At 45.0% G+C, this 122520-nt stretch overlaps 1 protein-coding gene across 4 annotated transcripts; it reads right to left on the minus strand.

Annotated features, from left to right (window-relative positions):
* Positions 1-7611: 7611 nt before the first annotated feature.
* acsf3 (acyl-CoA synthetase family member 3) lies at positions 7612-92171 on the minus strand. Of its 4 annotated transcripts, XM_078212083.1 has the most exons (11): positions 92129-92164; positions 90235-91004; positions 90053-90131; positions 84026-84181; positions 71781-71935; positions 67750-67895; positions 62356-62468; positions 54327-54453; positions 16577-16711; positions 8817-8928; positions 7612-8280 (listed from the first exon to the last, which is right to left on the minus strand). In XM_078212083.1, exons 2-11 carry the CDS (start codon positions 90252-90254, stop codon positions 8154-8156), a joined length of 1170 nt encoding a protein of 389 aa, XP_078068209.1. In that variant the 5' UTR covers positions 90255-91004; positions 92129-92164; the 3' UTR covers positions 7612-8153. The 4 variants fall into 4 exon arrangements, 3 of the variants coding, with proteins under 3 accessions (XP_078068209.1, XP_078068207.1, XP_078068208.1); XM_078212081.1 differs by lacking the exon at positions 90053-90131 and having other exon boundaries at positions 90235-91001; positions 92129-92171; XM_078212082.1 differs by lacking the exon at positions 90053-90131.
* Between the last annotated feature and the right edge of the window lie 30349 nt (positions 92172-122520).

Consider the following 122520-nt stretch of genomic DNA (forward strand, 5'->3'; position numbering starts at 1 on the left):
TTGTGATGGACTTTATCAGAACCTCTGCTCTTTTGAAGGTTTTTATTAGGAAGCCTTTTCCATTCTAATGAAAGGAGCAGTTTATTCAATCTTGTCTCGTAACAAAACTCTTATCTTTGGGATCTTTGTGAATCATTTTTGCACCTTTCAAATAGTCGTGACATCCTTCCCAAAATAGGCCACCCAAAATGGGACAAATTCTAACTGTAGTTTAATATTCGAAGTAGGTGATTCTCAGAGGGAGTATTTGCCATGTGTTCTCTAACTAATCTCCTTAACTCATGATCTGCTTCTCCAAGTAATCTACATTCAAATTTCTTGCATCATTTTAAGCAGCTGGATTTGATATCTGCGATCTGATCCCAGGGAGAGTTAATGTAACATCTCACTTTATAACTCAATGATCAGAGACCTACAACACAATACTGTATTGTTTGTTCTGTGAATACAGTATCTGTGCCCACACTCAACCCCCAGAGTGCTCCACATACTCCCGTATCAGTGAGGTTTCTCACAGTTAATTTCTGTCACTCTGTAAATGCCGCTCCATGCGGTGCACTTATCATTATTCACACACTCAGGAATTACATCACCTGCAAAATCACACATTACTTTGTACCAGTGCTCAGGAGTTCAGGCATTTGGAGTTTTTGATTTTCAGTGGTCATATATTTACCCTATCACAGATGCCCCAATGCTGGCAACACCTGAAATGTTGGATGTAGCCAAGCAGCTTTGTGCCTGGGGTTAACGTTAATCTGATAATTCCCAACAATCCAATGGAAAGCAAGAAAAAGCCCTTTGGACCAGCCATATTTCCAATTTCTTTCCCATCTCCTTGTCCCCATCACTCCCTGTACCCAAAGAACAATACAGCACAGGAACAGGCCCTTCGGCCCTCTAAGCCCGTGCCGCTCCCTGGTCCAAACTAGACCATTCTTTTGTATCCCTCCATTCCCACTCCGTTCATATGACTGTCTAGATAAGTCTTAAACGTTCCCAGTGTGTCCGCCTCCACCACCTTGCCTGGCAGCGCATTCCAGGCCCCCACCACCCTCTGTGTAAAATATGTCCTTCTGATATCTGTGTTAAACCTCCCCCCCTTCACCTTGAACATAAGAACATAAGAAATAGGAGCAGGAGTAGGCCATCTAGCCCCTCGAGCCTGCCCCGCCATTCAATAAGATCATGGCTGATCTGACGTGGATCAGTACCACTTACCCGCCTGATCCCCATAACCCTTAATTCCCTTACCGATCAGGAATCCATCCATCCGCGCTTTAAACATATTCAGCGAGGTAGCCTCCACCACCTCAGTGGGCAGAGAATTCCAGAGATTCACCACCCTCTGGGAGAAGTTCCTCCTCAACTCTGTCTTAAACCGACCTCCCTTTATTTTGAGGCTGTGTCCTCTAGTTTTAACTTCCTTACTAAGTGGAAAGAATCTCTCCGCCTCCACCCTATCCAGCCCCCGCATTATCTTATAAGTCTCCATAAGATCCCCGTGTGAACCTATGACCCCGTGTGAACGTCACCACCGACCTGGGGAAAAGCTTCCCACCGTTCACCCTATCTATGCCTTTCATAATTTTATACACCTCTATTAAGTCTCCCCTCATCCTCCGTCTTTCCAGTGAGAACAATCCCAGTTTACCCAATCTCTCCTCATAACTAAGCCCCTCCATACCAGGCAACATCCTGGTAAACCTCCTCTGTACTCTCTCCAAAGCCTCCACGTCCTTCTGGTAGTGTGGCGACCAGAACTGGACGCAGTATTCCAAATGCGGCCGAACCAACGTTCTATACATCTGCAACATCAGGCCCCAACTTTTATACTCTATGCCCCGTCCTATAAAAGGCAAGCATGCCATATGCCTTCTTCATCACCTTCTCCACCTGTGACGTCACCTTCAAGGATCTGTGGACTTGCACACCCAGGTCCTTCTGCGTATCTACACCATTTATGGTTCTGCCATTTATCGTATAGCTCCTCCCTATATTATTTCTACCAAAATGCATCACTTCACATTTATCAGGATTGAACTCCATCTGCCATTTCTTTGCCCAAATTTCCAGCCTATCTATGTCCTTCTGTAGCTTCTGACAATGCTCCTCACTATCTGCAAGTCCTGCCAATTTTGTGTCGTCCGCAAACTTACTGATCACCCCAGTTACACCTTCTTCCAGATTGTTTATATAAATCACAAACAGCAGAGGTCCCAATACAGAGCCCTGCGGAACACCACTAGTCACAGGCCTCCAGCCGGAAAAAGACCCTTCCACTACCACCCTGTCTTCTGTGACCAAGCCAGTTTTCCACCCATCTAGCCAACTCCCCTTTATCCCATGAAATCCAACCTTTTTCATCAGCCTACCATGAGGGACTTTGTCAAACGCTTTACTAAAGTCCATATAGACGACATCCACGGCCCTTCCCTCATCAACCATTCTGGTCACTTCTTCAAAAAACTCCACCAGGTTAGTGAGGTATGACCTCCCTCTCACAAAACCATGCTGACTATCGTTAATGAGTTTATTCCTTTCTAAATGCGCATACATCCTATCTCTAAGAATCTTCTCCAACAACTTCCCCACCACGGACGTCAAGCTCACCGGCCCATAATTTCCCGGGTTATCCTTCCTACCCTTCTTAAATAACGGGACCACATTAGCTATCCTCCAATCCTCTGGGACCTCACCTGCGTCCAGTGATGAGACAAAGATTTGCATCAGAGGCCCAGCGATTTCATCTCTCGTCTCCCTGAGCAGCCTTGGATAGATTCCATCAGGCCCTGGGGATTTGTCAGTCTTTATATTCTCTAACAAACCTAACACTTCCTCCCTTGTAATGGAGATTTTCTCCAACAGTTCAACACTCCCCTCCGAGACACTCCCAGTCAACACATCCCTCTCCTTTGTGAATACCATAGAACATAGAACAGTACAGCACAGAACAGGCCCTTCGGCCCACGATGTTGTGCCGAGCTTTATCTGAAACCAAGATCAAGCTATCCCACTCCCTATCATCCTGGTGTACTCCATGAGCCTATCCAATCACCGCTTAAATGTTCCTAAATACCGACTTCTTTGGGCTCCAAGCATAATTCCCCACCTTTGTCCCTGAGAGGTCCGATTTTTTCCCTGACAACCCTTTTGTTCCTAACGTATGAATAAAATGCCTTGGGATTCTCCTTAATCCTGTCTGCCAAGGACATTTCGTGACACCTTTTTGCCCTTCTAATTCCCCGTTTGAGTTCTTTCCTACTTCCTTTGTACTCCTCCAGAGCTCCCTCCGTTTTTAGCTGCCTGGACCTAACATACGCCTCTCTTTTCTTTTTGACCAGTCCCTCAATTTCCCTGGTTATCCACGGTTCTCAAATCCTACCCTTCCTATCCTTTTTTACAGGCACATGCCTGTCCTGCAGCCCTAACAACTGTTCCTTAAAAGACTCCCACATGCCAGATGTGGATTTACCCTCAAACAGCCTCTCCCAATCAACAGCTGCCAATTTCTGCCTAATCCCACTAAAGTTAGCCTTCCCCCAATCCAACACCTCACCCACTAACTTACTGCAGCTACAAACACTACCCTGCTGCAGGAGGTTAAATCATGCTGGCGATTTCAGGAAAATCTCTGGCAGCTTCCTTACCAATTTGACAAATCAGAAAGAAACTTCAAGCATTTCCATAATACACAACTGGACGCAGTTTAGCTAACATTCTAGATACATCCGAGTGCACCCTGCACACTTCAAAGAAACACAAGGCACAGGAAAACCAGAAGACGTTAAGCAAACATACAAAAACAATGGACCAGCAAACCTGCCTCACAAGACAATGACAGAACACTGGGTTGCAAGGGAGTAGAATAGACAGTATTACAGTTGATAAGGAGGATGTGCAGGATATTCTGGAGGGTCTGAAAATAGATAAATCCCCTGGTCCGGATGGGATTTATCCAAGGATTCTCTGGGAGGCAAGAGAAGTGATTGCAGAGCCTCTGGCTCTGATCTTCAGGTCGTCGTTGGCCTCTGGTATAGTACCAGAAGATTGGAGGTTAGCGAATGTTGTCCCATTGTTTAAGAAGGGGAACAGAGACTTCCCCGGGAATTATAGACCGGTGAGTCTCACTTCTGTTGTCGGCAAGATGTTGGAAAAAATTATAAGGGATAGGATTTATAGTTATTTGGAGAGTAATGAATTGATAGGTGATAGTCAGCATGGTTTTGTGGCAGGTAGGTCGTGCCTTACTAACCTTATTGAGTTTTTTGAGAAAGTGACCAAGGAGGTGGATGGGGGCAAGGCAGTGGACGTGGTATATATGGATTTTAGTAAGGCGTTTGATAAGGTTCACCATGGTAGGCTTCTGCAGAAAATGCAGATGTATGGGATTGGGGGTGATCTAGGAAATTGGATCAGGAATTGGCTAGCGGATAGGAAACAGAGGGTGGTGGTTGATAGTAAATATTCATCATGGAGTGCGGTTACAAGTGGTGTACCTCAGGGATCTGTTTTGGGGCCACTGCTGTTTGTAATATTTATTAATGATCTGGATGAGGGTATAGTTGGGTGGATTAGCAAATTTGCTGATGACACCAAAGTCGGTGGTGTGGTAGACAGTGAGGAAGGGTGTCGTAGTTTGCAGGAAGACTTAGACAGGTTGCAAAGTTGGGCCGAGAGGTGGCGGATGGAGTTTAATGCGGAGAAGTGTGAGGTAATTCACTTTGGTAGGAATAACAGATGTGTTGAGTATAGGGCTAACGGGAGGACTTTGAATAGTGTGGAGGAGCAGAGGGATCTAGGTGTATGTGTGCATAGATCCCTGAAAGTTGGGAATCAAGTAGATAAGGTTGTTAAGAAGGCATATGGTGTCTTGGCGTTTATTGGTAGGGGGATTGAATTTAGGAGTCGTAGCGTTATGTTGCAACTGTACACAACTCTGGTGCGGCCGCACTTGGAGTACTGTGTGCAGTTCTGGTCCCCACATTACAGGAAGGATGTGGAGGCTTTGGAGAGGGTGCAGAGGAGGTTTACCAGGATGTTGCCTGGTATGGAGGGGAGATCCTATGAGGAGAGGCTGAGGGATTTGGGATTGTTTTCGCTGGAAAGGCGGCGGCTAAGAGGGGATCTTATTGAAACATATAAGATGATTAGAGGTTTAGATAGGGTGGATAGTGATAGCCTTTTTCCTCTGATGGAGAAATCCAGCACGAGGGGGCATGGCTTTAAATTGAGGGGGGGTAGTTATAGAACCGATGTCAGGGGTAGGTTCTTTACCCAGAGGGTGGTGAGGGATTGGAATGCCCTGCCAGCATCAGTAGTAAATGCGCCTAGTTTGGGGGCGTTTAAGAGATCCGTAGATAGGTTAGAACATAGAACATAGAAAGTCACAGCACAAACAGGCCCTTCGGCCCACAAGTTGCGCCGATCACATCCCCACCTCTAGGCCTATCTATAGCCCTCAATCCCATTAAATCCCATGTACTCATCCAGAAGTCTCTTAAAAGACCCCAACGAGTTTGCCTCCACCACCACCGACGTCAGCCGATTCCACTCACCCACCACCCTCTGAGTGAAAAACTTACCCCTGACATCCCCCCTGTACCTACCCCCCAGCACCTTAAACCTGTGTCCTCTCGTAGCAACCATTTCAGCCCTTGGAAATAGCCTCTGAGAGTCCACCCTATCCAGACCCCTCAACATCTTGTAAACCTCTATCAGGTCACCTCTCATCCTTCGTCTCTCCAGGGAGAAGAGACCAAGCTCCCTCAACCTATCCTCATAAGGCATGCCCCCCAATCCAGGCAACATCCTTGTAAATCTCCTCTGCACCCTTTCAATGGCTTCAACATCTTTCCTGTAATGAGGTGACCAGAACTGCGCGCAGTACTCCAAGTGGGGTCTAACCAGGGTCCTATAAAGCTGCAGCATTATCTCCCGACTCCTAAACTCAATCCCTCGATTAATGAAGGCTAGTACGCCATACGCCTTCTTGACCGCATCCTCCACCTGCGAGGCCGATTTAAGAGTCCTATGGACCCGGACCCCAAGGTCCTTCTGATCCTCTACACTGCTAAGAATGGTACCCTTCATTTTATACTGCTGCTCCATCCCATTGGATCTGCCAAAATGGATCACTACACACTTATCCGGGTTGAAGTCCATCTGCCACTTCTCCGCCCAGTCTTGCATTCTATCTATGTCTCGCTGCAACTTCTGACATCCCTCCAAACTATCCACAACACCACCTACCTTGGTGTCGTCAGCAAACTTACCAACCCATCCCTCCACTTCCTCATCCAGGTCATTTATGAAAATGACAAACAGCAAGGGTCCCAGAACAGATCCCTGGGGCACTCCACTGGTCACTGACCTCCATGCAGAGAAAGACCCCTCCACAGCCACTCTCTGCCTTCTGCAGGCAAGCCAGTTCTGGATCCACAAGGCAACAGCCCCTTGGATCCCATGCCCTCTCACTTTCTCAAGGTTCATGGACGAAAAGAAATTGGTTTAGGTTGGAGGGTCACAGTTTTTTTTTAACTGGTCGGTGCAACATCGTGGGCCGAAGGGCCTGTTCTGCGCTGTAATGTTCTATGTTCTATGTTCTAGAACCATTACCCTTCCTTCACTTTCCATAAAACCCCTTCCACAGCTGCAAAATCTCCTGGGAGAGGCAGGAAAACAGGATTGAATGTGATCTCTACAGACACTAACCATCTATTTGAAGTTGACACTGTCCCAGCCTTCTGTGGCAGAGAATTCCACAGGTTCACCACCGTGAAGAAGTCTCTCTTCATCCCAGTCCTAATTGGCTACCCCGTATCCTGAGACTGCGACCCCTTGTTCTAGACCCCCTCCCCCAGCCACAGGAAATAACATCTCTGCATCCAGCCTGTCCAGTTCTGTCTGAATTTTATACGTTTCAATTAGATCCCTTCTCATTCTTCTAAATTCCAGTGAATACAGGTCCAGTCAACCCAATCTCTCCTCAGAGGACAATCCTGCCATTCCAGGAATCAGTCTGATGATCCTTGGCTGCATTCCCTCGATGGCAAGTATATTCTTTCCTAGATAAGGATACCAAAACTGCACCTGTGGTCTCACCAAGTCTCTCAACAGCTGCAGTAAGACATTCTTGCTCCTCTTGCAACATACCATTTGCCTCCCTAACGGCTTGCTGTATCTGCACACTTGCTTTCAGTGACTGGTGTACTAGGGCACCCAGGTACCTTTGTATATCACTCCCCTTCTAGCAGCTTAACCATTGCATATATTTTGGTGTCATGTGCAAATTTAATACCATGCTCACAACACAGACGATGGCCATTAATAATGACCTTGAAGAGTCGAGCACTGTGGACGCAGCCCAATGGGACACCACTAATAAAACACGCCCATTGACTGTAACTTTCTATTTGCACAACTTGAACCAATTCCAGAATTTCACATTCCTAAACCGAGACTCCATCTTGTGACGTACTCGAGTGAGGAGCATTTTATCAGAAGCGTTTTGAAAGTCCAGCTGGACATCATCAATCTAATTACCATCAGCACAACCCCAATGACTTCCGCAAAAAAACCCTTCAAATCTGGAAGGCACAACCTGTTTTTCCTGAATATGTGGTTACGAATTTACTTCAAACTGAAACAGTGACACAGGTACAGAGAGTCATTGGAAAGCTTGAGACTTGCGCTGAAGGAATGGAGAATTAAAATAGTTTAACATTGAAAGCACTAGAAAAATTAATGAAAACTGGACATATAAATAATTAACACAGCATGAAAATGGACACAGGCTTCAGAGGGATCACTGCAATTGCCAGTGATCCAAATATGTATTTTACTAGCAAATGCCTTAGTCCTGGCAGTTAGGCTACAGTCAGATGTGGAACTGAGCAGTAAATGAATGATCAGTAGGTAATGTGCTGCCCTGTGCCCTCCAACAAAGAACTGGAAACTTATTCTCCACTACTGAAGGAGAGACAGAAATCATCTGGTCTCCAATTGACCATCCTCCCTCCAATGATGCTGTTCCCTATAGATGACGATTGGAAAGGTTCAGACTGAGGTGGCATGTGTAGGTTTGGACCTTCAGCCAGTCATGACCTGATAGAAATGCAACAGAAAGGGTGAGGTGTAGAAGAGCAGTCTCCCTATGTGCTGGGTGTAGAATAGAAGCGTTTGAGCAGATCTTTCTTGTTGACTTTTCCCATGTGGTTGCGAGGTATCTCTTCCATGAGGATCAGCTCAGAGGGGAGACTGTATGTGGCCAAACGGTCCCTGTAATCGAAATACAAAATCTGTGACTCTGCAGTCAACATTTAAACCCTGCATTTAATTGGAGGTTTCACTGACAATCGTGACACATCTCTGCTCATTTGATAAGCATTGTCTCAGTGCCAAAGTCCAGCAGCATTGTGTAATGTTACAACACATACCCACACACTACCCATACCCCATACCCTCACACTGCCCACACCACATACCCACACACAGACCCAAACACTCTCCACACCACAGACACACACACTCCCCACACCACAAACTCACACACTGCCCAGACCACAGACCACACACTCCCCACACTACAGACCCACACATTTCCCACACCACAGACCCACACCACAGACAACACACTGCCCACACACGCCCCACACCAGAGTAACACACGTCCCATACCACAGACTAACACACACACTGCCCACGGCAGACACTTACATGCACGCACACAAACATGGACACACACAGACATACATAAACATGGACACAAATACGTATGCATACATATACACAAAGAAACAAACATGCCCTCTTACCTCGCCCATTCCTTCAGCTCCTTCGGGGACAGTGAGTATCCTTTCTGTAACTGGACAACTGCAACCACCTTCTGACCCCAGGTCATATCAGGGGCGCCAATAACTGCAACATCTGCAATGGCAATCAGCATATAAGTGAGGGTGATTGGGGTTGTCATGTGTCAGAGAAAGAGGGCAACAGCAGGGAGATGCTTTTGTATGTCTTACTTCGGTGGTTGGTAAGTTGATGGAAAAGGTCCTTAGGGATGGGATTTACGACCATTTAGAAAGATGCGGATGAATCCGGGATAGTCAGCACGGATTCGTGAAGGGCAAGTCATGCCTCACAAATTTGATTGAATTTTTTGAGGAGGTAACTAAGTGTGTTGATGAAGGTAGGGCAGTTGATGTCATATACATGGATTTTAGTAAGGCGTTTGATAAGGTCCCCCATGGTCGGCTTACGATGAAAGTAAGGAGGTGTGGGATAGAGGGAAAGTTGGCCGATTGGATAGGTAACTGGCTATCTGATCGAAGACAGAGGGTGGTGGTGGATGGAAAATTTTCGGACTGGAGGCAGGTTGCTAGCGGAGTGCCACAGGGATCAGTGCTTGGTCCTCTGCTCTTTGTGATTTTTATTAATGACTTAGAGGAGGGGGCTGAAGGGTGGATCAGTAAATTTGCTGATGACACCAAGATTGGTGGAGTAGTGGATGAGGTGGAGGGCTGTTGTAGGCTGCAAAGAGACATAGATAGGATGCAAAGCTGGGCTGAAAAATGGCAAATGGAGTTTAACCCTGATAAATGTGAGGTGATTCATTTTGGTAGGACTAATTTAAATGTGGATTACAGGGTCAAAGGTAGGGTTCTGAAGACTGTGGAGGAACAGAGGGATCTTGGGGTCCATATCCACAGATCTCTAAAGGTTGCCACTCAAGTGGATAGAGCTGTGAAGAAGGCCTATAGTGTGTTAGCTTTTATTAACAGGGGGTTGGAGTTTAAGAGCCGTGGGGTTATGCTGCAACTGTACAGGACCTTGGTGAGACCACATTTGGAATATTGTGTGCAGTTCTGGTCACCTCACTATAAGAAGGATGTGGAAGCGCTGGAAAGAGTGCAGAGGAGATTTATCAGAATGCTGCCTGGTTTGGAGGGTAGGTCTTATGAGGAAAGGTTGAGGGAGCTAGGGCTGTTCTCTCTGGAGCGGAGGAGGCTGAGGGGAGACTTAATAGAGGTTTATAAAATGATGAAGGGGATAGATAGAGTGAACGTTCAAAGACTATTTCCTCGGGTGGATGGAGCTATTACAAGGGGGCATAACTATAGGGTTCGTGGTGGGAGATATAGGAAGGATATCAGAGGTAGGTTCTTTACGCAGAGAGTGGTTGGGGTGTGGAATGGACTGCCTGCAGTGATAGTGGAGTCAGACACTTTAGGAACATTTAAGCGGTTATTGGATAGGCACATGGAGCACACCAGGATGATAGGGAATGGGATAGCTTGATCTTGGTTTCAGATAAAGCTCGGCACAACATCGTGGGCCGAAGGGCCTGTTCTGTGCTGTACTGTTCTATGTTTGTGTTTAAAGTTTATTTATTGTCACAAGTAGGCTTACATTAACACTGCAATGAAATTACTGTGAAAATCCCCAAGTCGTCACACTCTGGTGCCTGTCCGGGTACACTGAGGGAGACTTTAGCATGGCCAATTCATCTAACCAGCACGTCTTTCTGAATGTGGGAGGAAACTGGAGCACCCGGAGGAAACCCATGCAGATAAGGGACGAACGTACAGACTCTGCACAGACAGTGACCCAAGCCGGGAATGGAACTCGGGTCCCTGGTGCTGTGAGGCAGCAGTGCTAATCACTATACCACCATGCCATCCTGTGTGTGTGCATCTTTACATGTGTATATGTTTGTGTATGTGTATATTTTTATGTGTATGTTTATATATTTGAATGTAGTTGAAGTTTATTAGTCACAAGTAAGGCTTACATTAACACTGCAATGAAGTTACTGTGAAATTCCCCTAGCCGCCACACTCCGGCGCCAGTTCGAGTCAATGCACCTAACCAACACGTCTTTCGGGGAGGAAATCGCAGCACCCGGAGGAAACCCACGCAGACATGGGGAGAACGTGCAGGTTCTACACAGTGACCCAAGCCAGGATTCGAACCCGAGTCCCTAGCGCTGTGAGGCAGCAGTGCTAACCAGTTGCCACTGTGCTGCCCACATCATGCTGCCTCATTGTCCCACAGGAGCAGGCTGAGAGTAAGGGAGTGTGTTCCTGCATGTGATTTATTTATTTATTTTTCAGTTAAATTTGTGTTAAAAATCAGAGGTTTTTTTTCCAAAACAGGAAGTAGGCCCAGGAGAAGCCTGGGAAGGTTTTTGGAGGGTTTAAAAGTAGGCCGTACTTTTGAGTGGGCAGCGTCGGGAGCGGGCAGTGGAGTGAGTGGGAAGTAGAGTGAGAGCTGACGGGCTTTGGCTCATCGGGCTTCGGCGTAAACAGGCAGAGGTGGGGTAGGTTTAGACAGTTTTTCCTGTGTCATTGGAAGAAAGGGGGAATTATGATTGTGAGGCCAGTTTGTTGTTCTCAGTGTCTGATGTGGGAGGTCCTGGAGTCAGCTCGCCTCCCGGACGTCCATATCTGCGCCAGGTGCGTCGAGCTGCAGCTCTTAAGGGACCGCGTTGGGGAACTGGAACTGCAGCTCAATGACCTTTGTCTGGTTAGGGACAATGAGGAGGTGATAGATAGGAGTTACAGACAGGTGGTCACACCGGGGCCACGGGAGACAGACAAGTGGGTCACGGTTAGGAAGGGGAAGGGGAAAGGTCAGGTACTAGAGAGTACCCCAGTGGCTGTGCCCCTTAACAATACGTACTCCTGTTTAAGTACAGTTGGGGGGAGCAGCCTACCTGGGGGAAGCAACAGTGGCCGTGCCTCCGGGGCAGAGTCCGGCCCGGCAGCTCAGAAGGGTAGGGAAAGGGAGGATGAGCAAACTGACCACAGCACCAAGGTACAGGGAGCCGTCCTAGTGGGGGGAGAAATAAAAAATGTCGTAGAAATTGGGGATAGTACACTTTTGGATGCTGTTGGGGGGGACGACTTAGCAGGGGTAAGCCATGGTGTACAGGTCACTGGCTCAGAGTCTGTCCTTGTGGCTCAGAAGGGAAGGGGGGAGAGGAGTAGAGGATTAGTCATTGGGGACTCCATAGTTAAAGGGACGGATAGGAGATTCTGCGAGAACGAGAGAGACTCGCGGTTGGTGTGTTGTCTCCCAGGAGCCAGAGTCCACGATGTCTCGGATCGTGTTTTCGATATCCTTAAGGGGGAGGGGGACCAGCCCCAAGTTGTGGTTCACAGAGGCACTCAAGACATAGGTAGGAAAAGGGATGGGGATGTAAGGCAGAAATTCAGGGAGTTAGGGTGGAAGCTTAGGGCTAGAACAAACAAAGTTGTTTTCTCTGGTTTGTTACCCGTGCCACGTGATAGTGAGGAGAGGAATAGGGAGAGAGAGCAGTTGAACACGTGGTTACAGGGATGGTGCAGGAGGGAGGGATTCAGATACCTGAACAATTGGGGCTCTTTCTGGGGTAGGTAGGACCTCTACAAACAGAATGGTCTGCACTTGAACCAGAGGGGTACCAATATCCTGGGGGGGAAATTTGCTAATGCTCTTCGGGATGGTTTAAACTAATTCAGCAGGGGGGTGGGTACCTGAATTGTAGCTCCAGTGTACAGGAGGTTGAGAGTAGTGAGGTCATGGATGAGGTTTCAGAGTCGCAGGAGTGTACTGGTAGGCAGGAAGGCGGTTTGAAGTGTGTATACTTCAACGCCAGGAGCATCCGGAATAAGGTGGGTGAGCTTGCAGCATTGGTTGGTACCTGGGATTTTGATGTTGTGGCCATCTCGGAGACATGGATAGATCAGGGACAGGAATGGTTGTTGCAGGTTCCGGGGTTTAGATGTTTCAGTAAGTGCAGGGAAGGTGGTAAAAGAGGTGGAGGTGTGGCATTGTTAGTCAAGGACAGTATTACGGTGGCAGAAAGGACATTTGATGAGGACTCGTCTACTGAGGTAGTTTGGGCTGAGGTTAGAAACAGGAAAGGAGAGGTCACCCTGTTGGGAGTTTTTTATAGACCTCCGAAAAGTTCCAGAGATGTAGAGGAAAAGATTGCAAAGACGATTCTGGATAGAAGCGAAAGTAACAGGGTAGTTGTACTGGGGGACTTTAACTTTACAAATATTGACTGGAAAAGCTATAGTTCGAGTACTTTAGAGGGGTCGATTTTTGTCCAGTGTGTGCAGGAAGGCTTCCTGACGCAGTACGTAGATAGACCAACAAGAGGAGAGGCCACATTGGATTTGGTACTGGGTAATGAAGCAGGCTAGGTGTTAGATTTGGAGGTAGGTGAGCACTTTGGTGACAGTGACCACAATTCGATTACGTTTACTTTAGCGATGGAAAAGGATAGGTATATACCAAAGGGCAAGAGTTATAGCTGGGGGAAAGGAAATTATGATGCGATTAGGCAAGATTTAGCTGGCATAGGTTGGGGAAGGAAACTGCAGGGGATGGGCACAATTGTAATGTGGAACTTGTTCAAGGAACAGCTACTACGCGTCCTTGATAAGTATGTACCTGTCAGGCAGGGAGGAAGCAGACGTGTGAGGGAACCGTGGTTTACTAAAGAGGTTGAATCTCTTGTGAAGAGGAAGAAGGAGACTTATGTAAAGATGAGACGTGAAGGCTCAGTTTGGGCGCTTGAGAGTTACAAGTTAGCCAGGAAGGACCGAAAGAAAGAGTTAAGAAGAGCCAGGAGGGGACATGAGAAGTCTTTGGCAGGTAGGATCAAGGAAAACCCTAAAGTTTTCTATAGGTATAGAACATAGAACATAGAAAGCCACAGCACAAACAGGCCCTTCGGCCCACAAGTTGCGCCGATCACATCCCCACCTCTAGGCCTATCTATAGCCCTCAATCCCATTAAATCCCATGTACTCATCCAGAAGTCTCTTAAAAGACCCCAACGAGTTTGCCTCCACCACCACCGACGTCAGCCGATTCCACTCACCCACCACCCTCTGAGTGAAAAACTTACCCCTGACATCCCCCCTGTACCTACCCCCCAGCACCTTAAACCTGTGTCCTCTCGTAGCAACCATTTCAGCCCTTGGAAATAGCCTCTGAGAGTCCACCCTATCCAGACCCCTCAACATCTTGTAAACCTCTATCAGGTCACCTCTCATCCTTCGTCTCTCCAGGGAGAAGAGACCAAGCTCCCTCAACCTATCCTCATAAGGCATGCCCCCCAATCCAGGCAACATCCTTGTAAATCTCCTCTGCACCCTTTCAATGGCTTCAACATCTTTCCTGTAATGAGGTGACCAGAACTGCGCGCAGTACTCCAAGTGGGGTCTAACCAGGGTCCTATAAAGCTGCAGCATTATCTCCCGACTCCTAAACTCAATCCCTCGATTAATGAAGGCTAGTACGCCATACGCCTTCTTGACCGCATCCTCCACCTGCGAGGCCGATTTAAGAGTCCTATGGACCCGGACCCCAAGGTCCTTCTGATCCTCTACACTGCTAAGAATGGTACCCTTCATTTTATACTGCTGCTCCATCCCATTGGATCTGCCAAAATGGATCACCACACACTTATCCGGGTTGAAGTCCATCTGCCACTTCTCCGCCCAGTCTTGCATTCTATCTATGTCTCGCTGCAACTTCTGACATCCCTCCAAACTATCCACAACACCACCTACCTTGGTGTCGTCAGCAAACTTACCAACCCATCCCTCCACTTCCTCATCCAGGTCATTTATGAAAAGGTATGTCAGGAGTAAAAGAATGACTCGGGTAAGATTAGGGCCAGTCAAGGACAGGAGTGGGAAGGACAGTTGTGCGTGGAGTCTGAAGAGATAGGAGAGGCACTAAATGAATATTTTTCGTCGGTATTCACACTGGAGAGGGACAGTGTTGTCGAGGGGAGTACTGAGATGCAGGACTGGATGGGATTCATGTTCATGAGGAGGTGTTAGCAATTCTGGAAAGGGTAAAGATAGATAAGTCCCCTGGGCCGGATGGGATTTATCCTAGGATTCTCTGGGAGGCTGGAGAGCAGATTGCAGAGCCTTTAGCTTTGATCTTTGTGTCGTCATTGTCTACTGGAACAGTGCCAGGAGACTGGAGGATAGCAAATGTTGTCCCTTTGTTCAAGAAGGGGAGTAGGGACAACCCTGGTAATTATAGACCGGTGAGCCTTACTTCTGTTGTGGGCAAAGTATTGGAAAGGATTATAAGAGATAGGATTTATAATCACCTAGAAAGGAATAATTTGATTAGGGATAGTCAGCACGGTTTTGTGAAGGGTAGGTCGTGCCTCACAAACCTTATTGAGTTCTTTGAGAAGGTGACCAAAGAGGTGGATGAGGGTAAAGCGGTTGATGTGGTGTATATGGATTTCAGCAAAGCGTTTGATAAGGTTCCCCATGGTAAGCTTTTGCAGAAAATACGGACACATGGGATTGAGGGTGATTTAGTGGTTTGGATCAGGAATTGGCTAGCTGGAAGAAAACAAAGGGTGGTGGTTGATGGAAAATATTCATCCTGGAGTTCAGTTACTAGTGGTGTACTGCAAGGATCTGTTTTGGGGCCACTGCTGTTTGTCATTTTTATTAATGACCTGGATGAGGGCGTGGGAGGATGGATTAGTAAATTTGCGGATGACACTAAAGTCGGTGGAGTTGTAGACAGTGCGGAGGGAAGTGGCAGGTTACAGAGGGACATAGATAAGCTGCAGAGCTGGGCTGAGAGGTGGCAAATGGAGTTTAATGCGGAAAAGTGAGAGGTGATTCACTTTGGAAGGAGTAACAGGAATACAGAGTACTGAGCTAATGGTAAGATAGTGTGGATGAACAGAGGGATCTGGGTGTCCATGTGCATAGATCCCTGAAAGTTGGCACCCAGGTTGATAGGGTTGTTAAGAAGGCGTACGGTGTGGTAGCTTTTATTGGTAGAGGGATTGAGTTTCGGAGCCAGGAGGTCATGCTGCAACTATACAAAACTCTGGTGCGGCCGCATTTGGAGTATTGCGTACAGTTCTGGTCGCCGTATTATAGGAAAGATGTGGAAGTGTTGGAAAGGGTGCAGAGGAGATTTACCAGAATGTTGCCTGGTATGGTGGGAAAATCGTATGAGGAAAGGCTGAGGGGCTTGAGGTTGTTTTCGTTAGAGAGAAGAAAGTTAAGAGGTGACTTAATAGAGGCATACAAGATGATCAGAGGATTAGATAGGGTGGATAGTGAGAGCCTTTTTCCTCGGATGGTGTTGGCTAGCACGAGGGGACATAGCTTTAAATTGAGGGGTGATAGATATAGGACAGATGTTAGAGGTAGGTTCTTTACTCAGAGAGTAGTAAGGGCGTGGAATGCCCTGCCTGCAGCAGTGGTGGACTCGTCAACGTTGAGAGCGTTCAAGTGGTTATTGGATAAACATATGGATGATATTGGAATAGTGTAGATTAGAGGGGCTTTAGATTGGTACCACTGGTCGGCGCAACATTGAGGGCTGAAGGGCCTGTACTGCGCTGGAATGTTCTATGTTCTATGTATGCTTATGTATGTACAATATGTATGTATGTATGTGTACATGTGTGTGTGTTTACTTGGCAGTGGCACAGTTGACATAATCAAGTTGATACACCAGAGTGGTTACAAACTTAAAACAGGGAAGTTTAACAGGGCAGTTTAAATTTTCAGAGTATTCACACCTGCAATATTTGGATGTCCCAGAAGATGGCGCTCAATGTCCAGTGCACTGATCTTGTATCCTCCACTCTTAATAATGTCAACAGAAGTGCGGCCCAGGATCCAGTAAACACCGTCTCTGTAACACACGGTGTCCCCTAAAAAACACAGAACCAGTAAACACCGTCTCTGTAACACACGGTGTCCCCTAAAAAACACAGAACCAGTAAACACCGTCTCTGTAACACACGGTGTCCCCTAAAAAACACAGAACCAGTAAACACCGTCTCTGTAACACACGGTGTCCCCTAAAAAACACAGAACCAGTAAACACCATCCCTGTAATACAGTCCTTGACAGAAAATAATTCTGGACACGGCTCATGGTCACAACCACTGCATCGGACTGCAATTAACTGCAGATGCCTGTGTATGTGTTTGTGCACGTGACTGTGGGTCTGTGCAAATGTCTGTCTATCCATCCAGATGTGCAAAGTGCTGAGCTTCAGGGTTTGACAGAAGGAAATGACAGTGGGAACAAGGCAGTGAAAGGTGTGGTGAAACTGTCTTCACATCCTCTACAGGATACACTGATGGTTTTCTCTTTCTCAGTTGTCACAAGCTCTTTAGTTTCATCACTTTTGCAGAGACTAAATCACAAACATAAATTTATTGAACATGAAGTGATGGATTAGTGCTGAATGTGAACAGAAAAAAAATCACTTCCGCAAACCTAACTCTTTCCGATACCCAAACTCCCCCAATCACAGGCAAACTGGGAATGAGGGAATAGCACAGAAAACACTGAGGTCATCACAGAATATGCAGGGCTTGACAATAAATTATTTGGCAGAGGGTGTGAAACAGTTTGAAGCCTGGATACCTGACAAGGTGACAAGTGAATGCAGCTGGAAGAAGAGCCATTCAACCTGTTAATGGGAGATCCTCCAGCGTAGAGTGACTCAATATCACAGCTTAATGGACAGAAAATGATGAAAACTTGCAATCACTCCCCCAGCTCCTCAAACTGTAAAAGCAAATCCCAGCGAGTGCTCAGCAGAAGCTGATTACAGCAGGTTGCCTGAGTGTTTGATGCTGACACTGTGTGGAATTCTATAATCAGACCCAACTCGAGGGAGGACAGGTACATCGTCCATTGAAATAAATGTCATTAGTGAGCAGCTGGATGCTGCAAATTGATATTTTCTGAAGCACAGCTGGCTCGCTGGGTTTTAACATATTCCAAGCACATTATTATAAATGACTTCTATCCAGCTGCAAACAAACCAAACTTGCAACATCTCTGTAGCAGATTAATCAAACCCTTGCTCCAGTTGAGAAAATAACTAAATAACCAGAAGTGTTGCCTCTGGTTCTGAACTCCAAGCTGTCAGTGGGACACAGGCCACAGTGAATCCTCCAAGGAGACACAGTGCTTGGCAATTTTTTTAACATCACTGTGCCGTAGAATGGGCTTGTGTGGCTTTTGCTACCAAATAAACCTGTTGGACTTTAACCTGGTGTTGTTAAACTTCTTCCTGTAGAATGGGGACAGGGGTTATGTTTTGAGGTGAGATTTCCTGCGTTGTTGGAGTTCTGAGCAGAGATCACAGACTACAATTCACAACATGCCCATGAGGCCTTGCTCAAGTGCGAAGTGGGACATGGAGACAGGCTGTGTGCGCTTGGTCTGGTGTTTCTCTGCTGATACAGAGACTGGGGACGGGGGTTTGCATGGTGGAGTGATGTGAAAACAACCACAGGACTGGGATACAACACATAAGTGAGCCTGCAGGTCAGGAGCTGAGGACAGACAGAGAGGAAGATCAGCTCCACACAGTGCTAGTGCTGCCATTAGCTCTGTGCTGCTGATAACACTGTAGCTCAGAGAAAGCCCAGGGCAGCAGCAGCTCAGTGAAGCTGGCCGTTGGGCAAAAGCAGAGGAGCAGTAGTGTTCTGCTTAGAATAGCCAGATAGCTAGAATTGTGCCAGTTATTAGATGCCTGGGTGCAGTCTCAAGAAACCAGTGGGACGCAGTGTTGGGAGAAGAGATTGTGCGACAGGGAGGTTAGCAGTTATTGGGGCAGTTTGAGCATCTGCTGAGGGAAATCAGAAGCTGTATCGTCAAAAGACAGGAGGTGAAACCCCTCATGAGGACAGAAAGTTTAGAGGATTTTGTGACTCAGTGATGACTCATCTGAGTGAGTTGCTGAGAAATTTGGGGATCTGTAACCTGCAGATTGTGGTGTGCTTGACCACAGTTTGCCTGTTAATTCATGTTTACCCCACGTTAATTCATGTTTACCCCACGTTAATTCTGAACATTAAGAGAAGACAGATAGTGTTGACTGTTTGCTTTGCTGACTTTTGTACAGTAAAATTTCTTCTGTTTATTTGAACAGGCCGGCACAGTGTTAGCACTGCTGCCTCACAGCACCAAGAACCCGGGTTTGATTCTGGCCTTGGGTCACTGTCTGTGTGGAGTTTGCATTCTCTCCGTGTCTGCGTGGGTTTCCTCCGGGTGCTCCGGTTTCCTCCCACACTCCAAAGTTGTGTTGGTTTGGTGGATTAGCCAAATAAATCCGTGGAGTTACAGGGATGGGGTGGGCAGGGGAGCGCAGTGCTGGGTAAGGTACTCTTTCAGAGAGTCGGCGCAGATTCATAAGAACTCGGAGCAGGAGTAGACCATCTGGCTCCTCGAGCCTGCTCTGCCATTCAATAAGATCATGGCTGATCTTTTTGTGGACTCAGCTCCACTTACCCGCCCGCTCACCATAACCCTTAATTCCTTTACTGTTCAAAAATGTATCTATCCTTGCCTTAAAAACATTCAATGAGGTAGCCTCAACTGCTTCACAGGGCAGGGAATTCCACAGATTCACAACCCTTTGTGTGAAGAAGTTCCTCCTCAACTCAGTCCTAAATCTGCTTCCCCTTATTTTGAGGCTATGCCCCCTAGTTCTAGTTTCACCCGCCAATGGAAACAACTTCCCTGCTTCTATCTTATCTATTCCCTTCATAATCTTATATGTTTTCAATGGGGTTCCAGCACTGTAGGGATTCTATGGTTCTGTAGGGATTTTAAAACCATGGAATCTTGTAGCCTTATTCTCTGAGTAAGTAATTACAATTCCAAATTCCATCTACTTTACAACAAAAGTTACTGTTTCCTAACCAGTTCATAATAAAGTCTGAGAATCTGGTCTGGGATCATAAAAGTCAATAATAAATGACGAGGAAAAAATTCGGACCCAACAATACAAAAGAAGCCAGTGCCTTATCGATGTTGCATAGAGATCATCAGCACAAGGGAACATCCCAAATCATCCGGACAGGAATAGCAACTTTCCAAACTCACATAAACAGGAAATCCTCTTTTCCCAAACAATAATGTCTGGAGAGAAGTATGCAATGCAGTCTCCCAGGGATTGTACTGGGATTATGGCTCTCTCAGTTAATAAATTTACTGGATTTAGGTTCAGGTAGCAAAATGCTGAAGTTTGTAAGTGATACAAAACTTGGCAACACAGCAAATAGTGAGAAGGGTTGTAGTAAACTTCAGGACATTGACAGCCTAGTGAACTGGATAGACATAAGGAATACACAATTTAAAGTGTGAAGAACTTCAGGAGAAAAAAACTGAAAGGTGATATAATCTGAACTGTATGATTTTACAGGGAAGCAGCAGCAAAACCACCTGGGACTCTTGTTCACAAATATCATTGAAGGTGGCAGGACAAGTTGGTGTTAATTTTAAAAGATGACCATGCACATCTTCCATGGTGTTTGGCTGTATGGATGACTGCTATGGTTGTGAAATTACTGTCTCTTTAAGAAATATATTTATATCATGTTTCTTGTAAGAGGCAGCATTTGGTTCAAGGATTCAATTTGTCTGAAAGGACATCGAGCTCCATGCCGAGACTGCAGGATAATAACTCATTTTAGCTAATGGTGTCTTTGTCTAAACAGAGTTAATGCATTTTTGTTTACTTGATTTTCCCCTGGTGTTTCAGAGTAGGGTTTTGATAGAGACCGAGTCATGTGCTAATGGGAGGAGCTAAGCTTGCAGGAAAGATGCACAGTTTCTCTTTTATTTTTAAAAACAAGCAGTTTATTGCCAGGTTCTGAAAGAAACAAAATGTGAATTTCTGTCTCTCTCCCCCCAGAAGTACTCTGAGAATTCTGGGACTGTAACCCAAGTATAAGCACGTAAGCCTGTGGTTTGCTAACTGATTTTGAAGAAGGATTTTAAATCTGTAAGAGGAATAGTGTTTGAATTGGAACTCATAGGGATAGGTTAGCAGTTAAGAATTGTATCTCGTCATGTTTAAGTATTGTTCAATTGTTAAATGTTAAGCTAATTAATGTTATAGTTAATCTGTGTTGTTAAATAAAATTTGTTTTAATAAAAGCTCCCTAGTTTGTCAGCAGAATCATAGAATAGAATCATAGGATCCCTACAGTGCAGGAGGAGGCCATTCAGCCCATCGAGTCTGCACCGACCACAATCCCACCCAGGCCCTATCCCTATAACCCCATGCATTTACCATAGTTAGTCCCCCTGACGTTAAGGGGCAATTTAGCATGGCCAATCCACCTAACCCGCACATCTTTGGACGGTGGGAGGAAACCGGAGTACCTGGAGGAAACCCACGCAGACATGGGGAGAACATGCAAACATCACACAGACAGTGACCCAAGCCGGGAATCGAACACAGGTCCCTGATGCTGTGAGGCAGCAGTGCTAACCACTGTGCCACCGTGTCACCCCCTGGAGTGTATCATTACATCCTCATATTAGTGTCAGAATAGCACATTGTTGGGGTCCAGTCTGATTTCATAGTATACCTTGGGATTTCTGAGCTCCTACCCTAACAATGTCAGCTTGTGTCTGGAAGGTTCTACTGCCAATAGGACAGCATACCTGCAGGTGACTGTTTTGGACGAGCTGTAGTTTGGGATTTCCTGTCCTTGTTTCTTCTCCTGACTCTGATATCGCTTCTGTCCGAGGGAGACCGTACTGTTATTTTTAGTTGCACCTTATCACCTTGCTGGTCATGCAGCCAGAATTCCTGGCACTCGTTTATCACAGTGAATCTTGTCGAAAGCTAGAGTCTGGGGCACACTCTCATGATGGTCGGAAGAAATGCTCCAAGAATTTAAGTCAATATCAAAACTCCTAAAGTGAAGCATTTGGATAGACTATCTGTAGTGCTCTCTTTAACTGCCATGAGAGCACACCTCAAAACAGAGAAAGTTTGGGACAGATTTAATAGAGATGTTTAAAATTATGTGATGAGGCAACGTCATTGAATAGTTTTAAGGCAGAAGTAGATAGATTCTTGACTAACAAGGGAGTCAAGAGTTATTGGGGGATAGGCAGGAAAGTGAAGCTGAGGCCACAATCAGATCAGCCGTGTTCTTATTGAATGGTGAAGCAGACCCAAGGGGCTGAATGGCCTACTCCTGCTCCCAATTCAGACTGTTATGAGTTCAATTCATTGTGTCCCTGGTGCTAAGTTAGCAGTCTGTGGAAATTGTAACGTTTAACATTGGGTGTTCCAATGCTCGTCATATTGGTTCCTGCCTGTAACAAGGGTGGGAGCCTCTGGGAGTGTTTTGATAGGTCAACAGATTATTTCGAGCGTTAGTGCACAGCTCTTCTTAAGACAGTCATTTTCGGAAAGACTGCCTGCAAGTGTCACAGAAGCAGGGACAGGAACAGAAGCCAGTTAAGCTATGGAGCTGAGGGGAGCAGGCTTTAGGTAACTGGACCATTGGGGCAAATGTACCCCTTTGGAGCAATGGTAATTTGTTTAGCAAGGCCATTGATCTGAAAGTGTGACTGTTAACTCGGAGGAGTTGAGAAGAGGCTCAGGGGAAAGCCTGAGAGAGACAAATAGCTGGATACAGCCAGGAGACAATTGATTGGAGAAACAGGGGCACTGCCTGAACAGTGAAGGTAGCTGTTTAGCAAAGAGCTGAAAGTACACAAGCAGAGGCTGAAGACTCAAGGAATCCAGGGAGAAGAATTCTCAGGTGAGATTATTACCCTCTGAGGTTGACCATTGTTAAAGCCATCCAAGTGGGGATGACACTTGAAGAGGATTCCAAGGAGAGATCTTCGAAGGTGAAGCTGGGAATCCCTTGAAAGACGAAGTTTCAGTGATATTGGTTGATTCACCCAATGGGACTAATATCTGGGGGATTTGAGTGTGAAATGCATGGACTCTATCTTGGTTGCATTTGTCATTTACTCTGTACTGTGGTGCGTTCAACCACAGTCCAACTGTGAATTTAAGTATGATAAGTATCTCATACTTATCCTGAATGTTAGAGTATAAGAAATATATTGTAAATTGTTTTATCTTTCTGAATTTGAATAGAAAGTTTTTTTTTGTTTGTTCAAACCTTCGCAATCTTGTGGTTTGATTCCAAAGTCGTGAAACTCGACCTTTATCTACTTTAAACAAAACTTCATTAATCTCTAACCGGATCTCCCAAGTTCTGGCTCTGGCCAAGGCTCATAACAGAACGTTACATGTGGAGTTTTAATAGAACATGTTTGTGGGATGGTACCCAGAGGTTAAAGATTTTAAATAATTGGTAAAAGATTTAGAGGAGAAATGTTTTTATAAAGTTTGTTTATTAGTCACAAGTAGGCTTACATTAACACTGCAATGAAGCTACTGTGAAAATCCACTAGTCGCCACACTCCGATGCCTGTTCAGGTACACTGAGGGAGAACTTAGCACGGTCAATGCACCTAACCAGCACATCTTTCGGACTGTGAGAGAAAATCAGAGCACCCGGAGGAAACCCATGCAGACATGGGGAGGACGTGCAGACTCCGTACAGACAGTGACCCAAGCCGGGAATCGAACCTGGGTCTCTGGCGCTGTGAGGCAGCAGTGCTAACCACTGTGCCACTATGCCCCTCCAGACCACTGCTAAGATTTGCAGGGACCTATTTTATAGGGTATGGGGAAAGGTCTGGGGAATGGGATTGAATTCTTTCAAATAGCTAGCACAAACATGGTGGGCCGAACAACCTCCATCTGTGATGTAAAATTCTATGATTGTGTGATCCTAATCCAGATCGGGAGAGCAAGAGGCCTAAAAATTGTCCCCTATATCACAAAACAATTTATTACAGGAAACGGCTATTTGGCACGTCATGCCGGTGGCCACTCTGAAAAAGCTATCCAATTAATCCCACAGCCCTGCACTTTCCCCACAGCCCTGCACTTTCCCCACAGCCCTGCACTTTCCCCACAGCCCTGCACTTTCCCCACAGCCCTGCACATTTTTCCTCACTGAACATTTATCCAATCTCCTTTCGAAAGTTCTAATGGAATCAGCTTGCATTGCCCATTGAGGCAATAACTTCTGTATCATAACTACATCTCTTGACCTTATCCTAAACTCCCAAACAATCATAGTCCCAATCCCATGATAAATTTGCCCCATCTCACATTCTATTTCCATGTTTTCCTGAGCTGAGGCTTTTTGCTAACTTGCATCATGCCCCAATGAATCGATCCTCAGTGACATTCTACATCACACTTTTTTCCCATTTATTCTTTTTCTCTGTGTTTGATGAGTTCTGATTATAATGCAGACAGCCTGATGAAAGGCCCCTGGATAATTTGCTGGGAGCAGAATGCAGGGTGCCTTGTTAATTACTTCCGCAACATACGGTTTTGTTATCAAGCTGCTGAGACTTCATTAGTAAGCTTCCAGTGAAGCAGAAAAATCTCTAATGCAGAAGGAAAGTACACAGTAAATGGTAGAGCCCTTAGAAATATTAGCATACAGAGGGATTTAGGCGTGCAGATCCACATTACCTGAAGGTGGCAACTCAGGTGGACAAGGTGGTCAAGAAAACGTGTAGTATGCTGGCCTTCATTGGTCAGGGTGTTGAGTATAGGAATTGGAAAATCATGTTGTAGCTGTATAAGACTTTGGTTAGGCCACATTTGGAGTATTGTCTACAATTCTGGTCCCACACTACCGGAAGGATGTTGATGCATTGGAAAGAGTGCAGAAGAGATTTACCAGGATGTTGCCTGGTTTGGAGGATACGAAATATGAAGAAAGGTTGAACAAACTTGGATTGTTTTCATTGGAGCGTTGGAGGACGAGGGGGGACCTGATAGATTATGATAGGCTTGGATGGAGTGGATAGTCAGAATCCTTTTCCCAGAGTTGAAGGGTCAATTGCTTGGGGGCATAGGCCAAAAACGAAGGGGGGAAAAGTTTAAAAGAGATGGAAGGGGCAAGTTTTTCACACAGAGGGTGGTGAATGCCTGGAACGCGCTGCCAGAGGAGGTGGTGGAAGCAGATTCTAAAACAATGTTCAAGAGGCATCTGGATAGATACATGAATCGGCAGGGAATGGAGGGATATGGACCATGTAGAGGCAAGAAAATATTGGATTAGAGAGGCATCTGTGCTGGCACAGACTTGGTGGACTGAAGGGCTTGTTTCTGTGCTGTACCATTCTTTGTTCTGTCAAATGAGGAAAAGACTGGAAGAGTCACAGGGAGGGAGTTACTGACTGGTGGAATTGTCCCTCAAACAAACAATAATGAATCCTATTATTCTCTTGCTCACAAAGATCATTATTCTTTAACTCTTTATGGTATTAATTACCCCCCGAGAATGCGCAGCACCGAGCTTCCAAACACACATCCAGATCATCGCTAACACTGAATATTTCCATCTTCGTACCAATGCCTGACTTCACCCATCTCACTTCATCCATCTCGGAGACCCTTGTCCATGCCTTTTTTCACTATTTCAGTGCATTCTTGGGAGATGTCTCACATTCCAATCTCCATAAACTTCACCGTCGCTGGGTCAAAATCCTGGAATCCCCTTCCTATCAGCACCGTGATATGGAACAGGAGTTTGAGTTCTAAATTGGGACAAGGACAATTTTTTTAAATGAGTGATTTAGACAAAGTGGACCGGAACAGCTGCTTGAAGGTAAATCAGGGTTGGAGCAGTTGCAGGCATTCCAAGGGGAGATTCATGGGGTTAGAGTCAGTCATAGAGTTGTACAGCGTAGAAAAGGCCCTTCGGCCCGTGTCCGCACTGACAATATCTACCACTAAAATAATGCTAATCCCATTTTCCTGCACTTGTCCCATAGGATGTTCCAAATACTTTTTAACGGTTGAGGTTTCCAGCCTCCACTATCTTCCCAGGCAGAACATTCCAAATTCTCACCAGCCTCTGAGTGAAAACAAATCTCAAATTCCCACTGAATCTCCTGCCCCTAACCCTAAAGCTGTGCCCCCTCGTGATTGACCCCTTAACCAAGGGGAACAGCTGCTTCCGACTCACCCTGTCCACACCCCTCATAATCTTATACACCTCAATCATAAACCTCCTCAGCCTTCTCTGCTCTAAAGAAAACAATCCAAGCCTATCCCATCCCTTATAACTCAAATGCTCCGTCCCAGTCAACATCCTGGTGAACCTCCCAAGAGTAAACATGTTCCCACAAAGTAAAATGGGTGGGATGATCAAACCTAGGGCTTCGTGGATATCAAGGTATTTACAGATGAGGCAGAAAAGGAAAGCTTATGTTAGCCACCGAGAACTGAAAACTACAGAAAGCCAAGTGGAGTATAGAAAGTGCAGGGGTGAAATCAAAAAGGAAATTAGGAAAGCAAAGACAGGGCATGAAAGAATATTGGCAAGCAGAATCAAGGGGAAGTCAAAGCTATTTTATCAATACATTAAGAGTAAGAGGATAACTGGAGCTGGATGAACTTCGGATCATTCGGAAGGCAGAGGTGGCCACAGATAGAAGCTTCAGGGATGTAGTTACTCCAAGGAATGAAGCTAGATGGGTGGCGGTGAGAGGGGCTGGGAGGAAGCGGGGGCGGGGGGGGGGGGGGGGGCGTTGGTCCTACCAGTGGTAAGCCAAGGTGACCGGATCTCCAGCACTGAGTCCGTCCCTGTGGCTCAGAAGGGAAAGGGGGAGAGCAGGAGAGCAATAGTTATTGGGGACTCGTTAGTTAGAGGGACAGATAGGAGGTTTTGTGGCAGCGAAAGAGACTCACGGATGGTATGTTGCCTCCCGGGTGCCAGGGTCTGAGATGTCTCGGACCGTGTTTTCAGGATCTTTAAGGGGGAGGGGGAACAGTCAAAAGTCGTGGTACACATCATTACCAACGACATAGGTAAGAGAAGGGATGGGGATTTAAAACAGGAATTTAGGGAGCTCGGGTGGAAGCTGAGAGCCAGGACAAACCATGTTGTCATTTCTGGTCTGTTGCCGGTGCCACGTGATAGTGAGTTGAGGAACAGGGAGAGAGTGCAGATAAACATGTGGTTGCAGGGATGGTGTAGGAGGGAGGGTTTCAGATACGTGGATAATTGGAACACATTCTGGGGAAGGTGGGACCTGTACAAACAGGGCGGGTTGCACCTGAACCAGAGGGGCACCAATATTCTGGGAGGGAAATTTGCTACGGCTCTTCGGGGGGGTTTAAACTAATTTGTCAGGGGGATGGGAAAAGGAGCTGTAGTCCAGAAGCCAGTGTTGAGTGTAGTGAGGGACTGAGGAAGGTATCAAGGTCGCAGGAGTGTACCGGCGAGCAGGAAGGTGGGTTGAAGTGTGTCTACTTCAATGCAAGGAGCATCTGGAATAAGGTAGGTGAACTTGGAGCGTGGATTGGTACTTGGGACTACGATGTTGTGGCCATTACGGAGACATGGTTAGAACAGGGACAGGAATGGTTGTTGGAAGTTCCGGGGTATAGATGTTTCAGTAAGAGTAGGGAAGGTGGTAAAAGAGGTGGAGGAGTAGCATTGTTAATCAAGGATAGTTTAACGGCTTCAGAAAGGCAGTTTGAGGGGGATCTGCCTACTGAGGTAATATGGGCTGAAGTTAGAAATAGGAAAGGAGTGGTCACGTTGTTTCTATAGGCCCCCAAATAGTAATAGAGATGTGGAGGTCACAGGATAGTTGTCATGGGTGATTTTAACTTTCCAAATATTGATTGGAACTTTTATAGGTCGAATAGTTCAGATGGGGCAGTTTTTGTAGTGTGTGCAGGAGGGTTTCCTGACACAATATGTGGATAGGCCGACAAGAGGTGGGGCCACATTGGACTTGGTACTGGGAAATGAACAGGGACAAGTGTTAGATTTGGTTGTGGGAGAGCACTTTGGAGATAGTGACCACAATTCCGTGTCTTTCATTATTGCAATGGAGAGGGATAGGGCCATACGGCAGGGCAAGGTTTATAATTGGGGGAGGGATAATTATGATGCGATTAGGCAGGAATTAGGGGGCATAAGATGGGAACACGAACTCTCAGGGAAAGGCACAAATGAAAAGTGGAGCTTGTTCAAGGAACAAATACTGCGTGTCCTTTGATAGGTATGTCCCTGTCAGGCAGGGAGGAAATGGCCGAGTAAGGGAACCATGGTTCACAAAAGAGGTTGAATGTCTTGTCAAGAGGAAAAAGGAAGCGTATGCAAGGATGAGAAAATAAGGTTCAGTTGGGTCGCTTGAGGGTTACAAGGTAGCAAGGAATGAACTAAAAAAAGGGCTTCGGAGAGCTAGGAGGGGGCATGAGAAGTCCTTGGCGGGTCGGATCAAGGAACACCCCAAGGCTTTTTACTCTTATGTGAGGAATAAAAGAATGACCAGGGTGAGATTAGGGTCGGTCAAGGACAGTAGTGGGAACTTGTGCATGGAGTCAGAAGAGATAGGAGAGGCAATGAATGAATACTTTTCTTCAGTGTTCACCAAGGAGAGGGGCCATGTTTTTGAGGATGAGTGTGAGATACAGGCTGATAGGCTGGAGGAGGTAGATGTTCTGAGGGAAGATGTATTAGCAATTTTGAAAAACCTGAGGGTCGATAAGTCCCCTGGGCCAGATGAGATATGTCCTCGGATTCTTTGGGAGGCAAGGGATGAGATTGCAGAGCCTTTGGCTTTGATCTTTGGGTCCTCACTGTCCACGGGGATAGTGCCAGAGGACTGGAGAGTGGCGAATGTTGTTCCTCTGTTCAAGAAAGGAAATAGGAATGACCCTGGTAATTATAGGCCGGTTAGTCTTACTTCGGTGGTCGGTAAGTTGATGGAAAAGGTCCTGAGGGATAGGATTCATGACCATTTGGAAAGGTGCAGCATAATCCGGGATAGTCAACACGGATTCGTGAAGGGTAAGTCTTGCCTCACAAATGTGATTGAATTCTTTGAGGAGGTAACTAAGTGTGTAGATGAAGGTAGAGCAGTTGATGTCATATACATGGATTTTAGTAAGGCGTTTGATAAGGTCCCCCACGGTCGGCTCATGAAGAAAGTAAGGAGGTGTGGGATAGAGGGAAATTTGGCCGATTGGATAAGTAACTGGCTATCTAATAGAAGTCAGAGGGTGGTGGTGGATGGAAAATTTTCAGACTGGAGACTAGTGACCAGCGGTGTACCACAGGGATCAGTGCTGGGTCCTCTGCTCTTTGTGATTTTTATCAATCACTTGGAGGAAGGGGCTGAAGGGTGGGTCAGTAAATTTGCTGATGACACCAAGATTGGTGGAGTAGTGGATGAGGTGGAGGGCTGTTGTAGGCTGCAAAGAGACATTGATAGGATGCAGAGCTGGGCCGAAAAATGGCAGATGGAGTTTAACCCTGATAAGTGCAAGGTAATTCATTTTGGTAGGACAAATTTGAATGCGGATTACAGGGTCAACGGTAGGGTTCTGAGGAATGTGGAGGAACAGAGAGATCTTGGAGTTCATATCCACAGATCTCTGAAAGTTGCCACTCAGGTGGATAGAGCCGTGAAGAAGACCTATAGTGTGTTAGCGTTTATTAACAGCGGGTTTGAGTTTAAGAGCCGTGGGGTTATGCTGCAACTGTACAGGACCTTGGTGAGACCACATTTGGAATATTGTGTGCAGTTCTGGTCACCTCACTATAAGGAGGATGTGGAAGCATTGGAGAGAGTGCAGAGGAGATTTACCAGGATGCTGCCTGGTTTGGAGGGTAGGTCTTATGAGGAAAGGTTGAGGGAGCTAGGGCTTTTCTCTTTAGAGCAGAGGAGGCTGAGAGGTGACTTAATAGAGCTTTATAAGATGATGAGGGGGATAGATAGAGTGGACGTTCAGCGACTATTTCCTCGGGTGGATGTAGCTGTTACTAGGGGGCATAACTATAAGGTTCATGGTGGGAGATATAGGAGGGATGTCCGAGGTAGGTTCTTTACTCAGAGAGTGGTTGGGGTGTGGAATGGACTGCCTGCTGTGATAGTGGAGTCGGACACTTTAGGAACTTTCAAGCGGTTATTGGATGGGCACATGGAGCACACCAGAATGATAGGGAGTGGGATAGCTTGATCTTGGTTTCGGACAAAGCTCGGCACAACATCGAGGGCCAAAGGGCCTGTACTGTGCTGTACTGTTCTATGTTCTAACTGAGGGAAGAGTAGGGTCATAGCCATAGAGGTTTACAGTATTGAAACAGGCCCTTTGGCCCAACTTGTCCATGCTCCCCAGTTTTGACCACTAAGCTAGTCCCAATTGCCTGCATTTGGCCCATATCCCTCTATACTCATCTTACCCATGTAACTGTCTAAATGCTTTTTGAAAGATAAAATTGTACCTGCCTCTACTACTACCTGTGGCAGCTTGTTCCACTCACCACCCTCTGTGGAAAAAATGCCCCTTTTGTATCTCTCCCCTCTCACCTTAAACCTATGTCCTCTACTTTTAGACTCCCCGACCTTTGGGAAAGGATGTTGACTATCTAGCTGATCTATGCCCCTCATTATTTTATAGACTTCTCTATAAGATCACCCCTCAGCCTCTTGGGAAAAAAGTCCCAGTCTATCCAGCCTCTCCTTATAACTCAAACCATCAAGTCCCAGTAGATCCTAGTAAATCTTTTCTGCACTCTTCCTAGTTTAATAATATCCTTTCTATAATAGGGTGACCAGAACTGTACACAGTATTCCAAGCATAGCCTTACCAATGTCTTGTACAACTTCAACCACTGTTCACCTTTGGCTCAACTTTCAAGGAGCTATGAACCTGTAGTCCTAGATCTCTTTGTTCTATAACTCTCCCCAACGCCCCACCATTAACTGAGTAAGTCCTGCCCCGATTCGATCTACCAAAATGCATCACCTCACATTTATCTAAATTAAACTGCCATTCATCAGCCCACTGACCCAATTGATCAAGATCCTGTTGCAATCCTAGATAACCTTCTTCACTGTCCACTTAATCACCAATCTTGGTGTCATCTGCAAACTTACTAACCATGCCCCATAAATTCTCATCCAAATCATTAACATAAATGACAAATAACAGTGGACCCAGCACCGATCCTTGAGGCACACCGCTGGTCACAGGCCTCCAGTTTGAAAAACAACCCTCTACAACCACCCTCTGTCTTCTGTCGTCAAGCCAATTTTGTAAGCAACTGGCTACCTCACTCTGGATCCCATGAGATTTAACCTTATGCAACAACCTACCATGCGGACCTTGTTAAAGGCCTTGCTAAAGTTCATGTCGACAATGTCGACTGCACTGCCTCATCTACCTTCTTGGTTACCCCTTCAAAAAACTCAATCAAATTCGTGAGACACGATTTTCCACTCACAAAGCCATGCTGACTGTCCCTAATCACTCCTTGCCTCTCTAAATGCCTGTGGATCCTGTCTCTCAAAATACCTTCTAACGACTTACCCACTACAGACGTCAGGCTCACTGGCCTGTAGTTCCCAGGCTTTTCCCTGCAGCCCTTCTTAAACAAAGGCACAACATTTGCTACCCTCCAATCTTCAGGCACCTCATCCGTGACTATCGATGATTCAAATATCTGTGTTAGGGGACCCGCAATTTCCTTCCTAGCCTCCCACAATGTCCTGGGATACACTTCATTAGGTCCCGGGGATTTATCTACCTTGATGCACTTTAAGACTTCCAGCACCTCCTTCTCTGTTATATGTACACTCCTCAAGACATCACTATTTATTTCTCCAAGTTCCTTAACATCCATGCCTTTCTCAACAGTAAATATTGATGAGAAATATTCATTTAGAATCTCACCCATCTCTTGTGGATCCGTACATAGATGACCTTGTTGATCCTTAAGAGGCCCTACTCTCTCCCTAGTTACTCTTTTGGCCCATTTGTATTTGTAGAAGCTCTTTGGATTCTCCTTTGCTTTATCTGCCAAAGCAATCTCGTGTGCCCTTTTTGCCCTCCTAATTTCTCTCTTAAACTACTTCCTTGTAAAAGTATGTAGATATGCAGCACAGGAACTGCAACACTGATGCTTCAGCTTGGTGTAAGGATGTGAGTGCAGATTGTGAGGGTTCCCTTGGTCCTGTGATTTGACGATCTGGGAACCATGCCAATGAGAAACTTCTACATACTTTATTGTTGTAGCTGCATCTGACTGTGAGACATCACCTCGTGCTGCATCAGTGAGCCCATCTCCTCACATGAATCACACATTTCATTTCAGTCTATTATCCAAAATAAATCATAAATATTTCAATTTTATATCTCCCAACCATCAATTAACTTCAGCAGCAGACTACCAGGGAAGACTGATATAGTAAACAGGACTTCAAACTTCAGCAGCAGACTACCGAGCAAGATTGATACAGTAAACAGGGACTTCAAACTTCTCGGCTTCAGTACTACTGACTATACACAACCTGGAGGAGCTCGAGAAGGGGAGCAGGGGAGGAGGGGGGCATGGGGAGAGCTGGCGGAGTGGGAGAGAAGAGGAAAGGGCAGTGGAGAGAGCAGGAAGGATGGGGGAGGGGACAAAAAGGGAGAAGGATATGCCAGTAGGTGCCAAATTGGCTCAGGTTGCTCACGTCATCATCCGAGTTAAATGAAGTGTGCAATTATAAAATTATTCATGGGAAGTGGGTGTTGCTGGTGAAACCACAATGTGTTATTCATCCCAAATTATCCTCGACACAGTGGCAGTAAGCAGGCTTTTTGAACCCTGGAGAAGCTGCAATCCATGTGGTGTATGTACACCCATAGTGCTGCTAGGAAAGGAGTTCCACAGGATTTTGACCCAGCGACGATGAAGGAATGGTGATATAGTTCCATTGTACAAAGAACCCCCAGCTTTTGTCGCGACACTACGGAGTTCCTACAGAAACTCAGCACACATGGAGCAGTTGAACCAGGAGCACTCCTCGTCACAATGGATGTCACGGCACTCTACACCAGCATCCCCCACGATGATGGCATTGCTGCAACGGCCTCAGTACTCAATGCCGTCAACTGCCAGTTTCCAGATGCAATTTTACAACTCATCCGCTTCATCCTGGACCACAATGTCTTCACCTTCAACAACCAGTTCTTCATCCAGACACACAGAACAGCCATGGGGACCAAATTCGCACCTCAATATGCCAACATCTTCATGCACAGGTTCGAACAAGACTTCTTCACCGCACAGGACCTTCAACCGATCGTGTACACTAGATACATCGATGACATTTTCTTCCTTTGGAGTCATGGTGAGCAATCACTGAAACAACTATATGATGACATCAACAAGTTCCATCCCACCATCAGACTCACCATGGACTACTCTCCGAATCGGTTGCATTCTTGGACACACGCATCTCCATTAAGGACGGTCACCTCAGCACCTCACTGTACCGCAAGCCCACGGATAACCTCATGATGCTCCACTTCTCCAGCTTCCACCCTAAACACGTTAAAGAAGCCATCCCCTACGCACAAGCCCTCCGAATACGCAGGATCTGCTCGGATGAGGAGGATCGCAACAGACACCTCCAGACGCTGAAAGATGCCCTCATAAGAACAGGATATGGCGCTCGACTCATCGATCAACAGTTCCGACGCGCCACAGCGATAAACCGCACCGACCTCCTCAGAAGACAAACACGGGACACGGTGGACAGAGTACCCTTCATCGTCCAGTACTTCCCCGGAGCGGAGAAGCTACGGCATCTCCTCCGGAGCCTTCAACATGTCATTGATGAAGACGAACATCTCGCCAAGGCCATCCCCACACCCCCACTTCTTGCCTTCAAACAACCACGCAACCTCAAACAGACCATTGTCCGCAGCAAACTACCCAGCCTTCAGGAGAACAGTGACCACGACACCACGCAACCTTGCCACAGCAACCTCTGCAAGACGTGCCGGATCATCGACACGGATGCCATCATCTCACGTGAGAACACCATCTACCAGGTACACGGTACATACTCTTGCAACTCGGCCAACATGGTCTACCTGATATGCTGCAGGAAAGGATGTCCCGAGGCATGGTACATTGGGGAAACCATGCAGACGCTACGACAATGGATGAATGAACACCGCTCGACAATCACCAGGCAAGACTGTTCTCTTCCTGTGGGGGAACACTTCAGCAGTCACGGGCATTCAGCTTTGGATCTTCAGGTAAGCGTTCTCCAAGGCGGCCTTCACGACACACGACAGCGCAGAGTCGCTGAGCAGAAACTGATAGCCAAGTTCCGCACACGAGGACGGCCTAAACCGGGATGTTGGATTTATGTCACATTATCAGTAACCCCCACAGCTTGCCTCCTGGGCTTGCAGAATCTCGCTAGCTGTTCTGTCTGGAGACAATACACATCTCTTTAACCGGTGTTTAATGCTCCCTCCACCCACATTGTCTGTACCTTTAAGACCTGGCTGGCTTTAGGGATTCGCATTCTAATCAGTATTCTGTAACTTGATGTTGTGTCTCTGTGCACTGTTTGAGTGCACATTTCCACTCCATCTAACGAAGGAGCAGCACTCCGAAAGCTTATGGTATTTGCTACCAAATAAACCTGTTGGACTTTAACCTGGTGTTGTGAGACTTCTTATTGTGTTCACCCCAGTCCAACGCCGGCATCTCCACATCATGATATAGTTCCAAGCAGGATGGTGAGTGACTTGCAGGGGATCTTGCAGATGCTGGTGTTCCCATGCATCTGCTGTCCTTTTCCTACTGAGTGTTAGAGGTCACAGCCACAACAAAAACAGAAAATCTCAGCAAGTCTGACAGCATCTGTGAGGAGAGAGAATAGAGCCAACGTTTTCGTGTCTGGATGACTCTTTGTCAGTCTTCAGTTAAAGGAAGTGGATATTGATCAGCGCACAACACCCGATTTGTGAGTGTTTTAAAATCATCACAAAGACCAAACTGAACCATCTGGTGTAACCCGCTCTAACACACCAGTGTTAACAAGTCCTATGAATTCTTCTTTGACCTTAGGAAAATTTACATATGGCACCGCTCTTGTTTTGAGACTTTTTGGTCGAATATTAGGCTTTACCTCGAGTTTCACTTGAACTCCTTTCATTCAGCCAAGTCTCTTTTTGAATACACTTTCATTTATCCAGAGGGTGCTGTCGGTCTCTTTTGGCATTGACCAGTCTGTTGACAGCACTCCCAGTCAGGCTTTATCTTCTCCAACCATGGTCTCCCAAATAGAGCTGGAAAATTGCCATGGACCACATGGTGAGAGGGGAGAGATACAAAAGTGTCCAGAGGGGCAATCTTTTCCACAGAGGGTGGTGAGTGTCTGGAACAAGCTGCCAGAGACAGTAGTAGAGGCGGGTACAATTTTGTCTTTTAAAAAGTGTTTAGACAGTTACATGGGTACGATGGGTATAGTGGGATATGGGCCAAATGCGGGCAATTGGACTAGCTTAGGGGTTTAAAAAAAAAGGGGCGGCATGAACAAGATAGGCCGAAGGGCCTGTTTCCATGCTGTAAACCTCTATGACTCTACGAGATGGAAAGGCAACTCTGCTGTTTGCCCACTCAACTCTACACTGACCATGATATAACCTTTTAATGGTGTATTGTCCTGTGTGTGTCCTTCAGATCACGTCAACTGGTTTTAAAGAAAGATGCTTCAGCTTTTCATGGAATCCCTACAGTGCAGAAGGAGGCCATTCGGGCCATCAAGTCTGCACCAACCACAATCTACCCAGGCCCCACCCCCTTAACCCCATGCATTTACCCTGCTAGTCCCCCTGACACTATGGGGCAATTTAGCATGGTCAATCTACCTAATCTTTGGACTGTGGGAGGAAACTGGGGCACCTGGCAGAAACCCATGCAGGCACAGGGAGAATGCGCAAACTCCACACAGACAGTGACCCAAGCTGGGAATTGAACCCAGGTCCCTGGTGTTGTGAAGCAGCAGTGCTAACCACTGTGCCACCATGCCACACTTCTGTTGGTATGTAGTTTCAGGAATTAAAGATACAGCAGAACCAGTATCAAACTCCATCCCAATAGATTGTCCACTTAACTTTAGAATTACCTAAATATCTGTGATTCGTCTCATATGGTTAAGATCTTCACTTGGAGCTCTTCATCAAATTTCTGGACACTTCTTCTTTACTTCCGTGTTGTGAATTCTATTTGTAGAATGCAACTGTTCTTTTCTTATTGAAGGTACCCAGTTACTTCTTTTCAATGTTCTTCTCAGGGGAATTTGGTCTAGCCCAACAAGTTTTTGCAATGTGACCCATTTTGCCACAATTCTTACATTGACTATTCTTGCTCCAGTATTCACTTGCTGAATGGCCCATCTTGTGACATGCTTGTTGCTGCTTTGACTTCTCCCAACTTGTGGATCTTCATTCCAGCCAGTTCCACTGACACAGATTTCTACTGCTGTCTTTAAAGTCAAAGCATGTTCAGTAAGAAATCTTCTTTGGATAGCCTCATTTTGGAGACCACAAAGTGGAAGATCTCAAAGAGTATCGTTAACGATTCGCCAAACTCACAATGTTATGCCAGGGTTAAGGTTGCCACAAACTGAGCACCTTCCACTTGATTCCTTTGGTGGAACCTGAACTGTTCCGCGATGATTAGTGGCTCTGCAGAGTGATGCTCTTCAAGGATCTTTGTCAAGTCATCATAAGTTTTGGTTCCTGGCTTTTCTGAATGAGCCAAGCTCTGGAAATGAAGGTTTCACTTCCTATTGTACTGAGTAAAATTGGTATGAGCAACTGGTTTTCAAATTTATCTGCTTGTACAAAGTACTGAAAATGTTCTCCATTGGAACACAGTAATTTACTTTCTTCATCGAAACGCCCCATGGATCCTAATCGACCCACCATTTCTCGTATAGGCACTAGTGACTCGAGACTGCTCCATATATTTTGTTTTACTGTCTTCCCAGATTCCCCCTTTTACCCTGGAGACTGTTGACTTGATGTTTTTTTTTGAATAGCCCCAACGTACAGCAAAGCATTCCTTCTGTTCAAATATGCTTGGAATCTCACCCTTCTCTGATCGGAAAAAGAAAACACTCGTTTAAAACCACACGGAGCTTTTTTCCTTACTTGGAATTCTTTCTGGCACTTCAATCTGTAACCCTGCTGTTGATTTTGCCCAGCCTTCTAATATTCAAAATGTGAGGACCCACAGTACTGTTTTTCTACTTGGGACCTTTTTTCAATGTTCTCGATGAAAGAAAATCCTGGCTCATCACCAATCATCTTTTTGAAAAGTCCCAACTATGTTAGAGGTTGTGGTTTCAAATAAAGTGCTACATTCTGACAGATTTCAGCCTTATTAACTTCTTCTTCTTCTGAATAAGTTAGGTTTATTTGAATGTAGATTCAAAGTAACAACAGATTTATTCCAGGAGCTCTTGCCTGTACAGAGTACAAACTGAAACTATAACAAGAGCCTGTGCAACACCCTAATGACATCAGCACCAAAACATGTGACTGGCTCTTAAAGCAATCATGCCAATGACTTAAATATATGACTGGGTCATTAGTGAGGGGATGGGGGGGGCCAATGAGGTCAAAGAAAAGGTGTGACTTTCAGTGGCTCTCCCACTTCTCGATCCTGGATCCTCGACCAGGCACAAAATGCCTGTGAACGAGGGACCCACTGCCTTGAGGCTGCAGATAAATCCTTCAGGAGGCATGGAAAAGCCATAGAGTTTGGGAGAATCCCTGAACAACCACTAAATTCCATCGGGCCCAGGGGTAATTGGTTTTAAGTTGCTCATTAGTGAGTCTAATTGCCATCCTGCCACTAGCAATGGGTCCATCCCACTCCCAACTTAAATGAGTCACTTCTCCCAATGTTAGGAATCCAATGTGGGTACTGCCACCTGAATCTCCATGCTCATTCCAGAGGGTTCATCAAATCCAGCCCAGGGTCACACTCGACGCCAGGTCTTCCAGTTCTAGTGAAGTGTCTATCACTGAGAAATCCTGCTGTCTTTTCCCTATACAGAGTTCTCATTACATAGAATGGCTGTGTGTTTGCAGCATCTTTAGTTTATAGTTAATTCTATCACAGCTGCTCCATGATCAGTGAAAGGAATACTAATTTCATTTGGAATTCAGCTCCCAGAAGTGAAAGGCCAGTTTTCAACCAATCCCACAATCAGATAGGAAATGCCTCATTCAATCGACGATGCAGGTTAAGTGGATTGGCCGTATAGTATGGTGCCGCATGCGGTTAGATTGGGGTAGGCTAAAGTGCTACATTCTAACAGACTGCAGCCATTCTTCTGAATCAGTTAGGTTTATTTGAGTGCTGAGCTTTAGCGCATGTGAATCCTACAGAATCAGACTGGAGAGACTGCAGATGTGAGTTTAACTGTGTTGCTCATTACTGAGTCTTTAGGAGTTCCATTACTAATGGTCTGTGACAAAGGGCTGTCATTCCACAGTCCTTCCTCTTGGGAAGTAATTAAACACACCAGCCTGCACAATATTGAAAATCATTTGCTTCTTCAGGACCTTAGCTATTCTCGATAATTACCATGCACAATGCTGCTCGCCATTTGAACCAACTGAAAATTACCTACAGAACAAGCTGTGAATACAAGATTAAATCACCTAAACTTAGCATAAGTCATTTTAGCTCTAATTTTATCATGTTAGGCTTCAATAATCGCTCAGGGTCAGCATTAGAGGGGAATTTAAAAACATGTGGGGGCGATTCTCCCAGCCCGCTGCGCTGGCCCCCAGAGAGATGGTGATGAGGTAGAGCGAGGCAACAGGAGCGTAGGTGTGAAACCTAATGTTGCGTTTCCCCATGATATCAAGGATAGATCCTCGGGGGACTCGCGAGGTAATGGTGCCGAGGAATGGTGCCCTGGCATCCACACATACATTTACAAATCAAATCCAAGGTGATGCAAGTGTATAAAATTAATACATCACACTCTCCAGAATCCCACAGGTTCATCCCTCACACAAACTTTCAATTCTCACCTTTCTTGTACTGAGAATACAGACAGTTCTGCCTTTGGCTCCTGGTTCACAGGAACCTGAGTGAACCTTAACCCCATGGCCCTAGCCTTGGTGGGGAGACTCTTTGTGAGCATGAGACAGCCTTGCTAAATGACAGCATGATCCATGCTTTTCTTAAGCCTCAGTACAAGTAATAAATGTTAATGAACATTGCTGGGTCCCAACAGGATGAGTTTCTTCTCACATGCCTTTGTGAAGTTAGATAGCATTGTACATGGAGCTCAGTTGGTGCCTATATGTCAGAAGGAAAACTAAAATCAATCAAAAGGAGAATGCATTGAGGATGTGGGGAATTGAGATTGCTTACAAAGTTCTGCCCCCTCTTTTCTTGCAGTTATTTGGTCTCTGAGCAGAGAAACTGCGAACAATGGTAAAGGTTTTTTTTTCTTACATGGTAATAGCAAAGCCCCATCAACAGCAATTAGTGCAGAATTCCCATAGAGACTATACCACTGATAAAAAACGGGACTGAAGACTCTTCTGTACAGTTTTATCCTGTGAGTAACTGAGCCATTTACACAGCATCTAGAAGGTAACAAAAATGTCCAAATGTATTCCACAAACAAAGGCAGGAGAGGAGGAGTCAGGAAAGATTAAAAATTTGGTCAGAGATGTTTTTGAGAAGGATCCCTAAAGAGAAAAGCAATGATGAGAGATGCAGAAAAGTGTAATGTAGTGCGAGAATCATCGAAGCCTTACAGCGCAGAAGGCAGCCATTTGGCCCATCGAGTCTGCAGCAACTCTCCAACAGAGCATCTTACCCAGGCCCACCATCCCATCCTATCCCCATAACCCCATGCATTCACCCCACTAATCCCCCTAATCTTTGAACACTGAGGGGTAATTTACCATGGGTAATCCACCTAACCTGCACATCTTTGGAGGAAACCGGTGCACCTGGAGGAAACCCACCCAGACATGGAGAGGACGTGCAGATTCCACACAGTCACCCGAGGCCGAAATGGAACCATGAACCATTGTGCTACCGTGTCGCCCTTCTGAGGAAGACAAGTTGATGTGGAGGTTCAGCCATGATCTTATTGAATGGTGTTTCAGAGGAGCAATAGTCCACTGCTGCTCCAATCATGTTATTTCACAGAGAGTCCTCGAGTGTAGGACCGAGGCAGCTGAAAGCTTTGCCAATGTAAAGAAAGTGAAGGAATGCTCAAAAGTCCAGAGAAAAAGGATTGGTGGATTCAGATGGTCTGGAGGAGACTACAGAGAAGCTATGGAAAGATTTAGGGTCAGGCCATTAAATTTACTGCTTTGGGGGCAAGGGAGCTAATGTAGGTCAGTGAGAATACGACAGATAAAAGTGATGGGTGAGCAGGACTAAGTGAGAACCTGGAAAAGAGCAGCAGACATTTGGACATGTCAGATTTTATGCTGTTTGTACAATCAAGTTTAGAAATAACAAAGTAATGGTTAGTGGACATAACGGCAGAGGTGCTGAGGTAAAGGACCATAAGACATAGGAGCAGAAGTAGGCCATTTGGCCCATCGGGTCAGCTCCTCCATTTAATTAGATCATTACTGATCTGCTGTAATAATAGAATAAAATAGAATCTCTATAATACAGAAGGAGGCCATTTGGCCCATCGAGCCTGCACCAACAGCAATCCCACCCAGGCCCCATCCCCGTAACCCCACGTATTTACTTTGCTAATCCCCTTGACACCAAGTATCAATTTAGCATGGCCAATCAACCTAACCCAAACATCTTTGGACTGTGGGAGGAAACTGGAGCATCTGGAGGAAACTCATGCAGACATGAGGAGAATGTGCAGACTACACACAGACAGACCCGAGGTCAGAATTGAACCTGGATCCCTGGCCCTGTGAGGCAGCAGTACTAATCACTGTGCCATCATGCCACCCCAATAATTCTCAATTCCACTTGCTAACCTTATCCTCATAACCCTCTATTCCCATACTGATTAAGCATGTCTATCTCAGCCTTGAACATATTGAATGACCCAACCTCTACAGCCCTCTGCAGTAAAGAATTTCATAGATTCACTCCCTTCTGAGTGAATTAGGTAGTGAAACACTCATCCTACCTCCCTTCTGAAATTCCTCCTTATCTCTGTCTAAAAAGGGCAACCCCTTATTCTGAGACTATACCCTCTAGTCCTGGACTCTCCGTCAAGGGGAAACAACCTTAGCCTCTACCCTGTCAAGGCCTCTTATTACGCTCCCAGGTGATGTTATAATTGGATAGGAAGATCCCAGAATGGAACTCTGGCTCAAAAAACCTTTTACATTTTTTTATAAAACATGGAGGAACAGAGTTACAGGGCCTTTTTTTTTAATGCAATCCTTACAGTACAGAAGAGACCATTCGGCCCATCGTGTCTGCACCGACTCTCTGAAAGAGCATCTTACCCAGGCCCACCCCTTTCCTGTGCCCTGTGCATTTAGCATGGCTAATCCACCTAATCTACACATCTTTGGACCATGGGAGGAAACTGGAGCACCCGAAGGAAACCCACGCAGACACGGGGAGAGCATGCAAACTCCGCACTGTCAGCCACCCAAGGCCAGAATTGAACCCAGGTCCCTGGTGCTGTGAAGCAGCAGTGTTAACCACCGTGCCACCCTTGTTGTCTTAACAGGAAAACAACATTTATTAAGCATAAAAAATTGGATGATATAATACGCCTTTTCACCCCCTCCTCCCCCTTAGCTAAACAAATACACAGATTTTGAGATTAACACGGATTACTAAATATATTTTAAGATGCAAAGGTCTCTGTAACACACTGTTGCTTTAAGCACACAGATTGGCTGTGGTCAAATACACATACTCTGCTCTGAACTCATATTAGTATCTGGATTTCGCCTCAGAACCCCCCCCCCCCAGATGATTGTCACGAGTTTACAAACTCCACTCCCAAAAACAGGCTTTAAAATCCTGTCACAATAACACTTTCCCTAGTGGTTACAATCCAAAAACCAGTCCAGGTTTTCAAAATGACACTTTTAAGCAAAGCTTCCACTCCACTTTTAACAATGAATCCAGTCGAGGATTTTACAACACCCTCTTTAGGATTTCTTTGTCTTGACTACTGTACTAACTGTTCACAATTGCTTCAACTCTCGATTCCCTTCAAATGTTTCATTTATCTCTGAACTCTGCTGTCCCACTAAATCTGGTTACTGTAATGGCCTATTTAACTCAGAATATTTTGTTTACTCTGTCTTCAATTCTTCTGAACAATCCTGGGTCTCTGTTCTCTGAACTTCAGTCACCTTGAGAAATTCTCTCTGTTCCAAATCCCTGATTATCTGCACAGTAACTGGTACACTAGGAAGCCTGCCTTTTTGTAGCTCCTGTCCTGTCCAGTCTTCTGGCAGAGTTGACAGATGTTCATTCCCCAATGTCCTGTCTCCAACTGCAATGCTAAAACTAAAACGTAAAAGCTTTTTTATCTTACAAGGGCCTCCAGTTGCCAAGCAACACTCGCATACCTCTGCTGGCCTATTTATTTTTCACACCATAGTCCTCTCTGAGCACAATAGAAACACAGTTGGAACTTAACGAACCACAACACATACAAACACCTTTGTCCAGCACGACTCAAACTATATTTTACCGTTCCAAGCATAGAAACATTAAACACATTTAAAACTACACCTTATATCAAATGTTTACCAATACAAATATAAATCCCTTAAAACTACCTTTATTTTCCTAACATCCTCAGAATCCTATCTATCTCAATAAGGTGACCTTGCATTCTTCAAAACTCCAAAGAGTACGGGCCCAACCTACTCAACATCTCCTCATAAGAAAACACGTCCATACATGAAATGAACCTCATGAACGTTCTCTGGACTGTCTTCAACACCAGTATATCTTCACAGAACGACAGAGTGCAGAAGAGACCCTTCAGTCCATCGAGACTGAAGGGTGGATCAGTAAATTTGCTGATGACACCAAGATTGGTGGAGTAGTGGATGAGGTGGAGGGCTGTTGTAGGCTGCAAAGAGACATAGATAGGATGCAAAGCTGGGCTGAAAAATGGCAAATGGAGTTTAACCCTGATAAATGTGAGGTGATTCATTTTGGTAGGACTAATTTAAATGTGGATTACAGGGTCAAAGGTAGGGTTCTGAAGACTGTGGAGGAACAGAGAGATCTTGGGGTCCATATCCACAGATCTCTAAAGGATGCCACTCAAGTGGATAGAGCTGTGAAGAAGGCCTATAGTGTGTTAGCTTTTATTAACAGGGGGTTGGAGTTTAAGAGCCGTGGGGTTATGCTGCAACTGTACAGGACCTTGGTGAGACCACATTTGGAATATTGTGTCCAGTTCTGGTCACCTCATTATAAGAAGGATGAGGAAGCGCTGGAAAGAGTGCAGAGGAGATTTACCAGGATGCTGCCTGGTTTGGAGGGTAGGTCATATGAGGAAAGGTTGAGGGAGCTAGGGCTGTTCTCTCTGGAGCGGAGGAGGCTGAGGGGAGACTTAATAGAGGTTTATAAAATGATGAAGGGGATAGATAGAGTGAACATTCAAAGACTATTTCCTCGGGTACAAGGGGGCATAACTATAGGGTTCGTGGTAGGAGATATAGGAAGGATATCAGAGGTAGGTTCTTTATGCAGAGAGTGGTTGGGGTGTGGAATGGACTGCCTGCAGTGATAGTGGAGTCAGACACTTTAGGAACATTTAAGCGGTTATTGGATAGGCACATGGAGCTCACCAGGATGATAGGGAGTGGGATAGCTTGATCTTGGTTTCAGATAAAGCTCGGCACAACATCGTGGGCCGAAGGGCCTGTTCTGTGCTGTACTGTTCTATGTTCTATGAGTCTACACCAGCTCATGAGAAACACCCATCCTAACTACCTAATCTCATTTATCAGCACTTGGCCCATAGCCTTGAATATTATGATGTGCCAAGTGCTCATCCAGGTACTTTTTAAAGGATGTGAGGCAACCTGCCTCCATAAGAACTAGGAGCAGGAGTAGGCTATCTGGCCCCTTGAGCCTGCTCTGCCACTCAATAAGATCATGGCTGATCTTTTCATGGACTCAGCTCCACTTACCCGCCCGCTCACCATAACCCTTAATTCGTTTACTGTTCAAAAATTTATCTATCCTTGCCTTAAAAACATTTAATGAGGTAGCCTCAACTGCTTCACTGGGCAGGGAATTCCACAGATTCACAATCCTTTGTGTGAAGAAGTTCCTCCTCAACTCAGTCCTAAATCTGCTTCCCCTTATTTTGAGGCCATGCCCCCTTCCAGGCAGCGCATTCCAAACCGTCACCACTCTCTGGATAAAAAAGATTTTCCTCACATCCTCCTTAAACCTTCTTCCCCTCACCTTGAACTTGTGTTCCCTGTGGTCTGTAGTTTACTGTCTTATCTCTACAACCCTTCTTACGTAGCAGAGCCACATTAGCTGTTCTCCAGTCCTCTGGCACCTCACCCACGGCCAGAGAGGAATGAAAAATCTGAGAGTGAGAGCCCCTGCAATCTCCTTCTTAACCTCCCAGCAGCCTGGGGCACAATTCATCTGGACCTGGCGATTTATCCACTTCAAAGCCTGCCAACACCTCCAATACCTTGTCACTCCCTATGTCAATTTGCTCAAGAACTTCCCAGTCTCCTGAATTCCATACCTTCATCCTCATTCACTTGGGTGAAGACGGATGTGAAGTATTCGTTCAACATTCTACCCATGTCCTCTGGATCCACAGTAAGAAGTTTAACAACACCAGGTTAAAGTCCAACAGGTTTATTTGGCAGCAAAAGCCACACAAGCTTTCGAGGCTCTAAGCCCCTTCTTCAGGTGAGTGGGAATTCTGTTCACAAACAGAACTTATAAAGACACAGACTCAATTTACATGAATAATGGTTGGGATCCACACATAGATTAGTCTCTTGATCCCTAATTGACTCTATTCTTTCCTTAGATAAAGGGGATCAAAACTGTTCACAATATTCCAGGTGTGGTCTAATTAGTGCCTTCTATAGTTTTAGCAAGACCTCCCTATTTTTTAACTCCATTCCCTTTGAAATAAAGGCCAGCATTGCATTTGCCTTCCCTATTACCTGCTGAACTTGCACGCTAATTTTTTGTGAGGTAGGCAAGAGAGGGGGTGGTCCCTGATCAGGGATAGTGTCACAGCTGTAGAGAAGGTGTATGCTGTGGAAGGATTGTCTACAGAGTCTCTGTGGGTGGAAGTTCGGAGTGGGAAGGGGTCGATCACTTTGCTGGGAGTTTTCTATAGGGCGCCCAATAGTAACAGGGAGGTGGAGGAGCAGATAGGGAAACAGATCCTGGAGAGTTGCAATAATAGCAGAGTTGTTGTGATGGGAAACTTTAATTCCCCAAACACAGATTGGAATATCCCTAGGGTAAGGGGATTGAAATCATAGAAATCATAGAAACCCGACAGTGCAGGAGGCCATTCGGCCCATCGAGTCTGCACCGACCACAATTCCACCCAGGCCCTACCCCCACATATTTACCACTAATCCCTCTAACCTACGCATCTCAGGACTCTAAGGGGCAATTTTTAACCTGGCCAATCAACCTAACCTGCACATCTTTGGACTGTGGGAGGAAACCGGAGCACCCGGAGGAAACCCACGCAGACACGAGGAGAATGTGCAAACTCCACACAGACAGTGACCCGAGCCGGGATTCGAACCCGGGACCATGGATCTATGAAGCAGCAGTGCTGACCACTGTGCTACCGTGCCGCCCCAGTGCCGATTGGATGGGGAGGAGTTCGTTAGGTGTGTTCAGGAGGGTTTCCTGACACAGCATGTGGACAAGCCTACAAGAGGAGAGGCTGTACTTGATCTGATACTGACCAATGAACCTGGACAGGTGTCAGATCTCTCAGTGGGAGAGCATCTTGGGGATAGCGATCATAACTCTATCTCCTTTCTGCTTGCATTGGAAAAAGAGAGGATCAGGCAAGCTAGGAAAGTGTTTATATGGAGTAAGGGGAAATATGAAGACATAAGGAGGCAAATTAGAGGAGTAAATTGGAAGGAGGTATTCTTGGGGAAATGTACTGAAGAGAGGTGGCAGTTTTTCAAGGAATGTCTGTCTAGAGTTCTACAGGACAACGTTCCAAGCAGACAGGGAGGAGTTGGTAGGTTAAAGGAACCGTGGTGCACGAAAGCTGTGCGGGACCAAGTCGAGAAGAAAATGAAAGCGTACAAAAGGTTCAGAGAGCTTGGTGAAGATAGGGATCTAGATGCGTATACGGCTTGTAGGAAGGGACTAAAGAAGGAAATTAGGAGAGCCAGAAGGGGTCACGAAAAGGCCTTGGCACGTAGGATTAAGGAAAACCCAAAGGCGTTCTATAAATATGTGAAGAGTAAAAGGATGAGACGTGAAGGAATAGGGCCTATAAAAGGTGAAGGCGGGAAAATCTGTACGGAACCAGTAGAAATGGCAGAGGTGCTTAATGAGTATCTTGCCTCGGTTTTCACAGAGGAGAAGGACCTGGGTGGATGTACTGCGGGCTTGCGGTGGACTGAAAAGATTGAGTATGTGGACTTTAACAAAGAGGTTGTGCTGGAATCTTTGAATGGCATCAAGATAGATAAGTCGCCAGGTCCGGATGGGATGTACCCCAGGTTACTGTGGGAGGCGAGGGAAGAGATTGCAGAGCCTCTGGCGATGATCTTTGCGTCATCGATGGAGACGGGAGAGGTGCCGGAGGATTGGAGGATTGCGGATGTGGTTCCTATTTTTAAGAAGGGGAATAGGGATAGCCCAGGAAATTACCGACCGGTGACTCTAACCTCAGTGGTTGGTAAGCTGATGGAGAAGATCCTGAGGGACAAGATTTATGAGCATTTAGAGAGGTTTAGTATGCTCAAGAATACTCAGCATGGCTTTGTCAAAGGCAGATCGTGCCTTACGAGCCTGGTGGAGTTCTTCGAAAATGTGACTAAACACATTGACGAAGGGAAAGCGGTAGATGTGGTTTATATGGATTTTAGCAAGGCGTTCGATAAGGTCATAGAACATAGAACAGTACAGCACAGAACAGGCCCTTCGGCCCACGATGTTGTGCCGAGCTTTATCTGAAACCAAGATCAAGCTATCCCACTCCCTATCATCCTGGTGTGCTCCATGTGCCTATCCAATAACCGCTTAAATGTTTCTAAAGTGTCTGACTCCACTATCACTGCAGGCAGTCCATTCCACACCCCAACCACTCTCTGCGTAAAGAACCTACCTCTGATATCCGTCCTGTATCTCCCACCACGAACCCTATAGTTATGCCCCCTTGTAATAGCTCCATCCACCCGAGGAAATAGTCTTTGAACGTTCACTCTATCTATCCCCTTCATCATTTTATACACCTCTATTAAGTCTCCCCTCAGCCTCCTCCGCTCCAGAGAGAATAGCCCTAGCTCCCTCAACCTTTCCTCATATGACCTACCCTCCAAACCAGGCAGCATCCTGGTAAATCTCCTCTGCACTCCTTCCAGCGCTTCCACATCCTTCCTATAGTGAGGTGACCAGAACTGCACACAATATTCCAAATGTGGTCTCACCAAGGTCCTGTACAGTTGCAGCATAACCCCACGGCTCTTAAACTCCAACCCCCTGTTAATAAAAGCTAACACACTACAGGCCTTCTTCACAGCTCTATCCACTTGAGTGGCAACCTTTAGAGATCTGTGGATATGGACCCCAAGATCTCTCTGTTCCTCCACAGTCTTCAGAACCCTACCTTTGACCCTGTAATCCACATTTAAATTAGTCCTACCAAAATGAATCACCTCACATTTATCAGGGTTAAACTCCATTTGCCATTTTTCAGCCCAGCTTTGCATCCTATCTATGTCTCTTTGCAGCCTACAACAGCCCTCCACCTCATCCACTACTCCACCAATCTTGGTGTCATCAGCAAATTTACTGATCCACCCTTCAGCCCCCTCCTCTAAGTCATTAATAAAAATCACAAAGGTCCCCCATGCAAGGCTTCTCGAACAAGTGAGAGGGCATGGGATCCAAGGTGCTGCTGCCCTGTGGATTCAGAACTGGCTTGCCCAAAGGATTCTGTAGGATGAGCATTCTAATCAGTATTCTGCAACTTGATTTTGTGTCTGTTTGCACTGTTTGAGAGCATATTTTCACTCCATCTGACGAAAGAGCAGTGCTCCGAAAGCTTATGGTATTTGCTACCAAATAAACCTGTTGGACTTTAACCTGGTGTTGTGAGACTTCTTACGTTGCCCAAAGGAGGCAGAGAGTGTGTATAGATGGGTCTTTTTCTAAATGGAGGTCGGTCACCAGTGGTGTGCCCCAGGGATCTGTTCTGGGACCCTTGCTGTTTGTCATTTTCATAAATGACCTGGATGAGGAAGTGGAGGGATGGGTTGGTAACTTTGCCGACGACACGAAGGTTGGTGGGGTTGTGGATAGTCTGAAGGGATGCCAGAAGTTACAGAGGGACATAGATAGGATGCAAGACTGGGCGGACAAGTGGCAGATGGACTTCAACCCAGATAAATGCATAGTGGTCCATTTTGACAGGTCAAATGGGATGAAGGAGTACAATATAAAGGGAAAGACTCTTAGTACTGTGGAGGATCAGAAGGACCTTGGGGTCCGGGTCCATAGGACTCTAAAATTGGCCCCGCAGGTGGAGGAGGTGGTTAAGAAGGCGTATGGTGTGCTGGCCTTTATCAATCGAGGGATTGAGTTTAGGAGTCCGGGGATAATGATGCAGCTATATAAGACCCTCGTCAGACCCCACTTGGAGTACTGTGCTCAGTTCTGGTCGCCTCATTACAGGAAGGACGTGGAAAAGATTGAAAGGGTGCAGAGGAGATTTACAAGGATGTTGCCTGGATTGAGTGGCATGCCTTATGAGGATAGGCTGAAGGAGCTCGGTCTTTTCTCCTTGGAGAGACGTAGGATGAGAGGAGACCTAATGGAGGTGCTTAAGATGTTGAGAGGCATAGATCGGGTGGACTCTCAGAGGCTTTTTCCCAGGGTGGAAATGGCTGCTACGAGAGGACACGGGTTTAAGGTGCTGGGGGGTAGGTACAGGGGAAATGTTAGGGGGAAGTTTTTCACACAGAAGGTGGTGGACGAGAGGAATCGGCTGCCGTCAGTGGTGGTGGAGGCAAACTCAATAGGGTCTTTTAAGAGACTCCTGGATGAGTACATGGGACTTAATAGGATGGAGGGTTATAGGTAGGCCTAAAAGGTAGGGATATGTTCGGCACAACTTGTGGGGCTGAAGGGCCTGTTTTGTACTGTAGTTTTTCTATCTTTCGATGCACAAGGATTCCCAAATCCCTCTGTACTGCAGCTTTCTGCAGTCTTTCTCCATTTAAATAAAATTTAGTTCCTTCATTCTTCCTACCAAAGTGTCTCACTTCATATTTTCCTACATTATATTGCATCTGCCGAGTTTTTGCCCACGAGCTTAACCTGTCTATATCCCTCTGTAGACTCTTTGTATGATCCTTACCACTTGCCTTTCCATCTATTTTTGTGTCATTCGTACACTTGACAATTCTACATTCACTTCCCTCATCCAAGTCATTAATATATATGTAAATAATTGTGGCCTCAATACTGATTCCTTTGATACCCCACTAGTTACAGCTTGCCATCCTAAAAATTCCACTCTTAACCCAATTCTTCTGTTAGTTAGCCAATCTTCCATCCATGGCAATAATAGGCTTTTACTTTATGAAGTAACCTTTTGTGTGGTACGCTATTGAATGCTTTTTACAAATCCAAGTATATTACATCTACTGGTTCACCTTTATCCTCCTTGTTACCATGTCAAAGAATTCTAATAAATTTGTTGGGGAGGATTTCCCCTTCATGAAGCCGTGCTGATTCTGCTTGATTACATTATGCATTTTTAAATGCTCTGCTATTACATCCTTTATAATGGACTTTAACATTTTCCCAATGACAGAAGTTAAGCTAACTGGCCTATAGATACTTGTTTTTTGTCTCTTTCCTTTTTTGAATAAAGTTGTGACTTGACAGTTTTCCAATAGTCCAGTCCTGTTGCAGAATTTAAGAATTCTTTGAAGATTACTACCATCTAATATCTCAGTAGCTACTTCCTTTAATATCCTGGGATGCAACCCACAGGTCCAGGTGATTTATCGGCCTTTAAACCCATTAATTTCTCCAGTTTTTTTTTCTAGTAATGATTATTGTATTTATTTCCTCTCCTTTCTGCCCCTTTTGGTATTTTTGGAATGTTATTAGTGTCTTCCACCGTGAAGACTGATGCAAAGTATTTGTTTAACTTCTCTGCCATTTCCTGGTTCCCCATTATTATTTCCCCAGTCTCATTCTCCAAGAGGCCTCCATTCACTTTGGCCTCTCTCTTCCTTCCATTATTATATACTTGCTAGTTTACCGTCATAATTTATCTCTTCCTCTTTATGTTTTTGGTCCTCTTTTGTTGGATTTTAAAACTTTCCCAATCCTCTGGCTTACCACTAGTCTAGCCACATTTTCTTTCCGTTTAATAGTACCCTTAACTTCTGTGGTTAGAACCATAGAAAATTACAGCTCAGAAACAGGCCTTTTGGCCCTTCTTGTCTGTGCCGAACCATTTTTTGCCTAGTCCCACTGACCTGCACTTGGACCATATCCCTCCACACCCCTCTCATCCATGAACCCGTCCAAGTTTTTCTTAAATGTTAAAAGTGACCCCGCATTTACCACTTTATCCAGCAGCTCATTCCACACTCCCACCACTCTATGCGCGAAGAAGCCCCCCCCTAATATTCCCTTTAAACTTTTCTCCTTTCACCCTTAACCCATGCCCTCTGGTTTTTTTCTCCCCTAGCCTCAGCGGAAAAAGCCTGCTTGCATTCACTCTATCTATACCCATCAAAATCTTATACACCTCTATCAAATCTCCCCTCAATCTTCTACGCTCCAGGGAATAAAGTCCCAACCTATTCAATCTCTCTCTGTAACTCAGCTTCTCAAGTCCCGGCAACATCCTTGTGAACCTTCTCTGCACCCTTTCAACCTTATTTACATCCTTCCTGTAACTAGGTGACCAAAACTGTACACAATACTCCAAATTCGGCCTCACCAATGCCTTATATAACCTTACCATAACACTCCAACTTTTATACTCGATACTCCGATTTATAAAGGCCAATGTACCAAAGGCACTCTTTACGACCCTATCCACCTGTGACGTCACTTTTAGGGAATTCTGTACCTGTATTCCCAGATCCCTCTGTTCAACTGCACTCTTCAGACCATTTACCCTACACATTCTACTTTGGTTGACCATTGTTGATTTATTCCCTTCCTAGAATCCTTCTTCTTCACTGGGATAAATCTTTGTTGTGAATCATGAACTATTTTCAGAAATGTCTGCCATTCTGATCAACTGTCATTCTTGTTAAACTCCTTTCCCAGTCCACTCTGGCCAACTCTGTCCTCATTCCTATATAATTACCCTTATTTAAGTGTAGCACAGTTGGTTCAGACCCAATTTTCTCACACTCAAACTGAATCCTAAATTTTACCATGTTATGGTCACTGTTTCCTCGGGATCATTAACTCCGAGATTGTTTATTGAACCATGTTCATTACGCATGGCCAAATCCAAAATAGCCTGATCCCAGGTCGGATCCACAATATATTGCTCCAGGAAACTGTCCTCTGCCAATATGATTTTCCCAATCCACGTGACGATTAAAGTTATCCATGATTAGAGGGCTACATTTTTTACATGTTCTATCTCCAGATATATTTCTCCATCCTACAGTATAGTTACTGTTAGAGGGCCTATAAATTACTCCCACCAGTGCTTTCTTCCCCTTGTTGTTTCTTACCTCCACCCAGATAGAAACATACAAAATAAAGGCAGTAGGCCATTTCAGCCCTTCGAGCCTGCTCCGCTATTCATTTTACATAGAAACATAGAAGATAGGAGCAGGAGGAGGCCATTTGGCCCTTCGAGCCTGTTCCGCCATTCATTAAGATCATGACTGATCATCCAACTCAATAGCCTAATCCTGCTTTGTCCCATAATCTTTGATCCCATTCACCCCAAGTGCTATATCCAGCCGCCTCTTGAATACATATAATGTTTTGGCATTAACTGCTTCCTGTGGTAATGAATTCCACAGGCTCATCACTCTTCGGGTGAAGAAATGTCTCCTCACCTCCGTCCTAAATGGTCTACCCTGAATCCTCAGATTGTGACCCCTGGTTCTGGACTCACCCACCATCGAGAACATCCTCCCTGCATCTATCCTGTCTAGTCCACTTAGAATTTTATAAATCTCTACAAGATCCCCCCTCATTTGTCTGAACTCCAGCGAAAACAATCCTAACCTAGTCAATCTCTCCTCATACATCATTCCCGCCATCCCCGGAATCAGCCTGGTAAACCTTCGCTGCACTCCCTCGAGAGCAAGAACATCCTTCCTCAGAAAAGGAGACCAAAACTGCACACAATATTCTAGGTGTGGCCTCACGAAGACCCTGTATAATTGCAACAACACATCCCTGCTCCTGTACTCGAAACCTCTTGCATTGAAAGCCAACATAGCATTTGCCTTCTTTACCACCCCTGCTGCACCTGCATGCTTACCTTCAATGACTAGTGCAAACGGACACCATTTGATCAAGGCTGATCATCAAATTCAATATCCTGATCCCGCCTTCCCCCCCATATCCCTTATGGATTCTACGTCTTCTGATCCAAGATCCATTCTTGCCATCTAAGAGAATCTCTTGTTATACTCCACACCCCTCACTGTAACACATTGATGGATGCCTCAATCCTCACTGTGACACATATAGACTCCACACCCCTCACTGCAACAACCTGATATACTCCACACCCCTCACTGCAACATACTGATATACTCCATACCCCTCGCTGCAACATACTGATATACTCCACACCCCTCACTGCAACATACTGATATACTCCATACCCCTCACTGCAACAACCTGATATACTCCACACCCCTCACTACAACATACTGATATACTCCACACCCCTCACTGCAACAACCTGATATACTCCATACCCCTCACTGCAACATACTGATATACTCCACACCCCTCACTGCAACATACTGATATACTCCACACCCCTCACTGCAACATACTGATATACTCCACACCCCTCACTGCAACATACTGATATACTCCACACCTCTCACTGCAACATACTGATATACTCCAATACCCCTCACTGCAACATACTGATATACTCCACACCCCTCACTGCAACATACTGATATACTCCATACCCCTCACTGCAACATACTGATATACTCCACACCCCTCACTGCAACATACTGATATACTCCATACCCCTCACTGCAACATACTGATATACTCCATACCCCTCACTGCAACATACTGATATACTCCATACCCCTCACTGCAACATACTGATATACTCCATACCCCTCACTGCAACATACTGATATACTCCACACCTCTCACTGCAACATACTGATATACTCCATACCCCTCACTGCAACATACTGATATACTCCATACCCCTCACTGCAACATACTGATATACTCCACACCCCTCACTGCAACATACTGATATACTCCATACCCCTCACTGCAACATACTGATATACTCCATACCCCTCACTGCAACATACTGATATACTCCACACCCCTCACTGCAACATACTGATATACTCCATACCCCTCACTGCAACATACTGATATACTCCACACCCCTCACTGCAACATACTGATATACTCCATACCCCTCACTGCAACATACTGATATACTCCACACCCCTCACTGCAACATACTGATATACTCCATACCCCTCACTGCAACATACTGATATACTCCACACCCCTCACTGCAACATACTGATATACTCCATACCCCTCACTGCAACATACTGATATACTCCACACCCCTCACTGCAACATACTGATATACTCCATACCCCTCACTGCAACATACTGATATACTCCACACCCCTCACTGCAACATACTGATATACTCCAATACCCCTCACTGCAACATACTGATATACTCCACACCCCTCACTGCAACATACTGATATACTCCATACCCCTCACTGCAACATACTGATATACTCCACACCCCTCACTGCAACATACTGATATACTCCATACCCCTCACTGCAACATACTGATATACTCCACACCCCTCACTGCAACATACTGATATACTCCATACCCCTCACTGCAACATACTGATATACTCCACACCCCTCACTGCAACATACTGATATACTCCAATACCCCTCACTGCAACATACTGATATACTCCACACCCCTCACTGCAACATACTGATATACTCCATACCCCTCAGTGTAACACACACTGATCAATAAGTGATATGTTTATCTTCAGGTTGATGGAGATAAACATCAGACTCTTATTTCCATGCTGCGTCCCAGAGGATCCATTTCATTGGGACTGTGCAGTGGGAGGTTTGTACTGCAACACAGCTCTGCATAGTACCTGTCTTGAACCAGCCGTCCGATGTAAATGATTCCTTTGTTTCTTTTGTTCGATTCCAATATTCTCGAAATACTGAATGTCCTTTAACCAACAGTTCTCCTTCCTTGCCTTCCATTCCAGGTCTCACCTACCAACACAAACCTGTGTTACTTCAAGATGTACAAGATTCCACTCAAGATGTACACTCAGATAATGCAGTGTAGTAACTGATGTGGTAAAAGCCAGCATTCAATCACTGTGTGATGTATGGGTCATGTGTGACTATGTCATTGCTGAAAAGGAACTTTGAAATGCATGAAAGGAAATATCTATCTCAATAACACCATACCTTTTTATAGTGCCTTAAGATAGTAAGGCCCTTCAGGGGATCATTAGCAAATAACACTTGACACTGAGCTGCTTCTGGTGATATTTGGATAGATGAGCAAAAACCTGGTCAAAGAGGAAGGTTTCAGAGTGTCTTAAAGGAGGAGAGAGAGGCAGTGAGGTTTAGGGAGGAAATTCTAGAGCTTAGGTCATTTGCAGCTGAAGACACAGTTTTCAATATGTGGAATGATTAAACTCAGGCATGTAAAAAGGAACAGAAATGGAGGATTGAATCAGAGAATCCCTACAGTGCATAAGAGGCCATTTGGCCCATCAAATCTGCACCAACTCTCTGACAGAGTATCTTACTCAAGTCCTCTCCCCTGCCCTATCCCTGTAACCCCACACATTTGCCATCTGACCTACAGACCTTGGGACACTAAGGGGCAGGTTGCATGGCCAATCCACCTAAGCTGCGCATCTTTGGGTTATGGGAGGAAACCGGAGCACCAACAGGACAGACATGGGGAAAATGTGGAAACTCCACACAGACAGTCACCCAAGGCCTGAATTGAACCCGGGTCCCTTGCAAGAGATCTTGCAGGGTTCTGAGGCTTGAGATTACAGAGATAGGAAGGGATGAGATCATGAAGGGATATGAAAACAAAGATGAGAATTTTAAATTCGAGGTACTGCCAGACCTGGAGTCAATGCAGCTGAAGAACTCTAGCAGAGAGGAAATAACTAATGCCAACATTGGTGGAGGAGGAAATTAAATAAAGCAAACAACTGTTTCATTTAGGCATTGATTTTTTTCCCCCTGTACATTGCAGTGTTTGTTTATAGGAGATGGTTGAACGAAGGAATCTCCTATCCCCACTGGAGCTCCCCTGCAAACAACCTCCGAATATAATCATATCACAAAATTACAGATATATGAACCTCTTCTAAACATCATGGCTGCACAATCTCCAACTCCTCTTCACGCTGCAGTTGGGGTCCCATAGGGATCAATGTTGGGGCCCTTGCAGTTTGTGGTTTCTATAAACAATTTAGATTTGAATGTAGGAGGGTTATCAGTGAGTTCGTAAATGATACGAAAATTGATAGGGTGGAAAATAATGAGGAGGATAGCCTTAGATTACAGTGGGATATAGATAGGCTGGTCAGATGGGCTGATCAGTGGCAATTGGAATTCAATCTTGATAAGTAAGAGGTGATGCACTTGGGGAGGACAAACAAACCCTGGAACATCTAGATAACAAAGACATCTATTTATTGACCACAGCTCAGCCTTCAACACCATCATTGCCACAAAATTCATCTCCAAACTCCGTGGCCTGGGCCTCAGCTCCTCCCTCTGCAACTGGATCCTGAACATCCTAACCCACTGACCACAATCAGTAAGGATAAGCAACAACACCTCCTCCACGATTATCCTCAACATTGATGCCCCACAAGGCAGTGTTCTCAGTCCCCGACTATACTCCTTGACCATGTGGCCAAATTCCCCTCTAATTCGATTTTCAAGTTTGCTGACGACACCAGCGTAGTGGGTCGGATCCCAAACAATGATGAGACAGAGTACAGGAATGAGATAGAGAATCTGGTGAACTGGTGCGGCAACAATAATCTCTCCCTCAATGTCAACAAAATGAAGGAGATTGTCATCGACTTCAGGAAGTGTAGAGGAGAACATGTCCCTGTCTATATCATGATGTGGAGATGCCAGCGTTGGACTGGGGTAAACACAGTAAGGAGTCTAACAACATCAGGTTAAAGTCCAACAGGTTTATTTGGTAGCAAACGCCACTAGCTTTCAGAGTACCCTGTCTATATCAACAGGGACGAAGTAGAAAAGGTCGAGAGCTTCAGGTTTTTAATTGTCCAGATCACCAACAACCTGTCCTGGTCCCCCCATGCCGACACTACAGTTAATAAAGCCCATCAACGCCTCTACTTCTCAGAAGACTAAGGAAATTTGGCATGTCAGCTACGACTCTCACCAACTTTTACAGATGCATCATAGAAAGCATTCTTTCTGGTTGTATCACAGCTTGGTATGGCTCCTGCTCTGCCCAAGACCGCAATAAACTACAAAAGTCATGAATGTCGCCCAATCCATCACGCTGTGATACTCCGGGGTCACCTCTGTATCTAACGCTATGAACATAAAAACATAAGAACCTAGGAGCAGGAGTAGGCCATCTGGCCCCTCGAGCCTGCTCCGCCATTCAATAAGGTCATGGCTGATCTTTTCGTGGACTCAGCTCCACTTACCCGCCCGCTCACCATAACGTTTAATTCCTTTACTGTTCAAAAGTTTATCTATCCTTGCCTTAAAAACATTCAATGGGGTAGCCTCAACTGCTTCACTGGGCAGGGAATTCCACAGATTCACAACCCTTTGTGTGAAGAAGTTCCTCCTCAACTCAGTCCCAAATCTGCTTCCCCTTATTTTGAGGCTATGCCCCCTAGTTCTAGTTTCACCCACCAGTGGAAACAACTTCCCTACTTCTATCTTATCTATTCCCTTCATAATCTTATATGTTTCTATAAGATCTCCCCTCATTCTTCTGAATTCTAATGAGTATAGCCCCAGTCTACTCAGTCTCTCCTCATAAGCCAACACTCTCAACTCCGGAATCAACCTAGTGAATCTCCTCTGCACCCCCTCCAATGCCAGTATATCCTTTCTCAAGTAAGGAAACCAATATTGTACACAGTACTCCAGGTGTGGCCTCACCAGCACCTTATACAGCTGCAACATAACCTCCCTGGTTTTAAACTCCATCCCTCTAGCAATGAAGAACAAAACTGGAGGTCGGTCACCAGTGGAGTGCCCCAGGGATCTGTTCTGGGACCCTTGCTGTTTGTCATTTTCATAAATGACCTGGATGAGGAAGTGGAGGGATGGGTTGGTAAGTTTGCCGACGACACGAAGGTTGGTGGTGTTGTGGATAGTTTGGAGGAATGTCAGAAGCTGCAGCGTGACATAGATAGGATGCAAGGCTGGGCGGAGAAGTGGCAGATGGACTTCAACTCGGATAAATGTGTAGTGGTACATTTTGGCAGGTCAAATGGGATGAAGGAGTATAATAGGAAGGAGCTTAAGAAGGAAATTAGGAGAGCGAGAAGGGGTCATGAGAAGGCCTTGGCGGGTAAGATTAAGGAGAATCCCAAGGCTTTCTACAAATATGTCAAGAGTAAAAGGATGAGATGTGAAGGCATAGGACCCTTAAAAGGTGAAGGGGGAAAAGTTTGTGCGGAACCGTTAGAAATGGCGGAGCTGCTTAATGAATACTTTACCTCGGTATTCACGGTGGAAAGGGATCTGGGTGGTTGTACTGCTGGTTTGCGGTGGACAGAAAGGATCGAGCATGTGGACATAAAGAAAGAGGATGTGTTGGAACTATTGAATGGCATCAAGGTTGGTAAGTCGCCGGGACCGGATGGGATGTACCCCAGGTTACAGTGGGAGGCGAGGGAGGAGATTGCGGAGCCTTTGGCGATGATCTTTGCATCGTCGATGGAGTATATAATATCAAGGGTAAGACCCTTAGCAGTGTAGAGGATCAGAAGGACCTTGGGGTCCGGATCCATAGGATTCTTAAATCGGCCTTGCAGGTAGAGGTGGTGGTTAAGAAGGCGTATGGTGTGCTGGCCTTCATCAATCGAGGGATTGAGTTTAGGAGTCGGGAGATAATGATGCAGCTTTATAAGACCCTCGTCAGACCCCACTTGGAGTACTGTGCTCAGTTCTGGTCGCCTCATTACAGGAAGGATTTAGAAATTATTGAAAGGGTGCAGAGAAGATTTACAAGGATGTTGCCTGGATTGGGTGGCATGCCTTATGAGGATTGGTTGAGGGAGCTCGGTCTTTTCTCCTTGGAGAGACGAAGGATGAGAGGTGACCTGATAGAGGTGTACAAGGTGTTGAGAGGTATAGATCGGGTGGATTCTCAGAGGCTTTTTCCCAGGGCTGAAATGGCTGCTGCGAGAGGACACAGGTTTAAGGTGCTGGGGAGTAGGTACAGAGGAGATGTCAGGGGTAGGTTTTTCACTCAGAGGGTGGTGGGTGAGTGGAATCGGCGGCCGTCAATGGTGGTGGAGGCAAACTCAATAGGGTCTTTTAAGAGACTTCTGGATGAGTACATGGGACTTAATAGGATTGAGGGTTATAGGTAAGCCTATATATAGGCCTAGGTAGGTAGGGACATGATCGGCGTAACTTGTGGGCCGAAGGGCCTGTTTGTGCTGTAGTTTTTCTATGTTCTAAAATTCCATTTGCCTTCTTAATTACCTGCTGCACCTGCAAAGCAGCTCCTTGAGATTCCTGCACAAGGACACCCAGGTCCCTCTGCACAGCAGCATGCTGCAATTTTTTACCATTTAAATAATAGTCCATTTTGCTGTTATTCCTACTAAAATGGATGACCTCATATTTACCAACATTGTACTCCATCTGCCAGACCCTCGCCCACTCACTTAGACTATCTATATCCCTTTGCAGACTTTCAGCGTCCTCTGCACACTTTGCTCTGCCACTCATCTTGGTGTCATCTGCAAATTTTGACACACTACAATTGATCCCCATTCCAAATCATCTATGTAAATCGTAAATGATATTCCTACGATATTCTCAGGTCACCTCTATATCTGGGGACACCGAACGCTGTGATATTCTGGAGTCACCTCTGTATCTGACGCTGTGGTACTCTGGGCACTCATTCCACTTTGCTCTGAATTCATAACAAATTTTCAAGTCTTTTGAAGTGAAGCAGGTGTTTTGAACCACTGTTTTACTCGTCACCAGAAACCATTTCAGAGCTAAATTACAGTGGGATGGCTGCATTGTGATTCGATGAATGTGTTGCCGGCAGCTGGAGTGTTTAGCTCTCTCTAAGTTGGAAATTATTTGCAGCACATTCTAATACAGTCACACTGTGGGCCTTTTAACAGCTCATCTACTGCAGGTACAGATGGTGCAGAATCACAGACAGTTCCCACTAAATCATTTGAGGAACTCATGGACATAAATATGAATAACACTGAAGTCATGTCTCGGAATGGGTATCAAGCTCATTGAGAACAGTCTTTACAACACCCCGTCAACAAGCACATTCCTTCTTACAGACCCCATGCAGACCTTATACACAACCAGCTCCATGCAACAAATCCTATACGTAAACCTGTGTATTCCCAACATTATCAGCTTGCCAGTGGTGACACACTTGCACCTGAGTCAGACAGCTACGGAATCAAGGCTCACTCCAGAAATTTGAGCACCTATTCTAGGTTGATATACCAGTGCGCTATGTAGGGAGTGCTGCACAGTTGGAGAACTGAGACTACAAATAAGGTAGTTGAATGCATTGTTTAAAAAACGATCTTCTTCACATACATAAATAAATAAACTTCAACAATAACAGTAACTCAGCAGAACAGTAATAACTATGAAACCAGGAGCACTAGTAAAACAGGTCTTGCTTACAGAACACACTTGTACAGACTGAAAAACCCTCCAAAGCCCACGTGTGCTCAGAACCTTGAACAGACATTAAAACAATTACATAGGAGGAAGTCATATAGAACACTCTGTACTCAAAATGATACTGTAATAAAAAACAAAACCAGATCCAGTCACCAACCAGTCACTTCACAGAATCACACATTCTGCACAAGTAAAGTTCTGCATTCCAATTAGAAATATCCAAATTAAAATATCCACAAGATGGAAACGGCTCTGACAAAATTGGACAAATTATAAATTTACCAGCTTCTGTACCCCATGCATGCCGCCTGTGATCTGATGAGAGGCCATTAACATTTAAAAATAAATTCTATTATCTCACTTTAACCATTATAATTAACTACAAGATTCCACTTTTTTTTCCAACAAAACAAACTTTATTGTATATAAACTTAAATAAAACAAGCACGACAGACAACAATATGGTTTACAACGATGGTGTGGTATGCACTCAGGTTTATTCCTTATTTCCCCAAGAATTCCCTTATAAAACATATTAATCTTAAAGTTTACCTATGTAGCGAACAACCTTAAGATTTGGAAGAAGGTGTAACTGGTGTTATCAGCAAGTTTGCGGATGACACGAAGATGGCTGGAATTGCGGATAGCGAAGAGCATTGTCGGGCAATACAGCAGGATATAGATAGGCTGGAAAATTGGACGGAGAGGTGGCAGATGGAGTTTAATCCGGATAAATGCGAAGTGATGCATTTTGGAAGAAATAATGTAGGGAGGAGTTATACAATAAATGGCAGAGTCATCAGGAGTATAGAAACACAGAGGGACCTAGGTGTGCAAGTCCACAAATCCTTGAAGGTGGCAACACAGGTGGAGAAGGTGGTGAAGAAGGCATATGGTATGCTTGCCTTTATAGGACGGGGTATAGAGTATAAAAGCTGGAGTCTGATGATGCAGCTGTATAGAACGCTGGTTAGGCCACATTTGGAGTACTGTGTCCAGTTCTGGTCGCCGCCCTACCAGAAGGACGTGGAGGCATTGGAGAGAGTGCAGAGAAGGTTTACCAGGATGTTGCCTGGTATGGAGGGTCTTAGCTATGAGGAGAGATTGGGTAGACTGGGGTTGTTCTCCTTGGAAAGACGGAGAATGAGGGGAGATCTAATAGAGGTATACAAGATTATGAAGGGTATAGATAGGGTGAACAGTGGGAAGCTTTTTCCCAGGTCGGAGGTGACGATCACGAGGGGTCACGGGCTCAAGCTGAGAGGGGCGAAGTATAACTCAGACATCAGAGGGACGTTTTTTACACAGAGGGTGGTGGGGGCCTGGAATGCGCTGCCAAGTAGGGTGGTGGAGGCAGGCACGCTGACATCGTTTAAGACTTACCTGGATAGTCACATGAGCAGCCTGGGAATGGAGGGATACAAACGATTGGTCTAGTTGGACCAAGGAGCGGCACAGGCTTGGAGGGCCGAAGGGCCTGTTTCCTGTGCTGTACTGTTCTTTGTTCTTTGTTCTCTGGAGAATTCTCAGAGGTAAAACTTTAATTAACCCTTTCTTGACTGTGAATGCCCAGTCTTCTGTTCTGGTTACTTTTCAATACCTGCAAGCTAATTCAGCTAATTACTTTCTTTTACAATAAGGCACTGAGACCCCCACTGTAGATTCTCCCACTAACATTGAACTCGGCAATCATAGCTTCTGTTCCTCAAGGTTCAAATAGATTAAGCGTCATCTGTGGCTTTCCACGTGGTCAGTGATGAATTTAGTCTTTTTTCTGCTTACAGTGCAGGTCTGTCCAACTGTCATTTATTTTGGCTAACTTCTCCGTGAGCTGGAAAGCACACAAGGTCCAAACTGCAACTAAGAACCTCTCGCAGCAAACACCCAGATAAATTGAAATCAGACATATCCATGACAATGCAGCCTATTCTGGGCTATCCTCAAACTGACCTTTAAGTTAATTATCCCAAATTTACAGTTTCTCTTGCTAAGTAAAGACTTTTTTTCTATTTCTTCTAAGCTGATACTAAACAAGCAACCATGGACGACTTTCTGAACTGCTATTTCATTTTAGCTGTTCTGGCAATCACCAAAGCCAGCATTTTAATTATTTACTTTCAAAACAATAATCTTCAGAGAACTAAATGTTACCCCTAAAAATATCAACACGAATGAACTAGATATTCACAGCAATTCCACAGCTTTACTGTGAGCTTATGCTGTCCTTACCTTAGTTTCTGTACTGTTCCCCTCAGCAATGACAGTGTTGAGAGAATGGTTTCTTGTGGAGGTTTCCACTGCAATGCGTACCTCCACTCCAGGCAGCGGAGTCCCAACAGCCCCTAGATTCAAAACACAAACGGAGATACAATAGGCAGTGAGAATTCTTTTTACCGCCACCGGACCGCCCCCCACCCCGCCTCCTCAAAGTGCAGGAAATGAGAACCCCTTGTAATAACATCCAAAATACAAAAGGCAATGAAAACCCCTGTAAATACCACCTTCCAAGAAACAAAAGGCAGGGAGAAAACCATGTATATTGCTAGAAACTCTTATAGAAATAAAAAACCCTTATAGTATGAGAAACACCAGGTAGTGAGAACACCATGTAAATACCCCCATCTGTTAGGGACCAGATCAGATACCCCCAGGTAGATTAGAGACCTAGACCCCCAACTTTATTTGATTTTGGCATTAGTGGAGGCAATTGTTGTTTTGTTCCAGACGTGATTCTCTTAACCCACTAGGAAGATTTTATTAAAACAAACTTTCTTTAAGAACACAGTTAGAATACAACAAAAAGAATTAGCATAACTTTTACCAATTGAAATACTTAAACATGACAAGGTATAATTCTTAACAGCTATCTATCTCTACAGTTCCAATTTAAGCAACATCCCCATAGACATAAATCCTTCTACGGAATCAATTAGCGCAAAAACAGATATGCTCATGTGGATGCTAGATTTCAAGTCTTTTAACCCCTTGGACTGATACAGAAAAACACCTATCATTTGACTCCCATACAGCAGTTTCCAGAGAAAGATCTACCCTCAAGCTGCAGAGCTTCATTGAAAAATAGAAACTAGAAGCAAGAGTATGCCATTTGGCCCTTTGAGCCTGTTCAACCATTCATTATCATGGCTGATCATCAAATTCAACAGCCTGATCCCGCCTTTCCCTCATATCCTTTGATCTTTGTAGCCCCAAGAGCTATGTCTAATTCCCTCTTGAAATCACACAACATTTTGGCCTCAACTACTTTGTGGTAGTGAATTCCACACATTCACCACCCTCTGGGTGAAGAAATTTCTCCTCACCTCGGTTCTAAAAGGTTTACCCCTTATCCTCAAACTATGACCCCTAGTTCTGGGCTCCCGCACTACTGGGAACATTCTTTCTGAATCTACCCTGTCTAACCCTGTTAGAATTTTATATGAGCTTCTATGAGATCCCCTCTCACTCTTCTAATCTCCAATGAATATAGAAGAAGATCTTCAGAAGATAGAAACCCTACAGTGCAGAAGGAGGCCATTCGGCCCATCGAGTCTGCACCGACCACAATCCCACCCAGGCCCTACCCCCACATATTTTACCTGCTAATCCCTCTTAACCTACGCATCTCAGGAGCAATTTTTAACCTGGCCAATCAACCTAACCCGCACATCTTTGGACTGTGGGAGGAAACCGGAGCACCCGGAGGAAACCCACGCAGACACGAGGAGAAAATGCAAACTCCACACAGACAGTGACCCGAGCCGGGAATTGAACCCGGGACCCTGGAGCTGTGAAGCAGCAGTGCTAACCACTGTGCTACCGTGCCGCCCCAGAAGAAATCATAGAAATCATAGGAACCCTACAGTGCAGAAGGAGGCCATTCGGCCCATCGAGTCTGCACCGACCACAGTCCCACCCAGGCCCTACCCCCACATATTTTACCCACTAATCCCTCTAACCTACACATCTCAGGACTCTAAGAGGCAATTTTTAACCTGACCAATCAACCTAACCCGCACATCTTTGGACTGTGGGAGGAAACCGGAGCACCCGGAGGAAACCCACGCAGACACGAGGAGAATGTGCAAACTCCACACAGACAGTGACCCGAGCTGGGAATCGAACCCGGGACCCTGGAACTGTGAAGCAACAGTGCTAACCACTGTGCTACCGTGCCGATGAAAATTTTTAATCCGAACCGACTTAGTGTCTCCTCAAATGACAGTCCTGCCATCCCTGGAATCAGGCTTTCAGAGCCTAGATCAGATTATGATGGTGCTAACCAGTCACTTTCCCACACAAACGCTTTGGGCAAGAACACAAAAAATAGGAGCAGGAATAGATCACGAAGCATTCGGAACAAGGTGAGTGAGTTGATGGTGCAAATCAGCACAAGTGGGTACGATCTAGTGGCCATTACAGAAACGTGGCTGAAAGGTGACCAGGACTGGGAGATGAATATCCAGGGGTATCAGGCGTTTAGGAAGAATAGACAGGAAGGAAAAGGTGGTGGGGTCGCGCTATTAATAAGAGATAATATCAGGGTAGTACTGAGGGATGACATAGGCTCTGAGGAACAAAACGTGGAATCATTATGGGTAGAGATGAGGAATAGTAGAGGGAGAAAGACACTAGTAGGTGTGGTATATAGGCCCCCAAATAATAATGTTGAGGTAGGGAGGGCTATAAACAAGCAGATAAGGGATGCGTGTAAAAACGGAACGGCAATAATCATGGGGGACTTCAACATGCACATTGACTGGCAGACTCAAGTCGGTAAGGGTGGAATGGAGGAAGAGTTCTTAGAATGCTGTCGGGATAGTTTCCTTGAACAGCATGTTACGGAACCGACGAGGGAATGAGCTATTTTGGATCTGGTATTGTGTAACGAGGTAGGTAGAATTAAGGATCTTATTGTGAAGGACCCTCTTGGGTCTAGTGACCACAATATGGTCGAATTTCTGATTCAGATGGAAGAGGAGAAAGTTTGGTCTCAAACCAGTGTCCTCTGTTTGAACAGAGGGAAATATGATAGGATGAGGGATGAATTGGCTAAGGTAGACTGGGAGAGCAGGCTGGCAGGTAGGATAGCTGAGGAACAGTGGAGGATTTTTAAGGAGATCCTTTTCAGTTCTCAGCAAAAATATATTCCAGCAAAAAACAAGGATTGTAAGAAAAGGGAGAACCAGCCGTGGATAACGAAGGAAATAAAGGAGAGTATTAAAATAAAAACAGCTGCGTACAGAGTGGCCAAAAATAGTGGAGAAACAAGTGATTGGGAAAAATTTAAGAAACAACAAAGAGAGACTAAGAAAGCGATAAAGAAAGGAAGGATAGACTATGAAGCTAGGCTAGCAATTAATATAAAAAATGATAGTAAAAGTTTTTATAAATATATAAAAAGGAATAGAGTGGCTAGAGTGAATGTTGGACCCTTGGAGGACGAGAGGGGGGAGTTAATAGTGGGAAATGAGGAAATGGCTGAGTCTTTAAATACGTTTTTTGTGTCGGTCTTCACGGTGGAGGACACAAATAGTTTGCCAAATATTAACGATAGAGGGTTGGCAGCAGGAGAAATACTTAATACGATTAATGTTACCAGAGAGGCAGTGCTGGGTAGACTAATGGGACTGAAGGTGGACAAGTCCCCGGGTCCGGATGGAATGCATCCCAGGGTATTGAAAGAAATGTCAGAGGTAATAGTGGATGCGTTAGTGATTATTTATCAAAACTCGTTGCATTCTGGGGTAGTGCCGGTTGATTGGAAAACGGCTAATGTTACGCCGCTGTTTAAAAAAGGAAGGAGACAAAAGGCGGGTAACTATAGGCCGGTCAGCTTAACGTCTGTAGTAGGGAAAATGCTGGAATCCATTATTAAAGAGGAGATAGCAGGGCATCTGGATAGAAATGGTTCGATCAATCAGACGCAGCATGGATTCATGAGGGGAAAGTCGTGCTTGACGAACATGTTGGATTTTTATGAAGATGTGACTAGGGCGGTTGATGGAGGAGAACCGGTGGATGCGGTGTTTTTGGATTTCCAAAAGGCGTTTGATAAGGTGCCCCATAAAAGGCTGCTGAAGAAGATTAGGGCACACGGAGTTGGGGGTAGTGTGTTAAAGTGGATTGGGGACTGGCTATCCGACAGGAAGCAAAGAGTCGGAATAAATGGGTGTTTTTCCGGTTGGAGGAAGGTAACTAGTGGCGTGCCGCAGGGATCGGTACTCGGGCCGCAACTGTTTACCATTTATATAGATGATCTGGAGGAGGGGACGGAGTGTAGGGTAACGAAGTTTGCAGACGACACAAAGATAAGTGGAAAAGTGAATCGTGTGGAGGACGGAGAAGATCTGCAGAGAGATTTGGACAGGCTGAGTGAGTGGGCGAGGATATGGCAAATGGAGTATAACGTTGAGAAATGCGAGGTTATACACTTTGGAGGAAATAATAACAAATGGGATTACGATCTCAATGGAAACAAATTAAAACATGCTACCGTGCAAAGGGACCTGGGGGTCCTTGTGCATGAGACGCAAAAGCCCAGTCTGCAGGTACAACAGGTGATCAAGAAGGCAAATGGGATGTTGGCCTATATTGCGAGGGGGATAGAATATAAAAGCAGGGATGTCTTGATGCACCTGTACAGGGCATTGGTGAGGCCGCAGCTGGAATACTGTGTGCAGTATTGGTCCCCTTATATGAGGAAGGATATATTGGCATTGGAGGGAGTGCAGAGAAGGTTCACCAGGTTGATACCGGAGATGAGGGGTTTGGATTATGAGGAGAGGCTGAGGAGATTGGGTTTGTACTCGTTGGAGTTTAGAAGGATGAGGGGGGATCTTATGGAGACTTATAAGATAATGCGGGGGCTGGATAGGGTGGAGGCGGAGAGATTCTTTCCACTTAGTAAGGAAGTTAAAACTAGAGGACACAGCCTCAAAATAAAGGGGGGTCGGTTTAAGACAGAGTTGAGGAGGAACTTCTTCTCCCAGAGGGTGGTGAATCTCTGGAATTCTCTGCCCACTGAGGTGGTGGAGGCTACCTCGCTGAATATGTTTAAGGCGCGGATGGATGGATTCCTGATCGGTAAGGGAATTAAGGGTTATGGGGATCAGGCGGGTAAGTGGTACTGATCCACGTCAGATCAGCCATGATCTTATTGAATGGCGGGGCAGGCTCGAGGGGCTAGATGGCCTACTCCTGCTCCTATTTCTTATGTTCTTATATGGCCGTCGAGCCTTCTCCACCATTCAGAACAATCATTGTGGATTATTGGCTTCAACTCCACTTTCTCACCCTCTCCCCATATCCCTTGATTCCCTGAAAGGCCAAAGTTAGTCTATCCCAGCCTTGAATATATTCAACGATGGAGCATGTACAACTAGGGTAAAGAATTCTAAAGACTCACAACCCTTTGAGGGAAGTAATACCCCCTCATTTCAGTGCTAAATAATAGGCCCCTTATCCTGAGTGTGCCCTGATGTTTTAGATTGCACAACCAACTGAAACAATTTTGCAGCGTCTACTCTATAAAACCCCAATTAAACATAAAAACCATTTTCTTGGAACACAAGTGCCCAGGCACTCAAGTGCTCACTGTTCTTTAATGCCTTACTCTGGGCTTACCTGGAATACGGACTCCATGCACCGGGTTAGACAAAGCCATTCCTATCTCGGTCATCCCATATCGCTCCAACAATGTGTGACCGCTGATTTCCTTCCATTTCTCCAGGATTGGTTCAGGAAGAGCAGATGATCCTGAAACCATTAACCTCAAAAATGAAAAAATACATAGTTAACAACTATCTTACCACAATAACTCTCTAATGGCCATGAGATAAAAGGCTATCAGCATGGATACAAAATTGGCTGAGGGATAGAAATGGAGAGTTGCGATGAATGACTGTTTTTCAGATTGGATGAAAACATACAATGAAATTGGAAATTAGTCTGCAGGTATGTACACACACACGTACACACACACTTGACATCCAGCTGAAGGCTACCATGCGTATCAGCACTGGAACAGTACGTACAACACCACTCCCTTGGCTCCCTGTCATGGCAACCATCATTCCTCCACATATCCACCGAATTGCAATACCCACAAAATGATAGAAAAGGGTTTGCAATGCCCCCCACCTGCCACTTCATGCTGATCTATTCAGCTCACCCAAAGTACAACTCCCATCAAGAAGAACGTTCTGGATAAACTCTCTCACACGGGACTTCAATGCAAATTCCACCTGGACAAATGTATGGGAATCATTGGACAAAACAAACTAGTAACTGATATCAAACCAAACCCAACCTAACAGCTGCCTGGTTTCAACCTTTCAAGGAAAAAGTGGTCCACCCTCAACAGGTTCAGGAGGCAATGGCCTAGTGGTATTATCGCTAGGCTATTAATCCAGAAACTCAGCTAATGTTCTGGGGACCCAGGTTCAAATACTGCCACGGCAGATGGTGGAAATTTGAATTCAATAATAAAGAAAAAAATCAGGAATTAAGAATCTACCGATGACCATGAAACCCTTGCCAATTGTCAGAAAAATCCATCTGGTTCACTAATGTCCCTGAGGGAAGGAAATCTGCTGTCCTTATCTGGTCTGGCCTATATGCGACTCCAGGGCCACAGCAATACAGTTGGCTCTCCACTGCCCTCAGGCAATTCGTGACGGGCAATAAAGCTGGCTAGCCAGCAACGCACACGTCCCACAAATGAATTTAAAAAAAGGATCGGCCATGGCCCCTGCTTAGCCAATCTCCACAGATGGGGCATTAGTATCAGCCGCCAATGTGCCTGTGGGGAAGAGTAAACTGCACCACATCATAGAAGAGTGTCCAATCCACAGACTCATTTGATTTGATTTATTGTCACATGTATTAACATACAGTGAAAAGTATTGTTTCTTACGTGCTATACAGACAAAGCGTGGAGAAGGAAAGGAGAGAGTGCAGAATGTAGTGTTTCAGTCATAGCTAGGGTGTAGAGAAAAATCAACTTAATCCGAGGTAGGTCCATCCAAAAGTCTGACAGCAGCAGGGAAGAAGCTGTTCTTGAGTCGGTTGGTACGTGACCTCAAACTTTTGTACCTTTCTCCCAACGGAAGAAGGCGGAAGAGAGAATGTCCGGGGTGCGTGGGGTCCTTAATTATGCTGGCTGCTTTGCCGAGGCAGCGGGAAGTATAGACAGAGTCAATGGATGGGAGGCTGGTTTGCATGATGGATTGGGCTACATTTGCGACCGTTTGCAGTTCCTTGTGGTGTTGGGCAGGGCAGGAGCCATACCAAGCTGTGATACAACCAGAATGCTTTCTATGGTGCATCTGTAAAAGTAGCTGACATGCCAAATTTCCTTAGTCTTCTGAGAAAGTAGAGGCGTTGGTGGGCTTTCTTAACTATAGTGTCTCTTTCTTAACTATAGTGACTCAGCGGAGGCCTATCCACACTTAACACAGCAGCACAGGAAGAAACGTTTTGGCTTAGGGGCTTTGCATTTGCTAAATAAATAATCAATATATTGATTGGGCGAATCAAATTAGCAACAATACTGTGGCAGATGAATTCCTGGAGTGTGCACAAGATTTTTTTAGACCAGTATGTCATAGATCCAAATAGGGAACATGCTGTCCTAGGTTTGGTATTATGCAGTGAGAAGGGGTTAATTAATAATCTTGTTGTGTGGGATCCTTCAGGGAACAGTGACCGTAACATGATAGAATCTTCATTAGGATGGAAGGTGAAGAAGTCTGTTCTGAAACTAGGGTCCTATATCTAAACAAAGTAAACTATGAAGCGAGTTGACCGAGTCCTGGACTCACCCGAGGAAGGAGCAACGTTCCGAAAGCTCGTGTTTCCAAATAAACCTGTTAGACTTTAACCTGATGTTGTGAGACTTAGAACATAGAACATAGAACATTACAGCGCAGAACAGGCCCTTCGGCCCACGATGTTGCACCGACCAGTTAAAAAAAAAACAAACTGTGACCCTCCAACCTAAACCAATTTCTTTTCGTCCATGAACCTATCTACGGATCTCTTAAACGCCCCCAAACTAGGCGCATTTACTACTGATGCTGGCAGGGCATTCCAATCCCTCACCACCCTCTGGGTAAAGAACCTACCCCTGACATCGGTTCTATAACTACCCCCCCTCAATTTAAAGCCATGCCCCCTCGTGCTGGATTTCTCCATCAGAGGAAAAAGGCTATCACTATCCACCCTATCTAAACCTCTAATCATCTTATATGTTTCAATAAGATCCCCTCTTAGCCGCCGCCTTTCCAGCGAAAACAATCCCAAATCCCTCAGCCTCTCCTCATAGGATCTCCCCTCCATACCAGGCAACATCCTGGTAAACCTCCTCTGCACCCTCTCCAAAGCCTCCACATCCTTCCTGTAATGTGGGGACCAGAACTGCACACAGTACTCCAAGTGCGGCCGCACCAGAGTTGTGTACAGTTGCAACATAACGCTACGACTCCTAAATTCAATCCCCCTACCAATAAACGCCAAGACACCATATGCCTTCTTAACAACCTTATCTACTTGATTCCCAACTTTCAGGGATCTATGCACACATACACCTAGATCCCTCTGCTCCTCCACACTATTCAAAGTCCTCCCGTTAGCCCTATACTCAACACATCTGTTATTCCTACCAAAGTGAATTACCTCACACTTCTCCGCATTAAACTCCATCCGCCACCTCTCGGCCCAACTTTGCAACCTGTCTAAGTCTTCCTGCAAACTACGACACCCTTCCTCACTGTCTACCACACCACCGACTTTGGTGTCATCAGCAAATTTGCTAATCCACCCAACTATACCCTCATCCAGATCATTAATAAATATTACAAACAGCAGTGGCCCCAAAACAGATCCCTGAGGTACACCACTTGTAACCGCACTCCATGATGAATATTTACTATCAACCACCACCCTCTGTTTCCTATCCGCTAGCCAATTCCTGATCCAATTTCCTAGATCACCCCCAATCCCATACATCTGCATTTTCTGCAGAAGCCTACCATGGTGAACCTTATCAAACGCCTTCCTAAAATCCATATATACCACGTCCACTGCCTTGCCCCCATCCACCTCCTTGGTCACTTTCTCAAAAAACTCAATAAGGTTAGTAAGGCACGACCTACCTGCCACAAAACCATGCTGACTATCACCTATCAATTCATTACTCTCCAAATAACTATAAATCCTATCCCTTATAATTTTTTCCAACATCTTGCCGACAACAGAAGTGAGACTCACCGGTCTATAATTCCCGGGGAAGTCTCTGTTCCCCTTCTTAAACAATGGGACAACATTCGCTAACCTCCAATCTTCTGGTACTATACCAGAGGCCAACGTCGACCTGAAGATCAGAGCCAGAGGCTCTGCAATCACTTCTCTTGCCTCCCAGAGAATCCTTGGATAAATCCCATCCGGACCAGGGGATTTATCTATTTTCAGACCCTCCAGAATATCCTGCACATCCTCCTTATCAACTGTAATACTGTCTATTCTACTCCCTTGCAACCCAGTGTCCTCCTCAGCTATATTCATGTCCCCTTGCGTGAACACCGAAGAGAAATACTGGTTTTGGGCAAGGGTTAAACCAAAATCCTACTCCTGGCTACTAAGATTATTCTTTTTACCTGATGTTGTTACGGCACACACTGTATATGAAGTCCTTTACGTGGCTGTGTGTGAAGTGCTTGGTATGATAGGCGATGAGTTTGGCATATATAGTAGGCACAGCCATGAATATGTTGATCCGTGGAACTTCAGTTTTCAGCAGGTAATCCCAAACCTTGGAAAATAAATAAATTTGAAACATAATTTGGCAGTTTAATTTTCCCTATCCTTCCATGGTAACAGCTAAAATATCCTACCCTGCCATTCAATTGGACAGGATGCGAGTCAGAGGTGGATTAGCAAAGTTGCATTCACAACTTCAATATCTTGAGCATCGTAAACAGCCCAAGGTGTTTTACAGAGAAATGCAGGGAAAACAACATACATTCAAATGAAATAATTCTGAAACAAAATGAACAAAAAAAAAAGGAGAGATGAAAAAGAGAACACAATGTGCCAATTAACACAAATGAGGAGCTGGACAAGAGTTCAGCAAAACTAGAGAGCCATAGAAGTAAAAAAAGGAAACATCGTAGAACATGGAAGGGGAGCAGTAGGCAACTATACCACACAGAGAAACCAAAAAATCTCATATTATTGCAACAGTCTAAATTTTTCTGGAGAACTACTAATACTTGAGAAAAATATTTTTTTCCTTCTGTATCAATCAGACTGCAGTGAATTCAAGTCTCTGGTACCTCACTCAAGTGGCCAATTAGAGTAGAAGTGAGTGTCAGCAGGTTGTACCACCACAGAAGGCACCACAGCTACCGACAGAGTGATCACAGGAGCTGGCTGCCATTTCTAACATGTTGACTGCAGAGATTGAAGTTAAAATTGTGCTGTTACAGGTTCAGTTAATCACTAGGCTCTCCAAAACTGCACTCAATGCACTGTGTGTCAATAATGTCTCTTCAGAAAGAGCTCTGAATAACACAGTTTTGTGTTCCACACTTGGGAAAAGTCACATCTGTCGGTACAGCTCAGACAAATAACTCACTCAGATTACAATAAACAAAGTGGTGTTAGGGCATCATACAATCAGGGAGTTTAATAGTAAACAGGCTTCCAATGTTGCAGCCGAAGAATTGACTGCAGATGAGAGAAGACAATACGGACTCATCTTTACCTTTTCTATTACTTCCAACCTTCTCAACATACACATGATTTAAATGAGAATAAAGATGGCACTGGCGCTGTGGGTGGAGTTAGACTGATTAAAGACGATATGAAAGGCAAAAGAAACTGAAGAACATAGAACATAGAACATAGAACAGTACAGCACAGAACAGGCCCTTCGGCCCACGATGTTGTGCCGACCTTCATCTGAAACCAAGATCAAGCTATCCCACTCCCTACCATCCTGGTGTGCTCCATGTGCCTATCCAATAACCGCTTAAATGTTCCTAAAGTGTCTGACTCCACTATCACTGCAGGCAGTCCATTCCACACCCCAACCACTCTCTGCGTGAAGAACCTACCTCTGATATCCTTCCTATATCTCCCACCACGAACCCTATAGCTATGCCCCCTTGTAATAGCTCCATCCACCCGAGGAAATAGTCTTTCAACGTTCACTCGATCTATCCCCTTCATCATTTTATAAACCTCTATTAAGTCTCCCCTCAATCTCCTCCGCTCCAGAGAGAACAGCCCCAGCTCCCTCAACCTTTCCTCATAAGACCGACACTCCAAACCAGGCAGCATCCTGGTAAATCTCCTCTGCACTCTTTCCAGCGCTTCCACATCCTTCTTATAGTGAGGTGACCAGAACTGCACGCAATATTCCAAATGCGGTCTCACCAAGGTCCTGTACAGTTGCAGCATAACCCCACGGCTCTTAAACTCCAACCCCCTGTTAATAAAAGCTAACACACTATATGCCTTCTTCACAGCTCTATCCACTTGAGTGGCAACCTTTAGAGATCTGTGGATATGGACCCCAAGATCTCTCTGTTCCTCCACAGTCTTCAGAACCCTACCTTTGACCCTGTAATCCACATTTAAATTTGTCCTACCAAAATGAATCACCTCACATTTATCAGGGTTAAACTCCATTTGCCATTTTTCAGCCCAGCTTTGCATCCTATCTATGTCTCTTTGCAGCCTACAACACCCCTCCACCTCATCCACTACTCCACCAATCTTGGTGTCATCAGCAAATTTACTGATCCACCCTTCAGCCCCCTCCTCTAAGTCATTAATAAAAATCACAAAGAGCAGAGGACCAAGCACCGATCCCTGCGGCACTCCGCTAGCAACCTGCCTCCAGTCCGAAAATTTTCCATCCACCACCACCCTCTGTCTTCGATCAGATAGCCAGTTACCTATCCAATCGGCCAACTTTCCCTCTATCCCACACCTCCTTACTTTCATCATAAGCCGACCATGGGGGACCTTATCAAACGCCTTACTAAAATCCATGTATATGACATCAACCGCCCTACCTTCATCAACACACTTAGTTACCTCCTCAAAAAATTCTATCAAATTTGTGAGGCACGATTTGCCCTTCACAAATCCGTGCTGACTATCCCGGATTAATCCGCATCTTTCTAAGACTTACATTTTTAATCATTTTCCAGTCACCACCCATTTCTTCCAAACTGTGACACTATTGTCCATCTGCAACATTCTCTAGCTTGTCAGAGGCTGGACAGCAACATCCTTTTAATAAACCTTCCTGAGATTGAGAGCCATGACCCTACAGCACAAAAAGAGCTCATTCAGCCTACCAGTCCTGGACTAGTTCTTTGAAAGAGGTCGGCCTTTAGTCCTATTGTCCTGCTCTTTCTCCATTTTTAAAAATTCATTTACTAGCTGCGAGTGTCATTGGCTAGATTAGTATTTATTGCCCATCCTGTCTGGGAAGATAGTGGAGGCCAGTAACCTTACAACCTTTAAAAAGTATTTGGATGAGCACCTGAAACATTGTAACATTCAAGGATATGGGACAAATGATGGAAAATGGGAATAGCATGACTTTAGTGCTAGTGATTGTCAGTGCAGACTCAAAGGGCCTTTTCTGCACTGTACGACTCTATGACTTCTGACCTTATAATGAAAGGAAGGTCATTGATGAAGCAGCTGAAGATGGTTGGGGCCTAGAAAACTAACAATAACTCCTGCAGGGCAGCACAGTGGTTAGCACTCCTGTCTTGCAGCTCCAGGGACCCAGCTGGGTTCAATTCCGGCCTTTGGTTACTGTCAGTGTGAAGTTTGCACATTCTCCATGTCTGCGTGGGTTTCCTCCGGGTGTTCCAGTTTCCTCCCACAGTCCAAAGATGTGCAGGTTAGGTGCATTGGCTATGCTAAATTGCCTCTTAGTAGCCAAGACATGTAGGTTATTGATTGGATTAATTATTGTCACATGTATTAGTATATTGTGAAAAGTAATGTCTCTTGCAAGCTATACAAAGCATACCATACATAGAGAAGGAAAGGAGTGCAGAATGTAGTGTTACAGTCATAGCTAGGGTGCAGAGAAAGATCAACTGAATGCGAGATAGGTCCATTCAAAAGTCTGATGGTAGCAGGGGAGAAGCTGCTCTTGAGTTGGTATATGACCTCAAACTTTTGGATCTTTTTCCCGACAGAAGAAGGTGGAAGAGAGTATGTCCCCGGGGTGCGTGAGGTCCTTGATGATGCTGGCTTCTTTTCCAAGGCAGCGGGAAATGTAGACAGTGTCAATGGGTGGGTTTTAGTGATGGACAGAGCTTCGTTCATGATCCGTTGTAGCTTTTTGCAGTCTTGAACAGAGCAAGAGCCATACGAAGCTGTGATACAAACAGAAAGAATACTTTCTATGATGCATCTGTAAAGGTTGGTGAGTCGTTATGGACATGCCAAATTTCCTTAGTCTCCTGAGAAAGTAGAGGCATTTATGGGCTTTCTTAACTATGGTATCCGCATGGAGGGACCAGGACAGGTTGTTGGCAATCCGGACACCTAAAAATTTGAAGCTATCAACCATTTCTACTTCGTCCCCATTGATGTAGACATGTCCTCCACTACGCTTCCTAAGTCAATGACTACCTCCTTTGTTTTGTTGACTTTGAGGGAGAGATTATTGTCGTCTCACCAGTTCATCACATTCTCTATTTCTTTGGATTAGCCATGGGAAATATGCGGGGTTATGGAGATAGGGCCTGGGTAAGATACTCTGACAGAGTCGGTGCAAACTCAATGGGCTGAATGGTCTCCTCTGCACTGTAGAGATTCCATGATGTCCTGGAGCTGACCTCAAACAACCATAAGCATCTTCCTTTGTGTCAGGTATACATTTTCCCCCCCGATTCCTATTGAATCCAGTTTTTGATAAGGCTCCTTAATGCCACACTCAAAAATGCTGCCTTGATGTCTGGGCAATCACTCTAACTTCACCTCTGGAGTTCAGTTCTTTTATCCATGTTAAGACTAAGGCTGTAATGAGATCAGGGGCTGAGTGGCCCTGATGGAAACTGACCATCAGTGAGCAGGTTACTGCTGAGTAAATGTCGCTTGGTAGCACTGTTGATGACACCTTCCACCATTTTGGTAATGATCAAAAGTAGATTGATGAGGCAGTAATTTGGCTGGTTGGATTTGTTCTGCTTTGTGTGTGCAGGACATACCTGGGCAGTTTTCCACACTGCTGGGTACATACCAGTAATACATACCAGTGCTGCAGCTGTAATCTGACAGCTTGGTTGAGGCGTGGCTAGTTCTGGAGCACAAGTCTTCAGAACTACAATGGATTATTCACCCACCAAAATGTTCCACAAACTAACAAATCTCCCTGTGATTCTCTTTTTGCCTGCCATCTCCTTTAAACTTACATTCTCCGGTTCCCCAATCACTGAGCAGTGGAAATTGTTTTCTGACTCATTTTATCAAAATCCCTCAGAAGACTAAACACTTCTCTCACAAGCCTAACCTTCTCAGTCCTAATGAAAAGAGCCCCTGAATTTCAAGCCTGACTCAGATGCTGTCCGACTTACTTCTGAATACAACTCGCACGACACCCACCCCCACCTCCTGTAAATCACAAATAAAAGTAAGCAGCTTTTTGAAATTGGCCTGAGTCTTATTTCCTCTACAGGCATCAACCTTCTTTTGACAAATGTATTTTCTAACCATTGTTGACAGGATAAGTCCTCCACGCTCCAGTGCTCAGTACTGTGGTGAAGAAACCTGAATTAATTGAATACGGCTGAGAGGTTCCCTTTCATCCTGGCGACCCCAGCCCCCCACGTGACTTTCCCACATTAGGGCGAGTTAGAGCAGCAACAAAAGGCCAATATACATCATCCCTTTTGCTCCTCACTGTAAACATTCACCAGTTTAATAGAAAACACTCAGTCACTCTTTAAACTAAAAATATGATACCTGGATTCATAAAAGCATAGTGCACTGAGGACAGCCATCTAACCGGTTATATCTGTGTCAGCTCTTTGAACTTTTATAAGTTCCATTCCACCCTGCTCTTTCTCCATTGCTCTTTTCAGATTTTTCCTTTAAGCATTTATCCAATTCCCTCTGAATGTTACTATAGAAACTGCCTCCACCATCTTTTCAGGCAGCGCATTTCATAGTATAATTCACTGCACACTTGTTCTTTTATCAATTATCTTAATCAACAACTTATATTCAGAAGGCTTCCGGGAATATCCCAAGCTGCTTCACAGGAACATTAGAAAACAAAGTCTGACACTGAGCCCCATACACAAGAACATAAGAACTAGGAGCAGGAGTAGGCCATCTGGCCCCTCGAGCCTGCTCCGCCATTCAATAACATCATGGCTGATCTTTTCGTGGACTCAGCTCCACTTACCCGCCCGCTCACCATAACGCTTAATTCCTTGACTGTTCAAAAATCTATCTATCTTTACCTTAAAAAACATTCAATGAGGCTTCACTGGGCAGGGGGTTCCACAGATTCACAATCCTTTGTGTGAAGAAGTTCCTCCTCAACTCAGTCCTAAATCTTCTCCCCTTATTTTGAGGTCATGTCCCCTAGTTCTAGTTTCACCCACCAGTGGAAACATCTTCCCTGCTTCTATCTTATCTATTCCCTTCATAATCTTATATGTTTCTATAAGGTCCCCCCTCATTCTTCTGAATTCCAATGAGTATAGTCCTATCTACTCAGTCTCTCCTCATAAGCCAACACTCTCAACTCCAGAATCAACCTAGTGAATCTCCTCTGCACCCCCTCCAGTGTCAGTATATCCTTTTTCAAGTAAGGAGACTAAAACTGTACACAATACTCCAGGTGTGGCCTCACCAGCACCTTATACAGCTGCAACATAACCTCGCTGTTTTTAAGCTCCATCCCTCTAGCAATGAAGGACAAAATTCTATTTGCCTTCTTAATTACCTGCTGCACCTGCAAACCAACTCCTTGTGATTCTTGCACAAGGCATAAGAACATAAGAAATAGGAGCAGGAGTAGGCCAAGTAGCCCCTCGAGCCTGCCCCGCCATTCAATAAGATCATGGCTGATCTGAAGTGGATCAGTTCCACTTACCCGCCTGATCCCTATAACCCCTAATTCCCTTACCGATCAGGAATCCATCTATCCGTGATTTAAACAGATTCAACGAGGTAGCCTCCACCACTTCAGTGGGCAGAGAATTCCAGAGATTCACCACCCTCTGAGAGAAGAAGTTCCTCCTCAACTCTGTCCTAAACTGACCCCTCTTTATTTTGAGGCTGTGCCCTCTAGTTCTAGCTTCCTTTCTAAGTGGAAAGAATCTGTCCACCTCTACCCTATCCAGCCCCTTCATTATCTTATAGGTCTCTATAAGATCCAGGTTCCTCTGCACAGCAGCATGCTGCAATTTTTTACCATTTAAATAATAGTCCATTTTGCTGTTATTCCTACTGAAATAGATGACCTCACATTTACCAACATTGTACCCCATCTGCCAGACCCTTGCCCACTCACTTAGACTATCTATATCCCTTTGCAGACTTTCAGCATCCTCTGCACATTTTGCTCTACCATTCATCTTCGCGTCATCTGCAAATTCTGATACACTAAACTTGGTTCCCAACTCCAAATAAATTGTAAACAATAGCGGTCCAAACACACTGATCCCTGAGGCACTAGTCACTGATCGCCAACCAGAAAAACACCCATTTATCCCCACTCTTTGCAACCTGTTAGTTAAACAATCCTCTATCCATGCTAATACATTACCCATAACGCCATACACCTTTATCTTATGCAGCAGCCTTTTGTTCGGCATCTTGTCGAATGCCTTCTGGAAATCCAGATACACCACATCCACCAGTTCCCTGTTGTATACTGTGCATGTAATGTTCTCAAAGAATTCCAGTAAATTAGTAAAACATGACCTGTCCTTCATGAACCCATGCTGCATCTGCCCAATGGGACAATTTCTATCCAGATGTCTCACTGTTTCTTTCCTGATGATAGATTCAAGCATCTTCCCCATTATAGAAGTTAAGCTAACCGGCCTAGTTGCCCCCACCATCAAAAGAGCAAATGCTGGAAAATCTCAGCAGGTCTGGCACCATCTGTAAGGAGAGAAAAGAGCTGATGTTTCGAGTCCAGATGATCCTTTATCAAAGCCCAACATCAGCTCTTTTCTCCCCTTACAGATGCTGCCAGACCTGCTGAGATTTTCCAGCATTTTCTCTTTTGGTTTCAGATTCCAACATCCGCAGTAATTTGCTGTTATAGATACCCGCCTTTTGTCTACCACCTTTTTTAAACAGTGACGTCATATTTGCTGTTTTCCAATCTGCCGAAACTGCCCCAGAGTCCAGCGAATTTTGATAAATTACCACAAGCGCATTTGCTATTTCCCCCGCCATCTCTTTCAGTACCCTGGAATGCATTCCATCAGGGCCAGGAGACTTGTCTACCTTTAGCCCCATTAGCTTGTCCAACACTACCTCTTTAGAGATAATGATAGTTTCTAGGTTCTCGCCTGCCATACCCTTCCTGTCATCAATTTTTGGCATGTTACTTGTGTCTTCCACTGTGAAGACCGACACAAAATACCTGTTCAATGCCTTAGCCATTTCCTCATTTCCAGTTATTACATCCCCCTTTTCATCCTCTAAAGGACCAATGTTTACCTTAGCCACTCTTTTTCATTTTATATATTTGTAGAAACTTTTGCTATGTTTTTTGAGCTAGTTTACTCTCATAATCCATCTTACTTTTTTTTTTTAAATAGCTTCTTTCGTGGCTTTCTGTTGACTTTTAAAGATTTCCCAATCCTCTAGGTTCCCACTAATCTTTGCCACTTTGCATGCATTTTCTTTCAGTTTGATACCCTCCTTTATTTCCTTAGATATCCATGGCTGATTATCCCTTTTCCTACAGTCCTTCCTTATCACTGGTATATACTTTTGCTGAGCACGGTGAAAGATCGCTTTGAAAGTCCTCCACTGTTCCTCAATTGTCCCACCATAAAGTTTTTGCTCACAGTCTACCTTAGCCAACTCCTTCTTCATCCCATTGTAGTCTCCTTTGTTTAAGCACAAGACACTGGTATTGGGTTTTACAAGAAATAGAAGCAGGAGTAGGCCATTCGGCCCTTCAAGCCTGTCCCGCCATTCAATACGATCATGCTGATCCATATCGGCCTCAACTCCTTTTCTGTGCCATTTCCCCATAGGCCTCTATTCCTTGCTCTGTCAAATATTTATCTACCGCCACTTCAAATATTTCTAACAATCCTGACTGCACTACCATTTGGGCAGAAAATTCCAGATATTCACTACCCTGCGCAGAGGGGTCAATAACCAGGAGACATAGATTTATGGTAAGGGGCAGGAGATTTAGAGGGGATTTGAGGAAAAGCTATTTCACTCAGAGGGTGGTGGGAATCTGGAATTCACTGTCTGAAAGGATAGTAGAGTTGGGAACCCTCACACCATTAGATAAGTACTTGAAATGCCATAGCATACAAGGCTAGACAAAGTGTTGGGAAAATGAGCTTACAATAGATGCCTGATGATCGGCACTGGCACGACATCTATGGTCATCGTCTGGTACTAATGTGGTGCAAATGTCACTTCCCACTCATCAGCCCATACCTGGATATTTTCCAGGTCCTGTTGCATTTAGATATGGACTGCTTCAGTATCTGAGGAGCCACGAATGGTACTGAACATTGTGCAGTCATCAGCAAACAGCCACACTTCTGACCTTATGATGGAAGGATAATCATTGATGAAACCACTGAAGATGGTTCAGCCTTGGACACTCTCCCGAGGAATTCCTGCGGTGATGACCCAGAGCAGAGGTCACTGACTCTAACAACCACAACCATCTTCCTTTGTGCTCAGTATGAGACCTACCAGTGGAGAGTTTTCCCCTGACTCTCATTGACTCCAGTTTTGCTAGGGCTCCTTGATGCCACACTCAGTCAGTGCTGCCTTGATGTCAAAGGCAATCACTCTCACCTCTGGAGTTCAGCTTTTTTGTCCATGTTTGGACCAAAGCTGTAACGAGATGAAGAGCTGAGTGATCCTGGCAAGACTCAAACTGAGCATCAGTGAGCAGGTTATTGCTGAGTCAGTGCTGCTTGATAGCACTATTGATGACCCCTTCCATCACTTTACTGGTGATCAAGAGTAGATACAGAAAGCAATCAATCATCAGCTCCCAACATAGTTTGAACTTTCACAACACTTCACTGATTTTCAGTGGTTTGCCAAATTGGCAGATATTTTCAATCACTGAAATACTCTGAATCTGAATCTTCAGGGAAATCAGTGACAGTTTTTCATGTACAGGACAAAATAGAAGCAATGATCAGGAAAACAGAGATGTGGGTCAAATTACAACTTGTCAGACTTTTGGCCACGGCAGAAATGCAGCTTCCAGACAGTGTGAAACATGACATCAGAGAGCACCTGCACGGTTTAAAACACAGCTATGCCAGCACTTGTTCCTGACACAAAGTTCAATTGGATATCAAATCCCTTTGCGAGCCTTGATGATGACCTCTCCACAAGCCTGACCTTGAGAGAGACAGAGAGAAAAAGACAGCCTTGTGGAATTGTCCTGTGACAATGCTTTAAAACTGGATTTTTCTCAGAATTACCTGACTGATTTTTGGCTTAAAAGTTGCTTCTGAATACCCAGAACTGTCCGACAAGGCAGTGAAGTTTCTGGTGCCTTATAACCAACCTTTGCAAAACTGGATTTTCAGGGCTTGTTGGATTGAAGACCAAATATTGGAATAAACTTAATGTTGAACCAGTTCTCCAACTAAGACTGCCATCTCTGGAACCCGACATCTAGCATTCGACGTCTGCCAAAAAACATCAGTCTTCTTACTAGATAGGTGTTAACTGTTTCCACTGATAGGCCGACTGCAGATAAATGTGCTGCGACCAGTGCAGTGTATTTGTGACTGTGCATTACAAACTATTAGGAATAGCTGTTTTAAAATACCTATCAACATACAATTTGGCTGCTGTCAGTCATAGGATATATTAAAAAATGTGTTTAAAATGGGCCTGTGTACATTATGGTCCGCAAAAGGTTTTGATAATCCGCGTAAAGGAAAATGTTGGGGACTGTTGCTGCACAATATACAATCAGATATACAGACTGAACCCTCACTGCATATGCAGTACAATATACAATCAGATATACAGACTGAACCCTCACTGCATATGCAGTACAATATACAATCAGATATACAGACTGAACCCTCACTGCATATGCAGTACAATATACAATCAGATATACAGACTGAACCCTCACTGCATATACAGTACGATATACAATCAGATATAGACTGAACCCTCACTGCATATGCAGTACAATATACAATCAGTTATACAGACTGAACCCTCACTGCATATACAGTACAATATACAATCAGATATACAGACTGAACCCTCACTGCATATACAGTACAATATACAATCAGATATAGACTGAACCCTCACTGCATATGCAGTACAATATACAATCAGATATACAGACTGAACCCTCACTGCATATACAGTACAATATACAATCAGATATACAGACTGAACCCTCACTGCATATACAGTACAATATACAATCAGATATACAGACTGAACCCTCACTGCATATACAGTACAATATACAATCAGATATACAGACTGAACCCTCACTGCATATACAGTACAATATACAATCAGATATACAGACTGAACCCTCACTGCATATACTGTACAATATACAATCAGGTATACAGACTGAACCCTCACTGCATATACAGTACAATATACAATCAGTTATACAGACTGAACCCTCACTGCATATACAGTACAATATACAATCAGATATACAGGCTGAACCCTCACTGCATATACTGTACAATATACAATCAGATATACAGGCTGAACCCTCACTGCATATACTGTACAATATACAATCAGGTATACAGACTGAACCCTCACTGCATATACAGTACAATATACAATCAGATATACAGACTGAACCCTCACTGCATATACAGTACAATATACAATCAGATATACAGACTGAACCCTCACTGCATATACTGTACAATATACAATCAGGTATACAGACTGAACCCTCACTGCATATACAGTACAATATACAATCAGTTATACAGACTGAACCCTCACTGCATATACAGTACAATATACAATCAGATATACAGGCTGAACCCTCACTGCATATACTGTACAATATACAATCAGATATACAGGCTGAACCCTCACTGCATATACTGTACAATATACAATCAGGTATACAGACTGAACCCTCACTGCATATACAGTACAATATACAATCAGATATACAGGCTGAACCCTCACTGCATATACTGTACAATATACAATCAGATATACAGGCTGAACCCTCACTGCATATACTGTACAATATACAATCAGGTATACAGACTGAACCCTCACTGCATATACAGTACAATATACAATCAGATATACAGGCTGAACCCTCACTGCATATACAGTACAATATACCATCAGGTATACAGACTGAACCCTCACTGCATATACAGTACAATATACCATCAGATATACAGGCTGAACCCTCACTGCATATACTGTACAATATACAATCAGGTATACAGACTGAACCCAAACTCTGTATACTATACAAAGTGGAAAGCATTGTTCTCAGGGAACTGATAATATTTAACATGATTCCTATAAGCAGATTACTGAAGCAATCATTCTTTTTAACCATTAGTGAATACAATGATTGAATTCTTGCAACCAACATTCATCACACTTCACTCTAAGTTTCGTACTTGCGTAGTTCCCAACTTACCCGCTGGGCATTGAATTCTGGGAGCATCACACAGGTCGCCCCCACCCAGAGAGGGCACATTAGTTTATTGAGAACTCCGTGAAGGTGATGTAGTGGTAGAACGTGGAGAATCACATCATCCTGGCTCCATTCCCATTGCTTCACCAGGCTGGTCACCTGTGGATATAGAATTTTAGTGATTCCCAACACCCATGGTTTTTAGTTTTTTTTTAAAAGTTGATTTATTAGTGTCACAAGTAGGCTTACATTAACACTGCAATGAAGTTACTGTGAAAATCTCCTAGTCGCCACACTTCGGCACCTGTTCGGGTACACGGAGGGAGAATTTAGCATGGCCAATGCATCTAACCAGCACGTCTCTCAGAAAATCACACGGAAACGGGGAGAACGTGCAGACTCTGCACAGACAGTGACCCAAGCCAGGAAATATTTAAAATCGCAAGGGGTGCCTAATAGACCAAATATTTTGAGAAGTGAGGAAATTGAATTAGCTAAACTTCAATTACAAAGAAATTACATAGAAATTAAGAAATTAGAGATGCAGTAAAGAGAAACAAGAGAGCCTTTCAAATAGAATGAGAGGAAAGAGAGAGCAAGTCTAAAAGGGAAATGGAGCAAGCCAGAAGGGAAGAAAGAGAAAAGGAGAGAGAGACACGAGCAACATTACACATAGGCAACAGAAAATGAAAGGTTGGAGCAGGCGGCACAGAGAGGTGGCTCTGGACAGAAATGTAGTGGGGAGATGTTCAGATATATACAAGCTCTCCCGGAATTCAATGAAGCAGATGCTGAGACAATTTTTTGTGCTTTTGAGAAAATAGCCAAATGGATGAAATGGCCAGAAGAAAGTTGGACATTACTTCTACAAAGTAGGTTGTAAAATTGAGCTAACAAGAAGCTTGCATCATTGTGGGAAGTGTTACCTATAGATTACGATGTGGTAAAGCTATCCTTAGTGCATATGAGTTAGTTCCTGAGGCATGCAGACAGAAATTTCAGAATGCAAGGAAACAGCCTGGACAAACTCATACTGAGTTCAAGAGATAAAGCAAAATAATTCTGACCATTGGATACGGGCATTAAAGATAGAGAAAACATATGAAGCGCTCAGGGGAGTGATTTATTTCAGAAGAATTTAAAGATTCATTTTGTCTGATTATTAGGACACATTATTAGGCAGCAGAACTAGCTGATAATTACAAACTGGTCCATAAAACCAAAACCTTTCTCCGTAATTCTTTTAAACAAGAGAAGGATACAACATGGAAGGAGAAAATAAAAGAAAGGGAAGAAAGAGATGAAATAGTTGGGAAAAGATAGGGAATTGCACCTCAGATCAAAAGATTGGGTGTTGAGGGTGGAAGTGACATTTGGAGGCCTAACTGTTTTCCATTGTAACAGTGGGATATATTAGGGCAGATTGTTGGAAATTAATTGGGAGACCAGTTACAATAGTGGGAAAGGAAGCAGCAGAAAATTAAATGGCTGTTAAAATTGTTCAGTGGAGCAGGTGAACCATGCACTTCAGAATCAATGAGAAAAGGGGAGAGATTCCAAGATAGTTCAGAGAATTACTGAGTACAGGTGGAGAAAGTCAGACTTTTAGAGGTTCTGAATGTTTTGTTTCAAAGGGCAAAGTTTTCCCTTGCTCGTCTAACAAAATAAGTAGTCAAATCAAAATTTTGGGACATACAGGAGCAAATAAATCATTGATGATACAATTTATATCCCAGGAAGTTTTATGATGGAAAAAGTACTAGTAAGAGATATTAATGGAAGGGATGAACCTGTTTCCTCGTGTAAAATGAATTTAAGTAATTTTGTAAATGGAATTGTTATGGTGGGAATTATTCCTAAACTATCTATTGGAGGAATAGATTTCATCCTAGGTAATAATCTTGCTCACGGAGACAGTCAAATGATGACCACTGAATTGCAATAGGCAGTTGATCAGGATGATCTTAACAAACTTTTAAAAACTACTGTGGAGAAAAATGAGGCACTTGTTGCAGATAACAAACAACTGAAGGAAAACCTGAATAACACTCACAATCCAGTTTCACAAATGAAAGAGGAGTTTGTGAATGAAAAAAAGAGAACTCATGAGAACAATTGAGAATCAGTCAGGAAAAGTGGAACATTTGCCTGAGGATTGGAACTGAATAAACATGAAAAATTAATTTAGCAAAGGTTGATTTTCAGTAAAACTTGGTGAACTTCAGGCATGAGACGTGTTTATTAAGTATTGTGCAAAATGCTTGGAACGAGATAAAGAGCTTCTGGTAAATCAGAATAACTGATTGAATGCAAAAATTATCAAACAAAACTGACAAAATTCTAACAATTCCTCGTGAGAAGAACAGTGAGATTTTTTGAACTTCAAAGCAACATGGAGGAACGGAAGATGGATGGATGGTATGGAGTGTCACAATTTGAAAGTTGCTCCTGTGAAAACAATCACTGTCGAATACTGAGAAAGTTGAGTCAAGAACCAATCCAAATAAGATTACTGATGTGTCTTAGTCAGTAATAGACAAGAAGAAAACAACTGGAGTACTTGCAAAATTGGAAACTAAGAATTATCAACCAGAAATGCTGACATTACAAATCATTTTTCTGAGTCAGTGACCAATGCCTCTGATGTAAAAATGCCTGTCAGTGATACCACACAAATTGTAACAGTTGGAAGAATGGCAACTTAACACTTTTCCACAATTCAAAATCCACTGAGAATGGGAATGAGATAGTTCAGACATTGTTCAAAAATGTTGAAGGATTGGAACAAATTATGAAAAGTCAGAGAGAGGATATGTTTGCCATGGTTCAAACAGAGCTGAAAACAACTTGCTTGAAATGGGACTGAGAGAAACAACAAGATCACAGAATGTACAAAGAACAAACAAAGCAGGATTACAATAATATTCTGAGTGAACATAGAAAGCATCTTAACGATATTCTTGAAACAACAAAAAGAGATTTTGACAAGAGAAGAACTGAAATGGCTGAAGTGTAGAATTAGTTTTCAGCTGTGATTTCTCTCGATGTAATATGCAGTGCATTTCTGTCAGCAGTTTCATTGTGCAGTCAAATTCTGACAGGGCTCTGAAGTGACTCTTCACCTGGAACAGTGCTTTCAGGAGCATGGTTAATACGGTGAATATTAATGAGACCCCCCCCAGGTTAACCTGATTAAAACTGCCTGATTTGGGCGAGATGGTGATTTGCTCAACATTACAGGCAACACACAAAACAAACACCTGAAAGCTCACACTCTCTTAATCTTAAAAACATAATTGGCGCAAAGCTTCACATTTCCTTCTCCCCGGAGTAGAGGATCCGGAGGCGTAGCATCATCAGAAGCAACAAAGACAGTAAAATGAAGAGAGAATTCGAATTGTTACGAACATTGGAGAACCAGTAGTGAGTTACAGACTGGAATCTAATCGAGGGGTTCAGTGTGGCTTATATATAGAATAACAGATACCGGGAGTGAGTTACACACTGAAATCTAATCGAGGGATTCGGGGTGGTTTATTTATAGAATAACATTGTGGGAGGCTAGAGAGGAAATTGCGGGTCCCCTAGCCGAGATATGTGAATCATCGATAGTCACGGGTAAGGTGCCTGAAGATTGGAGAGTGGCAAATGTTGTGCCTTTGTTTAAAAAGGGCTGCAGGGAAAAGCCTGGGAATTACAGGCCAGTGAGCCTCACATCTGTTGTGGGTAAATTGTTGGAAGGTATTTTGAGAGACAGGATCTACAGGCACTTAGAGACGCAAGTACTGATCAGGGACAGTCAGCATGGCTTTGTGAGTGGAAAATCATGTCTCACAAATTTAATTGAGTTTTTTGAAGGGGTAACCAAGAAGGTAGATGAGGGCAGTGCAGTTGATGTTGTCTACATGGACTTTAGCAACGTCTTTGACTAGATACCACATGGTAGGTTGTTGCATAAGGTTAAATCTCAGGGGATCCAGGGCGAGGTATCTAAATGGATACAAAATTGGCTTCTTGACAGAAGCCAGAGGGTAGTTGTAGAGAGTTATTTTTCAAACTGGAGGCCTGTGACCAGCGGTGTGCCTCAGGGATCAGTGCTGGGCCCACTGTTATTTGTCATCGATATTAATGATTTGGATGAGAATATAGGGGGCATGGTTAGTAAGTTTGCAGATGACACTAAGATTGGTGGCAGAGTGGACAGTGAAGAAAGTTATGTCCGATTGCAACGGGACTTTGATCAATTGGGCCAGTGGGCTGACGAATGACAGATGGAGTTTAATTTAGACAAATGCGAGGTGGTGCATTTGGGTAGATTGAACCTGGGCAGGACTTACTCAGTTAATGGTAGGGCGTTGAGGGCAGGACTTACTCAGTTAATAGTAGGGCGTTGGGCAGAGTTACAGAACAAAGAGATCTTGGGGTACATGTTCATAGCTCCTTGAAAGTGGAGTCACAGGTGGACAGAGTGGTGAAGAAGGCATTCGGCATGCTTGGTTTCATCGGTCAGAACATTGAATACAGGAGTTGGAATGTCTTGTTGAAGTTGTACAAGACATTGGTAAGGCCACACTTGGAATACTGTGTGCAATTCTGGTCACCCTATTATAGAAAGGATATTATTAAACTAGAAAGAGTGCAGAAAGATTTACTAGGATGCTACCGGGACTTGATGGATTGAGTTATAAGGAGAGGCTGGATAGACTGGGACTTTTTTCTCTGGAGCGTAGGAGGCTGAGGGGTGATCTTATAGAGGTCTATAAAATAATGAGGGGCACAGATGAGCTAGATAGTCAATATCTTTTCCCAAAGGTAGTGGAGTCTAAAACTAGAGGGCATAGTGGGTTGAAGGTGAGAGGAGAGAGGTACAAAAGTGTCCAGCGGGACAATCTTTTCACACAGAGGGTGGTGTGTGTCTGGAACAAGCTGCCAGAGGTAGTAGTAGAGGCAGGTACAATTTTTTCTTTTAAAAAGCATTTAGATAGTTACATAGGTACGATGGGTATAGAGGGATATGGGCCAAATGCGGGCAATTGGGATTAGCTTAGGGGTTTTAAAAAAAAGGCGGCATGGACAAGTTGGGCCGAAGGGCCTGTTTCCATGCTGTAAACCTCTATGACCCTAACAGATACCCAGGAGTGAGTTACAGACTGGAATCTAATTGAGGGGTTCAGGGTGCTTTATATATAGAACAGATTCCCGGGAGTGAGTTTTTTTTAATTCACGCATGGGACATGGGCGTTGCTGGCTGGCCAGCATCTATTGCCCATCCCTAGTTGCCCCTTGAGAAGGTGGTGGTGAGCTGCCTTCTTGAATCGCTGCAGTCCATGTTCTGTGGGTTGACCCACAATGCTGTTAGGGGGGGAATTCCAGGATCTTGACCCAGCGACAGGGAAGGAACGGCGATACATTTCCAAGTAAGGATGGTGAGTGGCTTGAAGGGGAACTTGCAGGAGGTGGTGTTCCCAAGTATCTACTGCCCTTGTCCTTCTAAATGGAAGTGGTCGTGGGTTTGGAAGGTGCTGCCTAAGGATCTTTGGTGAATTGCAGACTGGAATTTAATCGAGGGAGAGGCCCCAAAATTTATGGAGAAGCAGTGAAGGCTGAAATGGCCAAAGAACCTGGCAAAGCAGGAAAAGTTGAGGTACTGCCAAAGTTAACACCAGCATCCCATTGACACTTTTCCTTCCAAATCATTAATAGACTAATTGACAGCCAGGCTCTCATTAGGATGGGGAAACTGGCCACAATGAGAGCTTGATGACAGAGTGCATTGAGACCTGGAAGGTCAGTAATCATGGTCATGGGAGGAGAGAGGCTGCAATCAGCAAAGAGAAGGCCTTGTGGTTCCAAAAGGATGGCAGCTGTCACTTACCTTTTACTGTTGAATTTCCCGACACCTGGCAATCTCACACAGCAACCGTAACATTTAAATCAGGCTCCCAATTGTATCATGAGGGCCCAAATTAAACATGTTAATATAATGCCTCCCCTCACCACCACAGGACACTTGGAAGAGTTGGAACTTACTGCCATGGTATCAGGAACAGCAGTGCACACAGCGGACTGGGTTCCCATTCCCTCTTTTTCCACTTTCACCCTCTCCCACCTGTCATGGTGGGATTGAATAACAAGACCAGTGAATCACATGTCAACATATACCTCATAACCAGCAGAAACCAAGAGAGAAAAAAGCAAAGAAAGGAAGTCACCTGACTCCGCAGTATGCCATGGGTGGTGAGGACTCCTTTGGGAGGCCCTGTTGTCCCACTTGTGTACAGTATCATGGCTCCTCTGTTCCTCCAATCTGTGACTACATAACTGGCATCTGGCACAGGAGCAGTAGCACATCTCTCCAGTCGTTGGGTACCAGAGGATTCTTGGGACAGATTGTAACCTGGTAACACAAGGCATTTTACACCAAGTCTATCTGCAATTGCTGTCATCAGCTCTGCATAATTCTTCTCCACAATGATTAATGTGCTCTGCGAATCTTGAACAACATACTCGAGGACTGCAGCTGGATGATTTCTGCACAGGGGCACTACTACACCACCACTCATCCAAGAAGCCCACTGGGCAACAACATATGAAACATCATTTGGACAAAGGATTGAAATTCTTTGCTCCTTGATGTCACCATCAAAACATTCCAATGCATTGTGAATCTTCCTTGAAAGGTCCACACTGTGTAGGTAGAGGTCTCTGTACGTGTAATGACCATTATCATCTACAATTGCAAGTCTGTCTGGAAAATTTCCAGCTTTGGTGAAAACCTGTTCTGTTCTTATGAGTAAGGATGTTGTTGTACTCAGATTTTTCTGTAAGACTTGAATCCTGACAGCACACGTACATTGGCTCCAGCAATAGGCATAGTGGTGAAAAACTGATCCAGCAGCACATCTCAGGAAACGGGACAACATTCTACAACTCATGGTCGTCAGGTGTCTGTTCTGTTATCTCGAATGACTTTCTCTTTCTGCTGATTTAGAGAAAAGGCAAGTCAGAATTCCAAGAAAATCAATAGATGGGAACTTGAATCTGTCTATTTAGATGGGATTTGGGGAAAAACTTATTCATCCGGGGGGGGGGGGGGGGGGGAGAGAATCTGGAACTTGCTGCCTGAAAGGGTGCTAGAGGCCAGAAGCCTCGCAATGTTTAAGAATCATTTAGATGAGCACTTGAAACACCAAAGCACACAAGGCTACAGACCAAGTGGTGGAAAATGGGATTAGAATAGATAGGTGCTTGATGGCCGGTGCAGACATGACGGACTGCAGGGTCTCTATTTGTGCTGTAAACTCTATCACCTTTGAACTATTGCGAGAGAGGTGAAGATCTCTTTTGGGGGTTGGACAGTGCAGTGGCTCAGGGCTGGATGATGCACTGGCTCAACTATGTTCCCTCACAACCAGGAACTAGGCTTCACTGGATGACAGTCTTGTCTCACTGTCGAGCTTAGTTAGGGTCCTAACTCAAATGTACTTTGACAAACTTATAGGGGATAGGTGGGAATGTGGAGTTGGGGTTACAATCAGATCAGCCACAATCTAATTTAAATGGCAGGGCAAGCCTGAGGGGCTGAGCGGTTTACTCCTGCTCCTAATTTGTACATTCGCATGTAAACTTCATCTGTCAACTCAGGGAGACATTTACAGCACACCAGGTTCCGAAAGCAGCACAGCCACATACAGGTCAGCAAGTGCAATGGAGGGAGACCTGTTGCAGCAATTCTCTCACAAGCAGTTCAGCTGGTTGCTCTGAATCCTCTCAGGTGATGTCCCAATGAAGGTATTCCCATTCACATCAACAGTCACCTGCTGAACTCAGACTGCGAGAGTCTCACACTTGACTGCAACTGAAAAAAATAATCGGCAGACTTCGTCTTCAAATAAATTCAAAGCATTTGAAATAATTGGTAAGTTATGAATGAATAGGAGAAATGCACATTCATATCAAATGTGCTAAAAAGGTCACATAAAGTGCTAAAACCTTGTCAGAAGCAAATTTAGCATAACTATCTTTAAGAAGTTGCTATGCATAATTTAATTCTCTCCCTGAACTTTGACGCTATCCGCGACATTTAAATTTACTGAACAATCTCACCTCAACCTCTAACCGACCAGATGCGAAGCCGCCTCTGAGACTCCGGGCGGAACAAATTGCCGGAGAAACGTTCCGAGAGCAACCGGGGCGGGGAGGCTTTTGTATGGAGCACAACATCTTCCCAGCACAAACTCTGCTTGGCAATGTGGAGCAATCCAGTGAAAATTCAATCCAATAAGAACTCAACCCAGACCCAGTGAAAACTCAACTCCCACCCCCTGACCTGTTACCTTGGAAGGGTTAGCTTTCACCTGTCCCATTTTGTTTGGGACCCTGGGGTGGCTATCCAGCTCCTGCTACACCACCCTTCAGCTCATCAACTAGGTGAGGTGTCTCTTAGGTGGATGGCATGATGGCACAGTGGTTAGCACTGCTGGCTCACAGCTCCAGCGACCTGGGTTCAATTCCAGCCTTGGGTGACTATTTGTGTGGAGTTTGCCCGTTCTCCCCATTTCGACGTGGGTTTCCTACGGATGCTCTGGTTTCCTCCCACATTCCAACGATGTGCAGGTTAGGTGTTAAGTTGTCCCTCAGTGTCCCAAGATGTGTAACTTAGATGGATTAGCCATGGGAAATGTGTAGGGTTACGGGGATAGGGCCTGGGTAAAATACTCTGTCAAAGTGTAAGTTCAGGCTCGATGGGCTGAATGGCATTTGCTGCACTGCAGGGATTCAATGATTCTGTGATAAGTGGGAGCTTCTCTGTTCTCTTTTTTTAAATGGTTCTGTCTGGTTTGGGACCTTTTTGCGTCCTGTATCTTTGGGGACATCCTCGCTCACAGGGATTGGGCTAGCTTCTAAATGCTGTGCTTTGTGGCTCTTCAATTGAGTGAGGCAGTTTCCTCACCACCTCTTGGAGGAGCGGGGCGGTGGGGGAGCAGGTTGGTAGCCCGACCTCCTGTTAGGGTATGGATCAGAAACCCCAAGTTACAGTATGAAGTCAGACTAGACCCCAACAATGTGCTATTTTGGCATTAATATGAGGATAAGATGTTTCACCCTAGGTGCGATTCTACTGACAAATTGGGAAGATTTTATCAAAACAAACTTAATTTAAAAACACAGTTTAACTATAACAAATGAATTAGCTTAACATTTAACAATTGAAGAATACTTAAACAGGATACAAGTTTGGACTTTTTTATTAGTGTCACAAGTCGGCTTACATTAATCAACACTGCAATGAAGTTACTGTGAAAATCCCCTAGTCACCACATTCTGGCGCCTGTTTGGGTACACTGAGAGAGAATTTAGCATGGCCAATGCACCGAACCGGCACGTCTTTTGGACTGTGGGAGGAAACTGGAGCACCCAGAGGAAACCCACCAGACACGGGGAGAACGTGCAGACTCTGCACAGACAGTGACCCAAGCTGGGAATTGAACCCAGGTCCCTGGTGCTGTGAGGCAGCAGTACTAACCACTGTGCCAGCGTGCCACCCCTCAATTCTTAACTACTAATCTCTCACTATGAATTCCAATTCAAGCAATATTCCTTTTACAGACTTAAACCCTTCTTCAAAATCAGTTAGCAAAGCACAGGCTTATATGCTCGTTAGGTTGCCAGACAACCTTCAGAGAGAGAGAGAGACAGAAAGTTCTTTCCGAACCAGGCAGGAACTGCTTTTTTCAAAATGAAAGAGAAACTGTGTTTTTCCCTACAAGCTTAGCTCCTCCCATTAAGCACATGATTTAGTCTCTGTCAGTCAACCGAATCAAAACTCTACCCTGCAACCCCAGGGGAAAACCAAGTAAACACAAATGCATTAACTCTGTTCAGACAAACATACCATTAGCTAAAATGAGTTATTATCCTGCAGTCTCAGCATGGAGCTTCATGTTCTTTCCAGACAAATCGAGTCCTTGCAACAAAACACTGCCTCTTACAACAACCATGACATAAATATATTTATTAAAGGCACAGTATCATCACACTCCCTGCTCACTCAACAGGGGTGCAGGCTCCTTTTGTTTTAAATCTGGGAAAGGTAGTTTCCTCACCAGCTGAGTATCCAGGGATTTTCCGGGAATCCCTCTTCTAAAATTGAAAAGAATATTTTGGGCAGCCAGACCTCCTGCTCCTTCAGCAGAGGTATGGGTCCCTTCTTTTTCAATTTGCTGGCTGGGTCTGGGACTTTCTGTGCCCCTATTTATCACCCAGGATAAGAATCCTGCTAGCCCCTCTTTGGCTGCATCTCCGCCAGCCTTTGCTACTCTGATGACAGCCTTTTTGCTTCCCTCTGGCTCATCAACTGAGTACCGCCCGCCTGTCTTGAATGCCTGAGACTGCAACACTTGCTCATCCTTCTGAGTAGTGACAAACGTGTGACTTACTCTCAGGGCAATGACTTCCCCAGTGTAGTTACTGTAGGGGTGCGGCAATGCCTACTGGGCCCCATGTCCTCTGGGACACCCTGGCTCACAGTGCTGGTAGCTTCAACTGCTCTGCCATGTGGCTCTTTGACTATATGAGGCAGCTCCCTCACTGTCAGTTTTGCTGTCTGCGAATTGCCCTGCTCCCTGTTTAATTTAACGAAAGAGGTGGTGTTGGCAAATTCGTTCTCACGCTCTTTTTGAAATCCATTTCTCAACCCCCTTGGGCGTGCACCGTGGGTGGCATGGTGGCACAGTAGTTAGCACTATTGCCTCACAGCGCCAGGGACCTGGGTTCAATTCCCGGCTTGGGTCACAGTCTGTGTGGAGTTTGCACGTTCTCCCCGTGTCTGCATGGGTTTTCTCCGGGTGCTCTGGTTTTCTCCCACAGTCTGAAAGACGTGCTGGTTAGGTCCATTGACCTGATCAGGTGCCGAAGTGGGGCGACATGGGGAATTTCACAGTAACTTCATTGCGGTGTTAACGTAAGCCTTACTTGTGACTAATAAATAAACTTTATGTTCTATGTTCTTTACTTTACTGAGGCCATGGAGGGATTTGAACACAAAGAGAATAATTTTAAAATTGAGGTATTTCTGGGCAGAGAGCCTTTATACATAAGTGAGAACAGGGCTGACAGGAATTATTGAGAGTTAGGAGAAGGGCAGCAAAGTTCTAGACACTTGTGTTTGAGGAGAATGGAAGATGGGAGGCCAGCCAACATTGAAATGGTTACGTTTGGAGGTGAACTTGAATGAGGGTTTTAGCAACAGATGAGGTGAGGCGGGGCAGAGATAGGCAATATAACAGAGGTGGAAGCAGGCAGTCTCACTGCTGGAGAGATTAGGGGGTCAGTAGCTTCGCTCATGCTCGAGTAAAGCACCTGAATTGCTAACAGTCAGGCACAGCCTCAAACAGTGACCGGTGAGAGGAACAGGCTGGGGAACACGGGAACAGAGTTTGTCATGATGTGGAGATGCCGGCATTGGACTGGGGTAAGCACAGTAAGAAGTCTCACAACATCAAGTTAAAGTCCAACAGGTTTATTTGGTAGCACAAGCCACAAGCTTTTGGAGCACTGCTCCTGTTGGACTTTAACCTAGTGTTGTGAGACTTCTTACTGAACAGAGTTTGTGCCAGGGACTGAAACAAATAACTTCAGTCTTCCTAATATTTAACTCAGTGAAATTTCTTCTGATGTAGGATTGGATGTTGAAGAAGCAATGTGACACAATCAAGACAGCGGGGAGGCACTGAGAAGGTAGTCTAGAACTTCAGAAGGATATAGACAGGTTGGTGAAATGGGCAGACAAGTGAAATTCAATGCAGAGAAGTGGGAAGTGGTTCATTTTGATAGGAAAAATGTTGAGAGACGATATAAACTAAAGGGTGTGCAAGACAGTAAAGTCCCTGGACATTCGTCAAGAGTTCCAGGTTAGTGCCAAGGCCCATCTGTCTTCAGCTGTTTTATCATGACCTTCCTTCCAACATAAGGTCAGAAGTGGGGATGTTCACTAATAGAAACATAGAAAACTACAGCACAAAACAGGCCCTTCGGCCCCACAAGTTGTGCCGAACATATCCCTACCTTTTAGGCCTACCTATAACCCTCCATCCTATTAAGTCCCATGTACTCATCCAGGAGTCTCTTAAAAGACCCTATTGAGTTTGCCTCCACCACCACTGACGGCAGCCGATTCCACTCGCCCACCACCCTCTGTGTGAAAAACTTCCCCCTAACATTTCCCCTGTACCTACCCCCCAGCACCTTAAACCTGTGTCCTCTCATAGCAGCCATTTCCACCCTGGGAAAAAGCCTCTGAGAGTCCACCCGATCTATGCCTCTCAACATCTTATATACCTCTATTAGGTCTCCTCTCATCCCAAGTCTCTCCAAGGAGAAAAGACCGAGCTCCCTCAGCCTATCCTCATAAGGCATGCCACTCAATCCAGGCAACGTCCTTGTAAATCGCCTCTGCACCCTTTCAGTCTTTCCCACATCCTTCCTGTAATGAGGCGACCAGAACTGAGCACAGTACTCCAAGTGGGGTCTGACGAGGGTCTTATATAGCTATGATGATTGCACAATTTTCAGCACCATTTGTGGCTCCTCAGTTACTTAAGATGTCTGTGACCATTTGAAGCAAGATCTAGACAATATTCAGGTTTGGACTGACAAGTAATATTTTTGCCGCACAAGGCAAATGATGATACCGCCAAGGGCAAGCAGCTTATAATTGAGAATTAGGAGTGGCTGATGACAGATCCTTGGGGGATGTGGGAAACACCCTGTCAAATATCTCTTTGAATGAATGAATTTGATCAGAATTGTCAAGTGATTGGAGACCATTCCCAGGCAGAAACTTTGGCTGTAATAACATATTAGACAATGCCAATATCTGCAAAATTGCTCCCTTTCAGCTGTTAACCAAAGACTGGTCATGACAGGCTGTAATTATTTCTTGTTATCTTACATTAAATATTAAAACTTAAATGTACGTCCTGTCTTCTGACAGATTTATCAGCATTTCAGGTAATGTCAAAAGCTGTGATTGAAATGTATAAAGTCATTGACATTCAAGCACTGCCTGAGCTCTGCAATTAGTATCAGATATTATTACACACACTCTTGAAGGTACAGAAATGCATAAAAAGCGGTTGTTCTGATCCAATTGAAATGTGAAGAATTGCTTGTCCAGTCACAGCTCTCAATTCCCAAATGTAAACTCGGCTATTTTACCACAATCTTCACTGAGCTTCATCATTGGCATTTGCTGGGAGCGAAATCACTTCAATCTTTCAGGAATGTTTCACTTTGTTGCCACAATGCACTCGCTCAGTCTGCAGCATTTACTGCTGCAGTGTGGGCCGACAAGTGTGGGACATGAACTGTTGGGTGCCTTCAATAGCATTGATTGTTCTTACCCTCAGAAGACAGAGGAAAACTCAAACAGTCTGCGTCACAAAGTATTTATCAGGGATTTTGAGTTTGTCAATGTTTGTACAAGGGGTTGCTGTGCTGCTTAAAGGCTTCCTAAAATGGAAAGCCCAGAACTGTACGCAACTCTCCAACAGTATCCTACACATCTTCTATAAATTAAACATCACTTCTTTGCTTATAGACATTGTGTTAGCCTGAGCAGAATTCGGCAAGTTTAACTCCCACTCTAGACACTTTAAAAAAATTAATTGAAGGGATGTGGTTCCCTGGCTAGCCCAGCATTTATTGTCTTTCCTTTATTACCCTCCCCAAGTCAGGGGCAATTGAAATTTGTAGCCTAGAAAACATGGGCAAAAGTTCCTTCTTGGGCCAAAAAGCCAGAAGTATTCCAAATAGAATCACAGAATCCCTATAGTGCAGAAGGAGGCCATTCGGCCCATCAATTCTGCACCAACCACAATCCCACCCTGGCCCTATTCCCGTATCCGCTCATATTTACCTTGCTAATCCCCCTAACACTAGGGTTAATTCAGCATGGCCAATCAACCTAACCCACACATCATTCAGACTATGGGAGGAAACCGGAGCACCTAGAGGAAACCCATGTAGACATGGGGAGAATGTGCTGACTCCACACAGACAGTGACCCAAGGCTGGAACTGAACCTGGGTCCCTGGTTATGGTTAGGCTTAACTAACCCTAACCTGGGTCCCTGGCTGTGAGGCAGCAGTGCTAACCACTGTGCCAACGTGTCACCCCAAATCAAAGTGGAGCATGTGGGCATTCTCTAAAATTCTTTGAGAGAATTTACACCTCAGTCCCTATCTATAACAGAAAGAAGAATCAGAATCGATATGCCTCAATATGCCAACATCTTCATGCACAGGTTCGAACAAGACTTCATCACAGCACGGGACCTTCAACCGATGCTATACACTAGATACATCGATGACATTTTCTTCCTTTGGACTCATGGTGAACAATCACTGAAACAACTCTATGATGACATCAACAAGTTCCATCCCACCATCAGACTCACCATAGACTACTCTCCGGAATCGGTTGCATTCTTGGACACACGCATCTCCATTAAGGACGGTCACCTCAGCACCTCACTGTACCGCAAGCCCACGGATAACCTCACGATGCTCCACTTCTCCAGCTTCCACCCTAAACACGTTAAAGAAGCCATCCCCTACGGACAAGCCCTCCGTATACACAGGATCTGCTCGGATGAGGAGGATCGTAACAGACACCTCCAGACGCTGAAAGATGCCCTCATAAGAACAGAATATGGTGCTCGACTCATTGATCAACAGTTCCAACGCACCACAGCGAAAAACCGCACCGACCTCCTCAGAAGACAAACACGGGACACAGTGGACAGAGTACCCTTCGTTGTCCAGTACTTCCCCGGAGCGGAGAAGCTACGGCATCTCCTCCGGAGCCTTCAACATGTCATTGATGAAGACGAACATCTCGCCAAGGCCATCCCCACACCTCCACTTCTTGCCTTCAAACAACCGCACAACCTCAAACAGACCATTGTCCGCAGCAAACTACCCAGCCTTCAGGAGAACAGTGACCATGACACCACACAACCCTGCCACAGCAACCTCTGCAAGACGTGCCGGATCATCGACACAGATGCCATCATCTCACGTGAGAACACCATCCACCAGGTACATGGTACATACTCTTGCAACTCGGCCAACGTTGTCTACCTGATACGCTGCAAGAAAGGATGTCCCGAGGCATGGTACATTGGGGAAACCATGCAGACGCTGCGACAACGGATGAATGAACACCGCTCGACAATCACCAGGCAAGACTGTTCTCTTCCTGTTGGGGAGCACTTCAACGGTCACGGGCATTCGGCCTCTGATATTCGGGTAAGCGTTCTCCAAGGCAGCCTTCGCAACACACGACGGCGCAGAGTCGCTGAGCAGAAACTGATAGCCAAGTTCCGCACACACGAGGACAGCCTCAACCGGGATATTGGGTTCATGTCCCACTATTTGTAACCCCCACAGAGTTTCACTGGCTGTCTTGTCAGGAGACAATACACATCTTTTTAGCCTGTCTTGATGCTCTCTCCACTCATGTTGTTTTGTTTCTTAAAGACTTGATTAGTTGTAAGTATTCGCATTCCAACCGTTATTCATGTAAATTGAGTTTGTGTCTTTATATGCTCTGTTTGTGAACAGAATTCCCACTCACCTGAAGAAGGGGCTTGCAGCTCCGAAAGCTTGTGTGGCTTTTGCTACCAAATAAACCTGTTGGACTTTAACCTGGTGTTGTTAAACTTCTTTCAATGGAAGAAGCCAGAGAGTGGCTGTGGAGGATTGCTTCTCTGAGTGGAGGCCTGTGACTAGTGGTGTGCCGCAGGGGTCGGTGTTGGGTCCATTGTTGTTTGTCATCTATATCAATGATCTGGATGATAATGTGGTCAATTGGATCAGCAAGTTTGCTGATGATACAAAGATTGGAGGTGTAGTGGACAGTAAGGAAGGTTTTCAAAGCTTGCAGAGGGATTTGGACCAACTAGAAAAATGGGCTGAAAAATGGCAAATGGAATTTAACGCAGACAAGTATGAGATATTGCACTTTGGAAGGACAAACCAAAGAAGAACGTACAGGGTAAATGGTAGGACTCTGAAGAGTGCAGTTGAACAGAGGGATCTGGGAATACAGGTGCAGAATTCCCTAAAAGTGACGTCACAGGTGGATAGGGTCGTAAAGAGTGCCTTTGGTACATTGGCCTTTATAAATCGGAGTATCGAGTATAAAAGTTGGAGTGTTATGGTAAGGTTATATAAGGCATTGGTGAGGCCGAATTTGGAGTATTGTGTACAGTTTTGGTCACCTAGTTACAGGAAGGATGTAAATAAGATTGAAAGAGTGCAGAGAAGGTTCACAAGAATGTTGCCGGGACTTGAGAAGCTGAGTTACAGAGAGAGATTGAATAGGTTGGGACTTTATTCCCTGGAGCGTAGAAGATTGAGGGGAGATTTGATAGAGGTGTATAAGATTTTGATGGGTATAGATAGAGTGAATGCAAGCAGGCTTTTTCCGCTGAGGCTAGGGGAGAAAAAGACCAGAGGGCATGGGTTAAGGGTGAAAGGAGAAAAGTTTAAAGGGAATATTAGGGGGGCTTCTTCACGCAGAGTGGTGGGAGTGTGGAATGAGCTGCCGGATAAAGTGGTAAATGCGGGGTCACTTTTAACATTTAAGAAAAACTTGGACGGGTTCATGGATGAGAGGGGTGTGGAGGGATATGGTCCAAGTGCAGGTCAGTGGGACTAGGCATAAAATAGTTCGGCACAGACAAGAAGGGCCAAAAGGCCTGTTTCTGAGCTGTAATTTTCTATGGTTCTATGGTTCTACCACCCTCTGTCTTCTGTGACCAAGCCAGTTCTCCACCCATCTAGCCACCTCCCCCTTTATCCCATGAGATCCAATCTTTTGCACCAGCCTACCATGAGGGACTTTATCAAACGCTTTACTAAAGTCCATATAGACGACATCCACGGCCCTTCCCTCGTCAACCATTCTAGTCACTTCTTCAAAAAACTCCACCAGGTTAGTGAGGCATGACCTCCCTCTCACAAAACCATGCTGACGATCGTTAATGAGTTTATTCCTTTCTAAATGCGCATACATCCTATCTCTAAGAATTCTCTCCAACAACTTCCCTACCACGGACATCAAGCTCACCGGCCTATAATTTCCCGGGTTATCCTTCCTACCTTTCTTAAATAACGGGACCACAATCCTCTGGGACCTCACCTGTGTCCAGTGACGAGACAAAGATTTGCGTCAGAGGCCCAGCGATTTCATCTCTCGTCTCCCTGAGCAGCCTGGGATAGATTCCATCAGGCCCTGGGGATTTGTCAGTCTTTATATTCCCTAACAAACCTAACACTTCCTCCCTTGTAATGGAGATTTTCTCTAACGGGTCAACACTCCCCTCCGAGACACTCCAAGTCAACACATCCCTCTCCTTTGTGAATACCGACGCAAAGTATTCATTTAGGATCTCTCCTACTTCTTTGGGCTCTAAGCATAATTCCCCACTTTTGTCCCTGAGAGGTCCGGTTTTTTCCCTGACAACCCTTTTGTTCCTAATGTATGAATAAAATGCCTTGGGATTCTCCTTAATCCTGTCTGCCAAGGACATTTCGTGACCCCTTTTTGCCCTTCTAATTCCTCGTTTGAGTTCTTTCCTACTTTCTTTGTCTTCCTCCAGAGCTCCCTCCGTTTTTAGCTGCCTGGACCTAACATACGCCTCTCTTTTCTTTTTGACCAATCCCTCAATTTCCCTGGTTATCCACGGTTCTCAAATCCTACCCTTCCTATCCTTCTTTTTTACAGGCACATGCCTATCCTGCAGCCCTAACAACTGTTCCTTAAAAGACTCCCACATGCCAGATGTGGATTTACCCTCAAACAGCCTCTCCCAATCAACAGCTGTCAATTTCTGCCTAATCCCATTAAAGTTAGCCTTCCCCCAATCCAACACCTTACCCTTGGGACACCACTCATCCTTTTCCATCACTATCCTAAAGCTCACAGAATTGTGGTCACTATTTGCCACATGTTCCCCTACCGAATCTTTGAAGACCTGACCGGGCTCATTCCCCAGTACTAGGTCCAGTATATCCCCCTCTCTACTCGGGCTATCTCCATATTGTTCCAAAGAACCCTCCTGTACGCATTTTACAAATTCCTCCCCATTCAGACTCCCAGCCCTACGCGATTTCCAGTCTATACCAGGGAAATTGAAGTCTCCCACGACAACAACCCTATTTTTCCTGCACCTATCCATTATCTCCTGACATATCCGTTCTTCCACTTCCCTTGGGCTGTTCGGGGGCCTGTAGTATACCCCCAACATAGTGACTGCACCCTTCCTGTTTCTGAGCTCCACCCACAGTGACTCGTTACACGACCCCTCCGAATTGTCCTCCCTCTGCACCGCTGTAATATGCTCTCTAACTAATACTGCTACTCCCCCACCTCTTTTGGCCCCTCCTCTGTCTCGCCTAAAACACTTGTACCCCGGAATATTCAGCTGCCAGTCCTGTCCCTCTTTCAACCAAGTCTCTGTCACCGCAACCACATCCAAATTCCTCGTAAGCATTAAGGCCCTAAGTTCGTCTGTCTTACCTGCTACGCTCCTTGCATTGAAGTAGATGCATTCCAGACCTCCAGGCCCAGTGAGGTCATCCTCCCCCAGAATGCTCTTTTTCTTTGCCAGCCTTGTCCCAGCCCCAAGCTCGTCCCCAGCCTCTACATTTGTAGACCTAATTTTTTGATCCCCACCCCCCTGCCATATTAGTTTAAACCCACCCGAACTGCACTCGCAAAACTCCCAGCCAGGATATTCGAGCCCTTCCAATTTAGTTGTGACCCCTCCCTCTTGTACAGGTGCCCTCCTCTCCTGAAAACTTCCCATTGATCTCGGAAAATGAAGCCCTCCCTCCTGGACCAGTCCTTTAGCCAAGCGTTCAATTGTACTATCTCCCTATTCCTAGCCTCACTCGCCCTAGGCATTGGGAGCAGCCCAGAGATTGCCACCCTGGAGGCCCTACTTTTTAGCCTATTTCCCAACTCCCTGAATTGCTCTCGTAGGATCCCCCTGCTCTTCCTATCTACGTCATTTGCACTAATGTGTACAATGACATCTGTTTCTTTATCCTCCCCTTTTAATATGCCTCCTATCCACTGGGAGACATCCAGTACCCCAGCATCAGGTAGGCAGACTACCATCCTGGAGTCCTGTTCGCACCCACAGAATCGCCTGTCCGTGCCTCTAACCGACGCGTCCCCCACCACTATTGCTCTCCTAATCCCTCTCTTTCCTTTCCGGGCCACAGAGCCTGACTGTGTGCCAGTGACCTGGTCACTGTGGCTTACCCCTGGAGAGTCATCCTCCTCCACACTATCCAAAACAATATACCTGTTTTGGAGGGGGACAACCACAGGTGACCCCACCACTAATTGCTCACTCCCCTCCCCTCTCACACCTGTCGCCACTGGAATACTCTCTGGTATGTTACCCTTATGACTTTAGTCCTCCTAACTGTGACCCACGTGTCTTCCCCCTGAGGCCCCGGTGTAACAACATGCCTATAACTCATGTCTATTTGTCTCTCATTCTCCCTGACTGGACTAAGGTCATCAAGCCGCTGCTCCAGTTCCCTGACACGGTCCCTCAGGAGCTGCAGTTCCACGCACCTGGCGCAAATGTGAACCTCCGGGCGGCTAGGTGTTTCCAGGAACTCCCACATCCCACACCGAAAGCAACAAACTGGCCTATCACTCATAGCTACCCTTTTCCTTTATAGGAATGGAAAAGGAAAAAAAACCTACCCCGCTTTGCACTTTCCCCAAAGCCCTGTGAGCCAAAGCCCTTACAGCTCACACTCTACTCCCTGCTCACTCTGCTGCCCGCTCCCGACGCTGCCCGCTCAAAAGTGTGGCCTGCTTTTAAACCCTCCAAAAATAAAACCTTCCCAGGCTTCTCCTGGGCCTACTTCCTGTTTTGGATTTAAAACCCTCCGATTTTTAACACAAATTTAACTGAAAAAAAATAAATCAATCAACTGCAAAAACACACTCCCTTACCCTGAGCCTGCTCCTGTGGAGCAATGTATAACCCTTAACAAATATATCTAAAATGTTCCAATCAAACAAAAACTTCCCATCGAGAAAAAACCCTTTCCACAGGTTTAACACAGCAAAGGCTAATGCTCACGTGACACTGGAACTGAATCCTTTGGTTGGTGAACTGAAACCCCATCTTCTCAGCCTTGTAACTTCTAGCAGTCCTCTGGATACACCCAGAACATTTTGAAGTTAGAACAGCTTCTCAGAACACCAGGGAGAGACTCTGGTCAAGCTACCAACAGCAGATTCTCGACTCCAGGAAGGCAAGAAACATTGCTTTCAGCCAACCAGAATTTCCCAAACCAGGGAGAGAGAGAGAGAGACACTTCTTTTCAGCTTGATGTCCCTTCTAAAACTAAACTGCTGCCAGCCAAAACAAAAAATGAAACCTTAAATTCATTGGGAAAAAAAACTGTCCAAAACACATGACCTTCCTTCTAATAATGCAGGGTCATAAAATATCCCAGAGTAAAAACAAACCCCATTTAAACCACTGAAGGAGCAACAAAAGGACTTCTAGCAAACGGCCTGGCAACAATGAAACCAAAGCTGCTTAGAGCTGCAGAAAATATGATTTAAAACATTTCTTAAAGGTACACTAACGTCACACTGAGAAACACTCATTGTCCACACAACCACTGAGCACTGTCTAATTATTCTACACACAGGCACTAAGCATTGTTCCCCATTGTACAAATAGACACTGTGTGCCAATTACTCATTGTACACACAGGCATTGTGTACTGTTTATCCATTGGTACAGGAGCTAATAGGAGGTCTTATTATGTAATAGGCAGGTACCCTGCCTCTGAGCCAGAAGCTCCAGATTCAGGTTCCACCCCAGGACTTGATAGTCCAGCGAGGGGTGTTCATAATGTGGACAGACAGGTTGATTATCAACTTGCAATTTTTTCCAACATGCACCAGCAAGAGCAGGGGAGATTCCTGGTCAACTGTGTATTGGAAAGAAAGTTGGATCCTCTACCATCACTATTCAGTGATTCAGACTACAACATACATGTAAAAGTGCATTTTACCCCAGCAATCCAGACTCTAAGTGAACTAAAATGTACCACAACTACATGCTTTGCAGTCTGATGGATGAAAACTGTCTGTTTTCTTTTTTTCATATATATTCATGACTTGGAGTTGGGTGTACAGGACATCTTTGCAAAGTTTTTAATTGGCATGAAACTCAGAAATGCAGTCAATAATTAGGATGATTGGAACATAACTCAATGGCACAGGAGTAGAATGGAAATGAATTTAACACAGGCAAGTGTGAAGTGACACATCTTGGTTGAAAGATTGAGGAGAGGCAATATAAACTAACTGGTACAATTTTAAAGGGATGCAGGAAGAGTAAGCTGGCAAGGCTGTTAGAAGTCGTTCTCCAGAACTAGCTACAGTGCACGTATTATTCTGGTACAGCTTCACTTAGGCATCACCTTCCAAACCACGACCACTTCAATGTAGAATGACAAGGGCAGCAGATACATGGGAACATCATCACTTGCAAGTTCCCCACCAAGCCACTCACCACCCTGACTTGGAAATATATCACCGTTCCTTTGCAGTCGCTGGGTCAAAATCCTGGCAACTCACCTCCACCCCCCTCCCAGGCAGCACATTCCAATCCATCACCACTCTCTGGTTAAAACGTTTTTCCACACATGCCCCCTAAACCTTTTGCCCCTCACGTTGAACCTATGTCCCCTCATGATTGACCCTTCAACTAAGGGGTACAGCTGCTCCTTATCCACCCCGTCCATGCCCCTCATAATCTTGTACACCTTGATCAAGTTGCCCCTCAGTCTTCTCTGCTCCAATGAAAACAACCCAAGCCTACCCAACCTCTCTTCATTACTTAGATGTTCCATCCCAGGCAGCATCCTGGTAAAACAAAAACAGAAAATGCTGGAAAATCTCAGCAGATCTGACAGCATCTGTGGTGACAGAATAGAGACAATATTTCTAGTTTGGATGACCTTTTCGTCAGAGCAACCTGGTGAATCTCCTCTGCACCCCCTCCAGTGCAATCACATCCTTCCGATAATGTAATGACTAGAACTGCACGCGGTACTCTTGCTGTGCCCTCACCAAAGTTCTATACAACTCCAATATGACTTCTCTACTTTTAGAACATAGAACAGTACAGCACAGAACAGGCCCTTCGGCCCACGATGTTGTGCCGAGCTTTATCTGAAACCAAGATCAAGCTATCCCACTCCCTATCATCCTGGTGTGCTCCATGTCCCTATCCAATAACCGCTCAAATGTTCCTAAAGTGTCTGACTCTACTATCACTGCAGGCAGTCCATTCCACACCCAACCACTCTCTGCGTAAAGAACCTACCTCAACAGCCCTAGCTCCCTCAACCTTTCCTCATAAGACCTACCCTCCAAACTAGGTAGCATCCTGGAAAATCTCCTTTGCGCTCTTTTTAGTGCTTCCACATCCTCCTTATAGTGAGGTGACCAGAAGTGTACACAGTATTCCCAATGTGGTCTCACCAAGGTCCTGTACAGTTGCAGCATAACCCCACGGCTCTTAAACTCCAACCCCCTGTTAATAAAAGCTAACACACTATAGGCCTTCTTCACAGCTCTATCCACTTGAATGGCAACCTTCAGGATCTGTGGATATGGACCCCAAGATCTCTCTGTTCCTCCACAGTCTTCAGAACCCTACCTTTGACCCTGTAATCCACATTTAAATTAGTCCTACCAAAATGAATTACCTTGCATTTATCAGGGTTAAATTCCATCTGCCATTTTTCAGCCCAGCTTTGCATCCTATCTATGTCTCTTTGCAGTCTACAACAGCCCTCCACCTCATCCACTACTCCACCAATCTTGGTGTCATCAGCAAATTTACTGATCCACCCTTCAGCCCCCTCCTCTCGGTCATTAATAAAAATCACAAAGAGCAGAGGACCAAGCACTGACCCCTGTGGCACTCCGCTAGCAACCTGCCTCCAGTCCAAATATTTTCCATCCACCACCACCCTCTGTCTTCGATCAGATAGCCAGTTACCTATCCAATCGGCCAACTTTCCCTCTATCCCACACCTCCTTACTTTCATCATAAGCCGACCATGGGGGACCTTATCAAACGCCTTACTAAAATCCATGTATATGACATCAACTGCCCTACCTTCATCAACACACTTAGTTACCTCCTCAAAAAATTCTATCAAATTTGTGAGGCACGACTTGCCCTTCACGAATCCATGCTGATTATCCCGGATTAATCCGCATCTTTCTAAATGGTCGTAAATCCCATCCCTAAGGACCTTTTCCATCAACTTACCGACCACCGAAGTAAGACTAACCGGCCTATAATTACCAGGGTCATTTCTATTCCCTTTCTGAAACAGAGGAACAACATTCGCCACTCTCCAGTCCTCTGGCAGCATCCCCGTGGACAGTGAGGACCCAAAGATCAAAGCCAAAGGCTCTGCAATCTCATCCCTTGCCTCCCAAAGAATCCCAGGGTATATTTCATCAGGCCCAGGGGACTTATCGACCTTCAGTTCATTCAAAACTGCTAGTACATCCTCCCTCCGAACATCTACTTCCTCCAGCCTATTAGCCTGTAACACCTTCTCTTCCTCAAAAACATGGCCCCTCTCCTTGGTGAACACTGAAGAAAAGTATTCATTCATCACCTCTCCTATCTCTACTGACTCCATACGCAAGTTCCCACTAGTGTCCTTGACCGGCCCTAACCTCACCCTGGTCATTCTTTTATTCCTCACATAAGAGTAAAAAGCCTTGGGGTTTTCCTTGATCCAACCCACCAAGGACTTCTCATGCCACCTCCTAGCTCTCCGAAGCCCCTTTTTCAGCTCATTCCTTGCTAACTTGTAACCCTCAATCGAGCCATCTGAACCTTGTTTCCTCATCCCTACATAAGCTTCCCTCTTCCTTTTTGCAAGACATTCCACCTCTTTTGTGAACCATGGTTCCCTCACTCGGCCATTTCCTCCCTGCCTGACAGGGACATACCTATCAAGGACACACAGTATTTGTTCCTTGAAAAAGTTCCACTTTTCATTTGTGCCTTTCCCTGACAGTTTTTCTCCTTTCGGTGCTCCTCTCCCCTAAATCACGACATGCATTCAAGCTTCATCTTTGACACAATCTCGAAGATATCCAGCCATGCAAACAGAACAGCACTGCTTCACAGGCATGTACTCAGTACTCACAAACTTTGGTCCTCTCCATACTCCATCGAGTAAAAAGGGTAAGAGATTGACTTTTATTACTTACTTTTCCGCAGGGTTTTCTTTGTTACTAACTTTAATGGAAAACCGGAAGGAGGCCGGGCGCGGGGTGACCTGGGAGGTAAATTAGTTTCTTTTTCAATAAAAGCTACTTACGTGGGAGGAGCGTACTCATTGTTTCAACCGGAGCAAGGGAGAGAGGAGAGATTTGAGGCAAGAGTAAAAAGGGTAAGAGATCGACTTTTATTACTTACTTTTTCACGGGGTTTTCTTTGTTACCAACTTTAACGGAAAACCGGAAGTAGGCCGGGCGCGGGGTGACCTGGGAAGTAAATTTGTTTTTTCTTCAGCGCGCGGGAGGTATAAAAGTAGGCCGCACTATCCAGCGGGCAGCGGAGTGTGCAGGAAGCAGAGTGAGAGCTATAAGGGCTTTGGCTCACAGGGCTTCGGTGAAAACAGGCGGAGGCAAGGAAGGTTATTGTTTTTTTTCCAAAACTATAAAGGAAATGGCATGTATGAGTGAGAGGCCAGTTTGCTGCATTCGGTGTGGGATGTGGGAGTTCCTGGAGACGACTTGCCTCCCGGAGGTCCATATCTGTGCCAGATGCATGGAACTGCAACTCCTGAGGGACCGTGTAAGGGAGCTGGAGCTGTGGCTCGATTACCTCAGTTTAGTCAGGGAAAACGAGAAAATAATAGATAGAAGTTATAAGCAGGTAGTCACACCGGGGCCTCAGAAGGAAGACAAGTGGGTCACAGTTAGGAAGGGTAAAAGTCATAAGGGTGATGTACCAGAAAGTACCCCAGTGGCAGTCTCCCATAATAGTAAGGGCTGGGCAACAGATGGGAGAGGGGAAGGGAGTGAGCAGTCAGTGGAGGGATCCCCTGTGGTTGCCCTCCAAAATAGGTATATTGTTTTGGATTCTGTGGAGGGGAATGACCCTCCAGGGGTAAGCCACGAGGACCAGATCGCCTGCACAGAGACAGGCTCAGAGGCCCAGAAGGGGAAGAAGGGGATTAGGAGAGAAATAGTGGTGGGGGATGCGATGGTTAGAGGCACAGACAGGCGGTTCTGCGGGTGCGAACGAGACTCCAGGATAGTAGTCTGCCTCCCTGGTGCCGGGGTGCTGGATGTCTCCGAGAGGGTAGGAAGCATATTAAAAAGGGAAGGTAATCAAACAGATGTAATTGCACACGTTGGTGAAAATGACGTAGGTAGAAAGAGCAGGGGGGTCATACGAGAGCAATTCAGGGAGATGGGTGCTAGGCTAAAAAAATAAGGCCTCTAGGGTAGCAATCTCTGGACTGCTCCCGGTGCCTAGTGCTAGTGAGGCCAGGAACAGGGAGATTCTACAATTAAACACGTGGCTGAAGGACTGGTGCAAGAGGGAGGGTTTCAAATTCATAGATCATTGGGAAGTCTTCATGAGAAGATGGCACCTGTACAGAGAGGATGGGTTACACCTGAACTGGAAGGGCACAAATATCCTGGTTGGGAGTTTTGCTAGAGTGTTTCGGCAGGGTTTAAACTGGTGTGGCAGGGGGGAGGGGATCAAAACAGTAGGTCAGTAAGTACTGAGGCTGGGGTCGAGGTGGGGGCCAGGGCAAGGCTAGCTAAGAAGAAGAGCATTCTGGAGCAGGATGACCTGAGTGGGCCTGGAGGTCTGGAGTGCATCTGTTTCAATGCGAGGAGCGTAACGGGTAAGACAGATGAACTTAGGGCCTTAATGCTGATGCGGAATTTGGATGTGGTTGCGGTGACGGAGACATGGTTAAAAGAAGGACAGGACTGGCAGCTGAATATTCCGGGATATAAGTGTTTTAGGCGAGACAGAGGAGGGGCTAAAAAGGTGGGGGAGTAGCGGTATTAGTTAGGAAGCATATTACAGCGGTGCAGAGGGTGGACAATTTAGCGGGGTCATGTATTAAGTCGCTGTGGGTGGAGCTCAGGAACAGGAAAGGTGCAATCACTATGCTGGGGGTATACTACAGGCCACCCAACAGCCCACGGGAAGTGGAGGAACGGATATGTCAGGAGATTCTGGATATGTGCAGAAAAAATAGTGTTGTTGTAGTGGGAGACTTCAATTTCCCTGGTATAGACTGGAAATCCCTTAGGGCTGGGGGTCTGGACGGGGAGGAATTTGTAAAATGCGTACTGGAAGGTTCTTTGGAACAGTATGTAGATAGCCCAACTAGAGAGGGGGCTATACTGGATCTAGTTCTGGGAAATGAGCCCGGTCAGGTCGTCAAAGTTTCGGTAGGGGAACATGTGGCAAATAGTGACCACAACTCTGTTAACTTTAGGATAGTAAAGGACAAGGACGAGTGTTGTCCTAAGGGTAGGGTGCTAAATTGGGGGAAGGCTAACTATAGCCGGATTAGGCAGGAATTGGTGGATGTTGATTGGGAGAGGCTGTTCGGGGGTAAGTCCACGTCTGGCATGTGGGAGTCTTTTAAGGAACAGTTGATAAGGCTGCAGGTTAAGCATGTGCCTGTAAAAAGGAAGGATAGGAAAGGTAGGATTCGAGAGCCGTGGATAACCAGGGAAATTAAGGATCTGATCAAAAAGAAAAGAGAGGCGTACGTTAGGTCCAGGCAACTGAAAACAGATGGAGCTCTGGAGGAATACAGAGTAGGAAAGAACTCAAACGGGGAGTTAGAAGGGCAAAAAGAGGTCACGACATGTTCTTGGCAGACAGGATTAAGGAGAATCCTAAGGCATTATATTCATATGTTAGGAACAAAAGAGTTGTCAGGGAAAAAGTCAGACCTCTCAGGGACAAAGGAGGGGAATTATGCTTAGAACCCAAGGGAATACTTTGCATCGGTATTCACAAAGGAGAGGGACTTGTTGACTGGGAGTGTCTCAGAGGGCAGCACGATGGTTAGCACTGCTGCTTCACAGCTCCACGGACCTGGGTTCGATTCCCGGCTTGGGCCACTGTCTGTGTGGAGTTTGCACATTCCCCTCATGTCTGCGTGGGTTTCCTCCGGGTGCTCCGGTTTCCTCCTACAGTCCAAAGATGTGCGGGTTAGGTTGATTGGCCATGCTAAAAAAAAAAAATTGCCCTTAGTGGCCTGAGATGCGTAGGTTAGAGGGATTAGTGGGTAAATCTGTAGGGATATGGGGATAGGGCCTGTGTGGGATTGTGCTTGGTGCAGACTCAATGGGCCGAATGGCTTCTTTCTGTACCGTCGGGTTTCTATGATTTCTATGATTCTATGACCCGTTAGAGAGAATCTCCATTACAAGGGAGGAAGTGTTAGGTTTTTTTGGTAACATTAAAACTGACAAATCTCCAGGGCCTGATGGCATCTATCCTCGACTGCTCAGGGAGACAAGAGATGTAATTGCTGGACCTCTGACGGAAATCTTTGTCTCTTCATTGGACACAGGTGAGGTCCCTGAGGATTGGAGGATAGCGAATGTGGTACCGTTATTTAAGAGGGGTAGCAGGGATAACCCGGGTAATTATAGGCCAGTGAGATTGACGTCCGTGGTAGGGAAGTTGTTGGAGAGGATTCTTAGAGACAGGATGTATGTGCATTTAGAACGGAACAATCTCATTAGTGACAGACAGCATGGTTTTGTAAGAGGGAGGTCGTGCCTCACAAATTTGGTGGAGTTTTTTGAGGAAGTGACAAAAACGGTTGACGAAGGAAGGGCCGTGGATGTCGTCTATATGGATTTTAGTAAGGTATTTGACAAAGTCCCTCATGGCAGGTTGGTTAAGAAGGTTAAGGCTCATGGGATACAAGGAGAGGTGGCTAGAAGGATAGAAAACTGGCTTGGCCACAGGAGACAGAGGGTAGCAGTCGAAGGGTCTTTTTCCAGCTGGAGGTCTGTGACCAGTGGTGTTCTGCAGGGCTCTGTACTGGGACCTCTGCTATTTGTGATATATATAAATGATTTGGAAGAAGGTGTAACTGGTGTTATCAGCAAGTTTGCGGATGACACGAAGGTGGCTGGACTTGCGGATAGCGATGAACATTGTCGGACAATACAGCAGGATATAGATAGGCTGGAAAATTGGGCGGAGAAATGGCAGATGGAATTTAATCCAGATAAATGCGAAGTGATGCATTTTGGAAGAACTAATGTAGAGGGGAGTTATACAATAAATGGCAAAGCCATCAAGAGTATAGAAACACAGAGGGACCTAGGTGTGCAAGTCCACAAATCCTTGAAGGTGGCAGCACAGGTGGAGAAGGTGGTGAAGAAGGCATATGGTATGCTTGCCTTTATAGGACAGGGTATAGAGTATAAAAGCTGGAGTCTGATGTTGCAGCTGTATAGAATGCTGGCTAGGCCACATTTGGAGTACTGCGTCCAGTTCTGGTCACCGCACTACCAGAAGGACGTGGAGGCTTTAGAGAGAGTGCAGAGAAGGTTTACCAGGATGTTGCCTGGTATGGAGCATCTTAGCTGTGAGGAGAGATTGGGTAAACTGGGCTTGTTCTCCCTGGAAAGACGGAGAATGAGGGGAGACCTAATAGAAGGGTATAGATAGGGTGAACAGTGGGAAGCTTTTTCCCAGGTCGGAGGTGACGATCACGAGGGGTCACGTGCTCAAGGTGAGAGGGGCGAGGTATAACTCAGGTATCAGAGGGAAGTTTTTTACACAGAGAGTGGTGGGGGCCTGGAATGCGCTGCCAAGTAGGGTGGTGGAGGCAGACACACTGGCATCGTTCAAGATTTACCTGGATAGTCACATGAGCAGTCTGGGAATGGAGGGATACAAACGAATGATCTAGTTGGACCAATGAGCGGCACAGACTTGGAGGACCGAAGGGCCTGTTTCCTGTGCTGTACTGTTCTTTGTTCCACTGATCTCCTAGCTTCTTGCAGGCCTAGTTTGCTTTAAGTCTGCATCCAGCAGCTTTCTCACTCTATACTTAGAGCCTTCGTCTGCTCCTCACTCTTAACCACACTGGACAGCATCTGTTCCTACTCCCTGTCCTTGTTCCTTGAGTTAGCTTAATCTTGAGAATTTTTCTTGTCCCTTCCTGGTTTATTGGGACTTCCTTCTGTTCTGGGAAATCTGCCCACAACAAATTTCATTTCCTCTTCTGCATAGGTGAAGGGATTCCTTTAAACTGAAAAAAACAACCTGCACATGTTTGACAAGCCTTTGATGACGTACCACATGGTTAAATCTCACGGGATCCAGGGTGAGGTAGCTAAATGGATACAAAATTAGCTTGAGGTCAGAAGCCAGAGAGTGGTTGTAGACGGTTTTTCAAACTGGAGGTCTGTGACCAGTGGTGTGCCTCAGGGATCAGTGCTGGGCCCAATTTTATTTGTCATTTATATTGATGATTTGGATGAGAATATAGGAGGCATGGTTAGTAAGTTTGCAGATGACACCAAGATTGGTGGCATAATGGACAGTGAAGAAGGTTACCTCCGATTGCAATGGGATCTTGATCAATTGGGCCAGTGGGCTGATGAATGACAGATGGAGTTTAATTTAGATAAATGCGAGGTGATGCATTTTGGTAGGTTGAACCAGGGAAGGACTTACTCAGTTAATGGCAGGGCGTTGGGGAGAATTACAGAACAATGAAATCTAGGGTTACAGGTTCATAGCTCCTTGAAAGTGGAGTCATAGGTGGACAGAGTGGTGAAGAAGGCATTCAGCATGCTTGGTTTCATTGGTCAGAACACTAAATACAGGAGTTGGGACGTCTTGTTAAAGTTGTACAAGACATTGGTACGGCCACACTTGGAATACTGTGTACAGTTCTGGTCACCCTATTATTGATATTATAGGATATTATTAAACTAGAAAGAGTGCAGAAGAGATTTACTCAGATGCTACGGGGACTTGATGATTTGAGTTATAAGGAGAGGCTGGATAGACTGGGACTTTTTCTCTGGAGCGTAGAAGGCTGAGGGGTGACCTTATAGAAGTCTATAAAATAATGAGGGGCATAGATCAGCTGGATAATCAATATCTTTTCCCAAAGGTAAGGAAGTCTAAAACTAAAGGGCATAGGTTTAAGGTGAGAGGGGAAAGATACAAAAAGGTCCAGAGGGGCATTTTCTTCACACAGAAGGTGGTGAGTGTCTGGAACAAGCTGCCAGAGGTAGTAGTAGAGGCGGGTACAAATTTATCTTTCAAAAAGCATTTAGACAGTTAAATGGGTAAGCTGGGTATAGAGGGATATGGGCCAAATGCAGGCAATTGAGACTAGTTTAGGGGTTTAAGAAAAAGGGCGGTATAGACAAGTTGGGCCGAAGGGCCTGTTTCCATGCTGTAAACCTCTATGACTATGTTTGCAGCGTGGTTTACCATCTCTTCAACAGGGATCCCGACCAACTGCACATGTGCGGTCATTCTCCAGCCAGCACATACGCAAAACCCCAAAAATAAGACCATAAGAACATAAGACATAGGAGCAGAATTAGGCCACTCAGCCCATCAAGTCTGCTCCGTCATTCAATCATGGCTGATATTTTTCTCCCCATTTTCCTGCCTTTTCCCCATAACCCTTGATCCCCTTATTAATCAAGAACCTATCTATCTCTGTCTTAAAGACACTCAATGACCTGGCCTCCACAGCCTTCTGCGGCAAAGAGTTCCACAGATTCACCACTCTCTGGCTGAAGGAACGTCCCTTTAGTGTGAGGTTGTGCCCTCTGGTTCTAGTTTTTCCTACTAGCGGAAACATCCTCTTCACATCCACTCTATCCAGGTCTCGCAGTATCCTGTAAGTTTCAAAGAACAAAACAGCACAGGAACAGGCCCTTCGGCCCTCCAAGCCCGTGCCGCTCCCTGGTCCAAACTAGACCATTCTTTTGTATCCCTCCATTCCCACTCCGTTCATATGGCTATCTAGATAAGTCTTAAACATTCCCAGTGTGTCCGCCTCCACCACCTTGCCTGGCAGCGCATTCCAGGCCCCCACCACCCTTTGTGTAAAATATGTCCTTCTGATATCTGTGTTAAACCTTCCTACTCTGTGTTAAACCTCCCCCCTTCAATAAGATCCCCCCTCATCCTTCTAAACTCCAAAGAGTACAGACCCAGAGTCCTCAACCGTTCCTCATAGGACAAGCTCTTCATTCCAGAGGTTCATTCTTGTGAACCTCCTCTGGACCCTTTCCAAGGCCAGCACATCCTTCTTTAGATATGAGGCCCAAAACTGCTCACAATGCTCCAAATGGGGTCTGACCAGAGCCTTATACAGCCTCAGAAATACATCCCTGCTCTTGTATTCTAGCCCTCTCAACACGAATGCTAACATTGCATTTGCCTTCCTAACCACCGACTGAACCTGTACTTTAACCTTAAGAGAATCTTGAACAATGACTCCCAAGTCCCTTTGTGTTTCTGATTTGCTAAGCATTTTCCCACTTAGAAGATAGCCTATGCCTCCATACCTCCATCCAAATTGCATCACCTCACACTTTTCCACATTGTATTCCATCTGCCACTTCTTTGCCCACTCTCCTAACTTGTCCAAGTCTTTCTGCAGCACCCCTGCTTCCTCAATACTACCTGTCCCTCTACATATCTTTGTATCATCTGCAAACTTAGCAACAGTGCCTTCAGTTCCTTCCTCCAAATCGTTAATGTATATTGTGAAAAGTTGTAGTCCCAGCACCGACCCCTGAGGCACACCACTAGTCATCGGATGCCATCCTGAAAAAGACCCCTTTATCCCCACTCTCTGCCTTCTGCCAGTCAGCCAATCCTCTATCCATGCCAGGTTCTTACCCTTAAACCATGGGCACTTATTTAACAGTCTCCTATGCGGCACCTTGTCAAAGGCCTTCTGGAAATTTAAATAAATCAAGTCCACTGGTTCTCCTTTATCTAACTTCCTTGTTACCTCCTCAAAGAACTCTAACAGATTTGTCATACTTTATTATGTACTTCCAAGTACTCTGCAATCTCATCTTTAACAATGGACTCTAAAATCTTGCCAATGACCAAAGTCAGGCTACCCGGCCTATAATTTTCCGTCTGCTGCCTCCCTCCCTTCTTAAACAGCGGTGTTACATTAGCTACTTTCCAGTCCTCTGGTACCCTCCCTGCCTCCAGTGATTCCTGAAAGATCACCACCAATGCCTCTCCAATTTCCTCAGCTATCTCTTTTAGAACCCTGGAGTGTAGTCCATCCGGTCCATTTCAGACCTTTCGGTTTCCCCAGAACCTTCTCCTGTGATGGCCACTACACTCACCTGTTCCCCCTGACTCTCCTGGAGCTCTGGCATTCCACTGGTGTCTTCCACCATGTTGATTGATGCAAAGTAACTATTCAGTTCCTCTGCCATTGAGTCATAGAGGTTTACAGCATGAAAACAGGCCCTTCGGCCCAAATTGTCCATGCCACCTTATTTTTTAAAACCTCTAAGCTAATCCCAGTTGCCCGCATTTGGCCCATATCCCTCTATACCCATTGTACCCATGTAACTGTCTAAATGTTTTTTAAAAGATAAAATTGTACCCGCCTCTACTACTACCTCTGGCAGCTTGTTCCAGACACTCACCACCCTCTGTGTGAAAAGATTGCCCCTCTGGACACTTTTGTATCTCTCACCTTAAATGTATGCCCTTTAGTTTTAGACTTCCCTACCTTTGGGAAAAGATATTGACTATCTACCTTGTCTATGCCTTCATTATTTTATTGACCTCTATAAGGTCACCCCTCAGCCTCCTACGCTCCAGAGAAAAAAGTCCCAGTCTATCCAGCCTCTCCTTATAACTCAATCCATCAAATCCCAGTAGCATCCTAGTAAATCTTTTCTGCACTCTTTCTTGTTTAATAATATCCTTTCTATAATAGGGTGACCAGAATTGCACACAGTATTCCAAGTGTGGCCTTACCAATGTCTTGTACAGCTTCAACAAGACGTCCCAACTCCTGTATTCAATGTTCTGACTGATGAAACCAAGCATGCTGAATGCCTTCTTCACCACTCTGTCCACCTGTGACTCCACTTTCAAGGAGCTATGAACATGTACCCCTAGATCTCTTTGTTGCGTAACTCTCCCCAACGCCCTGCCATTAACTGAGTAAGTCCTGCCCTGGCTCAATCTGCCAAAATGCATCATCTCGCATTTGTCTAAATTAAACTCCATCTGCCATTCGTCAGCCCACTGGTCCAATTGATCAAGATCCCGTTGCAATTGGAGATAACTTTCTTCACTGTCCACTATGTCACCAATCTTGGTGTCATTTGCAAACAGACTAACCATGCCCCCTATATTCTCATCCAAATCATTAATATAAATGACAAATAACAGTGGGCCCAGCACTGATCCCTGAGTCACACCACACAGGCCTCCAGTTTGAAAAGCAACTCTCGACAACCACCCTCTGGCTTCTGTCAAGAAGCCAATTTGGTATCCATTTAGATACCGCACCCTGGATCCCGTGAGATTTAACCTTATGCAACAACCTACCATGCGGTACCTTGTCAAAGGCCTTGCCAAAGTCCATGTTGACAACATCAACTGCACTGCCCTCACCTACCTTCTTGGTTACCCCTTCAAAAAACTCAATTAAATTTGTGAGACATGATTTTCCACTCACGAAGCCATGCTCACTGTCCCTAATCAGTCCTTGCATCTCTAAATGCCTGTGGATCCTGTCTCTCAAAATACCTTCCAACAATTTACCCAACACAGATGTGAGGCTCACTGGCCTGCAGTTCCCAGGCTTTTCCCTGAAGCTCTTTTTGAACAAAGGCACAACATTTGCCACTCTCCAATCTTCAGGCACCTCACCCGTGACTATCGATGATTCAAATATCTCGGCTAGGGGGCCCACAATTTCCTCCCTAGCCTCCCACAACGTCCTGGGATATTCTTCATCAGGTCCCGGGGATTTATCTACCTTGGTGCGCTTTAAGACTTCCAACACCACCTTCTCTGTAATATGTACACTCCTCAAGACATCATTATTTATTTCCCCAAGTTCCCTAACATCCATGCTTTTCTCAACAGTAAATACTGATGAGAAATATTCATTTACGATCTCACCCATCTCGTGTGGATCCACACATAGGTGACCTTGTTGATCCTTAAGAGGCCCTACTCTCTCTCTAGTTACTCTTTTGCCCTTTATGTATTTGTAGAAGCTCTTTGGATTCTCCTTTGCCTTATCTGCCAAAACAATTTTGTGTCCCCTTTTTGCCCTCTTGATTTCTCTCTTAACTCTACTCCTAAACCCCCTATACTCTTTAAGAGATTCACTTGATCCCAGCTGCCTATGCATGTCATGTGCCTCCTTCTTCTTCTTGACCAGGGCCTCAATATCCCGAGTCATCCAGGGTTCCCGACTTCTGCCAGCCTTGCCCTTCACTCTAAGAGGAATGTGTTTACCCTGAACCCTGGTTAACAGACTTTTGAAAGCATGCCACTTACCAGACGTCCCTTTGCCTTTCCACAGACTCCCCCAATTAACCTTTGAAAGTCCCTGCCTGATACCATCAAAATTGGCCTTGCCCCAATTTAGAATTTTAACTTTTGGGACAGAGCTATCATTCTCCATAGCTATCTTAAAACTAATAGAATTATGGTCACTGGTCTCAAAGTGATCCCTCACTAACACTTCTGTCACCTGCCCTTCCTTATTTCCCAAGAGGAGGTCAAGTTTTGCCCCCTCTCTAGTCGGGCCATCCACATACTGAATGAGAAATTCCTCCTGAATACACTCAACAAATTTCTCTCCATCCAACCCTCTAATACTATGGCTGCCCCAGTCAATGTTGGGAAAATTAAAATCTCATACTATTACCACCCTATTTTTCTTGGAGCTATCTGTAATCTCCTTACATATTTGTTCCTCAATTTCCCGCTGACTATTTGGGGGCCTATAGTACAACCCTATCAAAGTGAATTCCCCCTTCGTATTTCTCAGTTCTACCCATATAGACTCAGTGGCCGAACCCTCGGATATATCCCCTCTCAGTCCGGCCGTGATGCTTTCCCTAATCAAAAGTGCAACTCACCCTCCTCTCTTACCTCCTGTTCTATTGCCATTGCTTTGTTTTCTATTATTGCTTCTCCAGCCTCATTTTCCAGTGGTCCAATGTCTATTTTTGCCTCTCTTCTTACCTTTTATATATTGAAAAAAATTCTTCCTATCTTTTATATTACTAGCTAGTTTACACTCATATTTCATCTTCTCCCCCCTTATTGCTTTTTTACTTGTCCTCTGCTCGCTTTTAAAGGCTTCTCAATCCTCTGGCTTCCCACTAACCTTGCCACTTTGTATGCTTTATTTTTGTTTTTATGCTGTCCTTGACTTCCCTAGTCAGCCATCGATGCCGCATCCTCCCCTTAGCATGTTTCCTCCTCCTTGGGATGAATTTCTGTTGTGCCTCCCGAATAACTCTCAAAAACTCCTGCCATTGCTGTTCCACTGTCTTCCCTGCTAGACTCCCTTTCCAATCTACTCTGGCCAGCTGCTCCCTCATGTCTTTGTAGTTACCTTTAGATATGTAATCTGTAAAATAGATATGTAAAGAGAAAAAGATTTTAAAAAAAGGATGTGGGCTCCTTACAGTCAGAAATGGGAGAATTCCTAACGGGGAATAAAGAGATGGCTGAGGAATTAAATTTGTACTTTGCTTCAGTCTTCACAAAGGAAGACATGAATAATGTATCAGAAGTGCTGAAAGAAACATGTTTTAGTGAGGAGCTGAAGGAAATCAGCATTAGCAGAGAAATGGTTTTGGGGAAATTGATGGGATTGAAGATGGATAAATCTCTGGGTTCTAATAATCTTCATCCCAGAGTACTTAAGGAAGTGGCCCTGGAAATAGTAGATCCATTGGTGGTTATTTTCCAAAATTCTTTGGACTCTGGAATCGTTCCTACAGATTGGAGGGTAGCGAATGTAAGCCCGTTATTCAAAAAGGGAGATAGAGAAAAAACAGGGAACTATAGACCAGTGAGCCTAACCTCGGTACTGGGAAATTGCTGGAGTCTATTATCAAGGATTTAACTCAGCATTTGGAAGGCAGTGGTATAATCAGACAAAGTCAACATGGATTTACAAAAGGGAAATCATACTTGAGGAATCTATTGGAATTTTTTGAGGATGTAACCAGTAGAGTTGACTGAGGAGAACCAGTGGATATGTCATAGAGTCACAGAGGTTTACAGCCTGGAAACAGGCCCTTCAGCCCACTTGTCCATGCCGCCCTTTTTTTAACCCCTAAGCTAGTCCCAATTGCCCGTGTTTGGCCCATATCCCTCTATACCCATCGTACCCATGTAACTGTCTAAATGCTTTTTAAAAGACAAAGTTGTATCCACCTCTACTCCTACCTCTGGCAGCTTGTTCCAGACACTCACCACCATCTGTATGAAAAAAATGCCCCTCTGGATCCTTTTGTATCTCTCCCCTCTCATCTTAAACCTTTACCCTCTAGTTTTAGACTCCCCTACCTTTGGGAAAAGATGTTGACTATGTAGCTGATCATTTTAAAGACCTCTATAAGATCACCCCTAAGCCTCCTACGCTCCAGGGAAAAAAAGTCCCAGTCTAAGCGGCCTCTCCTTATAACTCAAACCATCAAGTCCTGGGAGCATCCTAGTAAATCCTTTCTGCACTCTTTCTAGTTTATTTAGTGGTTGTGTGGTTTATTTAGACTTTCAGAAGGCTTTCGACAAGGTCTCACATAACAGACCACTATGTAAAGTTAAATGGACATGGAATTGCAGGTAATGTCTGAGATGGATAGAAAGCTGGTTAGCGGATAGGAAGCATAGAGTTGGCATAAATGGATCTTTTTCTGATTGGTGGTCAGTGACTAGTGGGGTTCTGCAGGGACCTGTGCTAGAATCCCAACTGTTCACATTATATATTCATGATTTGGAAGAGGGAATTGAATGCATTATCTCCAAATTTGCAGATGATACAAAGTTGGGTGGGAGGGTGAGCTGTGAGGAGGATGCAGAGATGCTTCAGCGTGATTTGGACAGGGTGAGTGTGTGGACATATGCATGGCAGATGCAGTATAATGTGGATAAATGTGAGGTCATCCACTTTGGTAGCAAAAATAGGAAGACAGATTATTATTTGAATGGGTGTAAATTGAGAGAAGTGGATACTCAACGAGACCTTGGAGTCCTCGTGCATCAGTCGCTAAAAGTAAGCACGCAGATACAGCAGGCAGTAAAGAAGGCAAATGGTATGTTAGCCTTCATAGTGAGAGGATTTGAGTATGCGATAGGGATGTTTTGCTGCAATTGTATAGAGCATTGGTGAGGCCACACCTGGAGTATTATGCGCGGTTTTGGTGTGCTTATCTGAGGAAGGATGTCCTTGCTATAGAGGGAGTCCAGCGAAGGTTTAGCAGGCTGATTTCTGGGATGTCCGGTCTGTCATATGAGAAGAGACTAAATTGGTTCAAATTATATTCATTGGAGTTTAGAACAGTGAGAGGGATCTCGTAGAAACTTATAAAATTCTACCAAGGTTAGGTAGGGTAGATTCAGGAAGAGTGTTCCCAATGGTGGGGGAGTCCAGAACTAGGGGTCATAGTTTGAGGATAAGGGGTAAACCTTTTAGAACTGAGTTGAGGAGAAATTTCTTCACCCAGAGGGTGGTGAATGTGTGGAATTCACTAACAATGAATGTATTTGAGGCCAAAATATTGTCTGATTTCAAGAAGAAATTAGATATAGCTCTTGGGGCTTAAAGGATCAAGGGATATGGGAGGAAAGAAGGATCAAGTTATTGAATTCGATGATCAGCCATGATCAAGATGAATGGTGGAACAGGCTCAAAGGGCCGAATGGCCTACTCTTGCTTCTAGTTTCTATGTTTCTAAAGCAAACAGGAATGATTTGCTCGTGTGTGACTTTTCCAGTCCGGCGTATGCACATAGACTGCTGAGTTCTGCTAGGCCTGATCTGCATTTTTAAGATAAGTAATTCTTCTTTTCCCTTCCTGCATCTGTAACAGTGTTTAAGGCATTTTGATCTTTCAGAAGGACAGGAATTTAGGAAAAGGTGGAGGGGTAGCTCTGTTAACCGAGGATGACAATGCTACAGTAGTGAGAGATCATCATAGTCCCAGAGAGCAAGATGTAGAATCAGTTTGAGTGGAGATCAGAAATAGCAAAGGTAAGACGTCACCTTTGGGCATGGTCTCTAGTTCTTCTAACAGTCACCACACTATTGGACAACATATACAGGAAGAAAAAGT

Source organism: Mustelus asterias, chromosome 4 (assembly GCF_964213995.1).
Source record: "Mustelus asterias chromosome 4, sMusAst1.hap1.1, whole genome shotgun sequence".
NCBI lineage: Eukaryota > Metazoa > Chordata > Chondrichthyes > Carcharhiniformes > Triakidae > Mustelus > Mustelus asterias.

What these genes read in the sequence shown, in the direction of transcription:
- acsf3 (XM_078212081.1), bottom strand. Translation starts at nt 90,957, where the DNA reads ATGAGTTGTAGAATGTTGTCCCGTTTCCTGAGATGTGCTGCTGGATCA. An exon ending in ATGGCATACTGCGGAGTCAG is followed by an intron (nt 84,182 to 90,234) that starts GTGACTTCCTTT and finishes CTATATCCACAG; the next exon opens with GTGACCAGCCTGGTGAAGCA. An exon ending in GGACGGCTGGTTCAAGACAG is followed by an intron (nt 16,712 to 54,326) that starts GTACTATGCAGA and finishes TGTGTTTTTTAG; the next exon opens with GGGACACCGTGTGTTACAGA.